The sequence below is a fragment of the Excalfactoria chinensis genome, chromosome Z (assembly GCF_039878825.1).
Source record: "Excalfactoria chinensis isolate bCotChi1 chromosome Z, bCotChi1.hap2, whole genome shotgun sequence".
In the NCBI taxonomy this organism is placed as follows: domain Eukaryota; kingdom Metazoa; phylum Chordata; class Aves; order Galliformes; family Phasianidae; genus Excalfactoria; species Excalfactoria chinensis.
Window position 1 is genome coordinate 45,362,261 of NC_092857.1, and position 126,911 is coordinate 45,489,171.

A 126,911-nucleotide genomic window follows, 5' to 3' on the forward strand; every position below is an offset into this window, starting at 1 on the left:
GATATTTTTGACACATTAGAGGATATTTAGAAATTTTGCATTACTGCAAAAAGTACACAAATTGTAGAGTCAAGATTACCAAGTACATGTGGATTCATATACATCGTTTATACAAAACATTTATGAGGTCATGTTATCAGGAGCATCCAAGAATAGAGCTTCTAAAAAGCCTACTGCCTTCATATGAGAAACTCATAGAGCATAGAAAACAGGGGTTAGAGGTCAGACCTTCCCCACATGCATGTTTTCTAACCACGAGGCTTCACTCATCCTCTCAAGGCATGTACAAGATAATGTATTGATGTTGTCTTACATAATGTCCTACCCTGCAGAATGGATGGATTTCTACTAGCTTTCACTCTTGGAGACAAACATTTAATCAACAAACCATCCATTTAGTTCTTCCCATGCTGAAATTGTATTGAGCAGTGCAACACATTTCTGAGAAGGAGAAAACTGGCAGGCAAAGAATAATACTAGGAGCAGAGGACCATCCTCTTGAGGTTACTGGGCAACTTGTGCCTGTGTTTCCTCACTACACAGCATAGTAGTTCTTCCTAATGTTTAGAAGGAAACTTCTGTGTTCCAGTTTGGATCCACTGCCTCTCATTCTCTCACTAGGCAACACTGAAAAGAGCTTGATTTCATCCTTTCTACAAAATCAGATTCACATGTTTGTACATACTGATGAGATTCCTTTTGAGCTTTCTCTTCTTCACATACAGCAGTTCTATTTCCCTCAGCCCTTCCTCAGTGGAAAGATTCTACTGCATCTTCATTATCTTTTAAGTCTTTCACTGGACTCCATCCACAGTCTCCTTCTGTCTCCTACACTGGGAATCACAGAACTGGACACAATTCTTCAGTTATGACCTCACATGTGCTCAGAGGACAAGAAGAGGGCCTTGATGGTTTACTACTTGTGTTGGCCTTCTTTGCAACAAGTACATATTTCTGGCTCACTGCAGGCTCAATTTGACATTACCTAGGACCCCAAGCACTTCCACAAGGCTTTTTTCTTGCTGGTCAGTATTCAGCATATACTTGTGCTTGGGATTGTTTTTTGTTTGTTTGTTTGTTTGTTTGTTTTTACCCATTGTGCAGGACTTGGTGCTTCTCCCTGAAGACATTGTGATGTTCCCTGCAAACCATTTTCTTTGACTGTCTACGTCCCTCCAAAAGGCAGCATGGCCTTGTGGCATACCCACCAGTCCCTCCAGGTTTGTTTCACCTGTAAATTTGCTGACATCACTAGTGAATATTTTGAGCAGAACTTGACCATGTCTTGACCCCTTGTAGTATCTGGCCTCCAACCAGGCTTTGTGCCACTGATCACCATCCTCCAGGCCTGCATGTTCAGCCAGCTTTCTATACATTTCATTGATAATCTGATCCATACTTCATCAGATTATTTATGATGATCTTATGAGAAACAGCACCCAGGAACTTACAGAGGTCAAAGTAAACAATACCCACTGTTTTCCTTCCATCTCCTAAGCCAGTCTGCTTATTATGAGATACCAAGTTGATAAAGCATGACTTTGTGAATCTCTGCTGACTGCCTGAGGTCACCTTTTCCTTCTTGGTCTTGTTTTCCAAGATTAGCTGTTCCACCTCTTTCCCATGTGATCTTTTCATATGTAGATTCCATTCAGTAGGTAATAGTAGGTACTAGTAGGTAGTATTGAGACTGTCACTGTAGGCTCACAGTCCAGAATGCATAGACAGTGACTGCACTGCTTGTTACTGGGCCAAAAGTAGGTCAGGAAAAGTTTAGTCTTTCCTTTGCATCTGAAAGGTCTAGATTCCATGTTTTTACTGGCACCTCTCTACATTTTTACCATAAGCAGGTTCAACAGCCTCAGAAAAGGGAAAGGTCTAAGGTAAAGTCATCCTCAGCATGGTTTGAGGGCTAGCTCTGAGCAGCTACCACCTCAAATTAATGAATTCTGGTCACTCCCTGATATCAGACAGCAATAAGGATGAGACTTGTCCAAAAGGACAAGCTCTTAGTACATAGTAGCAAAACTGTCAAGTGTCACAGTGTCACATGCTCTCACAGAACTTGTGCTCATCCTCATTGTGTCCCACAACAGGAATTTTCCAACTTTTGCAGTCAGTGCTGCTTTCCTGGAGCCTGCAGAAATGGGGTTCTGTCCTGCCCACTAGATGCAATAGGTGCTGGTAGAAGATAGAGACTGGCATGTTGTTAAACCCATCTCTTTCTTCAGGAAGTATTTGTGGTACGTGTTTTCCTGCAAATGTTTTTCTTAATAGACCCTCCTATGCTGTAAAGTTGAAATGGTCAGAGTAGCACAGTGCAGTCAGGATGTGCCATTGGCTTTGTTGCTGATCTCTTGGACAGCTCAGTCTTCCCTTTGGTTGTTACGGATTCTAGAGTGTGGCTGAGGTGTTGTATTTTGGTGTAGAGGAGCTGCTCCCATCCAGTACCCATTGTGCTTTGCTTGTTTTGCAGTGCTGAGGGGTTATCTGCTAGTTACAGGAGCCAATAATACTTCCATTAGTAATCTCCACCTCTACTGTTACTTGCGAAGGCTACAAAAAACTCTCTGGTTTGGACAGTTACTCTAGGGCATGCCTAGAAGACCTCTCCATAAGATAAAATATTATGCTTTCTTCTTACAGTCTTAGGCTATCCTGGGTTAGATATGCAATTTGGTGTTCATCTTTACTTTTTGTGGAAAGGCATTTTTGACAGGAGGTCACATTACATAAAACCTATAGATTTCAAATGAAACCTCACAATAGATGGATATATGTTCAGCTGCCTTTTCATTTTTTTTAATTATTTTTTTCCCCTGGTAAGTTTTTCACAGCTGCTCTCTCTGCTATTGCAAATCCTGTTCCTGTAGGATGTGTCCCATTCAGCTTTGCCAGCAATTGTCTTTGAAGACCACAGCTGTGATTGCTATAACCCACTCTGGACTTTGCATAGCCTCTAATACAGTCCAGTAAGAAAAAGTAAAGGAGATAAATATATTTTAGAATTTGGAAATAATTAATTGATGGGCAATACAGAATTTCAGAACCTTTACTTGCTAGAAAACTTGACTGCATTCAGGAATTTTCACCTGCTACCTGTGTAATGCCTGAGCTTGCTAGCCGAAATGTCTTGGTCCTCCATGAAAATATTTTCATCAGCATCCTGCTATGAAAATGAATGTCAGCATCTGGTCTTTTGGAGGAACAAAGCTTGGAAAAGAGAAACTGCTGTTCAGGACTGCAGTGCTGTCTTCAACATTTTCTAATGTCTTGTAGTTTTTGGAAGGGTATGATCTGAACATTCAAAGGGTCTGCCAGGCTGTACTCAGTCTTAAGATATATGATGAGTTATAGATAATGACACTCTTGTGTTTTAAACTATATTTTGGTACAGTGAAAGTTGTTTTACCTTTAGAGAACCACAATCATTGATTATAACATTGTTATTTTTTATTCTATTTTATAATTCCTGCATTATATCACACCACTAGTTGAACCTTAACCAGGAAGGCAGTGCCCTTCTTATAGATAGGTTTCTGTTGTTCCAGATGAATCTTTCAAAAAGCAAAATTTAAGGAAAATGCTATCTGCTGGATGAGGAGAATGAAAGACAAATATAAAGAGATCTCTGTCACAAAAGAATTTGAAAGAACCTACTGCTCAGTTGCAAACTACACAAAATCTCTGTTAACATTCCATGTCAAATGACAAATACTTACACAAGCCCACTGACCGAATAAACCTGGTTGTTTTGTTCACACTTGCAAAAGCTACAGCTACTTTGTTTGAATGGGGGCTTTGAGCACCTGGCCCAAAGTACAAATCAAAAGAAGGCACCCTGGCTGTTATTCACGGATCTTATTCTGCATGTACACTTGCATGGAAATGAGTACGAAATGGCACACTCTAGATTGCAGTTTGTAAACTGGACTCAATGACTCTGATTAAAAAAATCTGTTTGCACACAGACACCATCTTCCAGCAATGAACACAGACAGAAAAAGAAATTAAGAATGGACACATCATTTTAATGAAGATTGGTAGCAGGTTACCTGATTTGTCAATAGATATCCTTTTGAGATCAGATGTTTTCTACACTGAAAATGTATTTATATTTTCTTCCTTGCTACATGAAAAAAAGCTAAATAGGAAGTGTCACAATAACCATGATAATGTTACTGAGGTCAAAACCCCAAACTATACATGGCAATCAGGAAATGCTATGAATGACTTAGGACTCATTATAATACCTTAGCAGTCATGCTGTTTAAGCCACTAGCGTTCTTGCACAAAACGTTCAGTACAGCCCCTGCTTTAGTATGAATATCACTGAAAATGATAAGACAATTTTGCGATAATGCTGTGTTTTGACATAACCATGCAAAGTGTAACACATCCATGCTTTGACATCCAGAAGTGACAGCACTCTGGATCAGACACACTATATTCCAGCTTTCATCAAATAATTGCCACTTTAAACAGTGTTATTTTACACATTCCTTCTGGAAAAACAGAAAGAAGCTTGTCTTCAAAACATCAAATATATATGTATTTTTTTTTGTGGAGTAGAATACACAACATTCAAGATGAGTTTCTTTTACCTATGATAACAATATATAATACCACATTATTTTTTCAAAAAAATCTTTTTTATGATCATAATCAGACAATCCACATCATATATATAGTCTCACTCAATAATACTTAAGGATACCCTCAAAGTTAAGATATTTTATGATTCTGGTGAGGCTGGTGAGGAGTCTGGAGCACAGGCTGTATGAGGAGAGGTTGAAGGAGCTGGGAATGTTCAGCCTGGAAAAGAAGAGGCTCAGGGGAGACCTCATTACTCTCTATAACTTCCTGAAGGGAGGTTGTAGTGAGCTGGGGTTCGGCCACTTCTCTTGTGTCATTAGTGATAGGACCAGAGGGAATGGTTTCAAGCAACGGCTGGACATTAGGAAGTATTACTTCTCAGAAGGGGTGGTCAGGTACTGGAATGGACTGCCAAGGAGGTGGTAGAGTCACAGACCCTGGGGGTGTTCAAGGAAAGACTGGATGTTGTGTTGAGGGACATGGTATAGTGGGAACTATTAGTGATGGGTGAACAGTTGGACTGGATGATCTTTAAGTCTTTTCCAACCTTGGTGATTCTATGATTCTATGATTCTATGATTCTATGATCAGTCAAATTCTGCTACTATAGACAATTTGGAGAAGTAAAAAGCTAAATTTTCCATTTTGCTCTTCTGAATGAAGTTTCACTACTTTTAAGTATTAAAACCTTTGCTTTCACATTAAGGTAACATGTTAGTCTGAGACACTGCGATTGAATAGTGAAAGCTTTCTTATTCATACTTTTTTTTTTTTTTTTTTTTTTTTTTTCCCTAGTCAAGCTTAATTAGCACTTTAACATTTATTATCATCTAGCAGCTTTACACATGACTGTTTAAACAAAATATTCAGATCTGTAAACCAGATTTCTCATTCCTGAGGTCATTTTCTACACAGGAGGATATTGTTATTTATACAGCCTGATCCTGTCAAGAAGCCTTTCACCATTACTGTCATGAAAACTAGCACAGGTCTACAAGGATCAACTAGGGATATAGACATTACTAGATTTTAAACATAATTTACTTTTTACAGTCACTTCAAATAATGGGAGAGAACTTAATTGATGCAAAACTGGCCGAAAGTTGAAACGGAGAGATATTAGAGATTCTTTAGTGTCAGCCTTTGCTCAGCACATTCTAGCTGTATTACTTGGATGGAACTGTCTGGTAGAGGTCACTTTGAAATGGCACGCTGGAGATTTGGCTTCTATGTGTGAATTTTGCAGACAGTTCTAGCCTAATATCATCTTCCACATGCCCTGTTGGCCCAGATATGTAGAGTATGAGATAGGAGGTTTCACATGAATAATCCTCATTCAATGGGCATTCTTACTATATTTGTCCCATATTTATTACAAATCATCTGGATCCAGTATCTAACTATTCTCAAAATATGGACTAGTTCAAAAGCCCACCTCAACTTGAACTCAGACAACACTCAGATTTCTGCTGCATTTAAGATTCTCTCATAAGAGATGAGGACTGCAAGGTTGCAAAACCATGCCTTTTAACTCTGCAAGGCAGTTCTCCTGCTGTTGGTACATATGAAAGCATCATTTTCAAGAGCAGATGGCTGCCAAAACCTTTGAGGTTCTTGGTAGTCTTCTTGAAGGCAAGTATCGTGACAGACAAGGTGTCTCACTCAGGCAATCTTTGCATGTGACATTATATTCTGAATGTGGTCTGAGATGGGTCCTGGGATCTTCTGGTATTGTGACTCTCATTCCTAAAATGATGTCTGAGATACTTTTATCTGAGCTATACAGATGTAGAGATACTGTGAAAACTAGTAATGAAGAGCTGCACTCCTGCAGACATGAAAATGTTTAGGATGCAACCAGTCAAATGAACCAGTCAAAGTGGACTTGTCAAACCCGACTTTAAGTGTCTCCCAGCAGTTCGGGGGCCTCCCAACTTGCGAAGGTCAAATGATCTTCTTCCAAGAGCAGACATTTGGCTACTGTAAATAGGATCACTGGCACAGGCTAAGGATACAAGCTCTGGTCTTGCCCTAAAGCTAAGAACAATGGGACAATGTGTTTCCTGGTATGGCCATCTCATAGTGGTATCACTCTCAGAGACAACTTTTTCCTCTCAGACCTGTACTGTCATCACATCCTTAACTCGCAGACCTCATGCATGGCCTCTGAGCAAAAAGATGTGTAGCAAGTACAGATAGAATGTCCAAATTTAAGAGTTTATCCTATCACTTTTGTGTTTACTTTTTTTTTTTTTTTTTTTTTTTTTTTTTTTTTTAATATTCTATGTGTGGAAGGTGTCATGTTCAATATTAAACTTACTTATTTGAAAATAGCTACATCCAATGTTACATCAGATTTCATATCTAGCAGATTGAGACAAAATATACAGCAAACAATGTGAGTTTATCTTTTAAGAAATACATAGTGTTCAGTCACAATACCAATAAGCCGTTTTTCATGCTATTGCTGCTGCATCGCAGGTTCCAGTTAGCATTTGTGAACAACTCAGCCCTGAGCTGCCCCAAAGATTTCTAAACTCTTCTTCCATCTCCCGCTCTCACTTGCAAGACCAGATTTAGCTATGCCACGCATCTCCACATAGGCTGATGTTTTTCTGTCTCCTTTTAGCACAAACTCCCCACTTCCATTGACATTTTCCTAACTTCATGTACCTCCACTTATAGCTGCTTTATTTCTGCTCTCTATGTAGTTTCTCTCATTCTGTTTTCTATGTTCTTTGTGGCATTCACTTTCACAAAGTAGCTGCTGTATTCCTTTCTAGATACCTATTAATAGAGACACAGACAGGCTGGAGAGCAGTAGGAACAGTCCCCAGTGCCAGCTTCTATGTCAAGCATTAATTAATTAATTACATTAATAACATTAATGTTATTGTTACTGATGTTTGTGAGGTTTCATGGCCCATCAATATTCTACAACATCATCAAAACCCCAAGTTTTCCTCTTTATATCTGTTCCATAGAAGATACTTCCCTTCCTAGCTATAGCACAGGTCTGCGTAGCCTTTTACACACTGAAAATAAAGTCTTAGGTGCCAGGATGCAGGTGAACATGTCCAAGTAACTTGATTTTCAGATTCACCACATATTGCTCTGAAAAAAAAAAAAAAAAAAAAAAAAAAAAAAAAAAAAAAAAAAAAAAAAAAAGAAAGAAAAAAAAGCACAGGAACCTACAAGTCACTTCTTAGTGATTTCAAGGTAAAGCACAAACAGAAGAATTTGTTTATTACATTTGAACTAGGCAGAGGGAGTCAAACCAAATCAGGAAGGGGGCCACAGACACTACAGGTAGGTCATATTTCAACTTCTCTCCTTGGACACAGACTCCAAATGCCAAACCCTGCTATGCCCACATATATTTTGCTTCCTAGATATTGTGCTCCTGTAACTTCTGTGGCGTTTTTCTGTCTTTCAGATGCAATTGGCTCACAGGAGACTGAAAGAAGACCCATGGAAGAAGAGAATCAGTGAACCAACATGCACAGCTGCTCCTGTACAAAGCAGGCATACCTCTTCTATCTAATCAGTGGTAATACTCTGAACAACTCTGCCTCCAGGCTGTACTGAATCACAACAGAGTAGAGTATTTAAGAGCACAGTGCTGTTAGACAGGATCTGGCTGATGTCAAAATTTAATAGATAAATATCAAAGGGATGATGGGTGGGGGCAACAACTAATAGTGAAATACTGTAGGCTCTCCCGCCCACTGTCTAGTCCAACAGGCTGTGAAGCCATTAAGAAACTGCTAGGTGTCACAGATAGGAAAGTCATGACCATGTACTTATAGCTCACATCAGTGGGAAACATTGACAATTTGAATGGCATATCCACTACCGAAAGCTCATATGCTGCAAAATCTACCATTCAGAGAGGAGAAAAATATGTTCTTACTGACATGCAAGTTATTCCCCCTGATTTCTCATTATTTGCATTTCTGTACTTCACATACTACGTGTGACTGCAGAACAGTTGTGAAGAAGCAGAAGAGGCAAGCTGCAGCAGAGCAGTGTGCCACAGATTTTCCAGAAGCAGACTTTTCAAATGAGTGACTAGCTAGCTACAGATTATCTGATCTGAAAGCAGTCTGAAAGGTTGAAAGGAACCACTTACTCACCTAAATTAAAATATTATGCTATTTAGTACACTGGTATAGCAGATAACCTTGCCCATGTGAATGATTTTTATGTTGCCTGCAACATAGTATTGGAAAAAAATAACAAAAATGTGGAAAAAGAAATAAAATAATTTATTACTCATGTACAAATTCACTGATATTATTGTTCCTTCTTTAAACATCAGGTCTTACTGTGCAGGATAGTAATATCTCATTTGTACAACTGCAATAAAGATAAAAACATACGACAAAATCTCAGCAACTGCCATGTCCCATATCTGGTGTTCAGCAGGAGGTCCTAATCTATTAGCTAAACCCTGAAGAGTTTGTCAATGTTCTGTGACAGCTAAGATTCTCATTTAGATGTACAAGCTTATTTGCTTTGAAAAACCTAGCTGTCAAATCCTATTAAAAATTTAAAACATTGTGAATGTATGAAGTACATCATCCTGGAATCTGGCCAAGCATAAACAAATAATATCAGAGGTAGAATTTCAGTAAAAGAACATGAAGCAGAGAGTGTTTCTATTTTAAACATCTGCCTTTGGTAACATAAGTGATGGTTCACTTGCTATGGTCACCTTTCTGATTACATAAACCCTGTTACACAACTGTGTGTTTAAATACATGCAGGTTATTCTTAGGGTTGTGTCATAAACTAATGTAGTGATCCTGAGCAGTAGATCATTGAACATTTAAGAGTTAATTATCCACAAAACAGCTGTCCTGGATAGACTGCAGTTGTGCTGCGCCATGTCATACTATAGTATAAGCTTGATCTTCAGGCCTGTTCTTCCTAATATCCAACCTAAACTTGCCCTGGCGCAACTTGAGGCCATTTCCCCTCGTCCTGTCACACGTCACTAGTGAGAAGAGACCTGCCCCACTCTCACTGTAAGAACCTTTCAGGTACTGGAAGACGGCGATAAGGTCTCCCCTCAGCCTCCTTTTCCTCAGACTAAACAGCCCCAGCTTCCTTAGCCTCTCTTCATAGGGCTGATTCTCCAAGCCCTTCACGAGCCTCGTTGCCCTTCTCTGGACCTGCTCCAGTACCTCCATGTCCTTCCTGTGCTGAGGTGCCCAAAACTGGACACAGTACTCGAGGTGAGGCCTCACCAATGCTGAGTACAGGGGCAGGATGACTTCCTTAGTCCTGCTCACCACACCATTCTTGATACAAGCCAGGATGCCATTGGCCCTCTTGGCCAGCTGGGCACACTGCTGGCTCATATTCAGCCAACTGTCCATCAGCACACCAAGGTCCCTTTCTGTCTGGGAGCTTTCCAGCCAAACCTCCCCAAGCCTGTAGGGTTGCCTGGGGTTGTATATGCGTGGATTTGAGTAAATTGCGGGGCCTCAGTCAAATGCAGCCTTGATCCCTAAATTGTTAAGTTTAAAGTCACATGCTCTTAAGGAATTAAAAATCACTGTTCCCAAGTGAAGTAGTCTATTTTTAACGTAGTATTGAAGTTATATTCACAATGTGACTTAGTTCATAAAAATCCTTATCTTGTTACTACACAATACAGTTTACAGAGCTGAGAAGGTAGATGCAGAAGGTATATACATATATTTTGGCAATAATATTGCAGTATAACAGACTTCTGTAACAGCAGACATTATATCATTCCAATTAAATCATCTTTGTTCTTTACTATCACAATCACACCACACCCCATGGAAAACGAAGATATCTGCATTACTTGATGACCTCATTGGAAAGCATGAAACAATCTACAACACATGATCTATAACTAAACAACAAGATTGGTGGAGAGTGAAACAATGGACAAACATACAGCTATAATGTATGAAGAAGAACAGAAAGGAGCCTAAAACAGAGATGGAGTATGTGTTCTGAGGTGCTACCTCAACCCATGAAACATAATTTTTACAGATTCATAAATTCAAGCTGTAGACTTTTATTTCAATTGTTTTTGATGTTTTATTGGAAACATGCTTCTCACCTTCCCACATATTGCAGTAACTTTCAAGGTCTTTAGGTATGTTTTTTCATTTATACTTGTATGTATACACTCATACATGTGTACGCTCACAAGCATACATCCATGGCCCAAGATACAGAGACCTGCATTAAATACAAACATGTAGACTTAAAATAAAAGCCTTAATATCATGGTACTGTCTTTTCTTTCTAGATTGGATGTTTCATGACAGAACACAGATTCAAAAGAAGAAGCTCATAGTCCTGTGTGAGAGCATATTTACTAAAAAAAAATGCCCTTACTGGTTTCATTTTCAGATTTTCTGAAACCCATATCTCCTACAGCCTGCATTTTAAAAGAGTTTACCTATTAAGACATAAGTGAAAACTATCTAGGATATCTAGAATCCTGAACTTTGTAGCTGATGCAAATGGCATAACTTGTACTGAATTTAATAGGGGTCCATCCATGGCTTTTTGCTCTACATCATTGTTGGAAATTAATATTACTGCCATTCACATACAATGTAGCATCAATTTAAGAACATATAACAGTTTTCCACAAAGCTGGTTTAGCTTCAGGGAAAGATGTTGTACAGATAAGGAGATGGATCATCTAGGACACTTCTCTTTTAACTATATCAACATCTTACCTTGCAAGTGTGATTCTTTTAATGGTACATCAAATTTGACTCAGATATTGGCAACTTTCCCCATTTTCAAAGGCATCTTTATGGACTTGCAGAACAAGCTGTTTAATTTTCAACTATGTTTTTCTAAAATTTTAGAGAACATCCAATACATTATTCTGTGCCAAGTATTTAATTAGCAACACTGTTAAAACAAACATAGCTGCAAGAATTCTTGGGTGTGTAATTGGCAGATATATTTTTTGCAGCTCAGCACCACAAATTCTTTTGGATTGATGTGTCTTTTAAAATTATGTCAAAAGACTATTTCTTAGAATCATAGAATCAATCATAGAATCATAGAATCATAGAATCACTGAATTGTAGAATGGTTTGGGTTGGAAGCGACCTCAGGGATCATCAAGTTCCACCCCTCCTGCCACAGGCAAAACTGCCATCCGCTAGACCAAGTTCTAGACCAGGCTGCTCATGGTCCCATACAACCTGGCCTCAAACACCTCTGAGGAGGGAGCATTCACAACTTCTTTGGGCAAGCTGTGCCAGCACCTCTCCACTCTCTCAGTGAAATTTCCCCCAGACATCCAATCTAAGTCTAAAGACTTCACTAGTTTAAAATGATTCTCCTTTGTTCTATAACTATCCATCTGAAATCGTGCAAAGGCTTGTGGGGAAAAAGTAAGCACAAAGTTTTTTGGGGTGTTAGTACCTGACTCAAGTCCCTTCAATTTAAGAAGCAACTGAACAGTCAGCACATCAGGGCATCCTAAGCCTGTATGTTTCCCACCAGTCATCTCCAGAAACCACCTGTTATCTGGTAAGTTGACAGCACTGAAGGCATTTACTTTAGTCTGAGCAGACACAAGGGCTGTCACTGTAAGTGGTTTGAACCATTAGTTCAGTATTTTTTAAGTGCTTTACGTAATGTTATTACTGCACATTGGATTTAGATGATTCACGTGACTGAGGGAGATGTTGTGATAAGTTTAGGTCAGAGAAAATGTAAGATGTATATTGTATTACTGTGGAAAAAAATGAGGACTAAATTACAACAGTTTGGTTTGTAATGTAGTAATCTCCCCTTGTAATTTCAAGTGTCCCTGAGTTCTGTCCTGCAGGTCCAGGAGAAGACAACAAACAGCTTGCACTTATCTACTCTATTTCTTTCACAACTCTTGGGTCCTTTGCGTGGGAGGCCAATTTGACTTGCATGTAGAGATCTTAGCATTAAATACACATTTTTTCCCAACCTCTGCACTTTGAGATACCTGCTGTACCAAGGAGAGTCAAGCTGTGTCCATGACAAGCTTTTTTAAGGAAAAAGAATGCAGTCCATTTTTTCTTAAATCCTCCAGTCAAATACATGCCATTATAGTGTTGAAATTGGAAGTGGTGGTTTTCTTGCCTCCCCTTGTCTTGCCACCCCTCTCCTATGGCTTGAAGATTTACAGAGGTTAACATTAAACATCTGGCTTTGAAATTAAAAAAGAAATCATTAAAACCACAAGATCTTAGAGCAGTGTCCCAGCAGATAAGGTTAGGCCTACCTGCCCCACTTTTCATATGATGACTGTGGATGGAATTTCTCCTTTGTTTTTTTCTTTCCAAGACGCATTATTCTTACGCTACAGAAAAATGGATGTCAGCAAAAAATTAAACGAGGAAGATAAGGTACAGAATGCCCTTCCGAGGATAGACTCTGCTTTTGGAGAGCAGACCATGTTGGGTTAGAGCCCTAGCCCACACATACCAGATAACTTCAACTTCAGTGGCAGTAGACTTGCTTATGTCAGCTTTAAGCAGCTGAATTTGACCACAGACTCAAAATACCCTCCTGATTCTCACAGAGATGTACAACTAAGACCCATTTCTTATTTACAACATTTCACACACACACACACACACACACACACACACACAAAAAAAAAAAAAAAAAAAAAAAAAAGGTTAAAATTAAATAAACCAATCCTCTACCATGTGCAATAATTGACTTACACCTGTAAGAGTTAAAACTTCTTCCTTTGGACCGATCCTCCTCGGAAAAAAAGCAACCAACCAACCACCACCACTAACAAAAAAAACCCAAATAACAACACAGATGGGAATGGAAGAGGGGATGTTAAGTGAGACCAAATTGAAAAACAGATGGATCCTTCCAAGAGAGGGTCCCCTGTGATGTGGTTCAACTCTGCGAGGGTGGGGGGTACTTCTGCTATACTACAGTGAGTGATATCAAGCCATAGAAAACTTTCAGTTAATCTAGACTTTCATCCTGAGGAGGTTTTTCCCCACAGCTGTTTTTGACATCTTTGTTAGGATATTTCTCTACTTGGAATTGAAAGTAATGTATTTCTATGTAGGTTAGAAAAAAGAAAATGAAGCAAAGCAAAGCAAAACAAAACAAAACAAAACAAAACAAAACAAAAAAAAAAAAAAAAAAAAAAAAAAAAAAAAAGAACTAACCATGAGGGCTGGGGAAGAGCAGGGCAAAAGACTTAATAGGCATTCAGGTTCTTGAGGGAGTCTCCTTCCCCTACTTGTCCATGATTCTTTTCTCTCAACATTTTGTAGCCTAAGAGATAATGGTCTGACATAACCATTTACACCTGCACTGTGAAGGGTGCAGTGGATGTGTGATTACGGAGGCACTGCCAACGACACAGCAATCAACGTCTGCTAAAGTTGTGCCAGGCAGAAAGCTGGCAATGAACCAATATTAGCAACCTTTTCAAGGCTCTTATATAAAACAACACTTGTGTGTTCCAGGATAGCATAATGGCATCCATTCAACAAATAGCATTCCTAATAGGATATTAATAGTTCCATTTTACAGTAGCAGAAGTGATCTATGCTGTGCTGCTCTTTTAGGTGTGGGTCAGTGGTCAGGATCACCTCATGCAGGCTGCACAGACATCAGGGATGGTGTTCTGTTGCTCACCTTTAAGTACTGCAGGAGAATAGTATCTCCACCAAGCTATCTTCCACTCAGACATGGTGTCCCTACATAGACAAACTAAACTTAACACCTAATTATTTCCCTCTTTCCACTAGGAACAAGGAGGACATGTACAGAGAAGAAATTGATATTGCTAGAAGTCTCTGATCAAGGAGCCTTCTCCTTTCCAAAACAGTCACTTACTCTCCTTCAGCACTGGATGGACTTTGGTGTTGAGGTAATTTTTTCTTTCCAGAAAACTCTTGAGAGTATTCTCTTCACTGCCTGGCTCATGCCAGGGGCATCACCTTACGTCCTTCTGGACAGGACAGACAGTTTTATAACCATGGGTTGACAGGTTGGTGATTACCAAAGAAATAAAACAAAACAAAATGCTTTGCTAGCATCTAATGTTTTTGCTTGAGTCTGAAAAAAGGAATCAAGAATAATAATTAAAAAATCCTGTAATAAAACCAGATTTGAAAGATGTGATCTAATCGAAATAGTTCGGAAGCAGACATGTTCTTGCATTTTTCTAGTGTTGTATGTGTTTTTTAATTTTATGGCAGCTTTTATTTATAGCACCTAAAAAGTGCCAAAATGAAAACACGAGACAACAGCAGAGACTATTACAATGTATGTCAGTAAGAAAACAAGGGGAAACCTAGCCCTTATTATTTAAATATACGATAAGCTGAAGTTCTAATACCAAGGGAACTCTGAATGAGTAGTTTACATTTATTTCTTCCCTTATTTAGGAAAGGAAAATTCCTCTGTTTCCTTTATTTCTCTTTTGCTCAATACATGTTCCATTGTCAAGCACTGCTTATCTCCTCTGGTCAGATTTTGCCCTGCATCCTGATCATCCTCCTGCATTTATGGCTATGTTTTTTCCTATTGCAGGACAACTTTTTATCTGTTGTGGAATATCTAAGGAGAGTCTAGAGAGTCCCTCTAGAACTTGGAGTGGGGTGGGGGAGGGTTGCAAAAATAGCCTGAGTTTGGCTTGGGAAGAGGGGGGTGGTGGTGGGGGGTTGCAAAAAGTGCACATGGTTCTTGCTTGCAGGGTTTGAGCAGGCACTGTCAGGACATCTGCCGTCTTTGCTTTCTTTCAAAGTATTTTGATTAATGCTGTTGATCTGAAGCCCTTGGAAATTTTCTTCCTTTTCCCTCTCTTGCTCTTCTTTCTCCGTCTTTTCTTCAGTTTATCCCTCCATTTTCTAGTGGAGAAATGTAGAAAGAAGGAAATAGGAATCAGAGACAGAAAAGCTATGGAGAGAGACTCTCAGCCTGCAGAAAATGAAACATACAAAAAAAGTTCAAATTATTTGAAGTTTATTTTAAATCGTAACAATTCAGAGAAAAAAAAAAAAAAAAAAACACCAAACCTTAGGAGTTGGTATTTCCATGTTTTTCTGAATATTTTTATCAATAAATTATTCTCCATATCATGGCAACTTTCTGACCTTGCTCTTTATGCCTCTGTACATAAAACTGAATAGGTGCTTCTGACTGACATTCTCAATTGATGTAAATTTCTTCCAGTTTTTGAAGTCACGGGTGCATCAAAACATTAGTATACACAATTATATACACCTGATTCTGAACAGTTTCTCACCAAGATCAAAGAATATGTAGGACGTGATCTTTAAATGGCATCTTAAACAAATAACAATTAATTTTTAAATGAAAAAATGGAAGAAGATTGCATCAAAATTTGATTATCTAAAGTCTATTGCTAGCCCATTCAATATGGTGTATTTTAAATATTTTTTTCCCTTGTATTAATAAATTTAACCCAGACAGATAATTGCTGGGAAACCATGAGGACCAACCTACTTCAGCATGAAGTTAACAGAAGATTGCAGTCAACTGGTAATTCGGCATTTTTGTTGAATTACTTTGTGTTCCCCTCTGTGGAATTACTCCAAATGTAATTAGCAGATGGGTGTTGATATTCACATGCTTTGAGAAGCATCAGAACATTGGCAAAGTTTCAAGAAAAGTCCAATATTAAGTCTGTGGACAGAACACAGAGGTAGCCAGTAGAGATTGACATAGCCAGTATCAGAGCCATTATATCAAGGCTGTGTTCTCTCACAATGCTGAGTATGTACCTTGGGTTCAGGAGGCAGATTGCATTCAGTACTGATCTGATTAAATGAGAACCTGTAAGCCAGAAAACCAGCACATAAATAACTGAACTTCTCAGTTGCTACAGCATGACAAATCCTTAGAGAGGCTGGTGTACAAAGAGGTCTTCTCCATAGAACATCCGAAAAATGCTGCTTCTTTCTTTGTATTTTCAATTTTAAACCTTTATTATTTTTCCAAGGCAACATAAAACATTTGTTTAATTCTTTCTTTTTTTTTTTTTTTTCATCATGTGTTTCCTGAGAGCGGTATCTTCAAGCACATCATCTGACTGGGAAAGTTTAAGCAGCAGTGTCTTGTTTTTTTTGTTTTTCTTTCTCATATATCAGAGAACAACAAACAGCACAGATAGAAACGCAGCCTACTCTTAACTACAGTCTGCAGCAGAATTTTTATGTTACATTTATGCCTAGTATTTATTTTATGAAAGTGTTACAAGGACACAGTTTTTAACTTTCTGACAGTGGCAAAACAAGATACAACGTAGCCATAATTTCAGCTATAGGCAGTGTTTCGGCAGTCTACATAGGACAACACAGCTCTGTCCTGTGACCAGGTACTTGCTGTGCACATAGCCAGCTTCTCTTGTTGTGGTTTCAGAGATCATATGCAGCATTTCAGGAGAATTACAAGGAGGCATGAGGGTCGCTTTTGCAGCATGCAAACATTCCTTAAGCATGACTGTTTAGAGACAGAGGGAAACTCCATTTCTACCCTGTAATGTTCTTAATTTTCCAAATATGTTTGTAATTTTTTGTATCACACAGAGGATCTCAAAGATCATACCATTCACACCACTTGAGGTGGGCAGGGCTGCCCCTCACCAGTTCAGCTGCCCCAGGCCCCATCCAACCTGGCCTTGAGCACCTCCAGGGATGGGGCAACACAGCTTCTCTAGGCAGCTGTGCCAAGGCCTCACCACTATCCAAGGAAAACCTTTCTTCCCAACAGCTTTTAGTTTAAAGCCATTTTCTCTTGTCCTATAGTTATCAGACCATGTAGAAAGTTGATCCCCTCTCTTCTTATAAACTCCCTTCAAGAACTGGAAGGTAACAATGACAACTATCTAGAGCCTTCACCATGGCTCCATCAGCCTGTTTTTTTCCTGATTTATTGATATTGGTGGAAGAGTTTTCCAGTATTCTGAGCATGTCTGAAGACTTCATTTCTCCATTTGTGTGGTAGGAAGTTGTTTCGGGTAGAAATGTGTTAGGAGTCTGCAATGCACATTCATCACAAGCAGAGGGAAGTATATGTTTTACACTGAGAGGTGCTGGCTTGTTATGATCCCAGCAAAAAAAGCACTTACACTTCATAAGCTTTCATTTAAAGTGCTGTTTATTATCAAGAAAAGAATAGCAAGGACAGTCTTTCATCCCTTTAGATACTTGGAACCCTGAACGGCTTTGCCATCCAACAGGTTTCTGACTTGTGCAGAGCCTGCTATGCAGAGATGGCTTGCAGAAATTCTCATTTTTGTCACAGTATCAAAGTACCGTGAGAGTTGGAAGGGACCTTAGAGATCATCGAGTCCAACTCCCGGGATTTGAGCCTTCTGTGTAGCAGAGCGTCACTTCTACCACTTGCGCCACAGGGGGGATTCGAACCCAGGTCTAGGTGTTGCAAGCGGCACTTCTACCACTGCGCCACCACTGGGGCACTTAAGAGTATATCTATATCTTTCTATCTATATCTCTCTATATCCCAAACTATATCTTTGCCGCAGTAAAAATAGAAACATTGTTCTTTTGAGACCTTCATGAGTGAAGAAAGGACCCCACAGGTGTAATTACCAGTACACTGCGGAAGCTGTCTGCAGGCTCCTTTATTACAAGGAACTGGCAAAGATTAAGCCCAGTCCAAGGGATTAGTGAAGTCCAGCACAGGGTTGCACTGCATGGGCAGTACAGCTCAGGGCAGCCCTGGGCATACTCAGGTGGACCTTGCTGGTCAGGATCACTGCTGTGTGTTCCTTACAATGACCATGACATCCACTCTGGTGAGAAGGTTGTAGGGGAAACAGCACAAAGGGAAGAACTTGCTTAGGATAACATATCTCTTGCATTCATGTGCTTCCTTTATTGAATAGTGGGCAAGAATTTCAAGGTTATACCATTTTATGTGCTTCTTTGCCCAGGAATTGCAGAAGAGCTTACACTATCAAGATTTTTCTTTGCGTTTTCTGTTGCATACTTGGGGCACTAATCATTCATATATTTCTGTGGGAGATGAAGGGCTTTGCCAATGGAGATTATTTGCAGAAATCTTGGAGTGAATATATAAATTTTGTGTCACTTTATCAGTGGGAATTTTTCTCTGTTTTGATGCTTCATTTTAGTCTCTGCTGCAATGAAACCAACTCAAACAAACAAACAAACAAACAAAAAAAAAGTGAACGGACATTTCAACTTGTTATCTAGATTCTGATTCACAAGAATATATTTTAGATGTAAACAAAGCAAACAGTATAGAAAGCTGTATGGAAAAAAGAATGTAGATTCATGGGTAGCAAAGGCTTTCACTGAATTAGTAAACCACATAGTTGATTTTGACACCTGTCATTCAAGTGGAAATAACACTAGGAAGCCTTCACATGCATTCGTTCTTTTCAAGAAATCAAAGCCTTTCTTTGTTACCCGCTATCCCTCTAAAAAAATGTCCCTCCTTTGGCCTTCAAACAAACAAACAAACAAACAAAAATCAGCATCAGCCTATGATGTAGAAGAAATAGAGAGTAATCAGGAGGGTTGTTTTGCTTTTTCATGCAAAATTCTCTGAAGACCAGATCTGTTCCCAGGTTTGGCCTTCCCACCTTGAGAGGTTCACAGCAGAGGGCAAGCTTGGGTGTGAGATCTTTGCTGTCAGGTGTTCTGTTTGGTTTGATATGAAGAGTAATTGACATCATATGGATTTAATGGTAGATTTCTGATTAAAAAGATTTTGTTAAAAGTACATGCACAGAATATTGCAATATAAACAGTATCAAATGCTTGCTAATGTATAGTACAAAGTGTGTCTCATGCTGTTAAAATTTCTGCATTGGGATGAGGTATAGTGAACCAAGGAGTTTATTATGAAGCTAAGTGCCCTGACTCACAATTAGTCTTTGAGCAGTATGATATTCCTTTATAAAAGTTCCTTTATAAAGAAAAGAATGTCACCTTCTTTACACAAGCCCCCTGAGGTCTGAAACTCAAGGCTCTTCAAACATTCCAGTGTTCAGTTTACTGCAGCAGGAGGCCTCTGGGGAGCTACAAGACTGAGGAGAGTACTTATGACTAAGATGAAGCAGAACTATCCTAAGTGACAACAGTGTCCTATTCTCTAATTCTTACTTGTGAGTGCACAGTTGCTCAAATTGTAATGTGTAGACACCAGTCAGTGTTTCCATAAAGAAATTATAACTTATGAACTGAGAAAAAAAAAAAAAAAAAAAAAAAAAAAAAAGATTTGAAAAAGGAATCAGGAAATGTCATCAGCGCAAAGTATGTTTCACATGTGGATGAGAGTGAACTGATTTTTATTGTCTTAGAATTATTTCTGGTCTAATGAAAGAGAGTGGCTGCTATACATCTCAGTTCATTCATTGGAGTAGGAAGGATGGTCATGCAATTACATGTGTGTCTCTAAGTAGTCTATAATAAAATCCTTGCTATAATAATGGGTTTTTCCCTCTAAAGAGCAAAGCAGCAAGACTTCCCTACACCAGCATTTATTCTGGCTTACTTCAGTTGCCTCATCACAGACATACCAAGTGCATTCAGCAGATATGGTCGGGGTCAATTGTAGAACCTCATTAAGCAGAGTCAGAAGCAGACAGAGAATGAGGAACTAGGAGCACTGTAATTGGGAGAGTATACAAGGCAAAACACTGCAGTGTGAAGGAGAGCTCCTATTACTGTTATCAGTAGACATAAATTTGACAAACAATATTTTCAGAAGAATTTAAGATGTATTGAAATAACTTACTTGCATACTTATCTATCCAGAATTAACTTCTGAAAAAATATTCCAGTAAGTAATTTCTAGATAAAAATGATGTATCCCATACATTCGTGGGTAAGAAATATGACATAATGTGAAATTCTCATCACTGTTATCTGGTTGATGGTGAGCGTGATGGGAGAAGTTACATGTGTTAGATTTCTCTCACTCTCTTTTTTTTTTTTTTTTTTTTTTTTTCCAAACAACACACAAAATAAAGCAACATGTCAAGCAACTGACTGCAAACTTGTAACCATGTCCCTCTTCTGCAAAACACATAATCAGTGTTCAATTCTAAAACCCACACAGTAAGGATTAGCTTTAAATTATGTAAAAGCCATGCTGGGAAAAACAGATCAAAAGCTGTGCTGTAGGTGTTTTGGGTAGTAGTAGCTGCTGAGTCATTGGTAGCATATCCATTTGCACTCTTTGTTCCTAACTGTATTTGTTATTGCTTTAACAGTGTTGCACATAGTTTGTAGGCTGTGAGGTGCCTCATCTCTTGGAGAAAACTGGTTGACATCGAGATGCTTTTGTTAGGAGGACATGCGGAAATGTTATTAACTCAAATAGTCAGTCTTGAACTTCTTCAAGCCACCATTTCTCTCAGCTATTCCTACTGGAAAGAGAGGGACTTGTAAATAAGGACAATTTAAAAATGTTATTAAGTCGACTATAAAAGATGACATGTTTTACCTGGAAGTTCATTTCTTTCTTAGCTTTCATAAATTTAATAGAACATGAGCATTCTGTCTCTGGTGGGTTTGGGAACACTTTATTCTCAATGTCATAATATTGTTCTGATTCTCCTTCAGATGAAGAAATATCTTTTTCTCCTTTGTAAAGACACAGTGTGTCTGCATGCATTGGCACGTACAACAGTCTGTTTTATAGCCATTTAGACTGGCTGCATAATATGATGAAGGAAAACAAAGGAAAATGAATCATCTGAAACAGAGATCTTGTTCTGAAACTCAGCATGAACATGTCTTAATTTTCATTGGAAAAACATAAAGGGCCATTCAACTACTGTCCTGAAGTGAAAAAAACCATGTATTTTTCCAGCCCTATTTGTGGTTTTATCTCATTGTGATTTTATGTCATTAAAAACAAAAACCAACCAACCAAACAAAAAGCATGGCTGTCAATCAGTTCTTAATGTAAGTGGAAATGACTACTATGTGTCCTGTTCGCAGCTGAGACAAGTACTGATAATGATGACTAACTTGAAAAAATTTCTAATGATAGAACAGTGTCTTGGGAGACAAAAAGTGATGAAGTGGAAGAACAAGAGTATAAATTATGAGTAAAAATCACTGCAGATGTAGCAAGGTACAAAATCATGTCTTCACACAGGTACTTTTCACTGTGCTGATTATGTTTCTATTTGTAGGAACATTCAAATGTTGCACAGTGTCAATGAGTTTCATAACCCTTTGCAGAGCTGTGAGGGCAAAGTGGGGGTTGTGAATTACTTTTTGTAGTAGTTAATAAAAGGATAGCTGCTTCTGACAAGACATCATTCTTTGTAATGATTTGCTTTAACTAAGACTAAGAAAAAACAACAAAACACAAAAGGCAATGGAAATGATAGTGAATTTGCAAGTTACTGAGACCCAGCCTTTGGCCTTGTGGAAATTGATTTTACCTTGCATTTACACTACTAAGACCCAGCTCCTTGTGAAAACATAAGTATATATATGTATTGAGGTCTGGCACAGACAGATCAAGGCAATAGGAATATTTTAGTTTATTTCTAAAGTCCTTGAGTGAGGCCTTTCTTTCATGCCCCTTGCAGCTGGTTCCTCAATGAAATCTGAAACTCATGTTATAGAGAGTAAGGGTCAGCATTCAAAGAGCAAATGAACTGGAGAATAATTATGTGTAGTGGAATGAAAAAAAATCTTGGATTGTTTGCAAATTGCCCTAATAAAAGACCCAACTTTCCCAACTGGCATAGACCTGCCAGTTGTATCAAAATGGGTTGTGCTTAATCTCACTGAAGACAATCAAAACGGTTCCTAGTGCTTTTAGTATAGTGGCTGGTGCACAACTGTTAGCTCTGCTTACAAATGGTATCATTCAGGTTCTTCTATTCCTATCACCCTGTCACAGCTCCCACTTATTTGGGCCAAAGTCCTAGGGTAGGGACAGGACCTCAACAAGACCAATGACCTTGGTACTGCCGTCGGGATGTCTGCTCTGACAACTGTCCCTAACCCATCTCCTGCTGCAGCTTCTGAGTTGTGGCCATATTTACATTATGTGAAGCCCCAGGGGTTTGCACTTGTCATGGGCTAACCTAAAATCTACTTGCACCCATGGCAGGGGAATAGACGGCCTGCAGGGCCACTTTCCCAAAAGGAAAAGGGAAAAAGGGAAAAGGAAAATAAATACAGCGGCAACGATCTAAGGAGGCACAGTTATTTACTAAATACTATATCAGAATACAGAACAACACAATATAATAAAATATAATTGGAATTAAGGCTAACTAATCAAGTAAAATAAGAGAGAGAGCCGAAACCGAGAAGCCTACTGAAACTCTAGGCGAAACGGCTGGAACGCTCCCACATGGCTCCCCCCTGGCTGGCAAGTTCCAAGAGAACGAGTCCAGGACTGAAGTGAGATTATATGGAGTCCTTGTCATATGACTGACTGTGATGTTCTCTGGGACATTCAGTCTTCTTTCTGTGAGCAGCACATTCGTCAAAATTAGCCATGCTTTATCATGATGTTACAATGTGGAATACTGATAGCAAAATTACAAAATTGCAAAACCATGACAGCACTGAAGTAATTTTCTCCCCTTTATTCTCTGATGGAAATAAGATTTTTAGCTCACATTTCAAAGTGTTCTCTGTGTATGCATATCAGTCTTTTCCTCCTAACAGCACACAGGAGGTTCCATTGATATTCATTGTTAATCCTGTTATTCTCAAGGAACCTTTCATCCATTATCACTTTGTTTGGGAGAAGCTGGGACTAGTTAACTGATTAGAGAAACTGTTAGAGGAGCAGGAATGTCTTGTTTGTAAGTAAAATGGTATATAAGATGTATGCTGAACTCAATAAATGGACAATCCTGATGCAACAAGAGAGTTCTCTACCTTGATTGAGCACCGACACCACACCACTTGGATAAAATCCACAGCTTATCAAACAGATGAGATGCCCACACAACAAGAATCTGTTGGCAAGAAAACATCACCAAAAATACAGACATATCACTGTAATGGGAAAACAGATGCCACCATTAACAGTTTTCTGGCTCACTAACAAGTTTTCCAGATAAGTTCTAGATTCTGTGTTTTAAAAGTGTTCATATCAGATTACAGAGATTTCTCCCAAAATGCGAGTTTTCAACAAACCTTTCCCAAGCTGCTTCTCTTCTTCCTTCTACAAACCACCTTCAGATGAGTGCTTTCTATTCATTGTACCTTCCCAGTTTTAGAAACAGGTAGATTAGTTTTGAGTGAAGACTTACCTCAAAAGAGAGACAAACTTTATACTTTCCTGTCAACAGCGAAGAAGCTGTCTATGCTTCTTTTTTTCCCATACTGATAACAAGAATTTAAACTGGTATTTATTTTAAGAGAAAACGAACCAGAATCAAATGTTTAAGCGGTATTTTCCATATTTCAGTGACCTAACTCACCTCTTCTCAAAGCCTACTGAAGACAAAAGTTAGCCTAAACTTTTTTTTGTGGAATTTTAAATGTGATAAATTCTGGAAGTTCTGGATAGTTTCTAGGAACATCTGGGCTCAAAGATTTTCAAGCATAGCATCCAAAAACTACTATAAAAGTTAAAATTAATATTACAATACCAATCCAAAGATACTTTTTGCAATATCTGTGGTCTTCAATAACATGCAAACTCTGAGACAGACTTTGAAACAGTAATTATAATAGCAGTAATAACTGCAGCAGGTGAATTTATTTGCAAATCAGATGGTTAGTGATTAAAGCTGATGCACTCAGCTGATTAACAGCATTCTGAACATTAGGCCTTCAAAAAGATGACTGAAGTTTCTCTTCTTCTTTTCAGGCCTGTAAGAACAGCCACTTCAAGAATAGCCATGAGTGTGGGTCACAAAACTGCTTGCTTGTGAGTTTCTGCTTTTGTCTTATTAAAACATTTATACTCTTTTGAATCCTCACTGTGTACTTGGACTTTTGACTAAAGAATTAATTTTTTACCTTTTTGTGATGAAAGAAAAAGCTTGGTTAGTATGCCTTTGTGGAAAGAATTGGTATGATTTGTTGACTGTCATGAGTGTTAGTAATTTTTACATGTACTGTAATAAAATTACCTGTAAAGGTAATTTTTACATGAACTGGTATCACACACTATCTTTCATATAAGAACAGACTGAGGTGAAAACAAGCTCACTGCTAAATATGAAGACCTATGTGCAAACCTGAGTTTCTCAAGCTCAGAAGAAAAAGTGTCTGTCAGAGATAGCAGGATATTCTCACTCTCTGTTTGTGCTGTTCCTTGCTACAAGCTAAACTTTGCCTTTCTTCTTAATAGCATCCTTAAAAGTATCAAACTTCAGTGCTATCAAGATATAGTCTGTCACTGAACACTGTTTATACTGTCTGTGTAACAGACAGCAAAGTTAGATAAGGAGAGGCCTTGTTTGATGTCGGCTATCACAATATTCTCAACATGATGGAAGTTCTGGGCTGAGCTTCTTCTATACTAGGAGAAAAACTTTTCCCCACTTCCTGTCTTCTTACCTTTGACCCACTGCCAGAGTATATTCTGTTTTTATGACTATTCACACAGTGTTGGTGATTTAACTTGGTGTGTGATTTTCAAATGATTTTCCTTCACCTTTGCATAAGATACTTTCCATCCCTAGCTGAAATAATCTATGTATCTACAGTTCTTTTTCATATTAGCAGGGAAAAACTCTACTTCTGAAAGGAAGACATGAATTTTTTACAACAGAATTAAATAACACTTCAGTACTGCTCCTCCTACATCACTGTTAGCTATTCATTTTGATGTGGCATAAATCACTTATATATACCTATATATTATCACGCATTCTTAACTGAAAGAAGATTCTTCTTCAGTCAAAAAAGTGTGCATAGGATTTGATAAATGTTCATTAATTAAACTGAAATAAATCAGAGAATAGCATTGGTTTTTCACTGTCTTTCACTGATGTGAAATGTTAGCAAATTAACTGTGTCACTCAATGGCTTGATAGTGCAAAAGGACAGTGCTTTAGGTAGTAAAATTTATTAAAGTTCTCTGCAATTCAGGGCAAGTCTGACTTTTATACTACGTTAAGAAACAAACACAGCTCTAAGAAGATTACCCCTTTTCCTTTGGTGTTCATCTCTGTCTTTGTAAAAGGTTGTTATGAAGAAGCGTTGTAAATATTTACAGAGCTCTCCTTGTTCTAAATAACATGTATCTTGCTGGCTTTATTCACTTTCTTTACAGGCAAATAACTGTTTGCCATTAAGGTTTTGTTTGCTCTCAGCATCTTCACCTCAGTCCAAAACAACGCCAATCAAAGGAGACATTCACGTTCCTCTTCGCAAGTAACATCTCCCTCTGACTGTTTCAAGAATTTTACCACAGCCCTTGATGTGGCTTCCCACCAATTTCACAGGCCCATTCACACGAATGTTTGAATGAAATCTTGTGGAGTATTATGCAGCAGTTCAGGTGAGAACTGAATCAGAGAAATCCCTTGAATAAATTAGGAAGAATTGTGGGCTGAACTACTAAGGCAGACTGTAGTACTTCTTAAGCAACAGCCAGAAGAATTTCTGGTGCTTTTTGGCTAAGTGGAAGCCCAGATCCAGGTGAAGACAGAGCCTTCAGAGTTGTGCAAAAGCCAAAGAGAGAATCTTGTCAGTGTTGCTGAACCTTGTCCCCTGTCAAGTGTAGATTGAGGGCTTGCAGATACCAATTCTGTCTTTGTCACCCTCCTCATCATAGAGAACAAGGTCCAGACATGCTCTGGGGACATTTTTCTCTCTCAGAAGACTGTGTAGCCCTATACTTTCACCTTGAGTTAAACATATACATGACTGTCCATGTAGTCAAAGCTGTTTGTCCTTCCCAATCTCCCATGCCAGGTAATCCTGCAAGACATGCTGAAGATAAGAGAACAGCAACCTGAAGAACTGTATCAGTGACTTGGTTCACAGATATTGGTTTCACAGGAAGTGCATGAGGGCTCATATGTACCACTGGTCAAATATGGCTCAGTGTGATACTGAGATCTGAATGGAGAGTTTGGGCAAAATTTGCTCAAGTAATTCCCCAGAATTAGCTGAGAAAAATCTAAAAAGAGCGACTGACTGCTCTTTACAGGGAGCGCCATGGGAGTACATAGCCTGCACTGACGTCTCTTGGATTTCATATTGCACACTACATTTTTTCTCTTAGCTTCACAAGGAAGAGACAAGGTGCAAGATAAGATAAAATTTTCTTGACTTTTCCACAAGGCTCAGAAAAGTTTGAAACCTGAGTGGTGCTTTTTAATCACTGAACTACCCTCAAAAAGAGTTTTCCTTTTTCTCTGATTCTTGAAGCATGTTGCTGAGCATCAGTGTTAGCACACACTATCAACAGTACTGTAGCTGAGGAAAGATCAGAGAACATGTGGATTAGAGGACCAAGAAAGGAAAATAAATCTTTCTGAGCTCTGTGGTCTGAACAGTGATAACACTGATACAGCTGTTGACTTCTCTCTGGCAAACTCTCACTAATTTCTCCAAGCCCTGTTTTCAACAGTTTCTGCTTTCTGCAGCTACCCAGGTGTGGGCTCCTGATCATGTGAGAGAAACAAAGTTCTATTTCCCTAAGAGCCCTGCACAGAGACTAAAGCTAGGGAGAGATGACAGCAGACAAATTTACCAGTATCCCTGTTACGTCACATCCAGCCATCAGCTGCTCAACAGTAGATGGCTTACCATGTACTAGTGGAGAAAACTAGTACATAATGAGAAAAGAAACCAATTAGTCAGAATCTACTAAAGCAGTGTGAGCACTCCAATTTTTTCTTCTCTCTTCTTTGGCTGGGGAAAACACCTTACTCCCTGCTTATCATCCTGAAAGAACTCTACTGTGACTGCTGTTCAGACAGCAATGCCAGAAGGCAGCTGTGATTTTTTTCTGTCTGGAAGGAGCAACATATGTATTTCTTGCTATGACTCTTCCTAGGATTCCTAGGGGGATGGAAAACTATGTGTAGTACTTCAAAGGACCAGAAACCAAGCAATTTCCACCATTTATCATCAGTCCTGGTCAACCAGAGAGGTCCCAGATGACCTGAGACTTGTCAATGTGACATCCATTTGAAAGAAGGGTCGAAAGGAAAACCCAGGGAACTAAAGGCCTGTCAGCCTGACTGCAGCATTGGGAAAGGCAATGGTGAGGAAAACCTCAAGTGAGATTACAACACATGTGCAGGACAGTTAGGGGATCAGGCCTGGCCAGCATGGGTTCACAATAGTCTGGTCCTACTTGACCAGCCTGATCTCATGATATGACCAGGTGACCAGCCTTGTGGATGAGGGGAAGCCTGTTGATATAGCCTACCTAAACTTCAGCAAAGACTTTCACACTGTTTCCCATAATGTTCTCCTAGGGGTAGCTGGCAGCCCATTACATAGACAAGTGCATTTTCACTAGATAAAAAACTGGCTGGGGTGCTGGGCCCAGAGAATAGTGGTGACAGTGTTAAATCCAGCTGGCACAAGTGTGTTTCCCAGAGATAAGTACTGGGGTCAGGCCTGTTTAATATCCATATGAATGATCTGGATGTGGGTACTGAGTACACTCTCAATAAGTCCAGATGACACCAAACTGGGAGGAAATGATGACCCCACCTGAGGGTAGAAAGACCATTCAGAGTGATCTGGGTAGGTGAGTGAAGGGCTGAAGACAACTGTGAGATGTGCAACTGTACAGCGAGACCAAGTGCAAGGTCCTGTTTGGTCACAGCAACTCTATGCAATGCTACAGGCTTGAAGCTTGCAGTTGCATGGCAGAAAAAAATCTGGGGGTGTTGGTCAATGCTTGGCTGCATGTGAGCCAGCAGTGTGTCCAGAGGGCCAATAAGGCCTCTGGCATCCTGGCTTATATCAGAAATAACATAGTCAGAAGGAACAGGAAAGTGATTGTCCCTATGTGCTCAGAACTGGTGAAAGATATTGAGGCACTGAAGCATGTCCAGAGAGGTGCAATGAACCTGTGATGGATGTGGAACAAAAACTGTATTAGGAACAGATGAGGGAACTGTAATAAGAGGAGGCTACGGGAAGATGTTATTGCTATTTACAAGTCCCTCAAGATAGGGTCTTTTCTTCCAGGTAACAGAGATAGGATGAGAGGGGATGGTTCAGGTTGTATATTAAGAAAAACATCTTCTCAGAAGGAGGGGTAAAGCAGTGGCCCAGTCAGCCCAGGGAGGTTGTGAAATCCCTGTCCCTGGAGGTGTTCAAGAGTAGTGTAGATGTGGCACTGAGGATCATGAGTCTGTGGACATGGTGGAGATGGGTAGACGATCAGACTAGATGGTCTTAGAAGTCTTTTTCAACCTTAATGATTCTATGATTCTGAGATACCACTGCAAATAAGGCACTACTTTCATAATGAATCTGTAGTGTAGATAATCCTGCAGTACAGTCCTCTTTGTGAAGAGATGTTGAAAGAGAAATACTGACTGAAGAATTAATAAAATGACACTTAAGATTTTTTTTTATTTTTTTTTTTTTTCTATTCCAAGCCCCCAAACACAAAACCATATCAAATTGAAGACAGACAGCACATGCATCTCAAGGAAAGAATTCAGCAACTCCTGAGAAAAGCAGAAGAGAGATATTTGCAGATCACAGCATATGCTAGTGGTAGGTTAACACCAATATCCATACTTCTTTTTTTATGTATCTAGGTGAAGAATGAGTTGAAACTAAGAAAGGACTTCTGAAGTGAATATGTAGAAAAATTTGTGTCCTCAGGAGCTGCGCACTTTGTAAATTACTTGCCTTGGAAAATTAATTTTGAAACCCCAAAATCAGTTCCCTGCTGGAACTGATCTGCCTCTGGCATTATTGCTTAACCAGTCCTACAGCCAGGGTGTGCCTCACAGGTTTGGGGACTGACGTCATACCTACAAGTATTGGTGAAATGACTGCTGGCTGACATATCATAAACCTAAACCTAGACCTAGTTTTGTATTAGAAAAGCCAACATGATCTGGGTTTATTATCAGTTAAGAATCTTCTGTTTGATTTTAACTCATGGCATTAATCAAACCAATGACTTTATTATTTCTTGATGAACTTTCAGTTCAACTCTCCATCAAGATGAAGTAAAAGGAATATGATCTGAACACAATGCTTTTCTCATTAACACATTTTCACAGGGCAGTGCTTTTCTGGTGCAACTATTGGAGCTGTTGATGGGCAAGAACTTTCTGTCTCTTCTGTCTCTGGACATTCCCTTAATCCTCTCAAACAATCTTACGAGTACAGTAAGGGAAGAGAAACAGAAGCAAAACTTAGTGTGTTTTCTAAGAATACTTCAACACCAAATGTCTTCTCAGAAGAAGATAAATTAATCCCAGATTTATTTACTTAAATCTTCAAGAATATAATAGAAAATAATTTTAAAATAAGCAGTCTCTTTCGTATCTTCCAGATTGTTGGTTTTTACCTAGAGAATAATAGTGTATAATACTGTATCTTAAATAATAGTGACATCTCTTAATTGTAAAAGGCACTCTTTTCCACTGCACCTCAGAGTGAACAGGATCAGCGGTGTGTTTTGCAATGCTCATTCTTCATCCACAGAAAATACAGGGGGGTTGGAAGATTTCACTGACATGATGGTATGCATGGTGTATACCATCTAGTATTCATTACTAAGCTAATTCAAACTTCCTATCTTTTATAAAGTGCACTGAGTTACTGCTTCTTAGGGATCTTGCAGGTAAAACACTGCAGTATCTAACTATCTTTCAGAGCAAACAATGAAGTTTAGGATAAACTTTGTGAAACTGATTTTCAAAATTCAGTGCATGTCCTTGCACTGAATTCTAATACTGGATCACAGTGCTGCTTTGCTCCTGACTGATGCACATTGCTGCCTACGCTCATTAAGTACTAGGGTTGGCCAGAACATCCACTTCCATTCCATCCACAACACAGCTTGGGAGAGGGCTGTGTTACTTCAGAGCTTCCGCTGGAAGGAGTAGTAAAGAAATATTTTTTGGGTAGTGTTTTTTCTCAAACACACTAAGGGGTTTCTTCACTGGTTGGAAGGATCTGTAGGAAACATCATTCCTCCCTCAAGAGGTATTTTGAAATCAAGGTCATATTTTCGTCTCTATTTGAGAAAGCTGTCAAAAATTGCAGAAGCTCTCATACCATCAGGGGAAGAGGGAGGATGTGCCCTCTCTATGAAGATTCTGCTGAGTTGATACTTTTTGTGTGGCCTTTTAAACTTTCTTCTTTGTAAACCATATTTACAAAACACATACTTCAAACAGAAAACTTCAGCAGTTTTCAGCTTGTGTATCTTAGTGAAACAAGCACTGTTTAATGAAACATACACTACATGAGCAGTGCAAGCTTATTAGACTGTATGTTTGTGTTACTTTTGGGACATGAAGGATTTATCACAAATCAGAATAGTTTTCTGCAAAATAAATATGTGTATTTTAAAATTTCCATGTATAATAAATGTGTAGTATGTTTTACATGAAAGCACAGACTGAGATGTGGGTGCATACGTAAATACACATATTTTACTTGCAAAATCTGAAAATATGGAGTAGACAAATTCTACTGAACAGACAGGGTTATTCGTATGAGGTGTTGGAATAGAATGTGTTTGTGTTCGTGTTGTAGCAATTCAGAAAATACATTAGACACATTAAGAATTTTGGAGAATAAATAATCTGGCAATACATTTCTGAACAGTTATTGTATTTGACTCTGGTGCTGAATGCTACCAGTTTCATACATTAACAGCCTGAGAGTCATTGGCATCAATAAGATTTGAAGCATGCCCTTTAAATATCTCTTATGTCAAATATTCACCTTGGCTAAGAGCTCGCTTTCCCTAGAACTGAACGATCTCTCTGAAATTATGTTGCTTGCTACACAGTATTGCTATGCATTCAGAACATAGGATGTTTTATGTTACTACTTGTTTCTAAAGGAGAGCATTATGCGATTTGAGAAACACCAGATTCACAGCAAACAGTCTTTGTTTTCCATGGTAGTATCAATTATAATTGTTAAGTTGATTTGTAAAATTTGCAGAAGCAAGCAATTATGGTGCGTGGTACTTGAAACTCAATTAAGTAATGCCTCAATGATTATATCTACTCTTTGAAATAGAGTGTCATGACAGATTGTTCAACTCTGGGTAAACAGACAAAAGTATTTCTGGCACCATTCTAAACTAACTGGACTGTTATGTTATTATTAAATAAAAACCATCACAGTATCCACTCTTTTCTCTGTATTATTAAGATAAACAAAAGCTGACAGATAACAGTTACTCAGAGCTTGATCCGAAAGGTCCTAGAGTCATTGAGCCTGTGCTGAGTGCACTGAAAACTGAAATTCATGCTTAGTGTTGTGGATAATTAAGAATGTAAAAAACCAATGTTGTTATCAACTTTGCCAGGGCTGCTTTAGGCCATGTTACTTGTGCTTTTACTTACATTTACTTAAGATGGACTTCTGCCTCAAGCTACCACTCGACAGATAGCAGGAAGAGGAAGGCTTATGAGGATGTGATTATGATCTGCAGACAGAATTCTGTCTTTGTCCTTTTTGGAAACTGTGCGAATCTGTCAGTGCTACAAAACCCACTAGTGGTCAAGTGGCAGGAAAGTGATGAGTGTGAAGGAAAGGGAAATGATTCACAGGTAGGGCGCTGTAATGTCTGACTCTGCATAAGTGATTCTTTTTACTTTAATGTAGAGTCGTGTTTCAATGTTTTGGGGATTCTGAGAAGTAGATGGAGAACTGGCAGGCAAGATCAAGATCTGTAAGTGCTCCGCAAATTTCATGGCAACAGCTGAAATATCTTAAAAGAAAGTCATTGCATGCAAATAGAAAGTAATTAGATACTTACCTTAATGTAACCAAACTCCTTTCTCCTCTTCAGGAAGAGTTTGAAGAAACAGAATAAACTTCCCTGACACTGCAGAGGACAAAGAAATGCAGATGAACCAAGGGACAAACAGGGCTGGATATGGCTATCACAGGTGCTGAGAGTATGGGCAACTGGGAAATGAGGGCCCCATATAATACAGAATAGCTTAGGCTGGAGGCTGTATTAAAGATCACCCTGTTCCAACCCCCTGCTATGGACAAGAGCTGCCCCCATAAGGTCAGGTTTCCCAGGTCCCCATCTAGCCTCACCTTGAATGCTTTTAGAGATGGCAGCCTGTGCCAGCGCTTTATTGATCTCTGAGTAAAAAAGGTATTCCTTCTAACAAACCTAGCTTTTAGTTAAAAGCCATTCTGCCTTCTTCTGTCACTCTCAGATCATGTAGAAAGTTGATCCTTCTCTTGCTTATATGCTCCCTTCAAGTACTGGAAGACCAAAATGAGGTCTCCCTGGAGATTTATCTTCTCCAATCTGAAGAACCCCAGCTCCCTCCATCTTTCTTCACAGAGGGATATCTTCCCTATCTTTAACTGACTAGTTGTAGGCCAGAGGTTTTGTTGGGTAGTAGTCAAGTGATTAAATACATATAAAAAGACATTGCAAAAGTCTTGGGGTGTTCTAGCTTTGCGGAAGAGCACATAGCTCCTAAATCCGTGCAACTTTGAAGTAAACCTGTGTATCGTCTCTTCGTGTAAGGTTGACTTACTGCACACTGGATAACTAATCCACCTTGTGGATATCATGCAGACACTAAACTGCTGCTTTCCTCCACACTTGTGAAACTGGTGTAGATGTCATGAGATTTAAAAAGGGAATTTACATCCTCACATACATGAGGATCATAGACAAAGAGAAACAGATGTGATCGGATGTGCCCGAAGCCAGCACGATTGATTCTGAAGTACAGAATAGATACCAAAAAGTCCACTGGCCATGCTTCATCCTTGAGATGTTCACAAATCTTATTGTTAAACTCACATTAATCCTGGTGCTCCAGAAACAACATGACATCCCATTTTGCTATGTGCAGCTCAAACAGTGATTGCAAATACAGCGCACACCAAAGGCGACAAGAGAAAGGCCAGAAAAATAACAAACCAACAAACATAGTGTGCAAGTGATAATATGTAAGAAGGAAAAGTTTGTCACTCCTTCTGTAGTCAACTGCATGACCCTGAAAACCGCAACTTTTCTGATTACAGCTCTCAATATTAATTGTGCAGAAAAGATCTTTTTGATATGTCAAGTGAAATCTTACTGTATATCTATCTTTTCTCTTGATCTTTTTATATCTCCTATGCCTGACAAGCAGAGAGTTTTTCTTTTAGAAAAACAGATTTTCTTGTAAAACCCTGTTCATTTTTTAGCTAGGAGTTCCACAAATACAGTTTGTAATACATTATCCTTATAGAACCCTCATTTATACATACTCTGCTCCGATGATGAATGTGTAGAGGGAACAGATTGTTATTTGTGGGCACCAATGCTCTGTCTTCATGCATATTCCACAATCTAGAGAATAAAAAGTTCCTGTTTGCACTGAGACTGGCTCAAAAAGGTGTTCTTATTAAGACACTAAGATTTCCATTTAGTGCTGACAAAACTGGAATTGCTGTGTCACATTTCCTTAAATGGAAACTAGAAATTAATTTTCCACTCCACTTACCCACTTTTTCCTACCTCAGTGTTTATCAGTCATCTCCTAGCAATCTTTTTTTTATCATTTTAGGTAAGCAACTAGACTTATCTTGGGCTTTTTCAGCCTATTCTAAGATAGAATTGGAAAAAATAAAACTAAGATAGCATGATTTAGCAGCAAAGTGTCAGTAAGGATTTGTTGACATTTTCAGTACAACTGACAAAGGCTTGACAATATTTTTGGTTTACTTAAAACATCAATAAGAAGTTCTGAATGAAAATTTTCACCCAGATTCACTTTCCTTTGAATAGGTTCCCAAATTTCTACTAATTACTTGATCACTTATTTGTGGTAAGTTTCTTTTAAACGACATTCTTCCTAATTACTGATATTTGAGAAATGAGTCACACCAAGCCTTCTGAAGAACCTGAGAGTCTATTCTGCTTCATCAGTGTATGAAAGTACTCAGTATTGAAGGTACCTGGATTTTCTCCAGGAAACATTTTGGAAAGATTTTCCTATAGAATTTCCTGTAAACCAGCACTTGAAAATCACTTTCTGTCTTTCCAGTGGACATAGATTTAAAGTAACAGATGTTACTTTCTCTATTCCCTCACTTCCTCAACAAACTACTGTTTGGTATGTTTCTGGGATCTTCTTAAAGAACCATCTGTTGATCTTTCTTATGTTCTGACCATGTTTAATCCAAATATTAACTATTGGCAATCCCTTAATCATGGTTAGTTTGGTTTTTTGTTGCTTTTTTTGCTATTGCTGATTTTTTTTATTGCTTTTTGTTTATGAAATTGCCCTCTTTCACTAGAGCACTCTGTCAGATGCTATTGCTGCTAATCCCACAGTTTAGAAAGCAGTAGATATCTATCTGAGTTAAACAGGACTGATTCATTTAACCTTTCACCAACATAAAGGCTCATTGGCATCACAGTATGTGAAAATCTTTTCTTACTACTCAAACAAATTGCCTGTTTATTGTTAATATTACTTATGGCAGTGCTAATAAAAGAGAGCTTAGTTAAAAAGTAATATACACATATATTTTTAAGAAAAAAGCAACTTGTATTTTCAAAGTCTTATTATTTTATAAACTGTTATTTCTGCTACTGAAAATAATTAGAACTTTCAGTATTTGATGATGTATGTTTATTGTGGTTGAGAAATAGTGCATAATGTTCACAGCACTATAATGAATGCTGTTTTTCTTTTCTAAATGTTCCAATTCACTGGACTGATGGAAGTCAGGTGTAAAGTTTGCTCTCTCTATAGGGAAACATTTAACTCCTTAACCCACCAGATTTCCAGTAACCAAGACTTTTGGATTAGATCTGAAAAGATTGAACATGCCCTGAAACAGACCTTGCTTTTTCTCATTTTGCACACTCCAGCTCCACCACTTAAATGCAAATCCTTCTGCTACACCAGTAGGGAAAACAGACTGTGGGTCACTCACTGTTTTTGGCTGTCCAGTTGATTTCAACTCAGCTGATTTCATTCCCTAAGCAGAGTTTCCTTTGTTTTTCTAAAACGTACTCCTGCACGATTTTGGTTAAAGGAAGGATATCTTTGAAAGCTGTGTATTTATTCACACTGTGTTGCAATATCAGCTGGAATTTTGCTTGTCATCACTGACTGTAGCTCTGAAAAGGGGTAATTAGGGCCGCATCTGCAATCAGTGCTGAACAAAACACAACACTGAACACTACATAACTCATCCCTGAAATGCCTGGTTTTGTCCCTTGCACAATGAAAACAGTGTGCTCTTTATGGTTATCTGCTTGAAAAAAAATTACCTCCAAATAAAAAATATTGCTTCTAAAGATACTATAAGCTGTGACAGTCCAGTGCAAATAGCCCTGAAAATGTAGGATGCTCTTGAGGTTTCTTTATTAGCACGCCTTTTTTATTATACCTCATGTTTCTCCTCAATAGGTTTATAAGCGCAAAGTATCCCAGAAGAGCTTGTAACATACATTTTAATCTCAGTTCACTGACAATGATTTCAGCAAATGTAAGCTGATTTCCTCAGCCAGGTGTTTTGTTGCTTGTACTGTTTATCCTGGCATTGTTGTACTTGTCCCGTGAACAAGATTTTCTAGTAAACCTTCTAAATCCCAGTGGACTCCGTGGACTTTTATTTTAACAGTTAATGAATCTCTTACATAATACTGTAATGCTAGTGACTTCTGACCTATAATAAATAGCAGCAACTACAGGTTTGTCCAAATCAGAGGAAAAGAAGTGCATGTGGCATACTTTATTTGGTCCAGGTTAAAGATACACTAGGCATTCTGTGAATCAGTTCTTTGAAAAGTCCAGGCCATGATCCAGTGCTCTGTGGGGGTTCCATTTAAAGCCAGGCAATTGTTCTTTTTCTTCGGTTCCATTTACTATCGTTAGTGAACCATACAGAGCCAGTGACTGCTGGAATGCAAAACAAAACCTCTTTGATAAATGTAGTGTACTACATTTTTGTAAATCACTTGGGCTTAATCAGCTGAAGCCTTTTATTCACATTTTACTTATGAATTACCTTAATTCTAATATTTCTTTTCTTGCTCTTACAATCATCCCTCTGTGTAACACATTGAATTACACAAATGCTGTGCATGGCTAAGAAGAATGGCTATGACACAAGGTGCCTGAGACCTAACAGTCTCAGTTTCTGTCAAACTGCAATTTGTGCAAGTCTACCCTGATTTGCACAAATACATTTTTATCTCCTTCCTTGGAAAGAATTTTGCTTCTTCTAAAATTAGCATACAGTTAAAGGGCAAGTTAAGCAAACTAGATGGTTTCTGAGCTAGCAACAACTGTTATCACCTCTTCATTGACAACATGGAACAAGTGCAGATGTGTTGCCTTGTAGGTGTGAGGACGAAGTATGTAGGTGAAGAGCAAATAGTTTCTGGTGGAGACATAAAATGACAGATTGGGAGCAAGAACAGAAAAGGAAAGGGTAGGAATAAAACTTGGCCTTCAGTAAAAATAGAACAAACAAAAATCGAAGGATGGTGGGAACAGAAACACAACAGAACTCTAAGAGGAAATGTGCTCAAATGTGTTGTTTACCAAACATAGGCAGAACAAGATGTAATTCTGGAAATTGAAAGCAGAAAAATGATGAACAAGAACTGTTTTTAATGAGGTGACCAAGCAAGAGTTGTAACTCAAATCAAAGATAAAGATGTAGTTGGGCTGGAAGTCACTGGGAACTGCTTTTTTATTGACGATGAAATCGAGTGTTCCCTGGGGTCTTAGTCAAAATGATGTCTGTATGAGAAATACTTCAGTTCTAAGAAGGGCTTAATATACTCAGTGTGGAAATTATTTGAATGAAGGTTAAATCCTGTCTTCCAGAAAATTAAGACTAAATTAAAACTTCCTCAGAAAGCAATAACATCTCCCTTTATACCAGAATGATAAATGGGATATTTTTCCTTTAATGTTGTAAGGGAGTGCTGGCCACTGACTCAAGCAATTCAAATAAAAAAATAAATGGGAAGACTGGAGAGACAAGGAAAATGAAGACCTGAGAGAACAGAGCATAACAGGAGCATCTGTAATTATGAGGGTAATGCAAGTTTGAAGGGCCTGTAAGAAAATATATCCCAATGGCATTAGAATTAAAAATACAATAAAGATGTTCACAGGTTGCTGAATTGAACCAGTACTTCACTGACATGTGTCATAAGGAGTAAAAATACATAGTGATCATTTAGCTTACTCTTAATTCCAGGCCTTGCCCATCAGCTGTTAGGAGGTGCCCTGAGATTTGCGTTTGTTACAGTTCTCCCTTATTCATAGTACTCCTCTGATGTCTTTGTGCCTGTCAGTCCTCTGAGCTCCTACATTATTCTATGGCTATCAAATCCGAATTTAAAAGTGCACTTCCTTGACCATCCATACTTGTAAATCTCCTCTGTGATAATTCATTACCTGTTCTCAAGATTTAAAGTTATGAATAATATTGAATAATCATCCTCTATCCTTCTGAGGTAGTATGCAGAAAACTTCATAGACTAAGAGCATATTCCTCTGCAGATGCTTGCTTTTCATAGTAAAGCCCAGGAGGGCCTTTCTAGTTGTGGTGAGCTGGGGGTCAGCCTCTTCTCTCAGGTAACAGTGGTAGAATGAGAAGTAATGGCCTCAAGTAGGTGCCAGGGGAGGTGCATGATGGATATTGTGAAAAACTGCTTCTCAAAGAAAGTGATTGTGTCGCTGTCCCTGGAGGTGTTCAAGAACGATTTGGATGTGGCACTGAAGAACACAGTCACATGAGCTTTTGTTAGCTTCCTCCACTGTGACATCCTGAAACAGTATGCTTGGGTTGCTGCCTGTAGGTGGCTCAGTCTCCACACCAGCACCTGAGCAACAATGCGAAAATTACTGTGCAGCACTGTGAATTACTGCCCATGCCATTTTGAATACCTGGAAAGCATTGAAAGCCTTATTGTCTGTAGCTCTCAGGCTCTTCCTCAGCCTCTTCATGGTACCCGGGTACCATGTCAGTTAAGGTATAGATTTCTGTATGAGTGGAAATTATTAGGGTAAAACTTAGCTAGAACTCACTTGTCATGACAGTGAAAACAAGCAGCAGATGAACCTCTCATCAGTAAAAGAAGACATATAGCATAGCTACTGATAATTTGTATCAGATCTTAGGAGCTTTCTTTTTTCCATAGCTCCTAGATCATTTACACTTAAATTATGAATATATTTTTCCAGGCTGTCTCTCTGTCAGCCTTCACCTCCCAGTGGGCAGCACAGCTCTGTGCCTGTACGTCCAACTCACTGTGAGATACTTGAAGCAAGTCGCTTTGATGAAGTTACTAAGTAACTTGAAGAAGCCAGCATTGCAAAGTGTGATGCACCCTCTCATTTTCAAGGCAGCCTCTCTGCATCTTCCCCATGCAAAACTCTTGTTCTTAAAATTATACCCTCCATAAAATAGGAACTACGCTTCATAGTCCTCAGGATTAATCACCATTGATCCAATGAAAGAATTAGAATGAGAGAGTCTGAATCATGACACAGACAAGTCAAATAATGAGTTTTCCCATATTCACCATCAGGAAAGAAATACATAGCCTGTCTTATGGAAGGAAGTGCAAAGAGACACAAGCTTTTGCTTTCAGAACTTCCTGGCTGAGAAGAAAGCATTATTTAAACTAATGAGGGAAAACACTCATCTCTGTCTTTGCTGTGGGTTCTCCACCCCTGGAGGTGCTCAGGGCCAGGTTGGATGAAGCCCTGGGCAGCCTCAGCTGGTGATGGACAGCCCTGCCCACAGCAGTGGGTTGGAACCAGATGGGCTTTAAGGTACCTTCCAACCCAAACTAAGACAACAGAAAGCCAATCTGAAGCCACCCGTGTCATACTCAAGAGGCCTTACAGTGCTAGAGAGGCATTTGGAGGCCCCTGGGTCCCAGTGAAAAGAAAAGAATGTACCTGTCTTCAACATCAAAGATGCCACAGTAAGAGGCTCTTGTTGACTCCTACCTTTGCACAGAATGGGCCCAGATATGTACATGTGACATGCAGCTCTGAAGTCTTCCTGCATATATCAGAAAGGCATTGCAGGGCGTTGCAGTGCCTTCTGCTGTATGTTAGGGTCTTTCCTGATTTCATCAGTGCACACAGCTGTTCAGCATGAACAACATAACTCTGCAAACTCCACTGACCTCATAGCACCATTTTGATCACCCACTGGTCCCAGTCCTTGGATTACTCCAAACTCTGTTTTGAGAGACTCACCCTCACTCGATGTAATAGAGATAGCAGGTTCTTTTAGACATCATTTCTGGAATCATTAAGTTGTGGTTGTAGATAGAGCTTCATGATCACATAAGCATTGTAGCAATCAACATAGCTTGGTATTATCTAGAATCTTTAGAAATCAGCAATGCTCATTGTTACACTGAGTTTTTATTCATTAATATAACTTATTTAGAAATTTTAGTCACTTTGAATTTTTAATCTGCTGCAAATTAGTCAGCTCTCAATAATGGGCACTCAATACAGTAATCGTAATCTAGACTCAGAACTTACCTAAAAGAGCATGAGCCTCTCACTCCCTGGGAGAAGAAGTCAAGAGTGGAACTGTCTCTGGTCTTCAGGATATCACAGTTTGCCATTCAGCAGCAGTTCCAGTCTGAGTTCATCATAAACTTGAAGCTGCTTGATGTTACATGTATTATGTTCCATTGTTCCCTGGTGTCACAGCAATGTAGCAAACCGGGTTTTCAAAATGATGGTGGGTAAACCTTCTTATCACACTGCTGTCAGGAAGCCTTCTTGTTCTGTGATAGGTGTCACCACACCCTGGAGACAATACTGATGGGCAAATGCTCTGTTCACAATGCCAAGAACATGGAGAAAGGACAGGAATGATACGTGATCAGCCTGTTTATGCATAATAGTCATTTGCCTTATTATTATGCCAGTGATGTTGCCAGAAGTCTGGAGCAGGGAGTGTTTATCACAAACCACCCCTTAACCATGAAGAACACTGGTGATAACACTATCTCTTTATCACAGCCTACAGCTTAGTAATGGGGTCATAAAGAAGACTTACTAGTGACACTGTTACATATGTTGACCAAAGCTGTTTCCTTTAGAATCGTGTACAAAACATTGATTTGAGTAGCTGATATACAGAAAGATTTGAAACATGATATAAAACAAAATAACATATTTCCAGAACCTATAACAAGATCACACATATGTTATGCTAAAAGATAACCTGGAGTCCAACATTTTTGAATGGATGAATGTTATAATACACTTCTTGCTTACAGAATTTTTTACTTTTTAAAAGGGTAAAAGGATAACAGACTCCAGGAGAATGTTGAGGATAAATTCCTGGTGCAGGATTTGGACAAACCCACCAGAGTTGAAGCATTACTAGATCCGGAGCTCATAAGTGCAGAGGAGAACGTTAAAGAGGTTAAGACTGGAGGCAGTCTGGGCTACAACCATAATCCACTGGTTTAGTTTGTGATCTTGAGAAACATCTATCTGGCAAAGAGGGAAATCAGGACCTTGAACTTCAGGAGAATGACATCCCAAGCTGTTTAAGGAATTGTTGGATGAGACTCCCTGGGCAACTGTCCTAAGAATCTAAGGAACAGAGCAGAGCTGGCAGCACTTAAGGGTGCTTTTCTGAGATCACAAGAACTCTCCATTACCCAGAATAAGAAATCTCACAGGGAAGACAGGAAAACAGTACATCTGAGCAAGGACTTCTGGTCAGACTGAGGAACAAAAAGGTGAAGTATAAGCAGTGGAAACAGGGATGGGTGACCTCAAATATGTAGGGATGCTACCTGGATGTGCAAGGATAGGGTTGGGAAAACCAAGGTGAAGATGGAACTGAACTTGGCAAGGGATGTGAAAAAATGACAAGAAGGAATTCTACAGAGTCAGAAGAGAAAGGTTGAGGAAGTTGTAACCCCTCTGACAAATGAGAGAGGAAGGACTGGCTTCAACAGACATAGAGAAAGCTGAGGTACTCAGTGAGTTCTTTGCCTCAGTCTTCAGTAACAGTCAGGAATTCCACGGTTCTTATATCCCCGAATCTCTATGCAGAGGCTGAGGGAACAAAATCCCACCCACTGTAAGTAAAGAGCAAGTTCAAGACCATGTCATGGGATTCAATGTGTGTGAGTGTCCAGGGCAGACAACATGCATCACAGGGTTCAGAGGAAGCTGGCTGATGAGGTTGCCAAGTCACTCTTCATCATGTTTGAAAAGTCACGGCTGTCTGGCAAAGTCTCTGGTGGCTGCAAAAAGGGAAACATCATTCCTTATCTTTAAGAAAAAGGAAGACCCAGGGAACTAAAGGCTCATGTTTATGCCTGGGAAGATTTTGGAGCTGATCCTCCTGGAAGATGTGTTGTGGCACATGCAAGACAAGGTCATCTAAGATGGTGAGCATGGCTTCACCAAGGGCAGATTGTGCCTGACCAATCTGTTGGCCTTCTATGATGCAGTGATGGCATTAGTGAACAAAGGAAGAGCAGATGATGTCATCTACCTGAACTGCAAGGCCTTGGGCATAGTTCCACACAGTGCTCTTATTTCCGGACTGGATAGATAGGGGGTTGAAGGGTGGACTATTCCATGTTTGAAGTACTGGTTGGATGGTCAGTCAGAGTACTGTGGTCAGCGTTCCCGTATTTGGGTGATGAGTGCTGTCCCCCAGAAGTACATCCTGGGACCAGTGCTATGACCAATTATATGACAAAATGATGTAGTTTTTCCCAGTACAAGCATCTCTTAACTTCTCTTTTCACTACCACCTTTAACAAGTCCAAGCCACTGGGTGGCTCTGTACATCACTAAAGTCAGTATAAACTGTGCCGGCTCCACCTTCAAAAACTCGGATAATGGCCAGTAATTCAGCCCAAGTTAACTTTGCTTTTCCATCAGCAGAAGTATCTATAGCTTCATTGAATAAAACAATTTTTTCTTAGACACTTCCATCTGTAAACTGTTCTTCTAAATTATCATTAGTGTTAAAAGGCAAACATCTTGAATAGGAATAGAAGATGGCATGTCTTTTCCATGCTCTCAAGACAGTCACATTCAAATGGGAGTCCCCCCTGATCAATAATTCTCCCAAAGGGCAGTGCAGTGACAAATTTTAAGCACACACTGCTGAATGGTAGACTTCTGGGCTACCCCTAGGGGTAGCTCTTGGCCTTCTACATAAACCTTAGAAATAGAGGGATGCACAGAGAATGATTTACAGTGAGATTTACCATCTCTCTGAGATTGGTGTAAATTGCCCTAAGCAATTTTCTGCATACGGGATGTGTTTATTTTGGGAAACTTGCCAGCTATGTGGCCCAAATTAGATGGGATAGGGGTGCCAAGCATTGTGCTTGCTGTAAACCCTGTTATCTCACTGTGAGGTGTAGACAGAATAGGATAGTAGAACTATGGAATTATTATTGTTTACATTAATGCTATTAAAGATGGAGCATGGTTTTGTGATAGGAAGCCTGTTCTCAGATTCACTTTTTTCTTAAATAAATTGTAGAGGGCAAGATATTTATGAAAATAGTGAGATTAATCCTTCCAAAGTCACTGAGGGCCTTAGAACAATTGCAAGAGATTTCTCATCTATTGAGAAAACATATATAACAGGATATTGAGTGTCACAGTTGGGACTGATTTTCCTTCCCCTTCCACTGGTGTCTTAGGTAAGTAACTTTCCAGATAGGGCCCTAAATTTTTTCAAGTGATATTCCCAGTCCTAATCTGGTTAAATATTCCCAACTTTATGTAGCAGCTTCATAGACTACTTCGTCTGTGAGGCCTCCTATTAAAATGTCAGCAATATATTTCAATAAAGCTTTACTAGAAGGTAATGAGGTTCAAAAAGGACAAGTGCAGGGCGCTGCACTTGGGTTGGGGCAATCCCAGGTGTTTATATATATAGACTGGGGGAAGAACCACTTGGGAGGAGCCCTGAGGAGAAGGACTTGGGGGTCCTGGTGGAAGAGAAGCTGGACACGAGCCAGCAGTGTGCGCTTGCAGCCCAGAAGGCCAATTGTGTTCTGGGCTGCATTAAAAAAGGCGTGGCCAGCAGGGAGAGGAAGGTGATTGTGCCCCTCTACTCAGCTCTTGTGAAGCTCCATCTGCAGTACTGTGTCCAGGCCTGGGGCACCGAGCACAGGAAGGATGTGGAGCTCTTGGAACAGGTCCAGACGAGGGCCACTAAGATGATCAGAGGGCTGGAGCACCTCTCCTGTGAGGAAAGGTCGAGGGAACTGGGCTTGTTCAGCTTGGAGAAGAGAAGGCTCAGAGGAGACCTCATTGTGGTCTTCCAATACTTGAAGGGAGCAGATAAACAGGAAGGGGAACAGCTGTTTATGAGGGTAGATAGTGATAAGACAAGGGGGAATGGTTTTGAACTGAGACAGGGGAGGCTTAGGTTAGATATTAGGAGGAAGTTTTTCACACAGAGGGTGGTGATGCACTGGAACAGGTTGCCCAAGGAGGCTATGGGTGCCCCATTCCTGGATTACTTCAAAGGCCAGTCTGGATATGGCTCTGGACAACCTGGTCTGGTGATTGGCACCCCTGCACGTGGCAAGGGGGTTGAAACTGGATGACCACTGTGGTCCTTTTCAGCCCTGGCCATTCCATCATTATATGATTCTATGAATCAAGCAGCTTGTAAAAGATTTATTACAGCCAACACTGACACTGTTTCATTATCAGTAATTCTGATAGCCCATTTAGTATTTCTCTTTATCCCACTTCATCTGATATTTTGTTTGGGCACTAAATGTGTTGTTTTGAAGCCCTAAATACAGGACATTATTCCACCTTAATCACAAATGGTTTTGCTCCAGTGTCTATAAGGAAATCTACTGTTAATTTATTGTTCAGTATGACTCAGAGGGTGGGGACAAGTCCTCCTCTTGCAGCCTTTCAGTATTTAAGCAGAGTTTTTAAGCAGCTAGGGGACCAACTTTTTACAGGTAGAAACACCTAGTGACTGGACGAGGGGGAATGGATTTAGATTAAAAAAGGAGACCTTGATCTTAGGAGGATGTTCTTTACTCAGAGGGCAGTAAGGCTCTGGCACAGCTGCCCAGATAAGCTGTGGTGCCCCATCCCTGGAGGTGATCAAAGCAAGATTGGATGGGGCCCTGTGCAGCTGAGCTGGTGGATGGCAGCCCAGCCCATGGCAGGGGATTGGAACTTCATGATCTTTAAGTCCCCTCCAATCTAAAGCCATTCAGTGATTCTACTATGATCACTTCTGCTTTTCTGACTCATTCTCACTTTGATTAAGAGATTAAGAGATTATTCCTTAGCAGTATCTCTCTCTCTGTGTCTTTTTTTTTTTTTTTTTTTTTTTTTTTTTTTTTTAATTAGCCCACTGCCTGCTGGGCTTTTGTTAAACCTCTGATTTGGATTGAGTATATTAAGTTAAACTAATTGTAACCTATAAATGGGAGGGTCAGGACTTAGTTCTTGTGTGACTGTCTGCAACGAACTGTCAGAGCTCTTGCAAAAAGGGGTTCCCATAGGTAAAACCTGGTGTATTTGCATATGTTCCTGTGGCTTCTTACCATACAACTCACAAATGGGAATGCAGCAGGAACATCCTATGGAATAGGTTCATCACCTTGGACTTCATACTGATGCTGTGGTTTATTATCAGCGCTTGTAACAATGCATCCTGCAATCCACTTGGGCCTCACCAAGGAATAGTAGGTTCATTGCCCTGATCTAAATGATAATGGATTCCTTTCACCCATTTGGTAGCTAAAGTCCATATGGTTTGGAGGGTGAGGAAAACACCATGATGTCTGAACCCTTCATTATTTTTGGCTTAAAGCTTGTTTTCTGAGGCATTTCTTGTGATAAGACTGACCAAGATTGAAGTCATCTGTTGCTTTTGCAAATAGGGTTACTCCTTATGCCAATGCTGGCATAGCTGTTGACTCTGTGGGTCATTTTTTACATGTTCCTTGAATTTTCTGTAGATCATCTACTTTAAAATCTTGAGTTTTAGTGGTGTCATGTTTCTGCAGATTGTCACTTGGTTCACCATAGCTCATCATATTGTCACCATAGTTCATCAGTAGTAACATCTTGTTTAGTCAAATACCTAATTGATACTAGTTATTAGGAATCAGTTATTTCTCCATCAGATTCATCAACACTATCCCAGATGTCTCTGTCCCAACCACTACAACACATAACTGTGCAAAACTTTATAGAAGCTAAATGTTATGTTCTAACAGTTTTGTGTGGTGCTGGAAGGTCTCCTGCATCCCAGCTACATGAAACGCAGAGATGACTAAGGAAAAGTGTTTCTGTGTGCAGGTGGTTTGCAGGTGGCTTCTTGATGATATTCTTGTCTTGCTCACACAAATAGATATTGCAGGTGTCGAGGAGCAGTAAGAGAAGGCAACAAGAGAAAGTGAGCTGGGAGCTGAGTGATAGCAAGACAGGCTGCAAGAAGCCAGGATGTTGAGTCAGCAACCAGGATCTGCCTCAGGAGTTCCTGAGACATTTTTCTTTCCCTGTACAGGAAACCACATGGGAAAGAATTCAGGTGTGTTCCATGCTGGAAATACAGCATAGGTATAAGATGTGAGAGTCCCCTCCATTTCTCCCTAGGGGCTTTTTGAGGTATATTTGGGGTCTCTCCCAGGTCTCTTTTGAGTGACTCTGGACTACCTGTAACAGACTGGGTAGCGAATGCCTGATCAGTGCATCCAAACTCTCTCAGCATCTAACTTAGCTCTTGGCTCACTGAACTGTGTGTGTCCTTTTTGAAGGCCCTTCCCCATGACACATTTCTGACTTTCATAGCATCTGTTAGTCACTCTCAGATTACTCCCTCTTTACACCCAGTCCCCCACAGTGAGCTCGCAATACTTGGGAACACCATCAGTTGGCTCCCATGATAACTTCCAGTGTCTTCTTTGAGGAATGCAGGTGAGAGGGCTCAATCCGCCAGTAGCTTGAGATGATGCATAGGACCAAATAAGACACAGCATTTTTTTATCTTCCTCTCCATGCTGGCCCAGGACCCAGATCCCTGGACACTTCCACCTTCTCTTCTTCCAACTCAACACGCCTGGTTCCCTCAGCTTCTCTTCTTACATCATGAGCTCTGAACCCTAGACTATTTTTGTGGATCTGCTAGACTTTTTTCATCTTGTCGAGACCTCTTCTTGTACCTGGGGGCACCCAAAAAAAGACAGTACCCAGATACATCCTCACCAGTAATCTGCACTTCCTTCTTGTTCAGCTCCTTGTTCACTCTTCTCCCATTGATCATCCTCCAGTTTGTCCTCTTGCAAGAGGTCATTACATCCAAACATGGAACTGCCTTTGCTGAACTTCAGGAGGCTCATGCTGGCCCATTCCTTATGCCTGTCAAATTCCCTCTGAATATCCCTCTGGTTTGTCAACAACTGTGGTCCTCTCAATCACATGGGTAGAACAAAGAAAATTTGTTTTATACTAAAGTAGGGAAGATTTAGGGAGATGTTTTTTGCTTAGAGAGTGGTGAGGTGCTGGAATACATTGCCCGGACTGGCTGTGGTTGTCCCATCCCTGGAGATGTTTAAGGCCATGTAGGATGAGGCCCTGAGCAGCCTGATCAGTACTTGATCAAGGAGTTGTCAACCCTGCCTATGTCAGAGGGTCTGGAACTTGATAATCCTTGATGTCCCTTCCAACCCAAGCCATTCTATGACTGGAAAAAAGAACTTGTCCAGGATGTCTGAGAGACAGACCCAAGGGAGTCACTGGATTTACCTCGAATAAACTCTTTACCTACAGGCCTTGTGCACGTTGACTTCTAGCTGACAGGCTAGCAGCCCCTTTCTGCTGGCAAAATGACGACAGGGAGGTGTCTTCCTTTAATCAGTATAAATCTTCCAAAGCTGCTCTGCAAAGCTTCCATTAGGCTACTGTGCTCCTGTCTTGGAACTGCTAGAATCAGTAAGTGAAAAATGAAGATAGTGAAAGACACATGAGAAAGAACTGAAATAACTACAGGGTCCAAAAGCTAGTCTGCTGTGATATACTTACCTTCTCACAAGGGACTACACCCAGAATAATGAAAAAGAAGTGATCTGTAGTATTTCATGTGTGATTATTGTAGATTATTAAAAGGGAAAGACCACATAAAAACAAGGAGATGCTCTACTGTTCAGCCTCTTCTTCTCTTGCTCAGACAGGTCTGTGTCATTTCTGTTGCACAGCTTTGAAATGCTCCAACTCAAGGACAGCATGAATAAATGGCAGCAGCAGTGGAGGATTAAGGCAGGCTCTCCCCTGCCATCCAGCTACTGAGGAAGGGTTAACCCAGAGAGTAATCAGAAAGATGAACATGAAGTCACACCTTGGATGAAAGGTGGCATTTGCAGCTAGTACTGATGTTGCCATACAGTGTTTGTGTTGACAACCTGTGGAATGACAGCAAGAGAAAGGGCAAACCCTGAATCTCACTGTAATATGGAGGAACAGTACATAGATGCGTCATTCTCCAACTGTTTTTCCTCAGAGCATGGTCTCAGGCCAAGTTCTTTGAGAAACTCCAAGTGTGTGTTTTTTATCTCTGGGTAAGTACAGAATCCATGGTAAAGGCTGTACTCTAGACAAAACTTAAGATTTTTTCTCATTATGGAAGGAAACATGAAGTGCAGTCCTGGCTGTTAAAATTCGCATTCCCATCATACAGATGCTTACAGCTCAGATGTTTTCACCATGCTGTAATGCTCAACAAAACAGAGGCCTAATGAGCACCTCTTTTAGAGACTGCAAAAGATGAATCAGCAGTATTCACAGTATAAGCAGTAATGACTAGATTCCTTTAGCATCTCCAGCAATTAGACAGCAGTGTCATTCATACTTGCACCTGTCCTGCTTTTGCTGCACCCTTGCAAAGGTACACACTGTCCAAAGAATTTCTCAGGACAGAACCAAGGCATCTGATTTTCCAGACTCCAGAACAGACTATAGCCCAACAATAATATTCAGGACACAGTTAAGACACCAAACATAAGGTGTTCAAATACCACTTTAACTGTTCTGTTCAAGACAATCTGAGTACACACTGACAATTACAGGAAGAAATTGGAGATGTTTATAAATTTTTTTAAAATAAACTTTTAATGTGCTATATAGGCATGATCACTATGAGATCTTCCACCTATATGCAATACTACACACTGCAACACACTGCATTTTCAATGTACATTAAAAAGTCTGGGAAGAATATTCCTTCACTGGAAAAAATATCATACAATCACTTAAATAAACAAAGACAACATTACAGTGCAAACAAAATCCTGGTTTTATTTATTCTGCAATTATTGAGTATTTTCTTTCTAAAAGTTGTGGTTTTTGTTTTTGTTTTTTTTTTTTTTGTTTGTTTTGTTTGTTTTTTAAATAATTAAAAAACCTACCCACTGACAACCAACATTTTCTGAGATGATTTCCTTTTGCTGAATCATGGTCTGATCCTTGAAGCTGTAATAAACTGTATACATATCTGTATGTTTCATATTGACCTGATTTGTATCAGGCTTGGGATCCCAACCCCAAACCTGCAGATGGCAATAAAGTGGCACCACTGGCTTCAACTGACTTTTTGATCAGCCTGTGTCAAGAAAAACTCAGTACAACAGTCCTCTTCATGAACTAAAGAAAACTTAGGTAAGAAAGGGCCAGGTGCTGGTTTATAATTATTTTATTTTCTGCTGCTGATTGTTGTTGGAGAGTTTAGGGGCTTACTTTTCCATAACAGGAGAAAAACAGCAGTGGAACAACAGTGGCAGATTCTAAAAAATGCACTTTGCCATGAGAAAAAGGGGGTATTACATCCCTTTCACCCAGGAAGCATGAGGGCATTGCCAGAGTCACACAGAAAATAATAACAATAACAACAATAATAATAATAATGATGATAATAATAATAAAAAAAATACCGCAGCAGATACAAGCAATCTGATTTCTCATCTATGAGACATCTGCCTTCCTGTAGTCCTGTGCCAGCAAAAACATGCTAATGATAAAGTGCTTTTATGCTCTTGCCAATTGGGATTTTATGGGGAGAATGAAGGCATCAGGGAAAAGTGTGCATAGGTGATAACACAAAAACTGGAGTAGTTGTTCCTTGGAGAGGAATGTTGTCTCTTTGTAAACTTCATTGTACAACCCTTCTCTCAGAAAACCAGTAAGAACCTCTGCCTTTGAATTCCATGTGGGTTAGGGACAGCTTGACCCACTAATGTTGATGAACAGAATGACACTGGGCTCCTTGTGTACATGTGGTCCGCTCCTGCTCAGACGGTGTTGGATGTCATAAACAGAAAAAGGCAGGTTTGAAAGACAGGCAGCAGAACATTCACCACTGATGACATCGTATGTGACTTCCTTCAGGTTCTTATCAGATTAGACAATACAGTGAAGCACTAATTTTACAGGCAGTAAGTGATCATTACATTTTTCAGATTTGCACTTCTACACATACATAAAAGAGAAGAAAGGAAAGAAAAGCTGAATTAAATAACACACAATTTCACAGTACTTTTGCAGTCTGTAAAATACCTAAACTGCATGAAACCAGTTTGCTACTAAAACATCTGATAGGTTAATGCACAACACTCTAGATATAGGTGGGAGATGGCACAAAGTGAGGACAACCAGGCTATTGAATCCCCAGTTCCAATTTCTGCACAATTATAGTATTTCACTTATGCATTCAATGAGCACACAGAGTATGTACCAAATATCTCTCAAGTGGATGGGCACCAAGTTGGCAGGACTGAGGTAGAGAGCAGCTTCTGCAGTGCTTCTTGCTGGCACTGTATGAAATACAGCAAGGGGACTTCTGCTCATGGGGAAAATGAACACTGTCCAGAAGGTGTGTGTTGAGGAACCGTGTTTTAAGAATGTTTTGCACATTGGAAAAATGAATTTCTGCTCTGCTACATACCACTGTCCTCATTTGGCCAGCTGTGAAAGTCAGCTCATGTAACGGCAGTGTAACACACACTTCTGAGTCTGCTACCTCAGCATGACAACTGTTTGTTTCAGATGAAATAAGCAAATGAAGATTTTGCCTACAAAAGCTGTTTATAAGCCTTTGACCACCCGCATGCATAAATACTAACCCACATATTAAAATGACTCATTCTCAACTACTTAAAACATTGGGGTGCAACTTCCCCAAACAATATTAGCCACCTGCATCTAGGAATGAAACTTGCAAATGAAGACAGAAAACCTTATAGATTTATTATTGTACCGAAAAAAAAAAAAAAAAAAAAAAAAAAAAAAAAAAAAAGGATAAAAATATAGAATAGACTACTTTTTTAAAATTATATCCCCTTATTCATAAATAATTGACCGTGACGTGCTCTCACAAAACTATTCATTAAGATTGATGTGCCTAATAACATTTCCACATTTGACTACCCCAAGAAACACTGGGGTTTAAACTCTGGGCATTAAGAAATCAAAATGCACCAAACTAAGTGATCGCACTGAGCAGCAAGGATTTGCCTGCTATCAGCTCCTTCTCAGTCCACCAAGAACCTCACAGGCAGGTTACTTTTGCACATAGAAAAGCTTCTAAGGGTAGGAAAGCAATAAATGTTGCTGGTGCTTTACTGTTGAGAAGAACTTGTTGATTCAGCTTAAACCATGGAGAAGGAACGTTTTGTTGGGAAGTATTTGCATTCACAGAGAAGCTCTGGGAAGGCTATCTGTTCTCTCTGTACTCAGGTAAGATTCTTTCCCTTACACAGAAGCACAGTTCTAGGGGCATGCTGCAGCATAAGATTACTCTACAGAAAGTCCCATACACAATTCTGCAGATCACCCACATGCCCCAGTCTAAAGGCAGTTGCTCTGCATCATAGACTTGAGTGCTGGATTCCAACAATGGATTTAGTGCAACCCTGCTTACCTCTCACCTCCCATCCACAGGAAGGGGTGAGATTAGGATATTAGAGGGTCCGCACAGCCACAGGGTAGAGCAGTGACAAGTGTTCTGCTCCTTTGATAGGAAGCTTTTTTGTAGTGTAGTAATGGATGACTTCAGGAACACTGTCGAAGGGAGGGCTATTCTGACCAAGGATGTATTTTTCTTTGGTTTTTGTCAGTTTCATGTGCATAAAACCTTGACTGCTCCTGCAAGAAAAAACAAAGTATTAGTTCATGATTTTGTACAGGGAGGAGGACAGCACCACAACAGACTCATTTACATTGCATGGGAATGTGGGAGAACAAGACATTTTCTATTTTCTAAGTGACAGGCCAAGACTACCCCAATGCACAATGATTGTTAGTTGAAAGCCTCCAAAGGCAGTTCAGCACAAAGGCAAACCAATGTTGTTTTACCCTAGAGCTGACCTAGAGGTATGTAAGAGGACAGCCTCTTTCCTCTTTCCTCACATTTTGCTGTGAGCATTTACTTTTCATAAAACTACCAGTCATTTTTCAACAAAAGGTGTCACTCTTCATTGTACTGGGTCCATGCAGGCTATAAGCCTCACTCAGATGAGACAAATCATGTGCTAGGAAGTCCCCTGCGTAGGGCACACTTTTCTTACCCTACAGCAATTGTCCGGAGCGTGGCCTTGTGCTGGCAGACCTGCTACCCTCAGCTGGGGAAAAACCCTCAGATCAGCCCTTTGCAGAGCTTAAAAAATTTAATCTGCATTGTGCTTAGTTCTGGCAGCTAGCCTGCAGCCTTTCTGCAGGCAAAAGTCACAAGTATGTGACTTTGCTAAGGATTCTATTTATTTATTTATTTATTATTTTTTTGTACATTCTAAAGGCAAACTAAACACATGCTTGAGCTTAAACATAATAATAGTTAACTATCGAAGCACTGGGCAAAATTCTACCACCACAGGCAGTTCTACAAGGAGTCTGCGGACATGCATGCCCTGAGCCAACTTGAGCAGTGTTCTGGTTCAATGGTCATAGCCTCAGACCATTTGCTTACAAACAAGGGAACATTTGTGCTGCTGTTTTTTCCCTTCACTGTAAAGCAGCTGAGGTATGGCATGAACTAATACTTCTTTTACCATATTATTCCATCAAAGCTCAGAGATGTTGCTCAGGGAAGCTCCAGTGGTCCCATTTCCCATCAAAAGAAGTATTTTCTTGGCAATTTCTCTTTCTTTTGATAAAAAATGTTTGCAGAGCAAACTGCAATCACAGAGAACTCCCCAGCACTAATGCATCTTATTAGTGTACGCAGTGTTTGAAAGGAAACATGCAATTCATGCCAATGCTGGATAACATTCATTACCATAACAAAAGGCAATTTTTGATCAAAAGGGCTATGAAATACTGCTAATGAAATTGACCCTAGTAACAAAACCACTCCACTCCTAAAAAGCAAGATATTTAACAATACATGATGTAATTTTGCAGCTGCTGGTACATACTGCCTGCAGCTAATATGTACCTCTTACAGCTCTTACTTTTCTGGTAATTGCTCAATGAATTTTTCATGAAAAATACAAGCCACGCTCACCCTAAATCAATTCCTTTCATAGCAGAATGACTGAAAAACCCTTCATACAAAACTGATATGACTGGAGGTAGAGGGACCACTTTCATCCTACAAAAATAGTAGTCCCCTTTAATGTAATCTACATGCAATTCATGTTTATAGGATCAAAAACCCATCACTGTTTTCTGAGTCTTCTACCCTAACTCATCAGTATCTCAACACACACAGTCCCTTTTCAGTCAGACTGCACTATAATTTTTAAGAGGTGTAGACCTGCAACTGTTAAAAATCTATAATGAAGCAAAATGACTACTGGGGGTACAAGGATTAAGTTGATGATCAAAGAACCTTTCCCTGCAGTCACTGTATCGTCATCTATATCACCATTTAATTGTCACAGCCCTCTTTGACACTGGCCTCACTTAGCCATTGAAAGATGAAATCCATAAGGTTAACACTCCCAGGGATTTTATTTGTGCAAGGCTTTTCTATTAAAACCAATTGCTACAGAAGATCTCTGTGGAACTTCCAAGATGATTAAACTTTCAACTGGTCATATGGAGATGAAAACCTGCATTCTTTGTTATCTTCAGTTATTTTTATTCTTACCCACCTTCTCTAATTATTCAGGAAGATCTCTGACAGGTCTCACCAAAAGCTAGTTTCCTTTTGAAGGTATTTATCAGAAGACTGGTAGGAAATAGATGGTAAGCTAACCGAACAATCTGACTGTTGAAAATATGGGATTCCACACCCACATACATGTCCCCTCTTCTTCCCCTGCTGAAGAGAAGGTACAAAGAAGTACCTGGAGTTTCCTCTCTTCAGGCTTTCCCTGAATATGTTTGAAACAGGGGTAGATTTTATTGTAGTTTCTTGTGAAATAAATAACTCCCATCCCCCCAAAACCAAACAAACAGAAAACCAAAATAAGAAACTCCCCTCACATTCATTGTATTCCCTCCCTTGCACTTCTGTGGTTTCCATTTCTCCCAGAAAAAGAGAATTATTTTCGCTCAATAAAGCCCCATCTGAACTTTGCGTAGAAGTAGATTTCTGAGGTCCTTCTCTGTGGTTGGCTAAGGAGCACAGGTGGCAACTAGCAGACACAAGAAACTGATCTCAAAGCTTTGCATTGTCAAGAATGCATGTACACAAAACCAAAGGACTAAAAGGAAAGATCAGTATTTGAACAATGAACAGATTCTGCTGATTGCCAGTGTTCATATGCAACAGTAATCACTGCATTTTTAATGATGGAGTGAGTTCTAATTTCTATCCCAGATGCTTTTTCAGATGTCCAGAACTCTTTAAGCTGAGCACTGAGATTACTGGCAGATGAAAGCAAAGATTATTAGAAGCTGAATTTTGTGTTTTCAGTACTTTCCTCCCTCCCTTCTTGCCTTCTATTGTTTCCAAAAATTAGACTGTGAATCTGTTATCTGCTTTCCTTGTTCCAAGTAAACCAACAGAGACATCATTTGTTGCAGCCAAAAATACTAAGACAGACATTTCCAGTCTTCTAGAATGAAGAACAAATTCACTTGGAAGGAAGTGGTGTGGCAGGTGTATTCAAAGATCTCAATAGGTTCTTTCCAGCTGAGCCACTCAATTCCATGTTAGGAATTGAAACCACACCCTTGAATTAAGCCCTTCCAAGTGTCAAGGATTTCAAACAATTCACATCTCCATTAGGGATCCTGTGCTGTGAACCCCTCCCCTTTTGTTTCTGAAGTCTGCCTTACAGGCTTCCCTCTTCTGACAAGCCTCAACTCAAATTAGGGTCCATTAGTAACTGGCACAGACAGAATATGTCTACACTTGTTTTACAACACTACTTCTGCTAGACCAGTGACTAGAATTACAGAAATATTGCTCAGAAAGAAACTTGAAAGTAATATTCCTCCATTATCATCTCCTCCAAAGCCTTTCAATTCATGCCTTGATCTTAGTAAACACAGACGTTATTGAAATGTAAGGTAGAGATGAGGGAAAGGCCCTATGATTGAAGCCCTATGATTGAATCAGTTTCTGCTTAGTTTTGTGCAGTGCCATTTGTGTCCACTTGAATTTTACAAGCACAAGCAAAACATGCCCTTGATAACGTATTGTCATGTTTTTGGAATCTGGATTACTCAATTATTTCAGCAACAATAGCTATTAGAAACTTCCTGGTCTTCCATGTCTGACAACTAAGAAGCAGAACCTCTAACAGAATCCCCAGTCGAATACATGAGCATTGATGAAAAATGGTGTCTTAAGTAGATCTGACATCATCACTTTGCAAGAAAATATGCTAGATTGTTACTGTGTGACTTCCAAATATTGGTATGATTTCTGTGTTTCTCCCAAGTTTTTGTTCAGCTGAGGGTGACAAAACAAAGACAGTGTCAAGACAGTGATACTAAAGAAAATATTAATTCCTACCTCATTTCAACCATTCCCATGAGTCACAAATGCAGAGCTAGAGAGCTCCTAGATACTGATCCCTGTGCCAAACTGATTTGGACTCTCCAGGGCAGGTGTTTATACAGACACAATATATGATACATGACTAATAGTCACACCTCATTTAAAATGTTTTGCAACTCAACCATAAAACCAAGCGACTTTGAATTAGAGCTTTCCCACACATTTTACCTCAGTTTTCAAAATCCAGTGAGGATGGGAAAATGGATTGTGCAGACAGCTCATCAGATCATGCTTTGTTTGATCTTATGCCTGAACTCTGTTAAAAGAACCTTTAGGAAATACTAATTAGGCACTAAACCTAGCCTTTTTTTTTTTTCTTTTTTTTTTTTCTTTTTTTTTTTTTTTCCTTCCAGAAAATGTTAACTATGAAACATTATTCATGTTCACAATCAGGAAAATTGGCCAAGCTTTCTGAATGCAGGTTTTGCTGTAGAAAGTGCTGTCTTGTCAGAACAGATTTTCTGCATCAAGGCATTCATAGTGAAATGCCACTTGGGCAAGGAAAAAGGCAACAATATTGCAGCAGCATCAGAAAAAAAAAAAAAAAAAAGCATTTTAGCAATGCTGGAAATGTATGTTGTTTCATGCTGTCACTCTGAACAAAACTGACAATGTTTCATGGCAACTTACAGCAACAAAGAAATGAATTCAAGTCTCCTCTGAAGTAAACAAAAAACAAACCTGTGGTGGGTTTTTGTTTGTTTGTTTATTTGTTTGTTATGTTTTTTTCCCCATATGAGTGATCAATTAAACAAGTCCTTTACTGGAGACAATCAAGTTTTTTACCTGACTATTGTTCTTGTGGCTCAGCTCAGCTTTTTCAAACACTGTACACACAGCACTGTCATCCCGTATCTAACAGCCACCACCTCCACTGTACAAGCATGTGTCACTTCCTCTGCTAAAAAGGGCTAGTGTCCCTCCCTTTGCAGCACCATGCAAAACAGCAGTTTGCAGAAGAGTGCTCTGTTGTGCCCTGGCTCTGTTCTCTATAACCAATGCCAATCAATGCTTAGGAAGAAGGAAGGATGTTTAGCCTGTTGGACTTCTGTAGAAGTTGCAAAACCCTCAACTGCTAAAAGCCAGCTCCTTGTAATTTCTGTTTAGGCTGACAGTAGACTAGAAATGCAAAGAGAGGTAAGAGTTAGGATTTTCTTATGTTACAAGTACTACTTCCCAAGAAGATGTTATGTGTTTAAAATTAACTAAAATGTAAAGAGCCCAGGGTTAATACAAAAACCAGAACCTACTGCAGAGCTTATATTATCAGTCTTGAAAAACAGGACCTCTTCTACAGATCAGTCCTACATTTTCATATGCAACAAAAACTCTGCTTTCAGTCTGCTTGGCCATTTAAGGAAAACCACAAGTATATCTGTAAGCTCACAGGATCAGAGTTTTAGTAAACAACATCCTCCATGGATGACAAAAAGGCTGGATTCAGCTCTTCTCTCCCACTGAAGGCAATGATTGCACAGAAATTATTTCACAAAAGAGAAAGTAAAGACCATTCCTGTGTTTACTTACGTTATGCATATTCAGCTAACTTCTGAAATAATTTTTATCTAAAATTTAAAAGCAACTGAAAAGTAAGACAGAAAATAAAGTGTAAGCAAGGTGCACAACACTGCAAAGGGCCTTGACAAAAGGAGACTCTTACTGAAGGAGTTAAACAGCAGCACTAGGAACCTCAAAAAACTGCTGAAAGTCAAGCAACTCAAAAATCACTAAACTGTGGCAGAGCATCTTGAAGGTTCGTGCAGAGATGAGCACCACATATTTCTTGTGGCCACAACAATCTCAAAGCCAGATAATATATAACGTTGGAGGCAACTGTACTTAGGGTTTTGAGATAAATTTAAATACTGGAATAGATTTCAGGAGGATCAAAAGCACATATTGATCTCTTCAGGACATCAAGCTGGAAACCTTTATTACAGTGAATAAACATACTCAGCTGTACTATTAATTTTGAAATTACCCACCATTTCTTCCAGAGAAAACGAGCCCTCACCACCCATCAGGCAAGCATACTTCAGCCACTTTCGGATTTCTGGATTTCCCTTTTCCAACATACTTACTAGTATCTGGACAGAAATCGTCATCTAAATCTGCCAGCTGTTTTTATGCATTCTAAATAACTCTGTGGAAGTCTGTAGAAATGCACAGTAACAATGGCTCTAGGCAAACCAACCCACACAGGATCTGCCCTCTTACATTTTTAGAGAACGTAGTCACCTTTCATCTCTGTCAGCACACACCACTCAGTGACAAGTTGTAAACTCTACTTCCTAAAGCAAACCAATGCTCAAATACCAGGAAATGTTTTTTCACACTACAACATCATTAAAAGATGACGGTTAAATGCGTTAACAACAATTAAGAATTACAATGGCTGTTAATTGTTGTAACTTCAATTCTTTTCCAGCTAAGGCTTACAGCACACCTATACACCTCCAGATGCCTGTTCTCATACAGTCCAACTCCTGTCTCCAGCAGGACCTGCCCATCAGGTTGCTGAATGTTTTGTACAGGCAGTTTCATAAAATCTGTGAGGATAAACATCTCCTGACCTCTCTGAGACCAGTCTCAGGGTTGCACTACTCTCACAGGGAAGAAGTTCTTCTTTATGTCCAATGGGAACTCCTTGCTGCAGCTTATGACTCACTGTCCAACAAACAGCCATTTTCTCAATACCTTTCCTGGTAAGGCATTCCAAAGCTCACCACCTTGCTTTCACTTCTGCAGAATGGCCAGGATCAGTGCCATGAGCTAACATCTACTAACCCTTCCAGTGGCTCTGTCTCAGGACCTGTTCCAGTTTTGACTTTTACAGGAGGCCTCACACCAGATACAGCTTTACTAGTACAGAGTTCTGTAGATGTAATCCCGTTTTTGTCCTTTTGCTTCTGCTTTAGCTATTACAGTCCAACAGGTTGCTGGATTTCACTGAGCAAGACTGAAACTTAAGGCAGCATTCAAATTGAGATTTCCTACTGTTACATTTCACAGCACACCTACAAGAGCTGATGCACACTGAATTCATGGCTGAACACCTGAAATGCAAGCATGATGGCTTTCCTCTTGTTTCTATACCTCTGCCTGAACTTATTCTACCACCCTAATTTCTAGTAAAAAGCAGACCTTACATAAAGAAGTTTGCAACTGGACATTTCATTGGCAGCAGTGACACAGTTAACAGGAGTATGGATCTCAAGGTTTCGCTGAGCCTTATGCAATTAGAACTGGGTTTAAAGAAAGAGTGAGGGAGTACCAGAGGGCCAAGCATCTACAACCCTGGAAGAACACAGAGAAGAAGAAACAAAAGGAACAATAACAAGGGGTTCCCATCAGGGGTCAGTACTGGGACCAGTGCCATTTAAAATCTTCATCACAGTGAGACTGAGTGCACCATCGACAAGGTTGTGGACACACCTGAGGGGGGATGTCGTTCAGAGTCTTAAAGAGCCCTGCTGAAAAGGACCCGGGGGTACCAATGGATGGCAGCTGGACCTGAGCCAGCAACATGCCCTCAGAGCCCAGAAAGCCAGCTGCATCCTGGGTTGCACCAAAAGTAGAGTGGTCAGCAGGGTAAGGGAGGGAATTCTGCCCCTTTGCTCTGTGCTGGTGAGCCCTCATCTGGAATACTGCATCCAGATGTGAAATCCCCAGTACAGGAGAGATGTGAACCTGCTGGATCACATCCAGAGGAAGGACACAAAAATGATCGCAGGGATGGAGCCCTTTGAGGACAGGCTGAGACAGTGGGGCTGCTGAGCCTGGTGAAGAGAAAGTTCTGGGGGGACCTGATGGCAGCCTTTCAGAAATGAAAGGCGGGTTATAAGAAACAAGGGAACAGAAGCTTTAGCAGGGTCTGTTGTGATAGAACAAGGGGAAATGAATTCAAAGAAGGAGAGATTTAGATTGGCTATAAAGAAGACTTCTATTACATTAAGACTGGTGTGGCAGTGGGAAAGGTTGCCCAGAGAGGTGGTGAATAATCTTGTGACCTTCTATGATGGAGTGAAGGCGATGGTGGACAAAGGGAAGGCAACCGATGTTATTTACCTGGACCTGAGCAAGGCCTTTAACATGGTCCCCCATCACATCCTCATCTCCAAATTGGAGGCATGTGGATTTGATGGGTGGACAACTCAATGGATAATCAATTGGTTGAAAGGCCGCAGACAGAGGGTGGTGGTCAATGGCTCTATGTCCAGGTGGAGGCCGGTAATGAACGGTGTCCCCCAAGGGTCTGTCTTGGGACCGGTGCTCTTTAACATCTTTATTAATGACATTGATGAGGGAATTGAGTGCACCCTCAGCAAGTTTGCTGACGACACCAAGCTGAGAGGTGTGGTTGATACGGTGGAAGGAAGGGATGCCATTCAGAGGGACCTTGACAGTCTGGAAAGCTGGGCTCAGGTGAACCTAACGAGGTTCAACACAGCAAAGTGCAAGGTTTTGCACTTGGGCCGGAAGAACCCCAGGCACCTGTACAGGCTGGGAGGAGTGGTCCCTGAGAGCAGCTCGGCAGAGAAGGACCTGGGGCTCCTGATGGACAAGAGACTCAACATGAGCCATGAGAAGGGAACCTACACCCAGGAGGGGAGTAAACTCCTTGAAAGGGCTGACAATAGTAGGACTAGGGGAAATGGATCCAAGTTGAAGGATTTAGGTTGGATGTTAGGGGGAAGTTCTTTACTAGGAGAGTGGTTAGGCCCTGGAACAGGCTGTCCAGGGAGGTTGTGGATGCCCCGTCCTTGGAGGTGTTCAAGGCCAGGTTGGATGGGGCCCTGGGCAACCTGATCTAGTAAATGTGTATGTTTGGTGGCCCTGCTAGGCAGGGGGGTTGGAACTACATGATCCTTGAGGTCTCTTCCAACCTGGGTCATTCTGTGATTCTGTGATCTGTGAGCACATTCATGCATATATGCATGCACTTGTATAAATTCAATATTTTCTCTACAAATGCTATTTCTCCCTCACAGATACTTCAGTATATGTACTTCTCACTTCATGGAGTCACTCCTGTGGGTAAACAGATATTCTGCCTGCCTTTCACCTCCTTCCAACAGAAGCCATGATGTATATCGACTGTCATTTGCTCTAAGGGCCAGTTGGAGTCTAACTACCCTTTCATATTTCAATGGATCATGGACAGTCCAAAGCACATCATCCTGCTTATGCTCCTGATCTACTGTTCTGGGGAGATCATCACCTCTGACCTATCAGTGTCCTCATACCATGCCCATCCAGGAGAGTTTGTTCATCACAGCTGCTCGGGTCTGCCTACTTGTACAGCCAAAGTCTGTGTTAAGAAGCCCTCAGCCAGGGCACTGAATGGAACATCCTCTAATGGCAGGATGCAGACTATGGATAGCTAAGTCCTCCTTAGAGCTGTAATTCTTTCCTAAAATTTATTATAGTTGAAGAAACAGCAAGATGTCACAAGAACAAATTTAGTAATTACTTGTTTCACAAATCTAATCTGATGCACTGCTAAAGCCTGGAGGGCTTATCTCTTCAGCCTCATGGCCTCATCTTCAGCACAGCTTTCCCATTTTCTAAATGCAGCGACAGCAGAGACTTATTTGCATTTCTTCAGCAGTCCGGTTCTGCATGAGCTTACATTTCATTGTGGCTGAATTGAAAACAAAGAAGCAGCCCCACTATCCCCTCTAGCAAAGCCCCAGAGAAACAAAGACAGACAGACACCATGACAGATACTCCTGGAATTGCTGAGAGTAATCTATCAGTGGGATAGTTCTCTTTTTGGGAAAAAAAGGTTGGCATTGCAAGTCCATAAACAGATCCTCAACAGCTCAGGGGAAATGAATCAAATAGTATTCAAGGCCTTACATAATAGGTTGGAATGTGGATGGAAATAAGCTTCTAGGTCCCCTATCTGATGAGAGGTTGGGTTCTCCTTGCAAGCCTCTATGATAATCTCCCCTACACAACACGTTTTTTTGGCACCCGAGATTAGATTTGCTGAGTGAAAAAAACAAAGATCTTATCAACTACATAAAATGAGTACCTGTGTCAATTGACACCCATCCTCCTGACTGCAAGCTTAAGCATATGACCCATCAAGTAGATGTTAGAAGATGCAACCCGAGAGCTATTCACAAGTTAAATACAAGTCAAGTGTGTAATAGAATGCTACCCATACCCACTGGCCTGAAAAGACTACTGATGCTCCACACAAGCCTCAGTCAACACATGACAATACCATGACACAGTTCACTATTACTGGAATAAAGGTCTTCATTGTTTTTAAAAGGAGAAGACACTACTTGCTTTCTGAAACGCACTGTTTTAGTGTTCAATGCCAGTCAGACAGCAAGAATTTCAATCAAATTACAACTGAATTACTAGAGAAGAGTTTAGCTGACAATGGCAATAACATACTGAGCTCTCACTCTGTTACAGCTTTCATTTAGCACAGTTTCCTATTCTGCCACTGATATAACTGGAAAAAGATACATGACAACACCACACAAATCAGAAATGCCGCTTTTAAATTTACCAGCAAGATTATTCTCTTATTGGATATCTGTCTAATGTCTGCTACATGAAAAGTGAGCAAAGCCTTTCTTTTCAGTCCTGATCCAGCCTCATAACAGTAAGTAGAGCACTGGATTGGTACAGCAACACAAGTCCTGTTCTGTGTAGGAGAGGTAGGAGAAGTGCATTATTAGAAAGTTGGGGTTGGCATTACCAAAGACGCTGGTATGATGCACTTAAAAACAACCCCACCCATAATCAGACCAGAGCCAAATTCTTGCAGCTCCTTCATCTTTTTTTTCCTTCTGATGTGAAAGCCAGTCTCATGTTCTATTGATGATTTTGGAAATCAACTGCCTGCAAGTAACGTCATCCAGTGACTTCAGTTTGCACTGGAATGTTCCACAGGCTCTTTTCTTCAAAGAGAAGTAATTTTATCTGCAGTAGTACAAACTAGGTTATATACTTCCCCAGTACAGTCCGAGATGGCTGACTGCCATTGTGTATGTGGTTAATCCTGCCAATTACTCCATGCATCTTCTTCTGAGCACTTTCATACAAGCCACACACCTGTCCTGGTGAAAACAGGAGGTGAAGCAGATTGTCTCATAAATCTCACTGAGAAGTGGAACACTGGGAAGAGTGCAAAAGAATCTGAACACTGGCAGCCCTACTGGAAAATTTTGTAGCTCATTCACTTAAGTCAACAAAACTGAGTAAGGACAGAGGCATGAGATATCTCTTATCCCACAGAGGAAGACACAGGACTCCTTAAGCTGTTGCTTCCACTGTGACATAAGGTACACCAGCAATACACGATGTCACTTCATTTAATGCTCACAAAGGATTTCACTCTATCAGTTGGAAAGATATCCAGAAAAACAGTATCTGCAGAAATGTCCAAAGATGCAATTGACAAGGAAATACAGAGCAATGCAAAAAACAAAAACAAACAAACAAAAAAACAACAAAAACCCCACTGTAATGTAAAAGGAGTTTGAGACTAAAGCTCCCCAAAGAGATAACAAATACTGTAAAGGAAACACACATGCCAAATTCAGAGGAAATTCATGGGAAAAGATGAAAAACTGCATAGTTTAGAAATGAGTACACACAGTATTTCACATTTTAATGAAGGAAGCAGAAGATCCCACAAGACAAGTGCTAATGAGTATATAGGATCTCATGAGAATTAAATGAAGAGATTGCTGGCTGTACCTAGCACAAAATAACCTCATCATGTACTGATTAGTTACCTCTGAGCAAAGGAATCAGAGCCCCACATAGCAGCATGTGGTTGGTACTTTGGAAGGCCCATTTCCTATATCTAAAAGTAGTCATATGCAATCCTGATTGGTTGAAACATCTCTTCACAAAAATTCTAACTAAAATCTGAAAACTGAGAATGTCGCTTTTGAGCATATTGAGCAAGAATTCTTCCATTATCAAAACTATCAGAAGCCTTACCCTCCACAAGCTGATTTAAAATAAAACAAAAAAAAAATAATAATAATTCTCTCCACTGGAAAATTAAAAAAGAATAATGAATTATGCAAGAAGTATACTGAATGAGGAGGAAGAGAACTCTATGGCAGTGAGTAGGAATCAATTGTTAGGGAACACCAGTATCAAATATTAGCTTTGTGAGTAGTTTGCAGATGGTAGCGGTCAGAGAAATGGAAAGTAAAACAGAAGCAGGCTGCTAGAAGAGTGAGGAGGTTTGCATGATAACTAATATATGGTTAAATGGCAAGATTTTTTGTTTAACTACATATTTGGAGAGAAAACATTGGCAGCATTTGCAGGATGTCACAAAAGTTTCTAGAAAAAAAGAAAACTGAAGACTGGGTAATGGATAGCACATGAATTTTAAGTGCAATACCATGGGCTTGAGAAAATGATGCAGGCTCTAGTGAAGATATGGGAGAATAACCATCACTGCAGGAAGGTGGTATACATTTTTGCATCAACAGGTGAGGGTTGGCAGTGGTCTTGATAAATGTACAGAGGAAGAGCTGAAAGATATTGAAAACTTGTCTTATACTCCAGAAAACACAGATTGGAGGATGTCATTTATCAAGCAGATGCTGAGGAAACTTTAGCTAAGTGCCACAAGAAAAATCTAGTTTAGAAGATTCTGAAATACAACACAGAAAAGGGGTACTAATGACTACCATCCAGTTGCACAAATTTCTGACGTGAAGAAAATAAAGAACACCGGGCAAAGCAGGATAACTAAGCACTATAGCCAATTCGCTAGACCTTGACTATCTTTTTTTTTCTCAAATCTTGCCTCTTGTTAAATAACAAGGCATTGTTCCAAGGTAAGAATTAAGCGAAACTCTATGACGTGCTTCAATAACAGAAGTTGTATTTTAAGACTTACAGAATATGAAAAGTTAAGCCTTATATATTTCTGAAGCATATGCCATCAAGCCTCCAGTGTCTGAAAGACGCTAAAGAAAAACTGACAAAATTGATCAAATGACAAAAGCGACAACAGGAGCTGAACTACATTCCTCAAACAGGTCTTTTCTAGTTTAAGGCAGACCTCTCTTATACAGAGACCACAACTATAACAAAGGAGTTGAGGTTTTAATGAATCCTTACAAAATATCTGAACAGAATGTAAAAACTAGGTCAACACATGCACTTTTGCTATGTCTAAAATAGAGATAGAAAACCAGTTTGAAATCTACTGTTTATACCATCCAGCTAAAGCAGGGTAGAACAGATATGACCCTTTATTTCTAGTTAACCTAAGGATGTACAAAATTCAGCAATATATCTGAAAGTATTACCATCATGTACTACCATTATTGCAGCCACAAAGTATGCTTGAACAACAGCCCTGTAAATAAAACATTTAAAATTTAAACTGTCAGGAGTAATGCTGCTTTAAAAACAAAACTACCACCACCACCATCAACAACAAAAACACAAAAAACCCAAGAAAGAGCTGTTTCTTTCCCACCTAGGAAAATCCGTTCCACATCAGATCCTGTCCTAGAAGAAGAAAAACAAGTAGACAATTTTCTTTGTCCCTGTATAGATAACATGAAGGTCATGGACCTTCCTATTCTCCCGTGTGGAAAACTTGAGAATCTGAGAACTTCATCTTCTGGATACACAAATGAGCATATGTCAAGGCAAAGACCTGTAATATACTTTGCTAAGCCAAGGTAGGTGATGCAAAAACCAGCACTGGAATTGGAATAATGTTTATTTCTTAATTCTTGATGTGGGGCTCTTTATTTCCAGCAACTGAACCAATACTGTTGGCCTCTGCAACAAAATTCCTTCCTTCCATGTATAAATCAAGTGACTTTTACAAAAGGAATAACCCTGCTCCTCTCCCAGTATTTATTCAACCTGAAGCAGAAGCAGGAGAGTATTTCAAATCAGAGCCAAGAAAAAAAATACCCAAGTATATTTAGTTAAATGGGCACCAAAGGAAGACTAAAAACCTCTTAACATGCCCAAATTACAAGGTCTTAATTCAGCAGCTGTCACTATACATCATGTAGGCTGACACTCTCAAACCCTCTGGGTGCCCTTCAGATCTGAATTAGTACAGCAACAAACTGAAGAATTTTCCCTTCTTGCACCAGTGAAGTTATGGCTTTTAAATGACATATACTATATTTTACTGACAAGTACTTACTTCAGTGAAAGAGAATAGTCATGCTTGCTTGTTTGACTGTTTCTTACAAGGTAGCTACACTCTTTACATAAACGTAAAAGGTTTTCTGCATCTGTCCGACTGATTGCTCCATGATACCATCTAGGAAGAATCAGAAAAATTAATAAAGACATGTCTCTCAAGTCATACTACTTTACTATTTTATTTCTTTAAGGTGTGGATAGCAGCTAATAACATATTGATATATTTAAGATCTAATAAATTGTAGATTAAAAACATATTGTTTGCTTTATCTGACATTAGAATTACCGCTTGTGGAAGCTTGTAGTCTGTCTCAGCTGAAAGAAAATAAGTAAGAACAGGACAGCATGTGATAGAATTGGCATACTTACCAATCTTTAGAGTAAGTGGAATAGGCTTGGTCTTCTGTGTAGGAAATAAAGTGAATGGGGAGAGGAGAGAAGCAGAGGAGAGAAGGTCCTTTACTAAACTGACCACTGCAAACAATCTCCTCAGTACCTGCTGCTGTGTATCAGCAAGTTAAATTTTGCAATCCAGTGGAAAGTGCTTTATCCCTTTCACAAAATTCATTTGGGAGAGCATAAAAAACATTTATATTATTTAAAAATTGTATTTATTTTTTTCTCCTAAAGGACCAAATGCAGTCAAAATAAGAAGTGACCTAGCCCAAATCAGGGAAGTATCTGGAGTCTGATATTCAGAGGGAAGTATTTTGATACATTCTTTGGGCTGCATGTTTCCAATCTGGCACAGAAGTTCATGGAGACCAAGCACAGAGTTGGTTCCAGGGGAAAAAAAACAACAGAACAACAAGAAAAAACCTGATGCTCAGAACAGTCAGGAAAAACAAAAACAAAAACAAAAACAAAAACAAAACCTACAGCAAAATGTGAAGACAAATGCTGATGGGAGAACATCTGATTCAGAAATGATGGCTGGAAGCTGCTCTGGCTACTGCTGAGAATCAACAGCAGTGCTGAGAAGTGTAATTGCTTCTGAATCATATTCCCATGTAAATGGGAAATTTAGCTTGCTCCTGTTCTAGCTAGCTAAAGATAAGCATAGTGCTATAATAAGTTTAAAGTTCCTGCCTAAACTGCAATTTCAACTGTATTGTGGCTGTTTGCCCTGGGCGTGCCTATTTTTCAGATGTCAACATACAGATATTTGTATAGAAAGTTCAAAGATTCAGATGTGAATGATGTGATTACAAAACTGTAAAATAGCTTGTAAAACACACCAAAGGAAAAGCACAGAACATGAGAGCCTGAAGATGTGTATATCTTATAAGGTACCCTGGAAAACAGCAGAATACAGTACAAACCTGGAAGCAAAATTCAAACACAATCACGCACTTCCTAAGACAAACTGAAAGCATCCTAGCCATGGTTTATAGAAGTTCCTCCTGATCTGCCTTATTTTGATAATCTTACAGCCACTATATGGCCAGTGCTCCACTGCAGAGAAGACGGCCAACATCAGCTATCCAGTAAGTGTGAACAGTTATTACAGCTCACAGAATGTACAATACTATTCTGTTTCTGAATTGGTTAGGGCAAAACAGGAAGTCAGACCGTGTGTGCACAGCAGGGAGGGATTCACTTTCAATAGAATGCACGGAACACACGCTTTCCTTTTTCACTCTTAGGCTGAGAAAGTGGAACAAATTCATTCAATTCCCCTGTGTCTGTAAGTCTGTTTATGGTTATGGATTCCTTAGTCACAAGCAACTAGAAGTAATTTCCTTATGTATTATTATATCTTGGACTTTCTGTCAGTTCAGGAAACTCACAAATTACATATTAAAAATTCACTTGTAAATTTGCCTGCTTTCATTCCTATAGATCTTGTGCTTCTCTCTACAATAAAAATTCCATTCTTAAAGAGAAAGGGTGGAATAGTGCTGTTAAGAAGTCTGACGACAGTAAAGACTGAGCACTTTAAATTATTACAAATAATCTAAAGTGCAATAAATCCAAACTCTTCCATTTTTTTTGACAAATTTTTATTAACTGGCTATCCATTTCAGTTTTGTTCCTGCAAAACAAAGAATCAAAAATAATTTTGAATGCTTAACACTTAAATGACTCAAGGAAATAAAACAAACTCTTCAGACTAGAGTTCTAAATTGCAGTTACATTGTGTAAATGTTACAGTAATCTACTTATGAATCTCTGCAATGTTTTAAATGTTTTTTTGTTTTTTTTTTTGTTACTGTGGACTGAAACAATTCAAGTACAAGGACCAAGTTTTACAGCCAAATTTGTAGACATTAGTAATTATTCTGCAATGTGAGCAATTTCACAGCCCTGGTTGCTATCTCCTCTGTTCTAGTTAAGTCTACCCTTTGTTAGAAGGAAGGTGCTTCAAAGACTGAAGCTGGCTAGGTGGAAAACGATACCACAAGGATTATAATACTCACTGTTGGGAGCTGAAAGTTCCATATTACTAATGTAATATAATGCATGTAAAAATAGGAGCTGTTGGAATCACCGTTGCTCAGACTCAACTGACAGAAAAGACATTCTCCATCTGAGGACCCGGAAGTGCAAAAACTACTCAGTGCGAATCTTACCAATACCATTACCATTCAGGCATGTCTTCTCTTTCACTTGAAAAGAAACTCTGAGTACTGTCTAGAGTGGGACTCCCTTTAGAGATTAAAAACACACATCTCTGACTTAACCCCCTGAACACAAATATCAGCATAATCTGTGTAAATGAATCCACAGGAAGATTTTTATTTCTTTGTTTATCAGGAGTTTCAGGCCCCTTTCATGGGGCTACACTTTTGGGTCACTCCTTCACACCTGCCAGTCTGCTGGAATAATTTGAGGAACAGTAATGATGCAGGACAGAGGCCATCCTTGCAGATAATAGATTGATTAACTCCACGGAATTCTCCCAGAACTTGAATGTGGAGCTGACAAGGCTGTTTCTACAAACCACCTTCAGATCTGACACCACAGAGTGGAAATAGTCTCTTTTTTTTAAGTTTTGTTACTCGTATCATCAAAATTTTCCCTACAGCAGTATTATAGCCAAAAGCAAGACATTTCCTGAGATACCAGAAATATGACATGCAGCAATAAAAACACAAGAATTTGCACAGCTTTAAAGCACAATTTGAATGTACATGAAATACACTTGCTTTTCTTAATGTAACACAGTATGCTTTTAAGTAAAATAACTACACATGACTTGCAAGATAAAACTGATTGTTCCTGAAAGACTCCTATTTAACTTTATATTGTTTCCCACAGAAGTTAATTTACACTTTAGAGAATTAATGAGAACAGTTTTCTGAGTGCACTAACAGAGGGGATGCAGAAGAAGTGGAGAGGGACATTGGAATCTAGGACTTCTGCTGCTCCTGTAAGCTGGAACGCAAAGAGCTGGAGAGCAATTACTGGTGTTACTTACATCTGCTTTTCCAGTGGAACAGCTGGATCTATTCTTTCTCCTAGAATCCCATAGAATTCTGGACTGCCATGTTTGATGGGTTTAAAGCCTCTTCCAGGTGCCCTTAATTGCCTGTGCTGGTCAATTGAGGAAGAAGGAGATGCCTGTCGTTTCTCACTCCCATTAAATTGAGCTGCAAGATATACAAAAGTTACTTCTCTAGCTGAGTTTAACGAAGAGCAACATGACTGTAGCATTTAGAGAAGTTTCCCACTTCCCAAGGAGAATAAGCATGTGTCCATTAACATTAAAATGGTTTACCTACAAAATAATATTTATCATCTGGAAATGTTTCTAGCAATGTAAAATACAGTCCTAAAAATCCACACACTTCTAAATTCTGCTAAAATTGTCAGTGCTTATGTTAACACTTGGTGTTGTCTTCCCCACTGAATGATATTGCAGAAATACTCCTTGCAGTAATGAACGCAGGCTTTCACTCAACTACTACAGAACAATAGGCAAGCAAGAAAATTACAAAATCAGCTTGCCTCAGCTTATGTGGAATCATCCACACAGTGATCCTGGTGCACTTTTAGACAGGTGACACCCATCTGCACACATTAGAAATGCTAGCAAGTAGCAAACAATTAGAAATGTTTTCTTTTACAACACTGCCACAAGGTTTTTGTGTTGAAAGACTAGGGTATGAAGTGATGAAAAGGAAAATTTGCATTTGTTATGTTTCTTTCTCAAACTGTATTATGTCAAGAAAAGCAATATGGTTATTTATCAAAACACATATGAACAAGGCTTGCAGCCTCATCCCCCTAAAAAAAAAAAACAACCCACCACACTTAGAGATTCTACATATCTATAACTTCAAAGAACTGAGTGATCAAATACTGACAGGAGCAGCGAAAGGAGCTATCTACACTTTCTAGACACTCACTGCCTTCTGGGGTTTGCTTCTTCACTGTAAAGTTACCAGCTGCAGATGGATTCTCATTTCTAAAAATCACTGAGTGGGGAAAAAGTTGAACAAACCTTACTGTATCAGCAGGCATATAAGACAGTGCACACAGAGCAGACAGCTTTTGTGTGAATTTCAACAGCAGCATTAGAGAAAATGAAAATGTTGCAAGGATAATTATACAGAATTGCTACCACAGCATGTTGTAGATCACGTGCATTCAGATCTCAGCTTGTAACACACAGACAGCTATGCTTGTGTCTGGTAGTACTTATTACTTTAAAGCAATTGGACAACAGGAAAAAAGCTGTAATCTTCAATAATATAATGCATACAGAATAGAAATGTGTTGGACTTGGAAAATCTTATGAAGGGTTTTGCTTTGGTTATTTTTATATGCTTTCCACATGTCTTGGGCACACTTTCAAATTGCTCCTCTTTTTTGATAAATTAGGCACTAAATATTATCAAAATTGGACAGATGTAGAAATTAATATTCTGATCTATACAGGGCAAAAATATGGTTATATTTTGAAATGTACATTCAAAATTATTATTCAAAAAATGCTGGATAATGAAAGCAGACTAGCGTAACAAGGAGAAATACTGTATGTGGGATACTTGCAAGTGACACACAAACAGCACTGTGGTTTCAATTTCAAGAAACACCTGCATACTGAAATTTGGGAACTCTGTGAATGTACATGATCTTAACATTATCAGCTACTGATTGATGAACATCTTCCAAAGAGCAAAAATTAGTTAACAAAATGAACACAAAATACAGTTCCTAACAGTAGCAGCAAAATCTTTACAGCATTCTGATGGTTAAAAATAGGACTCATTTGGCAAAAATAGCACAGTCAAAGTTAAATTCCAAATGTTTTGAATGTTTTTGTCTGAAAAGCTCAGTCTCTGGACTCCTGCCTTATTTCTTTTTGCAAACTAAACTGGTGGGAAGAAGCAGTTTAAAGGGAGTGCCCCAATGGCACACGGTGTTAGAACCGCTGCTTGCAACACCAGAGGGCCCGGGTTCGAATCCTCCCTGTGGCGCAAGTGGTAAAACTGCCGCTCTGCTACACTAGAGGGCTCGAATCCCAGGAGTTGGACTCGATGATCTCTAAGGTCCCTTCCAACTCGCACGATACTATGATACTATGATATCCAGGCAGACAATACTGGCAAGTGTGATAACTCAGTCAGGCATCAACCCATACGATGCTCAAGTTTAATTTTTAGGGTGCTGCAAATCCACTCTCCACCTAAGTTGCAGTATGTATGGTGAAGATTCAGAAGTTAAATTCCATGCAGCTAGGAGTGATATTCTCATGAAGAAGCTGGCTGCCCATAGTCTGGCTGGGCCCAAAGAGTTGTGGTCAATGGAGTTAAATCCAGTTGGTGGCTGGTCACAAGCGGTGTTCCCCAGGGCTTAGTACTGGGGCTGCTCCTATTCAACATCTTTATTAATAATCTTGATGAGGGGACTGAGTGAACTTCCATAGTTTGCAGATGACACCAAGTTGGGAGGGAGTGTTGATCAGCCTGAGCGAAGAAAGGAACTACAGAGGGATGTGGATAGACTGGATCAATGGGCCAACGTTAATGACATGAGTTTCAATAGGGCCAAGTGTTGGGTCCTGCATTTTGATCACAACAACCCCAGGCACCTCTTCAGGCCTGGGGAGGAGTGGCTGGAAAGCTGCCTGATGGAAAGGGACCTTGGTGTACTGATGGACAGTCAGCTGAATATGAGCCAGCAGTGTGCCCAGGCAGCCAAGAAAGCGAGTGGCATCCTGGCTTGTATCAAGAATGGTGTAGTGAGCAGGACTAGGGAAGTCATTCTGCCCCTGTGGTCAGCATTGGTGAGGCCTCACTTCAAGTACTGTGTTCAGTTTTGGGCAGGCATCTCAGTACAGAAAGGACATTGAGGTGCTGGAGCAGGTCCAGGGAAGGGCAACAAGGATTGTGAAGACCTTGGAGAATGTGCCCTACAAGGAGTAGCTGAAGAAACTGGGACTGTTTAGGCTGGGAAAAGGAGGCTTAAGGGAGACCTTATTGCTCTCTTCCAGTATCTGAAAGGTGCTTACAGTGAGAGAAGGGCTGGTCTCTTCTCACTGGTGACAGGACAAGGGGAAATGGCCTCAAGTTGCGCCATGGTAAATTTAGGCTGGATATCAGGAAACACTTCTTAACTGAAAGGGCTGTTAAACACTGGAATGGACTTCCCAGTGAGGTAGTTGAATCACCATCCCTGGATGTGTTTAAAAACCATTTGGAAGTGGTGCTCAGGGAATTATTTATAGGAGGGTTGTTAGAGTTAGGGTGACTTAGTTAGGTCATGGTTGAACTTGATCTTTTAAGTCTTTTTCAACCTGAGCAATTCTATGAAAAGTTACTTATCATCATGGTATTTGTGTTTACGCAGCTGTCAGCTATGAAACTGGCTGCATCCCCAGCCTTTCTTCACCATCCATGTGGAGCTCCCTTCTCCTGCCTGTAGCTGGTAGCTCATCCCTCTGGGGTTGGTGTGGCAAAGCTGCCTTGCTCCACGTTCACCAGGGTCCCTGACATTAGCAGTTGCATCCAGCACGTGTGGCTAAGTTTAGAATTTGAAGGTCTTCCCTCAAGGGCTCTGTGATCAGTGCTAAGTGGTGAAAGCAACTACCAGATGGCCAACTTCACATCAGAGTGCCACTTTTTTTACTAAGTGATCCTGGGACAGGCTCTACAGACCTTGTGTGCATTTCCTTTTCCCAGAGGTCTGTTCTCCTTACACGTCACCATGTAAAGGCCTGTTTTCGTTCATATCCAAGGAGGAACCAGTGTCACCTTGAAGGTACCGAGCCAGTTCTCTGGTTTTGCTAACTTCTTTTTCAGGCAGACTTACTTTCCCGAAACTTTGTCCCTCTGATTTTGCCAGACTCAGCTCTTCTGAGCAAACTAGTCTGCCTATCTTAACAGGAGATCAAACAAGACTGGCCCCATGTCTCATAAAAGCCTTTCAAAAACATATTTTGGTTCAAGCCATTATTTCCTTCCTACTACCTTCTCTTTGCTGCCTCCAACAAAACAAAACCAAACCTGTTAGTGAAAGAACTGAAGCCACCGCCAGCCAAAATGCTGCACTCCATTCCATACAGTCACATCTTTCAGCACTGCAAGTAATAGCTGCAGAACAGTTAGTGCAAGTAACACTGAGGAAGGCTGAACACCACTGTTTCCCCTGGCCTCAGCCACACCAGACCCAGCCAGTGCTGGGGAGCTGTGCTGCAGGCTCCTGCTGCTCAGCCATCACAGCCTCTGTACACCTTCAGTTTGGCACATCTCAGACTCCAGGCTGGAGACAGACAGCTTCTCTCCATGCTTCAGCAATGAATCTTGAAGTCATGCCAGACGTACAAATATCTTCCTAAAAAGGCTTGCATGAGTAGTTGACTTCATGGTAATTCTAGTGTTTCTTGCCATTTTGGCTTCTTTCCTAAACCTATCACCTAACAAATTAAAAATGTTTGCTGCATAAAGCTCACTGTGTCTGCACTTCACATCACAAATGCATGCTGCTCCCTGCAGATGAACCTCTCTCAACAAAGGAAGGTTTTAGCAGGAGATGCCTGCAGGTTCACGACCCCCACAGCTCTAGATAGTTGTGGGTCTGTGAAGTGGAACTTGCTCCTTGCAAGAACTTCTAATATACCACTTAGGCCAATATTGTGCTATTCAGAGAAATCCACCTTAGTTCAGAATTCAGCAAAACCCATCCAGCCTGTTTTGCTAGTTACATTACAGAACCACGGTATGCATAAAAGTCAGAACTGCAATTCACACACCTCATCACAGGGTCAGTACTTCTCCAGTGCAAACATTTCATCATTCAAACTTAAGAGTTGGATCTCTTCTTCTCTTATTTTAAATATTTATAAATCCAAGGAATTAGACTAAGTACAGAAAGAACAGGTTATGAAGCAGCCTGCGGACAGTCCTGATACACTGCTTTGTAACAAATAACCAGGTGCCTAAGACACAGTGAGCTATAATGAATGACACACCCCATTTCAGAAATCTTATTCATCTAAAAGCTTATTTTCCTAGCACTGTAAAACATAACTCTACATGTTGATGTGAGCCCATAAGGAATCCAACCATATCAAAACACTTTTTAATTAAATTTCTTCTTAATTGGTTAATTTTGTAAAGCAATGTTTTAATTTAGTACACTTTCATCAAAGTTTACTACATAATGCCTTAGAAGAATATTTACACACAGGCAAATCAGAAAATGTAATAATATTGGATAGATTGTGCCCTGTTAATTTACATTCATGTATATACAAATTAAGAAGTACACGATGAAGAAAGAATTGATAATGCTAAGGTCCTTTTAAAATCAACATTCAAAAAAGAGTATTTCAGAATTCACTCATTAAAGATCAAAAAACGTGGTCATGAAAATGATTACAGGACTCAAGTGACTTCACAAATGCCAAGTACTGCAAAATAAGAAGTTCAATAGAAGCTAACACATTTATTCTCTGGATTTAATTAAAACTCAACATTTTCATATGATATGCACAATACATGAGGAGTAAGGCCTAAGATTTCCATGTGCACACATGAATCTTGGGACAATAAGTTTTGAAGCCAGTAATCTCCCTTCTGTGCCTCCTGTATTACTAATTGAGAAATCTATGAAGTGTGATCTCACTGCAGACAGATGTGCCCTCGCCTCACAACGTTGTACAGTAAATATTTAGTTTGTCTCTCAGTGTTGCTAAACAATGAAGTTTCTGTCTTAGCTATTGTACATACATTGAAAGAAAAATGACCTTTGGGTACACACAGTTACTATCCTTGTGCTGGAAGATCACCGACTGATATTATTCTTAGTCACTGGAAAATGATCAAAAGTACTACATAAGGAAAAGCTCAGCTCACAAGGCTAAAACTATACTAAACTATGCTGTAGAAAGAAGCTGCAGAGTTAAATGTCTTCAAAGAATTCTGCATTTAAGTGTCCCATACACAAGCATGTGCTTCTCTCCAAAATCATTTTGCAGTCCAGGGGCTTTATTCAAGTAAAATATTTTGTCAAAAGTAGCTCTAGTCACAAGTGGTAGGAATGGCTGACTACACCTCCAGCCAAACAAGTAACTAGAAAGAATGGCAAAAACTTGGATGTCTCTCAGACAACGCATCCAGCCAAAAGTAACTGTTCAGTTTCTTTGCACGAGCTCTTCAACAGCAATCTGTTGTCACTGCAGACTTTCCCATGTCATCCAGCCCAGGGGTCCACAAAGGTGTGGATGAAAAAAAAGCACACCAGTCTTCTTCAGTGGGGCAGAAATACACATACAGCTAACAGGAGAAGGCAACAGAGAACTGGTGTCTGAAGGTGGAAGCCAAGTAATCCCAAGGAGATATATGTAGGACCAAATGTTGAGTAGGGGAAGGATGAATAAGAGAGAGAGAGAGCAGGCATAGAAGAAAGTCAGTAGGAGGGGAAAGAAAAAGAAAAAACAAACAAAAAGAAAAGAAAAAAGAAAAAAGAAAAAACGGAAAAAGGAAAAAGGAAAAAGGAAAAAGGAAAAAGGAAAAAGGAAAAAGGAAAAAGGAAAAAGGAAAAAGGAAAAAGGAAAAAGGAAAAAGGAAAAAGGAAAAAGGAAAAAGGAAAAAGAAAAAAGAAAAAAGAAAAAAGGAAAAAGGAAAAAGGAAAAAGGAAAAAGGAAAAAGGAAAAAGGAAAAAGGAAAAAGGAAAAAGGAAAAAGGAAAAAGGAAAAAGGAAAAAGGAAAAAGGAAAAGCAGATAAATATGAGACCACAAGAAAGAAAAATGTGCAAGATGCAGATATGGCAGCAGAGGGGAGAAGACAAGAAATCCTCTTGAATCAAGAAAATTCTCTGGAAAACAGGGCATAGCAGCTGAAGACCACTGTCTGTGGCACTGTGCAGCCCCTAAAGGTGTTCACTGGGTTCAGTGATATGTATCTCCTTAGAATATGGTCAAACTGACCAACCTACCCTGACACACAACAGATACCTCAAATTGTAGCCAGGATCTCCCAACACAGTTCTTGTAAACATTTTAATTGGCCTAACAAAGGGGATGAGTCAGCCCAGGCAAGCCTGAACTGAAGCCTGCTGCCAACCCAGCAGGGCTCAGGACCAGAGCTGTACATTCTATTGGAAGCCACATAAGCAGGTTAAGATTTTGAGTCAAGAGTTCATGCAGTGTAGGGAGAGAGACTGTACTTGCACAGCATGCAGGAGAACTGGATGGTGGCTTACATCCAGGTTCTGAGCAACTATTAGCTTACTTTACTTTACTTAAGGGTAAATGACTGAGTATGGAATCCTGCAAGATTATTTACATCTGACATGCCAAAGAACACCATGCTGCTAGAAAGTAGAGATCAGTTTTCTCTATCCTCCTCTCTCTTCTGTAGGGCTCTGGCAAGAGGCTTTTTTTTAAAGCAACTGCTTCAGGTTCACCTAGATCTCTTGTTCCCAACTCATTTTGTCAGGATAAGTTCTATGGACGGTTTGGAAAAATGTAGCACCAACTGCAACATAATGACATACGAATAAATGAGGCAGAGGGGTAGAATCACTCGCTCAGCACATCTCCACTGCTTTATTATACTGTGCTACAAAAGAAATGCATTTGTGTCATTCACCTCCACCTATCAGGCAATCACATCAGAAACACCCAAGCAGAGTAGTATCACAAAAGACTGTATACAACAGTAGCCCTGTAGAGCTGTGGAGACAAGTAATTCCCCATTTATGCAGTGTGGTAACATTACAGTACACAGATCTGCAGAATCAGGGAATAATTCAACTAGAAAGAGGCCTTGGGAAGTGTGTAGTCCAGCATGATCAAGGCAGGGTCTACTATGTGATCAGATCAGGTAATTCAGAACGTTACCCAGCCATCCATTCACACAGGATAAAAACATCTGAAGATGAAGATTGCAAAATCTCCTTAGGCAGTCAGCTCCAATGCTTGGCTGTCCTCAAAGACGTAAAAAATTCTTCTGCATATTAAGTCAGAACCTTGCCTTATTGAACTTATGCCTGTTATCTCTAATCTTATCACACACCTGCTCATCAATGAAGAACCTTTCTCTCTTCTTGAAAACCTCCTCAGATACAATGGAAAGCTATTTATTTGAGTTTTCTAAAGTTTTCTCTTCTGCAGGCTAAGAACAAGTCTCAGCACCTCTTCACTGGTCACATGCTGAAGTTTTCTTGCCATTCCAGTGGCTCTCTGCTGAAATCAACATTTATCAACATCTCTCTATCATCAGAATACTAGACACAGCATAGCTGACTGCCCACAGTTTGGATTGGCATATGCTCTGCTGGGTGAAACACCAAAAGGATGGCTGGGCCCAAAGAGTTGTTGGCAATGAAGTTAAATCCAGTTGGCAGCTGGTCACGAGCAGTGCCCCTCGGGTACTGGGGCTGCTTCTATTCAATATCTTTATTAAATATCTTGATGAGGGGATTGAGTACAACTTCAGTAGGTTTGCAGAAAACACCAAGTTGGGAGGGAATGCTGGAGAGGAGAAAGGAACTACAGAGGGACATGGATAGACTGGATTGATGGGCCAAGGTTAACTGTACAAATTTTAATAGGGCCAAGAGCTGGGTCCTGCATTTTGGTCACAACAACCCCAGGCAACCCTACATGCTTGGGGAAGAGTGGTTGGAAAGCTGCCTGATGGAAAGGGAACTTGGCTGAATATGAGCCAGCAGTGTGCCCAGGTGGCCAAGAAAGCCAGTGGCATCCTGGCTTGTATCAAGAATGGTGTGGTGAGCAGGACTAGGGAAGTAATCCTGCCCCTGTACTCAGCATTGGTGAGGCCACCACCACTTTAGTCTAGGGAAAAGGAGGCTCTCTTCCAATATCTGAAAGATACTTACAGTGAGAGTGGGGTTGGTCTCTTCTCACTGGATGAGGGGAAATGGCCTCAAGTTGAACTGGGGGTGGGGGCTAGGTTGGATATCAGGAAAAACTTCTTTACTGAAAGGGTTGTTAAGCACTGGAATGGATTTCCCAGGGAGGTGGCTGAGTCACTATCCCTGAATGCGTTTAAAAACCATTTGGATCAGGGACATAATTTAGAGGAGGGTTGTTAGAGTTAGGGTAGTATGGTTAGGTTGAGGTTGGACCTGATAATCTTTGAGGTCTTTTCCATCCTGATCAGTTTTATGGTTCTGTGATTCTAACATTCCATATATTGTCCACAAAAAGTCAACTGAAGGGCTACTGGCTAAATGCCTATTTACACAGCTGAGGATGCTTCTTTTCTTCATCGCTACTGGGGAGCACTGCTAGCCATGTTTACCTCATTTTCCCCAGGATTCCCAGCCCATTTCCAGTAAAGCTGTAAACTCTGCAGCCAGCCAGTCCTTATTTTGTATCACTAAAAGGGTTAGTTTGCAAATTTTAAGTTTTTTCTGATTGGATTTCACAAGCTTATTGCCAATCCATTTCTTCACCCTCTCTATTCCCTCTGAATGACTGCCGTGTACCCCTCTCATTTGATGTAATTCCAAACTTGAGGATGTGCATTCCTTTTCCTCAACTAGATTACTGATAAAGATGACAAACAGGGAGGGTCCTCTGTAAAATCACATTTATACAGAGTCCAGGAAGAATATCAATCACTAAGCACTACCCTTTGGTAAGCAGTGGCCTGGAATTATTTCCACTCATCTTGTAATCTACCGATCCAGGCAACAGAAATGATGCAGTATAATGTATTAAATGCTAAACACAAGGCGGAAGACATCTACTGCTCTCCCTTCTTACTCCAAGCATAAAGATTCTACCAATGATAAAGCTTTTGGCCTTTAGAATCAGTGAATGAAGCCCCTTTAGCTATTCTGCAAAGCAGCAGCAGGGAAAAAGGAGAACATAACCAACAACAAGTAGAGTCATTTGCAGAGAGAACAAGTCATTTTCTGCAAGATTTCTGTGACTGAGAAGTTCTGCAATTCAGAAGGATTAATCCGAAAACAAGTTCTACAAATCCATAAGAATGATAAATGAATAGACTGAAAATGATGGCTATCAAAAAGCACTGGTGAGAAGAAGCATATTATTGCAGGCACATTACATGGCTTTTTGTCCCGCCCCTTTAAGAAATGGCCCACAGTTTAAGGACATTGCAAAGCTATTCTCTCATCTCAGATCCACATAACAGTAAACACTACCTGCATGACATTCATTAAAATAGGGATGAGATTGAGAGGTGGGAAAAATGAGGCATTTATTAACATTAACTAAGTACTGAGACAATGTACAATAGCTGAAGCACTAAAGAGAAAAGTGTAATGTTGCAAATTTCTTAAGATTTTGGACTACGCATATTTGCTTTTCAGAGATCTCTCCCCTCCCTCTGACCCCAAAAGAACAAAAATATTCTAATTCTTCCAAAGGGAAGAACAAATGCTGTAAGAAAGAATTTTCTGGTCATAATCAAAGAATCCTACCTGCCAGAGCTGGGATGGTGACTTTATTCCACTCCCACGGCTGATCATACTCATCTGCAGGCCTGTCATCATCCTGTGGCAATTTGCTTTCTCGTAAACATTGACTCACCACACTTTCAGAATCGGATTCCACACCACTGCCTTCTGGTTCATAGGGCGTGTCATAGAGTTGCATGTTTTTCCGATGGGTCTTCATGACTTCCTGCTTCTGAAACTCTGTTGTCAAGAAAGAAAATTGCATCACTGTCACTACCCACAATGCCTTATCATCACTGTTAATTTTAGAGCGTTCGACTTCCACGTAGTCCTTAATTCCTACTTAATTACACAGATTGCAAGCTGCTACAAGACTTCTAAATTCCACCTCTGTGTTTGGTTAACTGTCTGGAAGCAAAAGCTTGCCCTATCTCATGACCACAGTACGGACAGTCTTATGCCTCCATCAACACACACCAGCTTGTGTAGAACCAGATAACAGGAAACACAATACCTGTCAGTCTATGCAAGGTACATTTACAAGCAACTGGAAAATCCTAAAAATCCTAAATCCTCAAGAACACTGACATTTGTGTATGTGGTTAAGTCTTCAAGAGGAGATAATTCAGATACAAAGTCCAACCAAAATGAATTCCATAGTGTAATTAAATATGCTGATAAAAAAATCTCTAGGGAATGCAGGATATCAGCAAAATTACAGAAAGAAGATGCAGTGGAAGCAGTGATCAATAGCTCTTAATCTACATTGTATTATGGAACAAAATCACAGAAACACAGGGCCTGGAAGAGGCCAGTGGAGATCATGAAGTCCAACACCCTGCTGAAGCAGGTTTCCTGTAGTAGGTCACACAGGAAAGCATCCAGGCAGGTTTTGAACATCTCTGGAGAAGGAGGCTTCACAGCCTCTTTGGGCAACTTCTTCCAGTGCTCTGCAACTCTCACAGAAAGATTTTTTTTCCTCATTTTGTTTACTCACAGAATTAGAGCATCAGTCTGTACAGAAAAGATAAATCTCTTAATAGAAGGCCACAAACTACTATTTCATGCCTTGTAGTCAAAAACTACAATAAAATAAAACATCAATTTTTTGATCCTAAGGCAGAAAATCTTCCCTAGGAAAGATTCACACATACTTTTCACAGCTTTGTGTAAACTTGTCTAAAAGTCTATCTTTTATATAATATAATGGAAGTATATTTATAAAGTAATTCTACCAAAAGTAAAATAAATTAAAATATATGTATAGATTCTGTGATACACGACTGGATTTGACATTCTTATTTCTAGTTGGTGAGCAAATTCAGCAAAAATGCACATACAGAGTAGACCTTGAGCTCCACTGGACACACACATAACCTCATAGTAACCTTTCCAGCAGCCACTGAAGACCTTTTCATAATTCCAAATAAATCAAAACCATTACTCACTGATGTGCTGCATTCCTGAGGTGAATTTGGAGAGAACTGGGATACAACATCAAGAAAATATATAGGCAATATGCTGGAAATGGCAATGAGAGCTTCTGAACAGGTAGCACAGAAATTGATTTTTAAGCAGAGTACAAGACTATCAACATCTTTTGTACCTGACAAACCTAGAAACAGGAAAAGACAGAATGCTGTTGCTGGGAGTCTGCACAGCACTTGTAGTTACACCCATCTCCATTCAACAGTAGAGATCAATGTAGATCAGACTGGTGGACAGAGCACTGTCCTATTCCTAAAGCACTACTGTAATCAGTAGCTGTCAGTTGAGTGAAAGCATAATGATTTCTCAAAGTCATTTGTGAATGCATGTGACTTTTATCAGATACACAGCCATCTGAAGTAAACACAGCAGTATATTAAGTTCATTTACTTAATATTCATAATTAAATATTTAAACTGTGCTGAAGCAGGACTGTAGAAATTTAGAAATTTCTCTCTTCATATCAGTGAACTCAGAATATGGGTCTCTTCTGAATAGTTGCTCCATTCTTCCCAAATGTCAGCATTTAAACAGCTTCAATCTTAGTGACCTAGATTTGGTTTCCTGCTTTAACACATCAAAAACACAACTTGTCACCAGCTACATAAAATAAACCACAACCAACCTACAGCAAATACTGCTGTGATGCTTAATACATTCACACCACTTAAACCTGCTAGGTAACTCCACTGGCAGGGCTCTCAGCATTGCAGCAGTTGTATCTGGAAATCACAGATCTTTTTGGCATCCAATTTTCAAGACAGGTAGAAAAAAAAACATTTATTCACCAGAATAATCTTAAAGTTTAATTAAAACAAGCAAACAACAGTAGAGACCCCTGTTTACATCTTGTTCTTTCTAGTGTAGAAGTACAGTGACCTACAAAGCAAGTGAATGTCATAGCAGTTGGGGAAAAGGCTAACTCCACAGAGGAGTTAAAAGCAGCACAAATTTTAAAATGCGTGTTCAAACTTTTTATACTGAAGAGCTCCGCAAAAGCAACTTGTTAGGTGACTGGAGGACTTGGTTTAGCGCACTGGTTTCTATCAACAAGCCTAGAATAAATAATTACACTTTAAAAAACAAAACAAAACAAAAAACAAGTAAGTAAGTCAAGAACATGCCTGTTTGTATACAATAGCCACCTGTTTTCTTACCTGCCACAAAAAACCTGAAATTATCAGTCGGAAGAGAAAGAAACCTGGGAAGCCTCAGGCTCACATGGAGGGTAGTGACAAATACCCAACGCATTTAATCTGACATTACCCTGAAACTATGACTGTCCCTAGAAGGTAAAGGTCACATCAGGGCCAGATCTGTACGTAGAAAGCCATGCCTGGTCTGTAGTCCCTCTCTTTTTCTTCATCAGGGAACAGTTCTTACTGAATTGGCCTAAAATCCTGCTCTCTGCATGCACTGCTCTTGAGTTTTCCAATGGAGAGCTACTGATCTGGTGTGTAACCCCACTGGAAGTTACAGAGCTGTTTGCATTGGGCATATGTTCACACGAGGCAACAGATCAACCAATAACTTGCCAGTTTCCCAGAGACATCAGATGCTAATACAAAGATCACCTTGACACAAGAAGGTTTGCTCTCACTGAATGTTTCCTCTTCCATAAGCAGGCCAGCCAGCTGCTTGCTTCTTTCAAGCCTCACTGTAGATATTTATTTTCACACCTATCTCAGTAAGATCATCTGGAAACACTTCAGAACTCAGCCCATAGAGTTCTCATAATGTCAGCAAAAAGTCTATACACAACAGAAGCTAAAACTGACCTCTGCTCAAATTTCACCTTAGAACGCTGGAATTCAAACTGCTTTCTGCTCTGCTTCCAGGTCCAGCCAGATGCCTCCAGCTACTGGACAGAAGAGAGCATCAACAACATCCCAATGCAGCAAAGGCAGTTTTGCTTGAGACTGTAGCAACTGCCTCCCAGCTCTCATTATTCCAGAATAATAATTTTTGCTGCAAGAAAAACTGGATATTGCAACCTCTTTCCTCCTTTTCCCTTCTAAACACAAGCCAAATGACTCAGAAGTGAGCCCTTTTCCAGGAATGAACAACAGATCATTACTGTCCAGCCTTGGTTTGAAAGTTTGGCATAACATCCTGATGTGAAAAGCAATGGCTTCAAACAGCCTGCACTGTATCGGAAATCCTACTGAACTCCAGGTATGACTCATTACCCTAGGGAACAAAGCAACTTTGCATTACAACAGTTGTGATAAAGAGCATAATTGCCAACAAAGCAAGCAAGAGAGAAGGGGAGAAGTCTCTTTATCATTGAGTACAAATATACAAGCAACAGAACAGATTCCTATCTTCCACAGAAAGTATGTATTGAAACAAAATAGGGAAATACACCCTGCCAAAGATGGCACAAAAGACATGTTCTTCTTTTTGGGGTATCCAGAATAGCACAGGGATACTGATTAAAAGACAAAACACATAGGAAGACTAAATCCTGGTGGACTGGAAGAACAGTAGTACAGTTTCCAAAGGACACGAAACTGCCTTTGGAGTCATTTCTATTATGGCAGATGCAGTGAAGCTTAATTTCTTCAGTTCTCTGAAAGCAGGAATTTATTCTATGAAGTCCTCCTCCCAAACATAAAATATTATATTAAATGAGCAGCGATTTAACATTATTACTGACATTTTAAAATTCAGAATTTCTGCAGACATTGTCTGTACAAGAGATACTTTGACGCTGCTTAGGCAGTTACTCATTATACTTTTCTCAGAGAGACCTTAAAGAGGAGAAGGGATGTTCTTTTTATATTTTATGGAAGGGGGAAGAAACCCCCTCAAAAAAAACCCCATTAGATTATCTTCATTTAGTGGTAGCCTGATCAACAGTCAGTTCTGGATGTTGCTACAGCCAGCTGAATCATTGCACTACATTTGTGTTTGTAGGATTTATTGACCTTTTGTGATCAGAAGCACTGAACTGCAGGAATCAAAGATCATTGTGTGTCCCGTTGGCGCAGCGGTAGAATTGCCGCTTGCAACACCAAAGGGCCCGGGTTTGAATCCCCCCTGTGGCGCAAGGGGTAGAAGTGCCGCTTTGCTACACAGAGGGCTTGAATCCCGGGAGTTGGACTCGATGATCTCTAAGGTCCCTTCCAACTCACACAATACTATGATACTATGATACTATGATTGTTCCATGAGCTAAACAGGAAAATTCAAGTGGCAATAAAGCAAAACAAAAACTGCTTAAGTCAAAACTCAGATTGCCATTCCATACTCAGAAACTTCCAAGCCATGCAAAAGAAGAGATACATCTCCTGTGTCAAGTTGCAATGAAAGGCCTCTCAGGAACAGAGCACTGGTATTTTCATGTACACCCATGAGCACAATGGTTCTCATCATCTCATGAAATAAATGACAGCATCTCCCCCACAAACAAACAAACAAACAAACAAACCCCAAACAAACACCAACCAATCTGCACAAACAGAATCAATTTATTGAATGACATTTTGTTACCAATGCAGTGGCTATTTAAAAAATCAAACGCACTCCAGCAGCAGAACAGAGAAGGTTTCAGTAAACATGGCTATAATTTCCTGAATTTAGATCATCCCTGATAATCATGGCTACAACCAATGCTCATAACTTCCTGCCCTCTCTCTTCATGCAGGAAATCTCACCCCCTGATATAAATCACCTCGAGAGAAATGGGGACTGGAGGTCAGATCCATTCATAACGTAAATGCAGCTCAATGCTTTCATACAACTGGGATGTTTTCTTGAAACCCATAAATAATCAGAGACTTTGATGGGCAGATAGTTTACTCAAAACATGGAATGAGACTGAGCAATAAGCTTTTTAGTGGGTATAAATATGTATCTACATTTACACTTTCCAAGGGATCACGGAATCATAGAATAGCTTGGGTTGGCACTTTAAAGATCATCCAGTGCCAACCTCCTGCTGAGGGCAGGGTTGCCGCCCACTAGATTAGGCTGCCCAGGGCCCCCCCATCCAACCTTGCCTTGAATGCTTCCAGGGATGGAGTATCCACAGCTTCTCAGGACAAACTATAATTGCACAACTTTGTAAAGTCCTTCTCTGGCTTCCTGGTTGGCTGCCTTTAGATATTTCTCTCAGACCTCTTTAGAGTCTTTTCTTCTGAAGTCTGAACAGGTGGTTCAGTTCACTCAGCATTTCTTTGTAAGAGAGATGCTCCAGCCCTCCAGCCCAATCAGCCATCTTTGCTGCCTCTGGACCTGCACAAGCAGCTCCAGGTCTTTCCTGTTCAGGGGGACACAGGCCTGGATGCAATACTCCAGATGAGCCCTCAAAGGGACAATTTCCTCCTTCTCCCTGCTGCCATCCTTCTGTTGATGCAGCCCAGGATACGGTTGGTCTTCTGAGCTGCAAATGCACACTTCTTGCTTGTGTCCAGCTATCTATCCACCAGAACCTTCAAGCCCTTCTCGACACGGCTGCTCTTCATTCTGCACTCAGCCTGCATTTGTGCCTGGGACTGCCAGGACCCAGGTGCAGGACTTGGATATCCACACATATGCAGAAGTGAATACATTAAAATCATGACAAACAACATAACTTGTTCACTGATACCTTCTCTAGAGGTAAATAACTTCAAACTTAGCCTCACTCAGGGAACACTGGGAAGTGGACAGAGACCTTCTAGCAAACCCGAATGCCCATCAACACAGAGTAAGGATGAAGTTGTTGACAAGAATAAAACATATGGCATACTGAGGCACTAGATACACCTAACCGAAACAGTTGCCATCTTTGGTTTAACAAAAGCCAGACAAGGTTTGCTCTCAGACAGATGAGATCCACTCCCATTTTATCCTAGTCACCTGGCAAAATTCCCTGTTGAGAGTACAGAGAGTAGGGAGGAGGGTTTCTGCTCAATAACTCCTGGAGTTGATTACTTCCAAAGACAGGTGGATACACAGTCAAAAGCTATGCTGAAATGTGAATGCATATCTTTTTCAAACAAAATATCCAGCTTGTGAACAATTCTGCCAGTTATAATTAAAAAACAACAAAATTGAAAGCTTGCACAAATATCTAACAACAGCAAATAAATCTGGCTAGCATTCTGTAAAGCATCATTAAGAACAGACCCTACCCTTAGGAAAACCAAACCACAGTCATGCAAACACCATTAATCAGTTTTCTTCCCCTCCTTGCAACAGAAGCATTGCAAATCATGAAGAGTAACATCTGGTATTTTCCACTGAGGTCAGGTTAGAAAACACCATATTTTAAAATTCATTCCAGCCATGATCCTGCTGCATATTACTGAGTCAACAATTTCTGATGATTTCTGCAGTTACACTTATTTTCTAGTATGTGCCTTTAAACCAACAATGAGAGTGCATGCAAACATTTGTAAAGCACAAAGCCACATCCAAAGAGATGACTGTAGAAAGCTGTATTTGTTTCTGGGTGTTATGTTCTGCTTTTAAAAAAAGACACACGAACATCCTCAAAAAGAGAGTTTGGGACAAGCCTATGTTGATCTGCTCTACATTCTGCTATAACTCCAAGTTTTCTTAGTGGTGATGCATCTTGCAGTCCAAGGAAAGGTGCACATAACATACACAAAAGTTATGTTGTGAAAGACACTTTTCTTCCCTTCTTAAATAAACAAATAAAATCTCCAACACACACACACACACACACACAACAAAAAAAAAGTAAAAAAGACAACCTTTCAGTCTTAGCTTAAACCTATTTTACATAGTATATTTTTGCACCAAAGCTAAGGCAACAGAATCCTGTGCATCAGCTTAACATTCTCTGGTCTAAATTAATAGCCAGAAATTACCACAGGAGCTGGTACCTTTGCAGTTCTGGCTCCAGTGTTCAGCTCTTGCCTATGAAACCTTGCAATAAGCAAGATCTGCCTTCCCAATTCCAATTCCAGACCAAGGCTGGAGGAGAAGAGTTACCCTTTTCATGAAAAGGCCAAGCCTTGTATTTAACATTTACTCAGCAGCACATAGTAGAAAAGAAGGTTTGTTTCTTTTTAATTTCACATATTTGTCAGCTGGTATGCACTACTCTAAGCAGCAAGCAACACCATACTAAACATTAGGGAGAATGTGTTAAATTATTTTAGAGAAGGAGACAGAGTTAAATATAGAGGAATGCTATTCATTTTATGTACAGTTGATTTCCATCCCCAGTTATGCAGCCAATTATAGCAACCACAACATATCGCATTTCCTCCCAACATAAGAATTTCTGGCTTCATCTCCTCACAGTCACCATGGGGTGCAAAGTGTTCGTGGTGGCCACTGGCCATGAATCCAAAGTGATGCAGTTCAGTTTCACAGCACATGTTAGATTGGCTGCTTTGGTTAGAGAGAAGATGAGGACTTAGATTGAAGCAACCCCAGCATAGTTTCTGTTCTGCCACAACTCATGCACATCAGGCCTAGTGGAAAGGAATGAGTAGTCATCTGTTTTGCTTTCCACTACTCAGTAACAATGGGATAGTTAGGATATTTCCAACAAAGCAAGAAACAACTTTAAATAGATTCCAAAGCACTGGAGGTGTCTAACTAACTTTAGTTCTCTTAATATTCCAGTGTGGTCCTTTACAGGGCTCCTAACATGTAAATAAATCTGTCTTGTTACTAGTCAGAAGTTCTTGTTTATGTGCTATTGACTTCAGACTTCACCTGATGCAACTGTAAACCAAAGAGAACATACACACCAAATTTCAAGATTGAAATTCCTTGCACTTTTTCCCACCTTGTATATGAAGAAAAACAAATCTCGCTGTGCCAGAATGACTAGCATGCAGTGTACAATTTGGCAACAGGATAATATATAAATAAGTACTAGTGAGGAATCCACAATACTATATGAGGTAGATTGATGATGGTAAGTTCCCATTTGGCTTCAACTTCTAGACATGACTAGCACGAAGTAAAACTTTCAAGCAGAATCTATAAATAGAGCACACAAAAACATAGGTGCAAGAGAACAAACTTGAAGCTTTTTCAAAATTTTATCAGCTGTAAAGCTTAGTGGATAAGCACACTAACTCTTACATGTTGGCTAGTGCTGTTTGGAATATTCAAGTACAAGCAAATGGCAAACCTTAAATGGCAGGGTCGTTACAGTGCCGAAAGATCACAGGTTGGTTTACTCAGCTCAGCCACCTTGAAGAGGCCAGAAATTTTCTTTCTAAACATTTCATGCTATACACACTGCTATATCCAGACTAATATTTGTCAAAGCAATTATCATTGTTCTTTTTTGCATTATTTGCAGCTGGAAGCTTGGCGCCAGCAAACAACTTGCCAGAGGCGACCTGGTAAAGGAAGAAGGATTTGACAAGACCCGACTCACCACAAATGCACTGTAGTGACTATTCAGATGAGACTACATGTCTGAACAAAAAAACAGCCTCCTTAGTTACAGGGGAAACTGACACTCAAGGCCTTCTGAAGTAGGTGCAGGTTCATGGGAATGCTGTTTTCTGTACACTCCCAGCATTTCCGTGATAGCCTGAAGGAAGACAGTCCTATTGCTCCCAGGATGCCCATGGGGAGCTCCCAGTTAAGACAAATGAGGTTGCTCTTCCTAGGCTGTCTGTCATACATTGGAGATGCCTCCATGACTCAGGCATGGACTTTTACTGCAGTACCTAGAAAATAGGTGTTTGCTGTTCTAGCACTGGCTGCCTGCTTTCAGCAGATAGGGAAGGACCCAAAGCACAAAAACTATGAGGGTCAGAAAGTCAAACTTGCTCACTGTTCTTCTGCTACATAGTCAGAACAATGTGGATAGAAACAGAACAATAAATACACAGAAAAAACAGAGCAAGGAAGATGGTAATGCTACAAGCCTGTGAACAAAGCAGTAAATTTTTACTTGAAATCCTCATTATCCTTATTATTATTAATATAGTAATTATCCTTATCATTATTATTATTAAAGCCTCTTATTTAACCTCAAAAGCAGCTACTGTTAGTATAATTCTCACTTCTCTGTAATGGAGATTCTGTCCTCCCCTATCTAGCACTGGCCTTGGTTTATGTTCACCTACAAAACTTAATTGATGGTGTAGATCCCAGACTGGTTGTGGCTCTAGGCAGCCTGGTCTGGTGGTTGGCAACCCCGCCCATGACATGGGGGTTGAAACGAGACAATCATTTTGGTCCTTTTCAACCCAGGCCATTCTATGATTCTGTGATCTTATGTGCCATCACCCAGCTTAAAGAAAATGCTTAAAAACACAGGCAAGACTGTAAGATGACAACAGGCACCTGAACCAAATGGTCTAAAGCATTCTTGGAAAGCCTTTCCAACTCCTTAAATCTAGTATACACAGCTTTCTCCTGTAGCTGTTGGCCATTCCTGGAATATATGCAGAAGTTGATCCAGTCAGCCTGTCTTGTACATGTTGGACTTGCATGGGGAAGGAGGCTTTCATTTCATATTACATGCAGAAGTCCTTCTGCAACTTGCTTACATCTTCCAGTATTTAAGGGATATTGGAAACATGCTGCTGTGCTGATTCAGGACTAACTCAAAAGCATGCACACTGGCACTTCCACACATCATGTGAGTCAGCATATCCTACCCACAAGATCTAACACATCCAGTTCCAGGACAACTGTGCAAGTAATCTCTTACAAGAAATACATTAAAAAAACAAAATGAAATTCCTTCTCCCCAGTATCAAACCCTTGCCTTTAATTTTCCTGAAATAGCCTTGAGTTCCCTCCAAAATCTGTAACAGAATTATAGAATGGCTTAGATTGGAATAGACCTTACACATTACCTAGTTCCAACCGTCTGCTGTGGGCAGGGTTGATAGGCACTAGATCAGGCTGCCCAGCACCCCATCCAACCTGGCCCTGAACACCTCTAGAGAAGGCAGGCTCAGTGTGTATTTTATCAGTTGCATTGTGATGGGCTTCTGAAGCCTGTACACAACATAGCATTTACTCTACATAGAATACAAGGCAAGTTACATCTCAGACAAGGGGACTATTTTCAGAAATGCCACCCACTGTACTCTGTACCAGTCTAAAATACAAGAGGTGGGTTTTCTCCCTGTCTACTGTGTCCCGTGAGGCAGACAGACGAAGTACATGGCCCAGTACTAGATGATGTCTGAAAAAGCAAAAGAAAAACAAGGGGCTTATTTAAATTGCGAGGCAGAGCACAGACCTAAGGTCCTTTTAAGACCTCTAAGAAATGAGAGTACTGATGTACTGTACGCTTACCTCAACTTCCTAACCAAGATCTAGGCTCAAAGGCCTTGCTTGCCCAAACATTCCTTTGCTCCTTTCAAATGCAGAGAAAACACTGCTTTTGATCTGGAAAGGACAGCAGTTTTCTGTTGCCAGCACTCTTCTCTATATGTTCTTTTACACAGCCTTACCCTCTGATAATACTTCATCCTCTCCAGTAAAAAGAATCCCACGTTTTTGATAAATTGGTTCTAAATCAGTTTGAGAATGACTATCCTTAGTTTTAGAATTGTTCAAATATACTGCATTTTTGTATGACAGTACTTGTCATGTCAGTCACTGAGTACTTAAGAATCATACTTCGGAGGTAAGAAGATCCCTCAAAGCCAAACAATAAGTTAAACAAACTGCATCTGTTGCCCTTTTATTTCATTCTTGTTGCCATTATTCCTAATGATACCTCAAAAGGTAACAGTACAAACTTCATCTAAACGATGATTTAAAATTGAATTCTCCAAATAATGTGAGCTTTTTATGATATGTGTGTTCCAAAAAAAAGATAGCTATGTGTTGCCTTGATTTGGCATTTGATTGCAAGTGATGCATGTGGTCTAAAGAGCTGACTAATTCCTTCTGAGAAGCATAGATACCTGGAAGAGCTGAGTCACCACATGCAGTTGTCACAAGGTGGGGTAAGGGTACTACCCCCTTTCAAGCTCCCCACAAGATCACGTGGTGGTGATACAATCACGTGGAATTTTGATAGAGAAAAAATATCACCCAGATTTCTCTCCACTTAGGTACCACAGAAAACAAACTTTGCATCATTGTGAGGCATCCAGTGCAGGCTGACAGAAGTAAATAGTCAGTTGAGACTTATTTTTTTAAACCTCCCCAACACTGCCTGAGAAGAATGGATGACATCCAGAAAGTCTGGATGTCTCTAGCATTACTACGCTGGCCTGGCAGGGTCTCAGTCACTAACGTCTGTTGGAGCACAGCAGCTCCAGCCCCAGTTCCTCTCCTAAGCACAGTTTACTTCCCAGGTCTGATCCAAACAACAGTGCTTGCTATGAAAGAACAGTTCCTGTCACCTGTTTCTACAAGGGGTCTCTTAATTACAGCAGAAGGTGGGTCTAGACTGATGCTAAGCGAAAATTAAGCATTGAAAGCATGAATAGAAAAATAGTGGGAATATCATATAACACATGTGGAGAGACAGCTCAGCCATTGCACAGGAAGAGAAAGGTTTTAACTACTGTTGCAGAGGGAACAGTTATTTCAGCTGTTAGCCTAGAAGCAAATGAGCATCTTTGTAGCAGCTTTACAAGGAACATCAATCACAGTGATGTTAACTTAGTTTCTTCTTTCTTCTCTTATCTCCAGCTCTTCATTTATTTCTTGGATGAGGATAAGGTTATCCAGTTAGTATCAACAATGCTGTTACCTTTTTAGCAGGTAACTTCTTTCTCTAGTCCAAATTCTACTCAGAATCCTTAGAAATCAGAACGTCTTAGCTATCCGTACTTGTTTCCAGGCATGCATGAGAGCAGCCAGGATCTCAATCAAGATACAGTATGCCTTATATTTAGATTGCAGAACTTTCTTCATACATTTCTATTTACACTGGTACAGCAAATCCCCAGACAGAACAGGGATATGTCAAATAGCAACTACGCTTTAAGCACAAAGAAACTGGATTCCCAGCAATTTTCTCCCAACCTATGTATGAGTGTGACAGACATTTGCAAGTATCAGCTCAGGCCACCAGATATGGATGGCTGCCATCAGATAACACCTTATTATAAACATAAATTGGCTCTCAGCATGCTCTGCCTAAGCCTCAGGTCAAGCCTTTTCTCAGAATCCTCACAAACCTTGGCATGGGGGTTGCTTTCCTCTAATCAGCAAAACCGCAAAGTTGAGAGATAATACTGCAAGCAGAAGAAAATTCAAGCCTGATTAAATCCAATTCTATCATAGACAGCATGGATCAAATAGACTATTAACCAGTTTATTGAAATAATCCACTTTAGGGCATATTTTCTTTTTAAGTGCCCATTGAGAATCAATTTCTCAGAGACAAACAGTTCAAAGAATGCAAGGACAGTGCTGATGAACAAACAGGATTTTACCAGTATTCATAGGTTACACATCTAGTTATTGACTGCTCTCTTCTGGACCTGAAGTTTCCACAATTATGAATGTCCACAGCTTTCAGGGAGAAACAGAGAAAGTTTCAAATGAACTTATCATTTATTACATTTATACATTACAAATTTCTATCCAGCTGTAACCTTATCTTCTCAAACTGGAGTAACAGGGTATTTCTTCGTATAGAGACTTGCTTTTGCCAAATACTCTGCTATTTGAAGAAGCATACAGTATGCACGAAAAAATTTTAGGCCCCAATTTCAAAAAAGACTTTGCATCTGTCAAAATAACTGTCAAAGAAAAAATGTCCATGTTAGCCGACAATGAGCTGTTCACAGAACTAAAGAATGGCCTGCTAATGACTTCATGGAAACACAAGCACCAAAAGTTCTAAATCTGAATTTTGGCTAGAATCAGTAGACCGAACTGGAAGAATAGTAGTAATCTCCATTTAATCTTCAAGAAAAGTAAAGGGCATTGTAGTTTATCTTTTAAGTATAAACGCTTGGTGCTTCTTTGGTAGTGTTGTTTCAATCTTTAATAACTGCAAAGTAAAGACAGCCTGATCTTGAGCAACTGGGGGAAACTTTTGCATAATCAAGCTATGACAGTGTCATTATATTTAACACAACTGTAACAAACAGGAAACAAAAGCGGAGCAACTAAGTTGCATTAAACACCCTTGCACACTACCTGTGTAACACAAAAGTGTAAAACGTGAACAGCAGACTTATAAAGCAGAAGATAGTGATAGCTGTGGTATCTGATATCTTGTTTTATGAAGAATATACACACTTCCACAATGTACCACGCTATGCTGAACATCAGTGAGGTCAGAGAAACAGAAAACAAGTTCTGATTGACAAAATGAAGGATGCGAGCCTACACCTGCATTCCTGATAAGAACATCACTGTTTATAGTCATACCCAAGAGGGTACTTTTTAACTAGCTCAGAGTGAGAGGCTAGCACACGCCAATTAGGACATATTCTTCTATATCAAGCCACAAGACAAGTTGTTTCCCTTTTACTGTCCTCTGCATATTTAATATTGCATCTCAAGTACCATTTAAATCTTTTTGCTTAAAGCCCAGAAAGTATGGAGAGCTTTTAGCTGGCTCTCCTTAATTACATTTTGAAGCAGTAAGCAGATTGCTCCCATCTGGAATTAGCCCATGCTTAACAGTCAAGAAGGACTTCACTATAAGTTAAGTTAAGCAGACAGCCACATAAACATCCTTTTGCTAACAAATACCACAAACAAAGCAGCAAACCAAACACCAAGGCCATCCTACAATCCAAATAACTTCTTTACAAGTACTAAATACTAAAATTCACCTAGGAAATACAAACTGTAAAAACTCCCCAAAAAGACACATTTAGTTTTTCATTTGCCAAGTAAAACGGAAATGTAAATTCTATGAAATAAAACAAATACAAAAACATGTGCTTGAAAATGACAAAATATAACCTGATCTCAAGGAGACTTGTGAAGAGACTTTATTTCTACCAGCATTAGGACAAGATGATTGGAAACTAATCACCCAGATCTCAACCCACTAAACATCTTCAGTAAAGTTGCTTGCATCTTCTACTGGATCAACCAAATACTACGTAAGAATACACAGTAAGAACAGTTTCAAATGTACTTTTAGCATTTATAATGTTTGATTATAGCAAACGTTTAAGTACAAAGCAAATTTAGCAGTTTATGAGCTGCAACAAACACTATAGTTGGTCAAGGGAGCAGGTGACAGCTTCTTGCAATTGCAACAGTACACACATCTACTATCCCTCACTACAGCTATGCCATCCAGTATTGTACAATAAATCATCCATTTATTATGGCTAATTCTGTGAAAGAAGGTGGTGTAAGTTTCTGTTAGGAATACAGAAAGCAAGAAATCAAGGTGCAGTAAACTTCAAAGCTGAAATTACCAATGCTCATCACTGGTATGCAAGCAGCAAGAAGTCATCTAAACCAATTTGTTTTTCTGAGATTACTTGGCTAGAATGAATAGATGTACAAGAACAAGGAGTAAGATCTCCCATTCCCTCTATTGAAACTTTCAAACAATAAAGTCATCAAGAAATTTCCTGAGCACCTCATCAGCAAATCTGTTTAAGAAGGGAAAAACAGAAACATCTGCATGAAAAAGGAATATCTGCAACTAACACCCTTCATCTTTCCCCATGGATTCATCTTTCCTGATGGCCCAAAATAAGAGCTGTCCAACAGAAAAGGAAAGCATGCAATGAACTTATCTGGACACAGGTGTGACTTTTACCTCACAGTAAAAAGATCTGCTGTAGGAATACAAGAAAAGCACAACTTATCTGCACAAAGGTATGTATTACATCAAATCATTCTAAATTAAAAAATTCATGTCTTCAGACCTCAGAATTTTTTAGACTACACAGCCAACGAATAGGGAATGGATGCAGACTGTATCAGAGAAACATGCAGACAAGGCAGGCACATGATGACAGGACAAAGGCATCCCTCCAGATTCCTACCACACTGCAATTACAAACCACTTCACAACACAATAGGAAGGCAACTACCAAGAACATCAGTTAAAGGTTCTCAAGCATCCTAAAGTGTCTCATTCCATGCATGGTCACAGAAATTTATTAGAGAAGGAAGAAACATAAAGATGTAGCTTTGCAGCAATCCTGCAACACAGTGAAAGCTGAAAAGAATGATTGTGAAGGAGGAAAAAAAGGACCATAAGTAAATTGATTAATTGCTGCATTAATTTATCTTACAACATTATGCTTTGGCCACTCTTGCTATGTACACAGATTATAACCTTGTCATCACCAAGCAGGGCAATGCAGACTCCAGCCCCCATGCTCACTTTTTCATTTCACTACATGACAGTACAAACCATTTATATTTGACAGCCAGCTCCAGAGAAGTATTTTTAGATATCAAGGCAGGTATACATACATGAAAAGCCTTCACAGCAGTTACTGTTACTATCTGACATTTTGAGAAAAAACAAAACACAGTTTTGCATTTTAAAAGACATTTTGGTTTCACAGCAGTTGTAATATCCAAGTGAACTGCCATGCAGTTAAATCTCACACGTGCAATTTTCTTTTCTTACCTGTCATTATTCTCTGAGCTTCATATGGCTCCATATAGCCAGTGTTCTCCCCTTTTACCATTTTGTTCAACTCACTTTTGGCATCATATGGATCTGAGTAGTCATCAGCTATCAAGACCTGAAAGACAGGAAAGTAACTGTTACTAGATCTCTAGTCAGACATGCAAACCAGAATGCAGTAACACCCTAACAGCAAAAAAATCTGAAGTTTAATTCAGTTGCATCATATGCCATCTTCAGAGTACAACCTTAGCTCAGAGGACAGATACAGCTGCTGTGGATCATTAACTAAATGATGCTGAAATATGCTTGCTTCTTTTCATCCCAGAGACTGTGCAAAAAACAGGCTGTTTGTCAAAAGTTTTCCAATTAGCAGAAGATACAGAATAATTGGGAAGGGCAAACTAGAAGGATCTAACCACTCAGCATACCCAATCCAGTGTAATTCTTAACAGAGATTTTTGCTAACATCTGGTTTAAAAAGTCACAATTCACAATACTGCTAAACAATTTATCAGCTGATAGGAATCATTCCCCCCTATTATGGAAGAGGCTGAGAAGCTGACAAGGGAGCCAGAGCTATGAGAGAAACCCTCATGTGAGAGTTACTGCAGAGCATGCAGGTGTAAAGCAGAACAGGAAAAGGAGTCTGCAGCTGAGAGAGAAGCAGCAGGTTTCTGTCTTTCTCTGCCAGAAACCAAAGAACTGTGCAACGGTTCTGATGGGATCAAATCCAACCTGCCTGGTCTCCTTTTCAGGGCATGGAAAGCCTGAAGGATTCTGCCCTGAAGGTTGCTCTCCTTCAGAGGGATTTTTTAACCATGAGTCTACCCGTCCCACCAGTTTTACATCTTTAAGACCAGTAACAGTGGAACAGAAAGCAGACTGCTACACCAACAGCTCCAATTTTTTAAACAAAGAACTAGAGGTTCAGTGCCAGCTCTAAGACTGAAGCTGCATCTGCTCCTATTCCTCCTGCCAGAATATCCCAATAGATTGAGGAAAAACACCACTCTCAAGCACATCCCAACGAGAGATTTTTGAACATGCATTTATTACCACTGACCACAAAGGCGTAAGCATCAGAGCAAGGCTTAGCTGTCCTCCAGTTGCAGGTTAACAGCTGGGTTACCAAACAGTCTTAGATTGACATTTTAATTAGAAATCAAGCATGTTTTCCATCACTCAAAGCTGAAAGTGCTTGGAAATCTGTTTGATGAAAGCACCAGGCTGACAAGGTAATAGAGGGAGGAAAACATAGTTATCTCTCTGGTAGGAACCAAAATGATGGTCTCATTGTTGTGAAACCACAAGGAAAAACGCCCCCCTCCCCCCATCACAGGCAACATATGCCCAAGCTGCAAATCAGCTGCAAATCAGAGACGTGTCAGCTGCTGCACAGATTTAAGACAAAGGCAACGTGCATCACGCAGCACTAATTTCTGCTCCTCAAAATGCTAGGTTTATCTCTAAAAGCCCTGCAGCTGAAATGTCCATCCATTTATGCTTCTGATGCAATCCTGTCAAGAGCTGATTGTAGTATAGAATTCCTGCTGCTCTCCTATTACAAATGCCAACCTTTAATATCTGCCTATCCTTAGCATAACTATACCAAAACATGAAGCAGAAAACAGTCTTACAGACAGTTAATTGATATTTTCTGGCAAATTAGGAAGAAAGAAAATTATACAGACAAAATGCTGTGAAATGGGACAAAAATCAAGACTGATGTTAACAGCCAAGAGCTCCTGATACCTAACGTATACACAAAAATTTCAGCAACTAACTTGATATCCAAAAGAGATCAAATAGAACAAAATCTGCTAACAATTAGAAGATTTGTTAAAAAAAAAAGTCCAAATCGACATTATTTCATTATTATATTTTTTTATAATTTACATAGTATCCATGAGTATGTCTCAGTTCAGACTTTGGCTGGAAATACACCAGCTAACATATTCCCCAGTGTGAAAATCTTCCCTAGCTTGAATAGCGGTGCAACTCCTCCCATCCTGAGGAATAACAGTGTCAAAGCACTGAGCAATTGTGCAGAGCAAATTATAACCATGTTTTCAATCAGATCACCTATAAGAGTTATCAGACTGAGCAATCTCCAAAAGGCCCCTGAAAAAAAAACACAAATAAATCTTCAACCCACCCTACAGCACAAAAATAGCAGTCTGCTTCCCCCTCCTCAAGCTGTGCATCTGTACTTCTCTATTAAAAGTAGCTCTACAGATAGGAGCTGTAAGAAAGCTTCCCAACTGACTGCTATGATTTCTGTTTATATTCAAATGTATAAATTCTCAGCCTAGATATGGCAGCTGGCCAATAATAACATCTGATTTCTTCTGTACTTGCTAACAGCTACCGATTTTACACTTAGTTTTTTTAAAAAAAATAAAAAAAAAATAATTCAAAAATGCCATCAAGACCTCAAATTAATATATTTGTCAGTCCCATTACAATACCAGTTCTTGGTAAGACTATCTTGCCAGTCAACTGTGCATGTTTTGTTTACCAGCTAACATTCACCACTATACACCTTCCTGTGCAGTAAGGCTCTGCAGATTGAGATCTGAATAATCTCTATGCCACATGGAAAAGATGCTGCCATCCTTCCTACCACAGGCATGTGTTAACAGGCCTTTTCATACGATAATGAAGCGCCTCCATATTCTCTAAAGCTCATCAGTGTTTCAGATGGAGATAATGGTGTAATGGTTTCTCTCTCAACAACCTTTCATCTGCTGCCTAGAAAAGTGGTCTCAGTCAATTATTTGTTTTCTGTGGTTCAGGGGCCAAGCTCAGCAGAGGTGATCCCCACCTGTGGCATACACACACATTCACATCTTGGGGTAAGCGCACTTCCAAGGCAAATGGCTAATCTTGTATCACTGGCTTCCAGATTGACCCTTCATGTTAGCGATGGACAAACAGTGACAGGAGAGAAAAGGGAATGGATGTCAGCTGTCATCTACCAAGACACTTCTCCCAGAACTGATCAGAATACTCACAAGCTGATGTTGCACCTGTTCTATCTGCCACAGACACGGAGTAACAACATACTGAGGTTCTGTTAGCAAAAGGCTAGACATGGCATTCACACACAGGGTCTGACCTCAGTGGGACAGATAACTTGCCTCTTTCCTTTGCCAAATCCAGCCACATTTCATGCAGGTCTCAGCTGCCAAAATGAATCATAGATACCCGGAAATCCCAAGATGGCCACAGGTAGCCATGAGGATTCCAAATGTCTCAATTTGCTGCATTTATCAAGAATTGACCTACACTGCATACTGTTCAATGGTGAAACCATGAACTACAGAAAAATATTGATGATTCCACTTTAGATACACAATCCATGATCGAGAAAAACAGGGAGAAGACCTCTCCCTATTACAACCAACAGACTAGTGAACTTTGATACACAGCTTACCTATCACCAAGCAGCAAAGTTAGGCATTCCACTTCCCCAGTGCAAATGTGCTGTGATGGTAAACAAAAATATAAATAACAAACCATGAGAGCTGCAATTTTCTATTCGACTCTTTTTGCCAGACACACAACTGATACAAGTTTTAAGTCAACCTTATTGTCAACAGACAGTTAGTTATGTCACTGTCAAATTTCCAGCTCTTCTCAAATACAGCAAGTCTTAATTCCCATGCGGCTTGCAAAATGTGGTTAAGTACTATTTGCATGTAACCAACCAACCAACAGAAAAACACAAAAGAAACAAACAAAACAAAAAAAAAAAAAAACAAAAAAAAAACCAACAACAAAAAAAACACCAAAAGCACACAACTCACCAAGCCAAAAGCCCACCTTAAACACAGATCTAAATGGTTTACAAAAATGTATCTGTGCTGCCTGATGTCAACCAATGAGAATTCTACTTGCTTTGTTATTTTTTATTTTTTAAATATACTATGATTACTTACCTGTATTTGGAAACAGGATTTGTAATTGGATTCTTTAGCACTACTACTCATATTCAGGTCAGACCAGCATTAAAATTCCCCGAAGTATGCTTTCCATACTTCACTTGAGAGATCTGCAAGTACAAAATTGACATATAGCCTATGACAGGGCCTAGCTCAGAGCTGCTATTCTGAACAGAAGTTAGAATAACCTAAATCTGTGCTTTCCCATACTGTAAGGTCCGTTGTGGAAATCAAAGCACACCTGTTCTAGCATGTGACACAATGATGCTGTTGACATACATTACATTTTGCCTTAAGTGCCCAGGCTATTCTGACAATTGTCACTACTTCCATCTATGAAGATATGACATCATAAGCCAAAGTTGTAAAAGCTTATTTGTGTCACAGAAACTACAAGACTTCTGAACAGCATCTGTCCTGCTACCCCATCACATTCTGCCTTGCAACACATCCACACTGACACTACTCCATCATAAGGATGGGCACCACTTCTCCCCAGGGTTTCAACTGTTATATTTATATATATATATATAGATATCTATGTAATATAGATCTAGTAATACTCAAGGTATGAATAAATACAAGAGAAACCCTGAAATAAAAATAGAAATCCAATTTTCAAATTAAGTTAATCTTACATTTGACCTTACTGGATCACAGACATCAACCAGAAATAGTGAACACTCCCAGGAGTTCTCCCAAGCAGGTAGTCTTTTAAAAGGCAAAAGAAAACGAGCAATGGCTTAATTACTAGGTAAGCAAATTCCAAGAAACAGCACCAATTAAGAAGCCAATTAGAAAATACAAGATGTTTCCAAAAACAAAACTCAGAAAATTAAATACAAGATGAAATTCAGTTTTAATCCTACATTAACTAATCTGCAAGCATCACTGTCTTTCTCACCCACAGTCTTACAACACTGTACAAGTCCCACGTATGTTATTATGTTACATCCAAGTTTAATTGTGCTTTTGTATATGGAAAAGGCATGACTTGCATACGAAATCAGTGGAAGAAAACAAAGAACAAGCCTAATGCATGATTTTGCAGATATCCTTATCTCATTAAAAACACTAAAAACCTCTCCTGGTAACCAAACCTTTGAGAGACTTACTATTAAAGATTTTTTCGGGGGGAGATTCACCATTAGTTTGTAATTAAATCCCCCACTGCACAGTCCGCGTTTTCCAGCTTTTGTGACCAGTGATTAAGTCTACTAATATCACAGACAAGAACAAGTAGCTGGCAGCAGATACAGGAGGAGCTCTCATTTAAAATGAGCCCTCTCACACTGCATCAGAAAACACCACAGTTAACACTCTTAACAGAATGCTATGAAAATTCCCCATCTACTCTGAGATTTACAGTCAGAAAAGACCAGTTATTAGGTACAGTAGAAATCACCCCACATTACATGCTGCTTTACTTTTTGTTTGCTTCTTTTAACTACCATGTGATATTTTTAACATAACCAGATTTCTCTTTGTCCCAAAGGGATTTCCAGGTCTCACATCCCAAACATGCCCTCAACAGATGTTTCCTTAAAAATAATACTTTCATGTAATGCCCAGGCAGCTATACATCAGAAAGTCCTCTGAAGAGCTCTCAAAGGACTTCAGAAATTTAGGCCATGATACTAGGGGACTGCCCCACAGACGGTTCTGTGATTGTGCAGGCTGATTTCTTCTTCTCCTTATCTTGCATGCTGGAAAGACCTTTATCAGCTTTGCCCCGGAAGAAGTTAGAGGCCTTATTCATAGCTATGATCTCTAAAGGGAAATGCATTTCTTGTATAAAATGTAACCAGTGCATAAATTCAGGAAGGTAGTTAAATTATTGAGACAGTAATTCAGACAGAAAGTAATTTAGACAGATACCCTTAGAGAGAAGGTGGATGGATGGTAAGGCACTGAAAAAATTGTTTAGTAACACGCACCCATCCACAAGGCTCCATTCTCACAGGAGACTGCTGTTTGCAGTTTCCAGATCTCAAGCAAATGCATTAGCCTCCACCTCACACTAAGAGAACCCAACTACTAACGATCTGAGATGTTAACAACAGCTCTTGTCTTCTTGTCTGCTCATATCCCTTGCCCTAGTCCCTCTGTAGCCTGCAGTTCCTTGATACAGGATAACAGAATGGCTTGGGTTGAAAGGGACCCTTAAGATCACCTGCTTCCAACCCTATGCCATGGGCAGGGACGCCTCCCACTTCATCAGATTGTTCATACTCCAGATGTCTCTACTTCATATAGGGCAACACAGGCCCAAAAACTGCTGCTAAAAGCTTAGAAAGACTTCTGTTTTCCTTTCAGTAGGGAAAGGGTACAACCTTGAGCTATTCTCTATTTTAAATTTGAAAATACACCTTCCAGTATCTGCCAATAGATACAAAAGTTACAGAAGGGCAGACAGATGCAGCTGAATGTGTCTTGTTTCCTTTGGAATACTAGGTTAAAAAACAATCCTAAAAAACAACCAACCAAACAAAAAAACTAAAAATCTTATATCTTATGCACCAGTGTTATGAGAATTTTTATAGAAGAATTTTCCACATTTCACAAACAATGCACAACTGTTCCAGATTCATGGCTTATGTCCATTTCCATGTTAATGGACTGTTCTGTTGTAACACCTATAGAGTGACATATCCAGGGAGATGTGGATTGCAGTCCCTTTCCTGTCTGTCACCAGAATCCACCGTACACCTTTTCAGCTGTCAGGTCTGGTACTTCTACCACTGTGACGCCAGTGCCTCACACTCAGCCACAGGATACAATGACATTGACACAATGTAGCAGAGTGAAGAAGTCAAACCCTACTTTTTGTCACTGGCAATGCTGACCACAGCTTTGAGGACCAGGCACCAAACGCCCTACTACTGGTCAAGAATTGTACTAAGATGTTTAAAGGCACAAGTCTCCCTGAACAGTCCCAGTGAACTTGGGGAGCAAAGGAGCTTGCAAAGATACAGAACAGGCATTCTGTCAAGGATAAAAGCAAACACAACTGCAAGCTGGCCATCACCACAACGTCAGACTGCAAACCAGAAGTTTACTAGATAACATGATGATTAAAAAGAAACAGATTTACCTCTTTCTGTTCTAGACCTTCCTTCTCATTAATCAGGTTAAAAGCCACTTAGCTAAGTTTCCATGCATGCTCTTACTGTGCTGCCTTCTCATTTACAGGCCCTTTAAACTGCAAGCAATGGCCTAACTTTATTCTGTCTGCAGAAAGCTTCCTTGCCCATATCCACATTACAGTAGAAAAGTCCTAACCCTGTGCAAGTCTCGCTAAAGATGCATGTGTAAATAACTGTACTACAGACCTTTTTCCTTACCTGAGCAGCTTAAGACTGAAGATGGTATCTGTGCTCCCAGATGATGATATTGATGCTGTATTTATGCTGGCCTAACTGTAGAAATAGAGTTGTGTAACGCTGTTGCTTCAGTGGATGTTGAGTGTCCCAGTATTTCAGCATTAACATATACTTAACTCCAGCACATACCCACCTGGAAGTTCAGAGGACAATCTACAGAACCAATCACAATGCTTTCCTTCTTGCTGATCAGTATTCAGCCCTGCTTTGGTGTCCTCACAATACCACTCTTCCCCAGTGACTCACCCAGCCATGCCCAACTGTACACACTTGATCTGAACAAAGCCCTATTCATTCCTTTATGTGCTGCAGAAGAAAGTAAGCTTGAACCAGAGAGACCAAAGCTGGTGTAAGTCCACATTCACCTGCTGCAAAGATTCAGCTGCAGAATAGTGAAAACATTCCAGCTTGACAGAGCTCTATCATATATCCTACACTAGTCTTCTTCCTACAGGAATACACTGCATCAATATGTTAGCATCACTCAGACTGATGGGCAGGTTTTGAGCATCTGACTTAGACACAAAAACAAAGAAACCTCATAGAAGGTCTTCGAAAACAATTAAATCAATCTCCTGCTCAAAGCAGGGGCTCATTGTTCGGAAGATGGAAGTTCCATAACCACTTTTTAAGCAGAAAGTACATTTATGCACTATTTTATATGCATAATGATTACAGCTATATAATACATATGCCATGTTTAGGTATATGTATCTATGACAGAATCATAATGGTTGATGAAGTTCTCAAAGATCACCAGGCCCAACTGTCAGTCCAACCTCATCAGGCCCACTGACCACATCCCTCGGTGCCACATTCTCATGGGTCTTCAACACCTCCAGGTGTGGTGACTCCACCACCTCACTGTGCAGCCTCTGCCAATACCTCATCACTCTTTCAGAGAAGTTCTTTCCTATTATCCAACCTGAACCTCCACTGATGCAGCTTAAGGACACTCCCTGTCACTGTTACCTGTGAGAAGAGGCCAATCCCCTTTTGGCTACAATCTCCCTTCACTGAGTTGTACAGACAGCAAGGTCTCCCCTGAGTCTCCTTTTAAATATGAACACATTACACACTATTTTAATATATGTAACAGGGAAACCTACATTTGAGACAAAACAAACAAAGAATACAAGTGTAACTGACAGACTGCAGGAACAGTTTTAGATATATGCACCGGACGATGTTACTAAGTGTGTATTTAGATTCCATCCAGTTTCCTTGAAGATGGAAGGCATTCAAGCACTACCCCGATAGACTGCTGGACATTTGTCCCAATTCCCGCTCTGCTCACATTCAGTTTAGAGAAATATTTTCACAAGCAATGCATAGCATCCATCACTTATTTTTCATTTGTATTTGAAGTTGGAACTTGCAGGACAATAAATCTCCTTTCATCTGCCTTCTTTCTTTTGCTCTCCATGCAAACTCCAAGTACTGCATTATCCTTCAGGAAAATTTATCTACCAGACATGTTTAGCTTTATGCAAACTTACTAACTGTTACTAACGTTTGAGGTCAAACAGCATGCCTTCTCCACATAGCCTTGTCTGCTACATTTATTAGTTTGATCAGCTTCAATTAGAGTTGCTATTTCAACATGCAAGTGCAGTGACAGAAGCATAACCACAGGGACAAGTCTCACTGCTGCTATTAACATTACTTGTTCCTCTAAAACTTTTGGTAAACTAAGGCTTGTAGCAGAAGCAAGGTGAACTTCAAGGGAATGCTTCAAGGTCACCTGTCTGACACGAACGATCTACAGAGACTGGGAGAGCAAGAACTGCATTTGCAGCACACAGCTTTCTCTTGTATCCCCATGCATTTTGTCAGCTGCTAGAATGAGGTCAGAGTCATCACTATTGAATCAGCAAAGGCATCCAGCAGCAAAAAGATTCTTCTCTCTCCCCCAGCTGGCTTTTTCAGCATACAGCATCATGGCAATCACAGATAGAAAGATTAAGTGATGGCTTTATGCAGCAGAAGTAAGATGCAAACCAACCATGAAACTCATAAGGCAAGCTTGTAAGGGGCATGCCAGTGCTAGGGCCTGGAAGGTTCTTGGCGCAGTGATCTCCCTGCAAGAACTCCTCTGCATCCTGCTGATTCCTCAGCTATATGACAGCAACCTGCTGAGCCACGGAGGTGCTGCTGGGCTCCTCCTTCTGCAGCAGAGAGGCAGCTGGGCCTCAACAGTTCACAGAAGCCCAAGTATACCTCCAGTCTAACACACTGCCAAGGAAACACAGCCAGCATCCTGCCATGACATTCTGCCCTGAATGCAGATAGCCACTTCCCAGAAAGGGTATCTTACCTCATAGCCATCTGCCATCACAACAGCTTGTGGCCCTCTATACCGTCCCTCCAGAATGAGAAGCAAGCAGGCTCTTGCAGCACTCTAGATCACAGAACAACCCGAATACATCAAGACAGCAACAACTGCCCACTGCTATAAAGTTTTCTAAACTTTGTGCCAAATAATAGACAATAAAGCTCCAAGTGCTGCTGCCCTCTCCTCCAGTTTTCTTGTAACACAATGACGACAGCAAACTCCAGTGCCAGGTGTGCCCACTTACACCGTAACACATGCCATCTTGTTCTTTTTTATGGTTCACACTGTTCCACTCAAATTTGGTGCAGCAACCTGAAACAAGGCAGACTCCCAAAGCAGCATGTCCATTCTCTTGTTAAAAACAGATTACAGAACTAACCAGTGAGCAAAAAGGTCTCCCAGCCTGAACACACAAAGAATTTTTTTGAGAGACCACTTGTTTTGGGGGTTGGACTGGAGGAGCTACCCAGCAAAGGACATGTCCTGATGGAGGTGTGTGATGCAGGATGGATTTGGCTGTTAGTCTCCCTAGGTAAGAGATCTCATCAACCTGAGCTTTAGCAATTGCTTAATGTTTTACTTTTCCAATTTGTTATCTGATTGTGCTCTTAGCTTATTGCAGGCAAAACTACAATAAATCACTGTAAATTTGGTTTCACCTCATGTATCATTTCACTGCTCAGTTTCCAAAGAACCCTTTTAGAACAGAATAAGTGACAGAAAGTCTAAGTTAATAGCACCAGTGCTCTCCATCACCCTTTGAAAGCCAGCTGGAAACTTTTCAACAACGCCTGTGCACTTGCACTTTAGCCAACCTAGACTATGAGATCCATCAATTTACCTTTCCATACGCTTAGCACCACAATGATGAGCAGGCCAAATCAGCCACCCATTCATTTTCAGTGCTGTATTATGCAGGAGTTGCAGCCTCCAGCCTGAGACCTCTAGAAGTCACCCACTAGAACTTTTGATTGGAGCTTCATGACAATAGAATGGGTGGGAAAAATTAAAAATGTTTATCTAATGCCTTGGGGACAATACTGTCTTCTCAAGAGAGAATGCAATAAATACTTTGGGTAGCTCTCAACTATTTAACCATGATCTTGGAGCATGTGGCAGCTCATAGCTTTTGATCCTTATCCACCTTTGAGATATCTGTCTAATCCTCCCAATACACAATTTTTTTCCCCACAATCTGGTGAATCACTCAGCTTGCCTTTTTCACTGATGCTGCAGTCTCAGTAATTCTGCATTGCTTTTGCTTGTCTGTTAGGCACAGCAAAGCTTCTCAAATGAATTTCAAGTTTAACACTGACTGCTGGACAATTGTGGCAAGCATTGTGGCTAACCACGTTATTTATTTAACGCAAACATGTCAGAGGATGAGAGACAAGAGCAAGCTGGACCAACACTTCTAATTGACTTAAAGAAAGAGACACTTGAGGAGGATCCACTGCAATGCAGCACTTACCAGTCTCTACAGTATCAGTTCATAGGAACTACTCACAGAGTAGGTAACACAGCTCTAGGCCCTTCATATCTCATTCAGACAGTGCATGTTGGATCTTTAAAACTATGACACACCGTTCTGACTTTTCTTCCAAGAGTATCTCTATTTAAAAACAAAACAAAACAAAAATAACCTCAGAAAAAAAACATAAGCCACTGAAGATTGAAAAATGTCCTGAAACATCTCAGAAGCTCAGAGATCATCATAATCTTTTGAAGATGCTCTCCTGTAGTACCTCATCAGCATTCACTACACCGTCCTTATAATAACCATCATATAATAAATTGTAAGTGGCTGAAGTCCCTCAGTGGTCGCCACCACTCCACTCTCATACACAAAGTCTATGAAATGTTTTAACACTTTCAAGATTACTGTAGTCACTGGTAATTCAACATCAGGTATTTCTGCACAGAGAAAATGCAAGCATTACTGTTTGACTTCAAAGTCTGGAATTCAGCTACAAAAAAAAATAAAGCAGTTCAGCAGGTATTCTTCACTCATGCCAAACAGACCACAGCTACTTTTAAAGAGTTAAAGATTAACTCATTCATATTATACTGGCTTCCATACCTCCAGAGAAAGCATCCGAAGTACTTGCAGGCCACAGCAGCCATGAGCGATTCTGCTGTTTTTTCAGTTAGAAATAAAATGCTACAGCCAAGAAGTCAAGACAGCTGGCCTAGTAAATGAGAACAGTGAATATTATCTGCCTAGACTTCAGTAACACCACTGACACTGCCTTCAGAAAGATTCTCATGAAGAAGCTGATGATGAAATGGATGAAATGGATGAGCCAACAGTGAAGTAAATGGTCAAGCCCAGAAATTAGTAGGACTACGCCTAGCTATAGGTCACTAAGTATGGTTATTGGCTGAGGTTAATGCTGGGTCCAGTTCTGTATAACATCTCCATTAATGGTCTGGATGATGGGACAGTATAACTTCAGCAAGTCTGCAGATTCAACTGGGAGGAGTGGCTGGTACAATAGAGAACTGTGCTGCCATCCAGAGGGACCTCAACAGGTTGAGGAAATGGGCTGACAGGAACAGCGTGAAGTTTAACAAGGAGATGCTCCAAGCTCTGCACCTAGGAAGGAACAGCCCCAGGTGCCAAGACCTGCCTGGCGGCCCCCAGATGAAAAAAGGCATGGTAGAGAGGAATCTGGGGATCTTGGTAGACGTGAAGTTGAACACCAACCACAAAGTGCCCTTGCCACGAAGAAGGCTAATATCAACCTGGGCTGCATGAGGCAAAGTATTACCAACAGGACAAGGGAGATGGGCCCTCCATTCCACTCAGCCCTGGTGAGGCCCCTCCTGGAGCACTGCATCCAGTTCCAAGCTCCCCAGTAGAGAATAGTTATAGAAATACTGGAGAGAGTCTAACAAAGGGTCACCAAGAAGACTAAGGATCTGTTCAGCCTTGAAGAGAGAAGGCTCAGGGAAGATCTCATCAATGTATACAAATACCTGAAGGGAAGGTGCAAAGAGGACAGAGCCACAGCAGTAATACTGTTTGACTGGATGTCCTTGAGATATTCCTTCCAACCTGATCCATGCTATAATTCCACCTCCTGCAGTAAAGGATGAGGTCCTGGTGCCAACTTCATGTATTTTGGTAACCACTTGAAAATCTGACCATGAATACAGATGAAGAGACAAAAATTAAAACACCAAACACAGACTAACTGCTCCAGCACACAAACTGGCCAGCTCTCAGTTCACAGGATGCTCAGAGTACAGCCTGGAGAAACAGAAAAGTGCACATCCTGTTATTTGGCAAGAGCACAGGCACGTAACATCAAGACTGAACTCTCTGTGATTAAAGATGCAATCAAAAAGCATACACTGGATAGTTCTAGGAAAGACAGACACAAGCAGTTTTAGCAAACAATTCTGTCTGAGTTTTTGCCTAGAACTTGCAGCCTTAACTTCCCAATTAAAGCTCTGTTTCATCCTCACAGTCCAAAAGGAATAAACAGTTCACCTCATCTGCTTAATTTCTATGCTCATGAAAACTCAGAGCTACTATTTCCAGGAGCAGAGTGGACATACTGGACTTGGGATAACATCCCAGCATATACAAGAATCTTGCTTACTTCCTTCTGGAAAAACAGAAGGAACACACAAAAAGCACTGCAGGCGTGTGTTTCTGCTTTTTGAGCACCAGGTGAACATGGTTCATACAAGTTAGATAATAAAGTTGCACAGTAGGGGGTAAAAACTGGACAAAGGTCCACTGCTGTAACATTAGACTTTTTCAGAATGAGGTCACGTGGAACATGTACAGTCTTCCAACTCAACTAAGCTCATTTTTCTGCTGCAGGAAAACAGCATTAAAATTCTCCCAGGCCTGCACTGCAGACAGAAGCCAGTCATTTCTCATCACCCATACTGGAGGAACTGACATGAATCTGCCACAAATTATAACCTTGCCTGATCTCCTTTGCTTTCAGATGCACATTACTGCTAAAGCCCCCAAATCTGCCTGACTGTATTACCTAGGTAAAAAAGTCCACAAACCTTTCTGAATTCAAAGACAATCTGGCAGTGATGATACCCTCCCTGGTCTAACTCTCATGAAGGTTGCTCACCTCACTATTATATGTGCATGGCCTGCTACCAGTCTGGTTTTGGTCAGCATTCTTAACTCCGTGGTTACTTTTACAACCTATGTCTGCAGTCTTGCCAGATGCATCCAGGTATGCCACTACTTTTAGTGTGTTTCTTCTCTACTACTCAGATCATCTGGTTTATCATTTTACCAGGAGTTTATACTATCTAACTGCTGTTATTTATACTTTACCATTTGTCCTTTACATGTTACCACAATGAATAGGTATCTTTCTGGATCTACTACACATTCCAGAATCTCTTGTGAGTTTAACCCACAACAGTTCTACCCAGACATCAGAAACAAAGCTTGAAAAACCACTCGTGAAATTTGTGGGAAACCATAGTTCTCCGTAAAAGAAAGCAGAGCAATATCCTTGTATATTCAAAAAGAAGAAAAACACAGATTAGAGGTGCCAGAACAGACCACAAGACTTTAATGAACACTCCTGGATTACTAAACACTAATATTTTTCTGTGAGAAAAGACTTATACAGCAATTTTATTTTCTTTCATTCATAATATAAATAGTTAAGTTATGCTTGGTCAAGGAGGATCTGGTCAGAGGTCAACTAGGCAAACTCAACACATTCAAATCCATGAACTCTCACAGGATGCACTCACAAGCACTGCAGGAGTTGGTTGAAGTGACTTAAGTCACTTACTATAATCTTTGGAAGGCCATGGAGAACAGCAGATTTGCCCAAGTACTGGAACATCACCAGTGTCACTCCAGTCTTCAGAAAGGGCAAGAAGGAAGACCAGGAAAACTACAGGCCAGTCAGCCTCACCTGTTCCTGGAAATGTGATGGAACAGCTCCAAGCAAGAGGGAGAAAGGAAGGTTGTCAGGAGTAGTCAGCATGGATTCACCAGGGGAAAATCACACCTGACCAAACTGGTACCCGTCTAGGAAGTCATGACTATCTAGGTAGATAAGGGAAGAGCAGCAGATGTTGCGTATCTTAACTTCAGCAAGGCTTTCAACAATGTCTCACATAACACTCTTGTCAGGTAAGCTTAGGAAGTGTGAGATAGATGAGTGGACAGTGGGGTAAACAGAGAAACTGGCTGATTGGTAACTCAGAAGGCTGTCATCAGTAGCACAGAGTCTCACTGAAGGCCTATAACTAGTGGTGCTCCCCAGTGGTCAGTGCTGTGTCCTGTCTTGTTCAATATCTTCACCAGTGACCAGAATAAAGGGAAAGAATGCACACTCAGCAAGTCTGCTGATGATACAAAGCTGGGAGGAGTGACTGACACTCAGCACAACTGTGCTGCTATTCAACAAGTCCTGGACAGGCTGGTGCGTTGGGTGGAGAGGAATCTTATACAGTTAAGCAAGGGCAAATACAGAGTCCCACAGCCAGGAAAAAAATGACTCCATGCACCAGCACAGGTTAGAAACTCTGCAAAGAAAGGCCTGGGCTTCCTTGTGGACAACAGAATGGCCATGAGCCAGCAGTGTGCCTCTGTGACCAAGAAAGCCAATGGTGTCCTGAGGCGCATTACAAAATGTGTGGCCAGTAGGCCAAGGGAGGTGATTCTCCTACTCTCCTCTGACCTGGTGAGGTCTCTTCTGGAGTACTGTGTCCAGCGCTGAGATCCCACGTTCAAGACAGGGAACTTATAGAGAGTCCAGTGGAAGGCTACAAAAATGATTAAGGGCCTGGAGCACCTCCCTTCTGAAGAAAGGTAAAGAGACCCAGAACAGTTTAGTCTGGAGAAGACTGAGAGGGGATCTTATCAATGTTTTTCAATATCTAATAGGCAGGAGGTGGGCAGGCTCCTTCAGCCTAGTGATGGGACAACAGGTTATGACCACAAACAGGAACACAGGAAGTTCCATCCGAACAGGGAAAAAAAATCTTGGGACAAGGTGAGGATGAGCACACCTGCCTCTTCAGAAGGCTAAGGCTTCCTGTTTGTCATGTATACTTTCTCTCAAAATCAGAAAGAATGTTGTTGTAGAATGAGTATTCTGTTTTTCTGGGGAATCATCCTATCTTACAAAAGCGCAGGCTGCCTATTCAAAGCAAATTTTAGAACCAGCAGCACACACTTATAACCACAGAAGTTAGCAAGGAGCGTTACTTGAAACAGATGTCATTTCCATTTTGCAAATTGCGTCTGCGGGCCTAAAATATAAAGATAATAGTAGTAAATCCTGTCCTACGTAAGAAGAACAGCAGTTGCACTTGGAATCATTTTGCCCCAAGCAGTAATTTTCCCTACAGCATGAGGCTGTTGAAAGTATTTCAAGAGCACTTGGTCTGAACACAGGTAATTGACAGAAGAGTGAATATACTGAGACTGTAACTTTAATGATGATTCACTTCTGAGAAAGATGTTGCTCCCAGTCAGGAGCTACGTTTAAAGTGACAGACTACATAATAAATGCTAGTGTTTTAATCTCTTGTCATCATCATGACAAGCTGGTATACTGGGAATTCCACCTGGACAGGACACAATTTATCAAGTTGTCACAGAAATGTGTTACCACTCCATTCAATCCTGTTACATACTTAAATGTGCACCCACAGTTAGTTTAAATTGGTAAGTTCAGCACATACTTCGAATTCCTGCAATGAGACTACAACTTTGAAGTTTCACAAGCCAATTAACAAACGGCAGAAAAACTGATTTTCAACACACACACACACACAAAAAAAAAAAAAAACAACAAAACAAAACACCAAAAAGAAAAAACACCACAAAAAAGCACCAAAAAAAAAAAAACCCACCAAAAAAAAAAAAAAACACCAAAAACCTGTACTTACAAGAAGAGCAGAGGTGCTGTGCTTACAACATCAGTGCTGCACCAGTCTCTGCTAAGCCTCTCCCTGTAACCTGAGTTCCTAAGCTTGGAACATTCCCAGCACTGTTTCTACAGTGTTTTTGTAAATATTTGTAAAGAACCACCGCTGAAAGACAAGAGAGCATTTGCAGCCATGCTAGTGGCTGCAGAGGTTGCTTAAGCTGTCAGCTGAAGACATAGATGTGCAGGGAAGTGTTGTGCTGTTGTAACACAGGACTTTGATCAACCTCACCTTCAGCAGTGAACAAGGAGGTGAAGAAGTTAGAACATGACAATTTTTTTCCAGAAAAAGCAAGGAGAATGCTCTTGTTTGGATAGAAATTCTTCCTGTAAATGTATGTTAGATACAGATGTAAGAGGCCTGGCTGATAAGCAGACATTGCCCTGCAGAGTGGAACATGCTTCCTCCAGCAGTTACAGCCAAAGTCTGTAGCAAGCACTAAAGTACACAGATTTGCAGAGGATTAGTAATACACAGAGAAAACCCCTTCCAATGTTGTACACAGTTGCTTCTCACGCAGACTGTAGAACAGTCTCTACTCTGCTCTTGAGATCTGACCAACCAATTAGTCCTAATGTGCCAAAACAAGCACAGTGCTGATACACAGCCTGGCCTGTGCAAAACCATCAAGAGGCAGAGATGAAGAAAAAGCACCACCACCACCACACTGGGTGCGCTCCCTGCCACTCACACTGTAGCACCTGAAGGTCAAGCAGACCTTAGGCACCCTTGGCCCAGGCCTGCTGTCACCCCAGGAGCTGAGCTGATAGATAGTGTGATTGTAATCACAGTACTTCGGGAACAGGCAACGCACACCATGTTCCTCCACAGCACATCTACTGTGAGACATACCAGAGTACCAAAAGACAGGTTTCAGGTTGGATATTAGAAATAATAGCTTCTCAGAGCGGTGAGGTGGTGGCACGGGCTGCCCAGGGAGGTAGCGGAGCCACCACCCCCGGAGGTATTCAAGAACCACACTGATGTGGCCCTGAGGGATATGGTCAGTGGGCATGGGGAGGAGGGTGGACTGATGCCTGGACTCACTTATCTTAGAGGTCCTTCCCAACCGTTACGATTCTATGACTCTACAACATGCCCCAGCTCTTTTCGCCGGGGTAGGCATCCAGGGCACCTAAACCGATCTGCACCACGCACAAAGGCCTCCTCCATCCCAGCAGCTCACCGAGACGAAAGCCTCCCCGGCCCCTTTCCCACAGCCGGCCCCGGAGGGAAGGGCCGGGCTTGGCGCTCACCTTCTCTTTGGCGGACGCGGAGGCCGCCAGCTGCTCACCGCCACGGCCGAACCTGCCGCCGTCGCCGATCTCCACGCGGATCAAGCGGTGCCGGGGGGAGATGTACCGCACCTCGGGCGGCGTGCCGGGCCGCCGTTCGCTCTGGCTGCGGGCGAGCAGCGGGGAGCCGGCGGGCGCGGAAGCGGCGGCACCGCACGAGGCGGAGGAAAAGGCGCGGGGGGCGGCCGGGCCCGGCTCGTCGGGCGTGCAGGGCTCGGGCCGGCACAGGGCGCGCAGCTTGCGCAAGGAGGAGCCGGGCCCGCTGTAGGGGTCCTCGAAGTCGCGGTCCTTCTGCGCGCGGTAGGCGCGGAGCAGCTCGCTGGTGTCGTCGCGCAGGTGGCGGTGCGGAAAGCCGGGCGAAGTGTGGTGCTGGTGGCGGTGGAGGTGCGGCGGCCCGTCGGGGCGGGGCGCGCCGCCGGCACCGTTGCGCTTCTCCCGATAGTCGGGCCGCGGAGGCTGCGGGGGGCTCTTGGTCCTGTTGTTGCCCAGGCTGAAGTACTTATTCAGCCATTTAGCCATCGTCCCCGCCGGCAGCGGCCCCTCAGCGACTAGCGCTGCCCCCGCCGCCCTGCGCGCCGGCCCCGCTCGCCGCCGCCCGCATGGAGCAGCTGGGCGGCGGGGCGGGCGGGCCGGTCGCCCCGCTCCGCTCCGCGCACAGGCGGCTTCCCCGCAACCGAGACGCCCCGGTTTCCCGAGGGACGCAGTCGCTCCCGGCCGTGCCGCAGCTCCGCTCTCGCGAGCGCCACCGCCGTGCCTGCACCGCGGCCCGGCCTGACCTCAGCACGCAGCGGGGCGGGGGACGCGGCTGCGCGGGGCGGGGCAGCAGGGGACGGGTGGGGCGGGGCGGGACTGCCTGAGCCCTTGGGTGGAGCGCGGCCGCGGGATGGGACTGAGCGTGAGTGGGCTCGGACGAGTGTCGGTTCCAGCGTGGAAGTGGACCATCACCATTTGGATGTGACCATCACCGGAGAATCGCACAATATTCCCATTTGGAAGGGACTCATATGAGCCATGGAATCATAGAAATACTAAGGAAAAGACCTGTAAATCACCAAGTCCAAATGTCAGCCCGTCCTCACCGTGCCCACTAACCACATCCCACAGTACCACATCCACACGGTTCTTGGACACCTCCAGGGACGGTGACTCCACCATCCCCCTGGGCAGCCTGTGCCATTGCGTCACCACTCCTGAGAAGAAATGTTTCCTAATACCTAACCTGAACTTCCCCTGGTGCAGCTTGAGGCCATTCCCTGTTGTCCTATTGCTCGGGGCCGTGCCCACAGCCCTGTGCAGCCTGTTCCATGCCCACCTCCCTCTGGTGCAGCCCTTTTCCCTGACCCCCAGCTGCCCCTCCCCTGGCACAGCTCCATGCCGTTCCCTCGGGCCCTGTCGCTGTCACACAGAGCAGAGCTCAGCGACGCCCTCCGCTCCCTGTGAGGAGCTGCGACCACCATGAGGTTGGCTTCAGCTTCCCTTTGCGCTGAGCACACAAAAGGTCCACAGCTTCTCCTTCACCATCTTTGTAACCCCCCCTTTGTATGCTCTGTCACACTTTATGTTATTCTTATTATGCCACCGAAACTGCATGCAGTGCTCAAAGTGAGGCCACACAGCATAGAGCAATTCTTTCCCTTGCCCAGCTGGCAGTGCTGGGCCTGGTGCAGTATAGGGTACAGCTAGCCTTTGTGGCCACCACCATTGTTGCCAGCAGCAGCAGCAGCGTCCTTCTGGGGTTCCTCACCCCCCACCATGAGGAGGCAGGAGTCATGGGTCCTGTTCCTCTCCCAGATGGGCTGAGGCACTGAAGTCTCTGTCTGGAGAAGCCATAAGCCTGTAGCCAGGGCTGTGCCCTCCTGCCATTTTCCTCAGTTTGAGCCCTTACATCACAACCTGACTGCCTGTGTGTGCTGTTCCCTTCCATGAGACAGGGGTCTTTGACTGTATCCTCAGGGAAGGGTACCAGGCTCTGCTGCTGGCTAGGGATGGTGCTTCTAAGTGGTGTTTGTCAGTAGATGCCTTTCCCAGGTGAGTTCCCTTATGTGTTCTATAGTGAGCTGGAGATGTTATCTGCATGAATCACAGTGATTTATTGTGGAGGGTTTTTCATGTGGGCCACTGTTGCTGTGACTGGTTAAATATTGCTTGCTGTAACTATCTCCTCTTGCCCAGACAATCAGCAGGTTCTCCCATGTTTTCTTCTGAATTGCTGTGTTAGTCTCATCTGCACTGTTAGTATCTATCACTGTAATTATTTGGTCTGGTCTTGAAGAAAGCTGGTAGCATTGAATGGATGTTCAAGTGCAGTTATGAACATCTTTAGGCTGATCCCCCTAGCCCTTCTATGGCCTCTGCAACAAGAAAGAAGTTAAGATCAAAGAACACTCCAAGTGGAACCTAGACTGGCAGTGCTACAATTGTGGGAACTAGTCTAGGACAGGAGGCTACCATTGTTCATCTATTCAGTTTGCACCGCAGGATTCAGCTTACAAAATGGTGAAGTCCCCACTAATTACATCCTTGGAAGGCTTCCATCAGCCAGGATTCAGAACACCTACACAAACACTAAAACGTTGGTTCTTCTTTGCCTCCTCCTTTTGGGACCAGCATTATCACCTATTCAACTCAAACCAAGTTTATGACAGGGTTTTCAGACCTATGCTTTCATGTGGAGGACCATCTTCCTGTTGCTTTGTCAGGTCCAGGAATGCAGGGCTATAGACAAGAGGGGGGTCTGCAGCTCAGGATTTCTGTTCTTTTGATAGAGAATAGAGCTCTGAGAAAGACCATCCCAGACTGAAGGGGAGCCACGGACAAGTGCTTCAAGGGTGGCTTGAAACTTGAGCCCCTTCCAAAGATGGGAAAAGCAGTGTTATGCAGGGATAAGATGTCAGGCTAGTCATGTTCTTCACTATTGCTGTTAATCACTTGGACCCTCTTTTTATCTCATGCTTTCTATCCATAAAGGGGCAGAGAAGAAAAAAACCTAACTGCATGGGATTACAAGCCAGCTGTGTAGAGCCCTGCTTGCATTTTTGTATTGTTGAAATCCAACCTCAGAGCCATACCTGTAATATATTTGGCACACTCAGCTCCAGTCATGATTTCTGAAGGCAGAATAAAGTAAATTGTGCTCACTGCTTCAGTAGTGATAGATTAGACTTTCACACGATTTTTTTTCCTTGGGTTTTGTGGGCCATTTTAACCTTGCTCTTGGCACATTCACACATTATGGGAAACTCCATTCTTTTTTGAGTACCAGAAAATTTACTGGGTTTGGTCACCTCGCTCAGACTAAGTCTGAACATTGTATAGTGTCCTTCTGAGAGCAGAGTTCCTCCATTTCCAACATAGGGTTAAAATGACCATGGTTTTTGATAGAACAGTGTTCCTGACTGAAATGAATCCTGAAAGGTGTCCAGCATCTTACCTGATGACAGCCAGGGTCCTTCACATGGCTGAGAACTCCCAGAACTACTATTTCTAGGAATGTCCCTTATGCAAATATGAGTTTGTGTCCAGAAGGGAGAGGAGCTTCAATTTCTTTAAAACTCCAAGGACCTCATTGTTCAGAAAACCAGCTCCCTAATTGCTCCTTTATTCCTGTTCTACTAGTCTTTCCACCAAGAATTTGGCTCCAGTATGGGGGCATGGGAAAGGCGGGAAGGCCCCAGGAGTACCATAAGCTCAGTTCCGCAGCCATCTCTTATGGATGTATAAAGAACTGCATTTTAAACGCTGGTTTTGCAGACAGATAGGTGAGCAAAATGCTGCCAATGCAAGGCAGCTTATCTAATATTTTAGTGATTCTCTTAATTTACCTACCTTAAAATCCTATCAGTGGGTGAAAATAGGAAAGCTGGGGAGACTGGGTAAGCCTTAGAAAAGTCCAGCCTGGGTGCTAACTGGCATAAATGAATGTAGAAGTATCTGAAACACAGCATAGCAGAAAAATGAGATTAATTTTCTGCTACCTGTTGAATATACCAGCCTCAATCTTGCACCAACCTGAGACTGCAAGGACCATAGCACTCCTGGCTGCTTTCCAGGCCCATGCTCACACAGCTGCACCTGCAGCACTACTAATCTCTGTTCTGTGACACACGGATCTATGAAGGAACCAGGCTTCATCTTTTCCGAGCCTGGAACAGAATTATGAATTCTGGCTGGTTAGTTAATTTCTTTATTTTATTTTTGTTTTTTTAAAGCCAGATATGGGAAAGAAGGGTCAGTAGTTTTGCTCCTGTTTAGCTTTTTATCTCTTGAAGCAGAAGCACTAGGAGAGGTTTGTAATTTTCTCCAACTTAGAGAGTGAGTAATACTGAGATTCTTGTTGCCAGCAAGACCAAAAGAAGAGCTGGCATTTGATACGTATATATTATTACATACAAGTGCATATTATTTTGCATTTGTGCTGAGTGTGCACACTGCTGATTATATTCATTTAGTTAAATTATGAAGTTAAGGAGGAACTTCTTGGGAATTTACAAGACATTTATTTCCCCTTGTGCGTCTCGTTTCCATGTGTAATAAGTATTGCTATATATTTTAATTGCATTTTAAATTAAGATAAAGAGGAAAAAGAAGCAAGTACCATACATAGCAAATAACTTTCTGGGTTAATAAACATATAAGCAATGTTGCCATATATAATTTCACAGTTCTCTAAGAAAACAAGTACAACATTTTTCTGTATTTATCAGCTCTTCCAAATGGAATTCTCACAAGGATGGAAAGTAGGAATTACACTGTTTTTCACAGCTTTGGGCTAGGCAAAAAATCACGAGCATTCAACACATTAAGAAATGCCATCATAAAACCGAAAATGTTTACTTTATTGATATGCTTCTTTCTTAGTGACTAATACTGGATATTTCAGAAAGGGTGTGTAACGTCTATAGTGGTTTTGGAGTTCTCCTAATTGTGCATATTGCATCACAGTCACATAATGATTCCAGATTAGTTTGTGACCTATGGCTCATTAGATTTCTAAATATTTTCCTTTCTGTGTACATATGTGGCTAAATGTGAATGTCTGATTCTTCCACTTTCCAAAGTGATCACATACAGCAACTAGCTCACTTCTGAGTACGTAGGAGTGCTCATTCTGGAATCAGTTTTGGTTACTGAAACCCAGCTGATTCTTCTCATGCTGTCTTACCGCAGGAAAAGAGAGTTGCTTTTCCTCTCACATTTTTCCTTCCAGGTAATCTCTTTCCTCCCAAGGACCAGTGTAGTTCATGCCCAATGATCTTGTCATTTATCTTATGAACAAGGTCAGATTTTGAAGTTTTTCTCCCACTTTCAGGTGCACCATAGAAAGAACTGCTCATAAAGCCAGCTAGCATTAGGACATTGTTCACTTGCAAGCATTCTGAAGATTTCTGGCAGGAGAACAATATGGGCTGCATCACAGGTTTGCTTTGGATGTGGGCAGTCTGGAATCATAGGATTTGAGCTTTCCAGCACCAGCAACCCATGAGAAAATGATTAGGTCTGGCAGAGATGTAGCTGCAGCAGCAGAAAGTTCTTCATGAATTGTAAAATCTGTCTGGGACCTTCATTCAGCCTGTGAGGATAAACAGTCATTTTGTTGCAAGGATTTTTTTTTCCTTGCTTTGTGTTGCAGTATGCAATAATCTCAGAATTTCTGGTTTCTGCTTTAAGGCTCAGTGCTACGTGTATCTTCATAGCAGCAATGCTAGTGATGAAAAGTTGGGCACTGCCACAGGGGCCCAGAGTGGCACTGTGATCTCCACAGTGAGTAGCTCAGATCTCAGCTGGAGAAGGCTCTGAACATGCAGATTTACACTGGCCTGGCTTTCACTGGTAGAGTGGACTTGAGTTCAGGAGATTCTGTCCAACCAAAATTATTCTGTGAATCCATAAATCTGCTCTTCTTTATATGTACTCTCCAGCTCCTATGCTCTTGTGCTGCATAAGATAGAACACATTCTGACCTGAAAGCCTCTGTTGGCACAACAGGAGGATTTTCCTGATTGATATGCTTCATGTCTGCCCTACTGATATGTCATTATTCATCCTGAACTCAAAGCTGTTGTACTACTCCACAACCTTTCCATTGCAGTTGTCTATATATGTTCTGTTGGTATTTCTCACTTAACTTGTTTGCTTAGAACCTCCTGGGAGATCCTCCAATTCCTTATGATCTGTAAGAAACCTACATAAATTTAAGTCATCAGTGTGTTTTGCCAGCTGAGTGTTCAGACTCTATTCTTGGTTATTATTAGCAAACATCAGCAATCTTAACAAGGATCCCACAGGCATGCTCTTGTTAACCTCCTTCAGACATGATCATTGGCCATTTATTCCTTCATTTCCAATTTCTTAACCAGTTTTTAATCTCTCACAGGGTTTTACTATTACTCTTATTATTACTTCAATTCCCTGATAATTTTCTTGTGAGAAGCAGTACCAGAAGCCTTTTGAAAGCTTAACTATATCCTATACCCAAGTCATGCCTTTAACATTTTCACTGAATTCTAACAGCAATGAATGGCTTCGTTTTCCAAATTTTCTTTTTACATTGATCCAGGGACTCTGTGCATGTTCATGTTAAAGTGATGCACTTTAATCAGATTTTGAAGATACTTTGCTGTTCCTAATTATATTATTTTCAGGCACACATAAGACAGTGAGGTGACATGGGATAACCAGCATGGCTTCACCACAGGTAGGTCCTGTCTGACCAAACTTGTCACTTTTTGTGATGTCCTCATTGTATCAATGGACTAGGAAGAGCCACTAATGTCATCTATCTGGACTTTAGTAATGGCTTTAACACAGTCCCCCAAAAGATCCTTCACTACAAACTGGAAATATGTGGATTGGACAGGGTGGATGGGGAGCTGATTATATTACCCCAAGGGCTATGGTCAAAGGCTCAATGTTCAGATGGAGTTCACCGACAAATGGTGTCCCTCAGACAAGCTATGAGATGCAGCTGACACACCAGGAGATGGAATGCCATCCTGAGACTCAGACAAGCACAAGCAGAGGGCCCAGGTGAGCCTCATGAAGTTCAACAAATCCAAGTGCAAGGTTTACACCTGTGTCACAGCAACTCCCACTACAAGTACAAGCTGTTGGTTGTGAGAATAAAGCACAGCCCTGCCAAAAAGGACCTAATGGTACAGGTGGATGGCAGCTGGATATAAGCCAGCGATATGCCCTCACAGCCCAGAAGGCCAACCATATCCTGGGCTGCATCAAAAGAAGTCTAGTCAGCAGGCAAGGAAGGTGATCCTGCTCCTCTGCTCTGCATTGGTGAGACCTCGCCTGGAGTACTGCATCCAGATGTGGAGTCCTCAGTATAGAAAATATGTGAACCCATTAGAGCACATCCAGAGGAGGGGCGCAAAAATGATTCCAAGGATGGAACACCTCCACTACAAGGACAGGCTGAGAGAGCTGGAGCTGCTGAACCCAGAGAAGAGAAGGCTCTGGGGAAACCTGATACTGACCTTTCAGTATCTAAAGGGAGGCTATCAAAAGGAGGGGAACAGACTCTATAGCAGGGTCTTTTGAGACAGAATAAAGAGAAATGATTCCAAACAAAAGGAGGGAAAATTTAAACTGGACATAAGGAAGATGTTTTTTACAATAAGCGTGATGAGATACTGGAACAGATTGCCCAGAGAGGTGGTGGATATCCCATCCCTGGACACATTCAAGGTCAAGCTGCTGGGGCTCTGAGAAACCTGATCTACCTGTAGGTGTCTCTACTCATTGCAGGTAGTGGACTACATAACCTGTAAGAGTCCTTACAAGCTCAAATGATTTTATCATTCTAAAATCTTTCTTATTATATGGACATGTAGTCATAGTTTAGGAAATAAAGACTATTAAACCAATGTCAGGCCAGTGATCTTATAGAAAAACCAATCTTAATGAACTCAAATATCAACTTAGTGAGATTTTCTTGTCATATAAAACAACACCAACCGGTTTTAACCACAGCATTTACCTCAAAAGACTTGCTATGGAATGCAAGAACATGGTACTGGCATTCACTGCCAGGAATTTCTGGTTCTTCAGGAAGAGCATTGAGTAAAACCCGGAGTCTTTTGTTTACAGTTAACAATGCCTTCTCTAGTCAGGCAGCAAGGTAAGGACATGAACTAAAGAATGCAGAAGTGTATAGACACTATTCTTCCTCAGGTTACAGAACATTGTGTTGCCCACCATGGGAAGGACAGAACCCATACTGCCCAAATCACTGGTGCACAAGTTTTGGTATCATATGGTTATAAATATGGCAAGTCCATTTACTTTCAGCCAGATGTGAAGTAGAGTTGCTGAAGGGTCTCTGTATTTGAAACAAGGACCTTAAGCTACCAGAAGGAGTGGGGAGTAATAGATTGTCACCGCTCATGAGTAGCTGAGAGTAATTTCAGACCTTTAACCATACTAAAACTCAAAGAAGAGCTGTTGGTGTTTTTTCTCTCTACATCAAATTGTCATACATTATTTGTGAGTTGCAGAATATAGAACCGTTGAATCCACCCTAAAAAGGCCTGTTCAGTTACAACTGCTAATATTACTTTGCATGGAGATACACGCTGCTTTTGATGGATATAACAGAGTGTTTCAAAGCAACAGGCATGAAATTTCACCCTTCTTGCCTTCACTGTGCTTCTCTTCAGCAAAATATAAAAATAAGATTTGCTGACTTAATGTCCTACATTTCTGCGGTGTTCTTGAAAGATTGATATAGAAAGCCCTCTGTTCTTCCTCAGAGCTACACTGGATTAGCAAGGGATCTGAGTTTTGACTTTTCTGTCATTGTCTGAAGACAGTCGGATTGAATGTTAATCACATTATATGAAATTGCATGTATGGTGACAACAGTGGCCAAAGGAGGTTTTGCGTTTGCCATGTGCAGAGCAAGTACAAAGAAAAATTCAACAAGCATTCTTTGTGCTATTTTCTCACCTAAGTCTTCCTTCAGCATAACAGTGGCCCATACAGAAGCAGAAATATAACGTAACCTAGGTGCTCTACACTGTGAAAGTGAGGCAGCAGGCACAGTGCAGTGCATGGTTCTTTCTGTATCTCAGTAATGAAGGTAAACAGAAAAATGGAGTAATAAAGCAGTAGTTTTAATAAGATGGCATAAAAAGAGAACAGTAAATAGTGAGCCAATCTTAAGTCCCTTCAGATGCTGGGAGACTTGCTTTCATGTGGCACTGGAGAGATCCCAAATGGATTTTCCCAAGGCATGCTGTGCAGGTTCTGTCCTGGAGATGTTCCTTCCCCCTTCCATTCCACGGTGTCTTTTATCTTGTGTAAATATACAAAACCACAGATCTTCTTCTGACAGGCTGGAATGTTATCTCTCTTACAACATTCACCAGCATGCAGTGCAGGCTGGCACAGGACACTTCAGTAGATTCTCTTATGGTGATTACCTGTGTTAACACATAAGCTACTCACTCATAAGTGTAGGGGCTGTTAGAACAATCATTACTTGATCAGGATGATTAACTCTTAGCATACTATGTTTTCTAAAAGGCTCTCTCACAGGGTTATGTCATGTGGAAGAACGTTAACAGAGCGAAGAGACAGAGAAACCAAAGATAAGATCGTGTTTGACTTGTTTATGACCTTGTAACCATCCTGAAAGATGGTATATTACACATGAAGGTATCTAACACAGTGGAAAGTACATACCTTCTGTAAAGATGCATTAGGTAACACATCAGAACAAGATCCTATCAAGCATTCAGAACCCTGTAGAAGAGGTGGCTCCTTTGAGCAGAAATGGAAACCCTTAATAAAGCAAAGGGAAAAATGCAAAAGTCCAGACGCTTTACAGCTGACAGCATTAGGAAAGTTCCTGTCAGATAGAAAACAAAACTAGAGAAATAATTCCTCTGTACATCAGGAACAGTAAGAATTAAATGGCAGAAAACTTACTCTGTGGCCACTGTGAAGTGGGAAAACACAGTTTTTATTTGTTGACTGACCACAGAAATTGAACAGCAACTGGAAGAATCTGACACACTCTGTTGGTACTGGCACAAGGTTTTAAATTTGAATGAAATCTGCAGACTGTATCTGTTTGTACATTTCAGAAGTTCTGCTTCAGCAAACCACTTGGATTCTGTTATGCACCTGTAGCATCTGTGAATTAAGTAAATTCTCTATTTGAGTGTACTGGTGGCTTTAAGTTACAGGTTACCTGTGTCAATATTTTGATATAAACTGGGAAAGGGAGTTCTCAGATCCTAGAGTCTGTTATGACTGAAATGATCTGTAGAATCATAAAAAAGATCTGGGTGGACATGTGTTGATCTGAAAGTGTGGGAAAACAGACATCCACATAAGACTTCAGAAGGGAAAAGATAAAAACGGTGAATCAGTCCCATACAAGCACATCTTAGATCAACAGCAACCACTGACCTCCCCAGATAGGATGACACAATTTCATTAGCAACACATTAATTAGAGACAAGCTACATTTTGTAACTTGGATTTAGGCAGTTCACTGAAGATTAGTCAGCTGCTCAGTATTCTTTCTGGTTATTTTTCAAGTGACATGCAACACAGGTGAGTCCTATTTCACCGCCTCTGTGTTTTCTACAAAGCTGTGCTGGCCATACCATGTCTATCTTGGCTATATCTACCCTTATGGTATGATGAACCATGGCCAGTCTGGGAAGAAACTATCATGTTTCACAGAGGATTAGGATGGACAAAACAGACATAGAAGAAATTGACTATTTTTGAATATTCATGAAATCTCCAGATGGAAAATTTGCATTTAAGTTTAGCAACATGGTGGAGTTTTCTGACTTGACTTGGGGTCATGTCTGCTAAAATGTCCATTCCACTGTGAAGAAAAAGGAAAACTCTTCACATTGAACTAGCTTTTCTCTCACCTGCAAAAATCCTGTTCTGTGGATGTCTATTGCACATTTTACGGACAGTGGCACTGATGCATTGCTTCAGGTCAACTGATCAGGAGATGTAATTTTAAAAACATTAAAGTGAATTTTCAAAGAATTCTGACAACAAATAAAGGAGTGAAAAATTTCCCTACTTCTCCCAATTTCTGAGATAAATTCCTTTGTTAATGAGGAAACACATCTTGTTTAAGGAGCTCCACACAATGCTTTTAGAATGTGTAGAAGTGACAATTTGACTTAATGGGAAAAAATAAATTAAAAAGAATCCTGCAGTACTCTTGACCCTCTTTCACATCAAGCTCAGAATACCTAATTACTTTTTCAGTACAATGAATACAATGAATCATAGAATCATAGAATTACTCAGGTTGGAAAAGACCTTGAAGATCATCAAGTCCAACCGCAGTCTAACCAGTAGCCTATCTCTTAAAAAACAACCACAAAACAACACCACAACAACAAACCTCTGCTAAATCATATCCCTGAGTACCACATCCAAACGGCTCTTAAACGCATCCAGGGAAGGCGATTCAACCACCTCCCTGGGGAGCCTATTCCAGTACCTAACCACCCTTTCTGTAAAGAAGTTCTTTCTAATATCCAACCTAAACTTGCCGTGGCGCAACTTGAGGCCATTTCCCCTCGTCCTGTCACATGTCACTAGTGAGAAGAGACCTGCCCCACTCTCACTGTAAGAACCTTTCAGGTACTGGAAGACGGCAATAAGGTCTCCCCTCAGCCTCCTCTTCCTCAGACTAAACAGCCCCAGCTTCCTTAGCCTCTCCTCATAGGGCTGATTCTCCAAGCCCTTAATGAGCCTCGTTGCCCTTCTCTGGACCTGTTCCAGTACCTCCATGTCCTTCTTGTGCTGAGGTGCCCAAAACTGGACACAGTACTCGAGGTGAGGCCTCACCAATGCTGAGTACAGGGGCAGGATGACTTCCTTAGTCCTGCTCACCACACCATTCCTGATACAAGCCAGGATGCCATTGGCCCTCTTGGCCAGCTGGGCACACTGCTGGCTCATATTCAGCCGAATGTCCATCAGCACACCAAGGTCCCTTTCCGTCTGGGAGCTTTCTAGCCACACCTCCCCAAGCCTGTAGGGTTGCCTGGGGTTGTTATGACCAAAATGCAGGACCCGACACTTGGCCCTGTTGAAACTCATTCCATTAACCTTGGCCCATTGATCAAGTCTATCCAGGTCCCTCTGTAGTGCCCTTCTCCCCTCAGGTAGATCAACACTCCCTCCCAGCTTAGTGTCGTCTGCGAACTTACTGAGGGTGCAATCAATCCCCTCATCCAAATCATCAATGAAGATGTTAAACAGAAGTGGCCCAAGCACCGAGCCCTGGGGGACGCCACTTGTGACCAGCCGCCAACTGGATTCCACTCCATTGACCACAACTCTCTGGGCCCGACCATCCAACCAGTTCTTCACCCAGCGGAGCGTGCGCCCATCCAAACCACGGGCAGCCAGCTTCTCTACCAGAATGTTATGGGGGACAGTGTCAAAGGCCTTACTGAAGTCCAGGTAGACCACGTTGACAGCCTTTTCCTCATCTACTAAGCGGGTCACCTTGTCATAGAATGAAATCAGGTTAGTCAGGCAGGATCTACCATTCATAAATCCATGCTGACTAGGCCCAATCCCTTGGCTGACCTTTAGTTCGTCCATGATGATACCTGAGATTATCCTTTCCATAACCTTCCCAGGCACTGAGGTGAGACTGATGGGCCTGTAGCTGCCAGGATCATCTTTCTGGCCCTTTTTGAAGATAGGCGTCACATTCGCCAGCCTCCAATCCACTGGGACATCCCCAGTCAGCCAAGACTGCTGAAAAATTATGGACAGTGGTTTGGCGACCACATCCGCCAACTCCCTCAGAACTCTAGGGTGCAACCCATCCGGCCCCATGGACTTATAAACATTCAGCTTTCTAAGTAGGTCCAGAACCATCTCATCACAGATCACGCAAGGCTCTTTTGGTTCCCCCTTCCCGTCTACCAGTGTAGGGGGCTGCATTCCCAGGGAGTTACAAGCATAACTATTGAAGACCGAGGCAAAGAAGGTATTGAGTACCTCAGCCTTGTCCCGATCCTCAGTGACTAAGTTGCCTTCAGAATCCAACAAGGGATGGAGATTTTCCTTAGCCTTCCTCTTGGCGTTGATGTGTTTATAAAAAAATTTACTATTCTCCTTAACCTTAAAAGCCAAGCTCAGTTCTTGCTGCGCCTTTGCCTTCCTAATTTTCTCCCTGCACAGCCTCACTACAAACCTGTAATCCTCATAAGTAGCTCCCCCATTCTTCCAGAGACTGTAAACTCTCTTTTTGTTCTTTAGATCAAGCCAAAGGTCTCTGGTCAGCCAGCCCGGCCTCCT

General features: G+C 40.8%; 1 protein-coding gene across 1 annotated transcript; it reads right to left on the reverse strand.

Moving 5' to 3' along the window:
• Positions 1-51,065: 51,065 nt before the first annotated feature.
• Positions 51,066-114,360, reverse strand: SHB (SH2 domain containing adaptor protein B). Its single transcript, XM_072359014.1, has 6 exons — positions 113,559-114,360; positions 95,699-95,816; positions 79,759-79,974; positions 69,310-69,481; positions 65,887-66,006; positions 51,066-51,904 (listed from the first exon to the last, which is right to left on the reverse strand). The coding sequence occupies exons 1-6, from the start codon at positions 114,114-114,116 to the stop codon at positions 51,721-51,723; spliced, it is 1,368 nt and encodes a 455-aa protein (XP_072215115.1). The 5' UTR covers positions 114,117-114,360; the 3' UTR covers positions 51,066-51,720.
• Positions 114,361-126,911: the final 12,551 nt, after the last annotated feature.

Excerpts from the sequence above, each read along its gene's own strand:
- SHB (XM_072359014.1), bottom strand. The coding sequence starts at position 114,116 with ATGGCTAAATGGCTGAATAAGTACTTCAGCCTGGGCAACAACAGGACC. Across the intron at positions 69,482-79,758 it reads CACCATCCCAGCTCTGGCAG|CTCAATTTAATGGGAGTGAG; the intron begins GTAGGATTCTTT and ends TATATCTTGCAG. Across the intron at positions 51,905-65,886 it reads GACTATTCTCTTTCACTGAA|GAGCAGTCAAGGTTTTATGC; the intron begins GTAAGTACTTGT and ends TTTTTCTTGCAG.